This window comes from Borostomias antarcticus (genome assembly GCF_949987555.1).
Source record: "Borostomias antarcticus genome assembly, chromosome: 13".
In the NCBI taxonomy this organism is placed as follows: Eukaryota; Metazoa; Chordata; class Actinopteri; order Stomiiformes; family Stomiidae; genus Borostomias; species Borostomias antarcticus.
Genome location: NC_140246.1, coordinates 8,000,090 through 8,127,797, shown reverse-complemented (window position 1 = coordinate 8,127,797; position 127,708 = coordinate 8,000,090). Strand labels below are relative to the sequence as shown.

Genomic DNA, 127,708 nt, shown 5'->3' with positions numbered 1-127,708 from the left:
AAATGTGTGTAGATAAAACTCCATACAGGGCCGCAGTGGCCACTAGCTTACTTGTAGATGACCTTAGAGTAAAGACTGCTCATGTTTGACAAGTTCTACTAAAGTGAAATATCCCTTGAAAGTTGCATACAAACATGACTATGGGTCACTGGACAGCAGGATAAATACTGTAAATGGGTGTGAGGCTATTTGATACAATGTTGTTTTAATTCATCTCTTCATGTTTTAATTGATCTCTTCATGATGCATTTAGCATAAGATCAGCTCTGCACTGGAATATCCAGGAGAATGCAAATAAAATGAAATGATACATGACATTTCTTCAAGCTCCACAATAGGAGAACATTAAAATGAAAATGCATACGTTTACAAACCTCAGAAAATACTAAGAAAATGGAAAAACAAATGTAATGTTTACAGGTAGTCATGCTCCTGCAGATGCTGTGGACAGTGGGCTGGTGCAGACAGATGGGCAGCCATCCTATCTCGCACATGATTTCCAGGAGTTTCCTGTCCATCTGGAGCGTTATTTTGAGGACCCTGGAAACCTTCTTCAGGATCGATGGCATCTGGTACCACAACATCATTGGTGCGGAGGCACAGATTGTGCAAGGCGGCACAGCACGCAATGACATCTGGGGTAAAGGATGGACTGACCTCCAGGGCCTTGAAGAGTGTGGCCCTCCATCTTGTTTTCATCATCCCAAAAGCTCTTTCAACCACTGAACGAGCCCTTGAGAGGTGATGGTTGTACCGCTCCTGGACCCGTCCTCGTAGAGGGAGCTTGTAGGGTGTGATGATGGTGATCACTCTCTCTCCAGGCAAGGATATCCACCATCTCCTAGGAGGAAAAAGCCGTTTGGTGGATACAGTGCCTGGCTGAAGATGGGGCTATTCCTCAGGACTGACATCATGTACAAACCCAGGAAATCCCTCAAAAATGTCCAGGAATCTGCATTTTGCATCACAGATGACTTGCATTTGGATGGAGAAAAACAGCTTGTAGTTCAGATAGTCGGCCCTGTGCTGATTTCCTGTTTGATTCTTATATGACATCCATCAATTGCACCAACTGCATGGGCAAACACCTGACTCTGTGCAAGGTGGCAGAATCCTTGGCCAATTGCTACCAGTTCATCCGCAGTGGGCAGTGAAATAAAGGTGTTCAGCTTCCCCTTGACCTCACCAGCCCCCCTGTGTACCACACGGTGCACCGTAGACCGTGGATCCCCAGATGCCCGAGACACCACAGAGAGGGACAGCCCATGCACTACACCCGAACCGCTCTGACCTGTGGGGGCGGAGTCTCACCACCACGGCACTATCCATGCTACGGACCCTACAACTCAGCCCCTGAGTGGGCTAGAGACACACAGTTTTCACCAGTGGGTGCATGGAGATTGCCCAGAAGTAACTGGACTAACCCTGAACTGCTCTGACCCGAGAGGGTGGAGTCTCGCCACCACGCCACTATCCACGCCACGGATCCCACAACTCAGCCCCTGAGTGGTCTGGTGGGTGCATGGAGGTTGCCCGGAGGGCTCTGCACTGCCCCTGACCCATTCTGTCCCGAGGGGGCGGAGTCTCACCATCACTCCACTATCCATGCCACGGACCCCATGACTCAGCCCCTGAGTGGGGTAGAGACACAGGGTCTTCACCCCTGGGTGCAGGTCGATGTCTCGGAGAGGTCTAATTGCTTACAGAACAGAAACAAGCCAGCCACGCACATCAGCCAGGCTGGACCTGGCCTTGTTACAAATATAAATGCCTTAGGGATTTTTCACTAATTGCGCGTAGGTAGTGCTAATGGGGCGACCCTTTTGTGCTATTAACATTTTCCCCCACTTTCTGTGAAATACTCCGGCTCTTGAACGTTATTTTATTGTGTTTACCTCAAAAGGGCTCTAATGAAATCCTCTTTGACATGCAAATATAAACTTGGAGCATAACCGTCCCTCATTTTCAGAACAAATTTTCTCACGAATGCCTTTCCCTCACACTGAGAAAAAAAAGAGAAAAAAACACAAAACGTAGTCATCAAAGAGAAGCAGAACCTGGGTGTATTCTAAACACCTGACGAAAAGCTTCGATAAGAATATCAAATAAGCATCTTCATGAACAAAAAAATAAATTTAAATTCCAAATAGTTATAGAAGGGTGAGCGTGCCTGCTGATCTGCTGCCGCTTCTGTTGTGAGTTGTATCCAGCCTATCAGCATGCTCATCAGCCTGCCTGACACTTTACGGAACATAGTCTGACAGTCTATTTATAAACATACATTGTGTCACACAGCAGTCAGATTAGACCGTCTCATTGGTACAAAATGGATGCTCCTATTCTTTATATCCGCAGCTCCTTAGATCTACTCTCAACATGATTCACCTGTCAATTCAATCAAATGTGACCTAACTATAGTGCATTTGTTGTGGATTTTATAATATGCCGCCTGAAAGTATTAATGATACAATTCTAAGATGGAAGGCCTACTAGATGTTTTCAAGGAAATCAAAAACAATGGCACTTCCTCTTCTCCACTCCACACGGTTAATGTGTACCTCTAGGGGGTGCTATGAGTCAGGGATTCAATAGCCACCACAGCATCTGTTTTGCTATCAAACAGTGTCTAGTGGCAACTCTCCAAAAAATAAACATAAATATAACACCCCATTGCCACCAGTAGCCAACGATTGTATGTTGAAATTACCTTGGAAAGGACACAAAAATGTATTCTAATGTGGAATGAAGAATTTACGCTCTTTGCTGAGTGAATCACACACACACATACGCGCACACACACACACACACACACACACACACACATACACACACAAAGATGTGGATCATGCTCATGGACGAATGCACACATGCATACGTACTGTGCACATGCACACACATACACACACACACACACACACACACACACACACACACACACACACACACACACACACACACACACACACACACACACACACACACACACACACACACACACACTCTCTCTCTCTCTCTCTCTCTCTCTTCTTAATTCCACTAAATGTGAAAGATGGGGGAGAAAACAATAATGAGATGTGATGAATAATGAATCTTTTCCACAGATAAGGAACGTGGGAGCTGAAATGTGCCATGATGAGAGAGAGTGTGATAAAACTGTTTCTGTATGCAGGTCTATTGATTTTGCTTTGCTTGGAGATTTTTTTTCCACCTCTGTAATTAGGCCACAGACTCCACAGGAAGTGACCAATTATCAGATTAAATATAGATGAGCATTGCCAGGATCCAGCCCAGGCATCCATTAAGCACTTTATCTATCCACGCTTTATTGACCAGGCTGCCGTGGGGGAATACAAACCAAGGGGATACATATGTTGGGGGAACATATCTGACTGAGTGCATTGCCTGCCATTATCCAATCAACATTAGGCATACAGAATCACTCACAAACCGTAGGTCAAGCGAGCTCACGGATAAACGCTTCTGAATGCCTCAGAAAGACAACAATGGACAGGGTTTGTGGGTTTGGTCGGCAAACGACTTTCTATTTTCGTCGTCTCCTCTGAAAGTAGGACACAAACAATACGTTTAAGCCACAATCAGATGGATCATGAATGAGTCATGCCCAACTTGTCAGTGTCAGCAGTGGTCCGCCACCAGGCAGACTCAGCCAGTTCCGACCATCACCAACTAGGCCTATAGCTGCAGCGAACAGACATCACAAGTATTGAATCGCAAAATCTCTTCCCATGAGTCCGAACAGGGCCTGCACATTAGGTCCTGAGGTGGGTGGCTGCATCCTCCGCCATACCTCCCCTCTCTATCAGCCCATGTGACCAATCAGCATTCCGGCCCTGCAGTGGGCACGCAGGAATTTTAAGAGGCTGGAAAAGGCGGTTTAATCCCAACCGTTTCATATGAAAGCCAGGATAGCCTGTTTCACTGGGGCATTGTTCTCTGACTGTGCTAGAACACAGAACGCAACACAGAACAGCTCAGCTTGGAAAACTATCTCCAAACTTTGTGTAGCATGCTCGGGTTCCTTAAGAAACACACATACACACACGGAAGTAGTAGCCTAGGCCTAGCCTACATAGGGAAAAAAAGACTAAGCAATCAGAATAAAAGAGTTGAGGTTTAATGAATGGGTGACCACATAGCTCAACGCAGTGGTGATTATATATAGATACAACAGCCTCTACTTTCTCCTTGTGGCTATGACCAAAACGGTCCTTGATAAAGTTTCAGACAGAGACTCTTTTGGACGGCTAGCAGTTAGGCTACTCATAAAAGCCACGGTAAAAAAAAATTGTCATATTTTCAATTGGCCCCTCAAGACCACTGCCACTTACCAGATCCACGCTCAGAGAATAGCCTGGTGACGCCAAGAGTGACTTAGACACATACAAACATCAGGAGCTATTTATATCAGCCCCTATCCACTTGCCTGCTGAGGGTTAGGCCAGCCTGAAGGAATATCTCTCTCCCTGTTGCCATGGAGCCCAAGATTGATGACATCATGAGGGGGGGGGGGGGGCGTTGAAGATGAAAGCTGGGTTCTGGGGAGGAGGGGGGTGGGCGCTTTGACTGCACTTGACCAATCAAGATCAGGTGATGAACAGGAGCAGGGACAGGGGGCATCATATTTGTATAGACTGCATGAGACCCTGTGAATTCATTATTTTAGAATTTTGGTGTACTGGCTAGTACACTGGCGGGAAATCTTGTGGTGGAAACGGAAGACGTTTTGCATGTCACAATATCAGGAAGACAAACACTTGGCCCTGCGAAACAAAATCTACATGTACATAAAAGAAAGAAGACTGGTACAGTATTTACCTGCATTGAAGCCATCCTTCCTGAAAGTCCATTGAAGTAACTACAATCTTCCAATACAGTCTGCTCCATGCGCATTTGTTATCATATTTTTCTTCCATTACAGCAAGTGAGTGGGGGATTGTGGGAGCTGTGGTTCTTAAAATGCCGATTTTATCACGGCCAGAGGAGCCGCCAAAGTGCAGAGTTATCTCATGTAGCTTTAAACCCCATTCAGACACAGAAGAGTTCCCATTAAATTCCAGGGAATTTACCTGTTAGGGGGCATGTTTGAACGGGATTTCACGGGAAATCTGCACAGACAATTTCCCATGTCAAGATCTAGTATAATAGATTTTTTCGACCTGTCAATCACGTGACGGGGATATGTCGGGGATGATGCATTACATCTTAAATGGTGTTGAGAGACTTTAAGATGTAATGCATCATCCCCGACATGGGCGGCAGCAGTGAGTAGGCTAAACAAAGCGGAGAGAGCCGATTCGCCGGTAGAAGAAGACAGTCGATGCGCTGTGGATATAAAACATTTAAGTGTACAAATTTGTCTTTTATTTGAAAGGTGGGGGACTACAAACTGTAGCGACTTAGGAGAAAAGGCTTTCATCTTTCCAACGATGTGTTTACTTTGGTGAGTAACGAAACGGTTTTGTCTGTAGACTCGGACGACCGGGCCGATGAAGCACTTTCATAGGCAAATTGCATTGAGAGTAACAGGGCGTCATCTACGAGGCCCCCAGGATTCCAAATTGCAGCGCTATCGTCAAAATTAGCATCCCAGTTTAAAACCGACACAGCCCGCTAGATTTGAATTGTTTAGAGGACAATTTGATCTACAAAGTAAGCTAAATTGTTATCACCAAACGTTGTCTGGTTTTATACATTTACAGATTTTGAGACGTTGTTGCCTCAGAGTGGGTGTTAACGTAGCCCCTTCCACGTAACATTAGGTGCTTGATGTACAGTAGGCTAGCTAATTAATAGCTAGTAGTTAACAGATTATTCTAACAGGCTTATTTTCTAAGAATGGGTGCCACTAATATACAGTAGGCTACTCACCCTGCTTTAGACAACTCGATTTGTCCTGATGAATTTCAATCTGGAGTTTGTGAGGCGTCTGTGCCTTCCGCATAGATTGCCAACACCTAGCACCACCAACTGGTAGGCCTATGTTGTCACCTGCTCAGTCCGAAATCCAAATCTCATTGGATATATCCTTGTGTAAAATAGTTCAGGCCTTTCTGTAGAACTCACTTAGACAAAGTAGTGGCATTTGGCAAATACCGTTATATTATCAGGAATCCTTGAGAGAATCATCAGGTATGCTGTTCAGTAGACATTATTATTAACACGCTCCAAAGCTTGTAGGGCATAGCAACAGTAACTAGGGGGGCGGATCTTCCCGCCTGAATGGGAAAGGTAATCGGTCGGGAACAAGGGTGTGTTGTGAACAGAAGCGTTTTGTGAACAGAAATGTTACCGGGTAGGCTAGATCAGTCTGGCGAAAGGCACGAAACAGTAGGGGTTTCAGGCGCCACAAAATTCACCCAAAGGAAAATTTATATTTTGATCATTTTAACATGAGCGAAATAGTTAGGGCTGTCTAAAACAAAGCAAATTTTGATCGACTGACATAGCCAAGGCTAGCCTACAACCTTCTTTTCCAAAAGTTTTGGGCATCTTTTTTCCCTCTAAGGCCTATTTCCAAAGTAACTAGCTTTGTTATTTGGCATAAATTATTCTTTATAGTAGCCTATTTGATCAGGATAATTAATTTAGTAGGCTATGTATAGGCCTCTAAAGTTTGCCTATTAGGCTAACCTGAAAATGAAGCCCTTTTCAGGGCGATCCATCCATCCAAATGATGATTTAATTGCATGCATTGCCATTAGGTACAGCATTTTTTTTTTTAAATCATAATAATCTTTATTGTGGGCCTAGTAGCCTAATAATCCAAATAAAATAAACATTTATGTAGGCTACCCATAATGGCAAATGCGCTCTGCATTTCTCCCGCTCTGTATAGGCTATTTCTCCACATCGCAAAATGTAGTCTATTCGCCTTATTCACTTCTAGCCTCGCGTCATCAGTCTGTCCTCGGGGAGAAGAGCCTGTTGTCTATTTACTTCGCCTGCCCCTTCTTCCGGCTCGAGCCTGTAGAGCCCGCCTCCTGCTTCCGCTTGCTTTATTTTTCCTTAACCGGTAACTTTACGCATCTCTAGTTCTCCTCGTATCTTCTTTTACAATTCCGTCGGTGTTATGCCTGGTGATGCCATCGCGAATGTTATCTACTGGAAACTTCACCATGTGCAGCCTACAGTAAAAACATTATAGGCCGGAAGATTATGCGAAGCGTCATCCTAGGCGCTTCCCCTCTAAACCGGCGAAAGAGACAGGCCCCCTCCATGCCCCAGACCATGGATGTATTGCCCCAGACTCACTTCAGCTGCCATATTGGTCAGTCTGACGTAGCCTAATTGGTGGTGCGGATGCGGAAGTGCCTGTTGACTAAATGTTAAAAGTTCACTGTAAAAACACCACTTCAAGAACCAAACTAGTCAAAATTGACTATTTGACTATTTTGGTTCTTGAAGTGGTGTTTTTACAGTGAACTTTTAACATTGAAGTCAACGGGCAATTCCGCATCCGCATCACCAATTAGGCCTACGTCAGACTGACCTGAAGTGAAAATGGCGAATTACGGTCTTGATCTTAAAAAGCACCAAAAACAACATAATAGGCTAGCCTGTAGGCCTATATATTCAACTTGTAAGAATATCCTTATAGCCTAGCCCAGGGCTCCCCAAACATCTCAGCCTGCGACCCCAAAAATAACGTGCCAGAGATTGCGACGCCCTCACCTGGAGGTGGTTGAAGCATACAAATGTCTGCGTGCACACGCACCAATAGGCATAACAGCAACAACAAAAGAACACAATCTATTATAATATTTTACAATAGCAGTAGCTGTATTATTATAAATGTAAATACTATTTATACCTTTTGTAACAAATATGGTTAATTGGATATTTTGAATTGTTTTAATGATCTCGCAACCCCCCCACCTCATCATCTCAGATGGGGGGGGACCCCCCATCCCCGTCTCGCGACCCCCCAGGGGGTCCCGACCCCTACTTTGGGAACCGCTAGCCTAGCCTCCGAAAGTCTGACAATGACCTGTGAATTAGGCTACTGATACTGAGAGAGATGATGCTGTCGAAAGTAGCCTATTTGAATGTCCGGGGGACTAAAAAGCAAACAGTCCCTGTGTGTCTGTGCCGATACCGGATGCAAACATTGCATGCATTGTGTCAGCATTTGTGTGCATTTACATGTGGTACTCGTATGTATGTGTGCGTGTGTGTGCACATGGATGTATATGTGACAGTGAAGGTGCAGCTTAGCATGCCTTCCCTGCCCAGCCCTGATAAGCCCTTATCGCTCATGTGACCAACTGCTGCACAGAGATAGCAACTGGGAGAAAACAATGGTCGCTCAAACAAACACATTTCCAGTCACACACTAGAGGAATGAAGACCTCGTTCCCTCTTTCTCTCTCGCTTTCACTCTCACGCTTCACAGATTCGACACCTTCTGCTGTGGTTGAGAACCGTCAACAGTGTCTCTTCTGTTTCAGCATCATGGCCGCCTTTCTCTCTCTCTCTCTCCCTGAATGCTATTCTTCTCATCTTCTCAGAATGCTAAAAATACATTAACTGCCACCCCCCCCCCCCCCCACCCTTCTGTGGTGAAACCCATGGGAGCAAAATCCCTTAACGGTGCATCACATAAATACAGCAGTCTCCTTTTCTCTCTCTCCCTCTCTGACTGGAATTGTAATAAGAACTAAAATATTCAAATGTGGCTTTTATACTGCCTGCCTGTGCACACACCGATCACTAATGTGTATGTGTGTGTGTGTGTATGCGCGTGTGTGTAAACAACCCACATTATGCAAAGTACTGATGTTATGTGGCCTCATCCTTATGGTATACTGTAGCTACACATCTGTAGCAGGCAGCTAAAGGGAGGTGGACTGAGGAACAACTGGTGCCTGAGGCATTACTCTCCTTATACTCTCCCAGTACTCCCTTAGTACTCTCCCTGTACTCTCCTAGGACTCCCCCGGTAATCTCTCCTAGTACTCTCTCAGTACTCCCCTAGTATTCTCCTAGCACTCCCCTGGTAGGCTACTCTCTCCTAGTACTCTCCCAGTACACTCCTGGTAATCTCTCCTAATATTCTAACAGTACTCCCCTAGTACTCTCTCCCAGTACACTCCTAGTACTCCCCTGGTCCCCTCTTCTAGTACTCTCTCAGTTCTCCCTTGGTACTTTCTCCTAGTTCTCTCCCAGTACTCTCCCCCCTTCCGGGGAAGCAGAGGCTGGAGAAGGAAGCAGCCAAGTGAAAGGCATTGGCTATCGGCCAAATTGTTATTTTAGCATCTGTATCAAGCCTAGCATTTTACAATCAGTGCGCCCCTAGTAATAACCAACCAATCTTGCTCGATCGCCTCGTTGAGAGGGGTCAGGGAAGAATTTTTACAGCTCACTTATCTGGCCCCCGGGTGATTACTGTTTTTTTCTTCCCTCTGGAATATGTAGGGGTGGGATGTCTGCCCACCTCCCTTGTTCTCTGTAAAGCGCATTGTGTTGCCTCTGGGTATGAAATGCGCTATATAAATAAAGCTTTGATTGATTGATTGAATCAATGGCGTATCCATTCTGGCTCCAGACCCTCTAGAGGCATTTGCCTTCCTGGGAAGCAGTCAAGTGAAGAGAACGCTTCGGGCTGGCAGGCTCATGACAGGCATACGTGCCACTTCAGCAGCTCTGCTCCCAAGGCATTACAGGTCCAAGAGGAGGGCGTCATACCAGACCACCAATGGAGGGAGAGATATTAATAACAAAGAGGTCATCCACACGCATTTCCGTAGCAAATGGTGCTGGTGGGGATAAAATGTTGATCAACAACAACACCACCTCAGATAGCAGAGGGCGGCACTCCCACAAGGCATGGCAGTGGCGAGCAGCCTATCGGAATTGGCGAAGGGATCCACCGCGAAAACAGAAATATTTGTCTGTTCCGCTCTACCATTAGGTCTATTACCCGCGGATAAACGGGCTCAACAAGATTACGCACGAGATAACAGGATGAATTTAGAGGGAGGCTAAATTTAATGTCGTTACGGCCACACATCAGCATGGCTGGACACAGCGCCTCTCACAGTCACCCACAATTCAAACAATAATAACACAATAACAAGCGCTCCACTGTCCAAGCCCTAGGTTTGTGTGAATGATAACTGGGGATGCACTGAAAGGTTATATTATATGGTTGTTTCATAAATGTGTATGATTTAATGTGTGCTGATTAAATATAAGTGTGATGAAGGGCTGAAAGACTTTCAACCAGTTATACTTTGTTAATGTATTTCTTTGTTTTCCTGGCACAAAAGGGGGAAATAACAACAAAAACTAAATAAACAACAACAAAGAATTAGTAGGCCTATCTTCCATCAGACGAATTGTTATTTTAAACACCGGTAACGGCCCAGAATTTCGCAATCAATGCATTCAGAGACTAACCCAACGGGTGGAGAATGAAAGTGAAAACGATCGAGTCCCGGCAAAGGCCTAGAAGCATGTGACTTTTACAAACATGAGGATGAGACCGGAGTAGAGAAGAGATGAGGATGAACTTGATATTTCCCTATATAAAACACTTTTATGTAAACCACTGGTCTTTTCAAAAGAATAAACCTACTACCATAATTCAAACAGCATGAGACAAAAGTGAAAGATACACCTGGAGTGGTTTGTAAATGGTTTTTATTAGCAAAATAAGAGAGATGAATCCATCCATGGAGAACAGACAGCTGTGGCAGTTTGAGTTGACAGACCAGAACTGCGCGTTCGTTTGCCTCCATCCATCTATTTCACTAGTTTGATTTACTGTCTCTAAAGAGATTCTGTCCTCCTCCACTTCCAAAATACATTAAAATATACAAGAAAATATGACTACACTCTCTGGAACTCATATTCTTTGACACTTGAGCATAATATAAGCTCTGAGACCCAGCTAGCATTCTCCATTTTCAAAATGGCTATCTTGGACTTTTTAAAAAGCCCCTCTGGATAACAATGTAACACATCTCAGTATTGGACTGCCAATTGGCTGAGTGGCCTTGACCTACAGGGGGCTGTGTGGGCTATGTACTGTAGGTGTTGGTCACCATGGAGACCCACAAACCTCTAGGCCAGTGGGAAATACTCCTACATGATTGGTCTGGGAATGTGCACATCAAAGATATGGGGGCATTAACAATATGAAACGTTTCACCTTTAAATTGAAACAATTCAGCAGGCAAAAGAACAAGCATTTGACTAGGAGCGCAGTATTATTCATGCGAAGGCACAAGTACCAACAAGCTGGACTCAAATCGAATCCTTTTCCCCTGACAAAAGGGAGGGAGAAAGGGTGTATTTCCACCAGAGTCAAGCATCCTTTTCCAGAGAGGGTGGCGAAAAGGAATGACAAAAAAGCAACTTCTTCCAAAAAAAGTGTGGAAAATCGCTGACGCTTTTACAATAATACAAACCTCCTGCACAAATGTCGTAACGCGAGTTCAGAATGTCCCAAGACGAAAAACATAAATAAAGCTGTTAAAAGTGGCATATAGTACAGCACTGGTCCGTGATTGATCCTCCTCCAATCTCCACTTCAGGTCATCTTAAACCCCCCGCCACCCCCCCCCCCCCCCCACCCGCCACCCCCAAAAAAAGATCTGTTCACGCTGGTTCCATTGCCTGTGGAAAGCAAAAGACAGAGAGAGAGAGAGAGAGAGACAGAGAGGAAGGGAGATAGAGGGAGAGCGAGAAAGCAGGGGAATAAGACACTCCATTAGACCTAGCCGAACGCTGGTCATTTTAATGAAAAGACGCTCTCAGAGCCTGACCTTGTTGCTATCATTTCACAGCCAACTAAATGGAGCAGAAAATCGAATTATGCCCTCCCAATTGAGAAGGCTGTGATTTGGGCTGATTGGATTATGCCAGCATTTGATTACACAGCGTATCGCTGTGTAATCAAATGCTGGATGCTTGCTCTTAGTCACTTGTTTTAGAAAGGAGATGCACTTGTGAGTAGTAGTACTTTGGCTTTCCCTACGTTAAATGCAATTATTTTTGGTCACTTTGGTTAAAAGTGTCTACTAAATGACTGTAATGTAATGTAATCGCTGCATCCCAGTAGAAGACATAAGGTGTGCAGCCGGCTTCCAGCACCGCAGAGGATTACAAACATATGAAGCAAGCACTATATATCCAGGCTGGCTCTGTTAGGAACAACAGTATAGTGAACGGACATGTCGACGTGGATCCCACGCCCCTATTATAACTCCCCCACCCACCCGGACCTGACCATAGCCAGCTGCAGGCATGTGAGACATGTGCCCTCATCCATGACCACAGCATTGATCTCCCCAGCAACGCACCCAAACAAACACACGCACACAGTAGCAAACACATGTCCGCCTCACGTGAACCCTGCCTGGGTCCATGCAGCTTCCTGACGCCACCTACATTTGGACAACAGAGCGGAAAAGGTCCTCACCAGCAAACGCGTCATCACTGCAGACCGACGATGGCGCTAAAAGAGGCCGCAGTCCTTCAGGTTGTTCTTGATGATGACGTCGGTGACGGCGTCGAAGACAAACTGCACGTTCTTGGTGTCGGTGGCGCAGGTGAAGTGGGTGTAGATCTCCTTGGTGTCCTTCCTCTTGTTCAGGTCCTCGAACTGACACTGGATGTAGGCGGCCGCTTCCTCGTACGTGTTGGAGCCTGGACCACAAAAGATCAAAAGGAGAGGAGAGCTTTGAGAATACAATTCAACAGGAAGTGACCTCACAGGAAAAGCATTGAGGGAAGTAAGGGGATATTCTTGTGGTTTTATAGGGGAGCGAGCGACACGGATATACTATATCCTGATGTATGGCTTTCCTCGCTTTGTTGGTTTGTTTGTTTTATGAAGGTGGAATAACGGTCCTTTGTTGTGCATAGAAAAAATGACCATTGTCTGAAAATTGAGGTAACATTTCCTGTCAGCACAGGTGTTGATGTAACCGGTGCCATATGGGTCGTCAGTATACTGAGGGTCTGAGAGAGAACTCTCCAGAGATGTGTGTTGAAAGCCCCTGTAGGTTTTTGTGAGTGGGCCGGTTCTAGCCGGGCTGTCGTCTTACCGGCGTATTCTGGGTAGCAGATGGTGAGCGGACTCCTCTTGATCTTCTCCTCGAACAGGTCCTTCTTGTTGAGGAAGAGGATGATGGACGTGTCCGTGAACCACTTGTTGTTGCAGATGGAGTCGAACAGCTTCATGCTCTCGTGCATGCGGTTCTGTGGTGAGCGGAGGACAAAGACGGTCAGTCTTATGAGATGAAAAGGCCTCCTCTAGATTATCATGCCTGGGTTTCACTGGAGCTTCAGCGTGTACTTGCTTTAATCTTTCACGTTTATGTTTTTTTTTTTTTTTTTTACAAATCAGTGCAGACTAGGGTTGCAAAATAACATCCTATGGGAATTAACAGAAATTTATGCGAATTAAAGGGAATTAACGGGAACAATGTATTCCTGTTAATTCCTATAGCTTTCCAGTTTATTCCGGTTAATTCCCATTAATTTACCTAAATTCCCATTGGGAATTTTGAGAAGTTTGTGAATATTTTCTGAATTTTGCAACCCTAGTGCAGACTGACACCGGGTCACGGCTATGTTTTTAAATCAGTTCATGACAGGCTAGTATCGACACACGGCTCGACCGGACACACCATCTCCTCGTCCTCCGCCAGCACCAGGTCATAGTCGCTCAGCGCCACGCAGAAGATGATGGCGGTGACGCCCTCGAAGCAGTGGATCCACTTCTTCCTCTCCGACCTCTGACCCCCCACATCAAACATCCTGCGGAGGAGAGCGGGACGCCACGGTGTCAGCGATGGCACGCACGCCGTCACTAATGATGTAATCACCTGTGTTCTTACATTTTCTATGATCAAATAAACTAAACACACACGCACGCACAGACACACATAAACATGGTTTATAGGTCACTGGGGAGAACGAGTAGAGTTGGAGCTGTATATGTATGGGTGTTCTTTAGCCTGTGTCGGACTGTTTCTCATCTCCTTTTCATGAAGTACTCCCCAAGGACTCATAACTAATTTTGTTTAATCTAAGATTTGACACAACGTCACTAATCAAGGGTGATGATGGTAAAATGGGTTCATGTTGGGTCAGTTGTGAGTGTCCTTGGACTGGAGTTGAGGAACGCTGACAGAGAATACATCTTGTTTAGCTGTGCAGCGGAGAGCTGTTCCAGAAATGCTTGAATCACGCGGATCCACAGATTAAGAAAGGCTGGCGTTCTGCACTTTGAGCCAGTTATCCCATTAGCTCAGTCCACAGGAATAAAGCCCGGACCGTTCGTCTCCAGTGCCTCCAGTTACTTTACGTTTCTGGCAAATCCCAGTGACTGGTCCATAAGATAGGTCGCCAGCTCCAATCTGCTTCCATATAGTGTGCACTGGACCAGCTCCACATAGCACAGCAGAGTTTCACTGAAACCTGGCGACACAAACTACTGACAAAGCGTCCGCAGTTTCCTATTCCGCATAACAGGGTCTTTCGAGAGGAAACTACCAAATAAAGGCATGGGGCTGTGGGCCAACACTAATCACTTCCTTTTTGCGGGGGACAAAGGAAGGCCAGGGCAGATATGACTCACTGATCGCACAGCTGTGACACACATGCAGTGTCACAATCTTACAGCTGGGCATTCACTGAGGGAATTTCTCTGGGTGTGAGCAACTCAATACACACATATTGTAGAGTGAAACAGGAAACATGAAGTAATCTGCTATGAGTTTGGCAACACAAGTTTTGATGGATTGCAACGAAATGGTGCTTACTTGAAGTGCAGGTCCTTGAAGGTGAAGTGTGTCTCCACGATGCCTGTGGTTTTGACTCGGGTCCTCAAGACATCCTGCTGAGTGGGGATATAGGTGGCCTGGGATATCCTGTCCAAATCGTTCAAGTAACTGGAGGGGGGGGGCAGAGAGAGAGTTAGATGTTTAAATGACAATGATACAAACATGATTCAATACACATTGTCAAGGTCAACGGAACAATGTGTGCTCGGATGCCAGATCTTCCTCAACAATGAACAAGTCCTCAATTTCACATATGGAATCAGGCAAAGTGACATTTTGACTCCCTCTCCTCAGAATTGCTGCTGCTTCTGAACCCCCAGACGGAATAGCCTACATTCTGGTGCAATTCCAGACTAATGGGACGGCATGCTATAAATGACAGTCAAGCAATGAGCTACACCTGTGCTTCTGTGTCCATTACTTGGTCTCCATAACTTCTAGGCTGTTCTCGTTAATGAAGGTCATACGTCGTCCAGGTAAGCCTGTCAGACATGGCCACATACGGACTAACGCCGGGGGTGTTCGGACCAACACAGAGAGACCCCCTGTGGTGAAATGAGGTGATGAGGCGCCATGGGGTGGGAGTTTGCGTGTGCACACACAAACACACATCAAATCTACACTAATCCCTCTGTTTCTCTTCCAAGAGATTACCGCACATAAAAAAATTACACAAGACCCAGCGCTACAGCAGCCAGCGTTCTTGCCAAAGCAAACAGCGCAGTGGGCAGCCAGGCCGGACCCCAGCTGGGCCGGACCCCAGCAGTGGCGCGGCCGTGACGCAGCCCCCGGGCCAGACGACTTATGGGGTGTTGACTAGGAGAGCGACCAACAGCTGGCAACTCTCAAGGCCGAGGGGAGAAACTGCCGACCGAGGGGAGAAACTGCTGACGTCTGTTCTAATTCAAAACAGGGTCTCCCTGAACGCAGCGCAGGGGCCGCCTCCTATTGCCCTACTCTGACGCTAACGGGGGTTCTTGCACAATATGGAATTACACAAAAACATTTCCCTGCAATAGTCAAGAGATTTAGGGTCAAAGCCGTTCAGGGGGGAGGATTTGTTGTGTTTTCTACGGCTGGGGCGCTGTTCCATGCTTTGGTAAACACAGGGGAGGACTGTGACCACCCCTCTAAAGTTAGGTCAAGGACTTCTCCCCACGCCTGTGTGTTGCCGGCCTGGTTGTGCCGGAGTGCAAATATTGGCAGTCTAACTCAAGGTTCAAGCACCAAGCGCATGGTAACAGTGCACTGGGCTGACACAGTTGTCGGCAGGACTGCAGGCGACCTGTGAGGGAACTTGGTGTGTCTATGCTAAATGGATCAGGCAAGGCCTCCGGTACGCTCAGGCAATCAGAATCAGACATGAGGGCATTCACTTCCATCATACTGTACCATAATCACAGAGGAGTCGGAGCTACTGTTTGTATTTGTGTGTTTTTGTGTGTGTGTTTGTGTGACTCATTATGCAGCCAAGCCATTTAGCTACTTTGTGTGTGTATGTGTGTCTGTGTGTGAATGTATGTGTGTGTGTGTGTGTCTGTGACTCACTATGCAGCTGAGTCGTTGAGCTGGTACTCGCGCGAGCGGCTGAAGCAGGCCTGGACCCCCCCGTCCTTCCACAGGCGTTTGATGACCCCCGCCAACTCCGCCGTCATGAAGCCCTCCTCCGCCGAGCCCGCCAGCACAAACAGCTGCCGAGCGTCATCCTGACACACACACACACACACACACACGCACACACGCACACAAACACACACACACACACACACACACACACAATCGCTATAACCATCAAAATCAGTCTTTGTATTGGAGTTCTCCTTCTCTCCTCCTGATTGAAGCGCTAATCTGATATGACCGGATAGGCAACAGCTGTGTAGGGGAGCACATGCTCGCACCTATCCAATGTTGACAGATCAGCATAGCTCTCTAGGAAGGGAGGAAGGACAGGGTTTTCATTCAGGGCCCGAGACATCAGCACCAGCCGGCTCTCCAACGACAACAAGCGGCAATGGGAAATGCTTGCGGATGTGATGAGGAGAGCTAAACGCCGCTGGCCAGCCCTGTCCGCCAGGCCCCCCCCCACCACCACCACCACCACCACCACCACGAACCCTCCACTCACGGCTCTGGTGGCGGCGTCTCCGAAGTCGATCTTGAGCCGGCCCATGGCCCGGATGATGGCGATGATGGACTGGATGGTGTTGCTGTAGACCACCGCCTTGTACTGTTTACATTCCTCCTCGGAGTACCCCGCCTCGTGGATGATTCTGTTGGGGAGGGGGGGGCACACACACACACACGCACACAGGCACACACGCGCGCGCACACAGGCACACAGGCACGTACACACGATATTAGGAAAATGTACGGAAGACAACGCTATCAGCGGTGTTTGACTTTGAGTTTACGTTGTGCGGAGTGGATGGGATCGTTTATATGGTGTCGATGACAGCAGCATCAATCAGTCCTGATTGCAACTGCATGCGATCGATGGGGTATATGACAACGCTGCTGCTGCTGCTGATGATGATGATAACGAAGACGATGACTAGGGCCGCAACATTAATCATGAGATGCGATGTGCACGGACACGCACACAAACAACGGTTTGTTTTGATTGTGGCGACGATCGTTCCGGGCAGAATGGATGGATGGGTATATTAGGAGGAGAGACAGATACTCACTTCATCTGCTTGACGATGGTACTCTTCCCTGACTCTCCGGCTCCTGAGAGAGAGAAAGAGAGAAAGAGAGAGAGAGAGAGGTGGGGGAAGAGACATCTTCCATCACTCTGCTTTCTTTACTCGGTGGAAAAGTCGTCACTTCTCTTCAATAGAATTTAAAAATCAACCACAGAATAGCCGGTGTCCTGGAACACCCGGCATTGGAATCTACTCTCGAGCGTCGCCAACAGAGAGGAGGCGACTCCTACGCACCGAACTCCTGTGGATGGACTCGCTTGTTAATGGGTCCTCATCTCCCTCCCTCCCTGTGTTCGTGAGTTCCTGTGTTCCCATTACAGCGTCTCCCTGCCCCCTGCCTGGTCGAAAACAGGCCCTCCCATTCAGCGTTCTTTATTGGCCGGCTCCGGCAGCAGCACTTACAGCCATTTATCTGGGCATCCAGCGTTGCCAAGCTACTACCTACACCCAGGCCGTAACAGGCGCCTGCATGAGCCCTCCCTGCTGGAGACAGAACCGCACATTTAGGGAGAGGGGAGGAAGAGTGGATTCATATCAACTCATTAAGGCGGTACCAGAGAGGGCCTGAGTCACATGCGGTGCCGATCTTATCGCTCCATTCACAGAGAGGCTGCAGACTCATCGGCCCTGCCTGCCTGTGTCTCTGTCCGTCTGCCTGTCTGCGTCTCTATCCGTCTGTCTCTCTATCCGTCTGTCTGTCTCTCTGTCCGTCTGCCTGTCTCTCTGTCCGTCTGCCTGTCTCTCTGTCCGTCTGCCTGTCTCTCTGTCCGTCTGCCTGTCTCTCTGTCCGTCTGCCTGTCTCTCTATCCGTCTGCCTGTCTCTCTATCCGTCTGCCTGTCTGTCTGCCTGACGGTCTGTCTGTCTCTATATCAGTGTGCCTGCCTGTAGTAGTAGTACTTTCTTTACTGTCTGTCTCTCTACCCGTCTCTCTACGCCTGTCTGTCTGTGTGTCTGTCTGCCTGTCTGTAGTACTTTATTACTGTCTGTCTGCCTGTCTAAAGCCGTCCTCCCACACACCTGCCTGGCAGTCTACGTGTCATGGTTTATGTTTGTTGGGATGTGTGTGTGTGTGTGTGTGTTATCTTATGTGTGTCACTGACATGCAGAGAGCATTGAGGAGGAGCTAATGTAGCTTTTGCCTGGGGGCTTTGAGGGCACACTGTCACACACGTCACACTGCCATGGAAACCAGGCCTGTTACCTAAGATATGTCTAGCATGTCCTCAGTCACCTGAGGGTTGGTACAGCTGTGTGTGTGTGTGTCTGTGTGACGGCTGCTTCTTGTTCTTATAGCCAGGAAAACATGCATTATGTATGTAACTTAATGTCCACACACAGTAATCCATGTAGAAAGATGACAGACAATAGCTGTGTTTGAAACTGTTCCCTATTACAGAAAACTATACATTGCGTTTGCCATTTTCTTCTATTGTCCGAATTCTCAATGGTCCACTAGAAAGTACACACAATTCACAGCAATTTACCGCAATTTCTAGTGAACAGAAGATGTACTCTGCAATTTCTCAGTTACTACGCTACATGGGGAAGTAAGTGAGTGAGTGAGTGTGTGAGTGAGTGAATCAGTAAGCAGATTTTGAACACAGCTAAAGTCTCACTATCCCTCACCTATAAAGCCCAATTCCCATTGACCCCAAAATTCGCCAACACCCACTAACATCTGGGTTTTGTCTTCAGTGTGAAAGGGTACACCCACTAACACCTGGGTTTTGTCTTCAGTGTGAAAGGGTACACCCACTAACACCTGGGTTTTGTCTTCAGTGTGAAAGGGTTCACTCGGCATGCCTGTGTCTGCTGACTCTGCAATAGGCACAGGTATTTACTACCAAACGTAGCCTAGTCCAGCATAAGAAGCCCCTGCTCGCTGGAACTCTCGCCCCCACCGACGCGCTTGTGATGTTAAACGTGACGCACCAGGAAAAAAAACTTACAGGAAGGCGCTTCTTCCCAGTGGTCCCACGTTCATAGGCACTAATCTTAATGGGGAAAAGGTATCACCGTGACCAATATCGTGTCATCAGAACTACTCCCTCTTCCCGTCAGGCCACTGGGGATTGGCTTACAACAACCCCCTACTGTTCTCATCTGTCCTCTTATTGGCTTTCTTAAAAGGCCCTTTTCACATGGCTTCCCTCAGGTCTGACGCTCCGCAGCCAGGATAAAAGAAGCAGAGCCCTGTCGCACAGTTGAGCCCTCTCTCTGCCCCGTGATACACTGTTGGGAAGGGGCAGGTCTTGTGTAACACCACGCCACCTCCTTCCTCCTCGCCCATCCTATATTTCATTACAGCTGAGACAATGAGTGTATTTCATTACAGCCGAGACAACGAGCTCGACATACGGCGCACCCTGCGCCGCGGCTGCTAGTAAGTAACCCTCCCTTACGGGAAATAAAAAGAGCCTGAAAGGGACGTGTGCTGTAATTCACTGGCGAGGGCGCAAGCAACGAGTCGAGGTGGATTCCTGGAGACCGGGGGTTTCCTTCGGTGGGTTTCCCAGGCGCCCCCCGCGGCGAAACCAACTCACGGTTTGACTTGGACGGCTTTCACCTGAGGCCGTGCCGTTTTAATTAGTTGTCACCGTTGTGGCTCTGCTGGGCCCCTGAGAGGGCTGTGTGTGTGTGACTGTAGCAGCACTCCACTGGCAGCCCCCCCCCGTAGGACAGTGAGTGAGAGGGCACGGCGCCCGGGAGCGTGGGGGGGGGGTGGAGCGAAATACCTCCTCTCGCTGCTAGCGACATGACACGTGGCGGCCGCGCCGCCTCCCGGGTCCTCGGCTCACAAGACCCGTCCGGTGGACGGAAAGACTAGTGAGATCAGCAAGGATACAGGCTTGCTTTTCCCTGCTGCGGAACCCCATCTCTGTACAGCAGAGATGCCAAAATGTTCATCGGACCAAGTCGTGACATGTTATTCGATGTTATTGCCATTAAGTTTCCTTCCTAAAACTGACAAGTCACTCGGTCATCCCTGGCCAGTGGTGGAGATCAGTCTTGAGGTTTGGGTTTATGTAATTGACCCGAATCTGCCCTTCCCAGTGGTGATGTCATAAGGAGGGCTGTGGCCCCAGCAGCTTCAAAGCCTCCCTCCAGAGAGAGCGGGAGCAGAGGGCCTGATTGGACACACATGGGACGTTACGTTGTGCAACCACAAAGTTGACTCCCGCGGCCTGAGCTCTCACTACACAACACACACGCACGCACGCATGCACACACTTTGATACACCCACCAATCCCAGTCCAGGCCTGAAGCCGAACCACTAAGCCAGCTGCTTTCTGTTTCGGGCGGTTGAAGAACTATTTTAAGCAAAGCCACCAAGCCCTCCAGACAAAATGGAGGTTTACAGGGAACAGAGATGTGCTGGTAAAGCCCACCACCAACGTATGTCTTTCCCTCTGAATGCATTTCCTCCGAGTAAAAAAGGAGGACACGGAATGCATGTCGACTACGGGGGAACACTATGTGGAATGTGATCCACACAGATCCTCGGTCCAATTGTAGCACGTGGAGCGTTTAAATGATACCGGCTCACTGGCTAGCTGGAGAGCAGCCGTCGGGGATTCTCCCTTTCAGGGGCCCATTTGGTCTCCACTGCAGTTCCGGAGCACTGTTGGACCGGATCGCGATCTGAACCCCCCCCCCGGGTCATCTGTTTGGGTCAGCAGAGCCAGGGACAGGGTTTGGCCGGCCACAGGGCAGTCCCGGTGAGCGACAGGGGAGAGGGAGGAAGGGGGAGAAGGGAGAGGGAGAGACAGAGAGAGAGATAGAAAGAGAGAGAGAGAGAGAGAGGGGATTGGCTCTTGGGTCTGAGCTTGTTCTGGCCAACAGTGCAGTAGCCACATTAGTGCCGCCACATTAGCTATGTGAGCTGGCATCATCTCTCTTGCTCTCTCTCTCTCTCTCTCTCTTTGCCTCGCATTTTCTCGCCGTCCAACTCCCAAATCCCCTGGCACAAACCTAGAACCTATCCCCTACCACGGTCTGTCAAAATCTGAGAGGATACCATAGGTGTAAGCGGCTACCGACATGGACCAAAACACCAGCAGCATTCACACCTATCCACGTCTAAGACTGTAGGAATCTGGTAGCGATTAAACAGTTGAATATTTTGATTCATCATCTTTCTCTCTCTCTCTCCCTCAGAGTCTTCTGAGAGTATGAGCCACACACAGAAGAATGCAGGAACCCACAGGTTCAATCACTGGGATCGTGTGCCAACCGCCAGATCAATGGACAAACTGCTAAGTTTCTCCACAAACACACGCTGGCACATCCTCCGAAGAGGGCGACGTCTCACGGTTGTGACAGCGATGAAGTTATTCGATCAGTCTGATCCTCGTTATCGATATGTCACATCACGTGGTCTTCAATGTGAGATGGATCTCAGTGACAACACTATTCTGAAGAATCTTAAGAACATACGGGCCGATAAGAGGATGCTGCTAAAAGACTGTTGACAGTAGGGCTACACAATTATGACAAAATTAATAATTGTGATATTTTGTCTGATATTGTAATTGCGATTCATATTTCACACTTTAAAGACAATTCTGTGGTGCTGACATGTATATCACAGCGCCCTCAGTGGGAAGGAAAACGATTCGTCAGACAGCATAAACGCCCGTGATTCATCCATGTGCTCCCAGCACACACAATGCAAAATGGAATTATTAATCATGGCCTTTTGTAATCTGTTAATTGCAGTGGTCAAAATTGCAGAGGTCAAAAAGATTAATGCACGATTAATTGTGCAGCCCTAGTTGACAGAATTCGACGAAACAATAGGCCAGCTGACAGTAATGCTCTGTGATTTACTTAACTTCATGGATATGAAAAGAATGATGTCATGAGTTTGACCAATTTTAAGCATGTCCAGTGAAGACGTCATTTCACAAGATACGGTACAAGCTGGCCAACTTGTTAAAACTAGAAAGCGCTGCCATCAAAATTCAAATCCCTCTTCATGCAAATGAATGCTGCTAGGACAGCAGAGCAGAATGACTACATGAAAACTAAAGTAGTCGCCTTACAAAGTACAGACGTTTATTAATCGTCTTACAGCAATGACACACACACACACACACACACACACACACACACACACACGCACACACACACACGCATGAGCGGTCGCCGAAGAATATAGAATGGGATATATCCCATTCGTCTTTCCTCCAAGGGCAGCCAGGAGCAGTGGGCAGCTCTAATCAGCGGCGCCCGGGGACCAAGTCAGGACAGGAGAGCGGTTTGTTCTCCTGCATGTTTTTATATTGGGGTTCTTTGTGGAGGAAACCCGTGTGAGCACGGGGAGAACATGCAAACTCCCCACAGAAAGGCCTGGGGGATACCCCACCTGAGCACCCGCAGGCCTGGGGAGAACATGACCCCCAGGGCCAACAGCACCTCATCGAGAATCAAACCCAGGACCTTCTTGCTGTGAGGTGAGGTGGCAGTGCAAAGCACCGTGTCACTGTGCAGATGACGGCTCACATACTTTATTATACATGACGCACACGCGGCCTCCAAAGCGATATCCCAAACCAAAACATAAGTATGACAGGCTGTGTCCTTAGGTCATCAGCGTGATATAATATAGAAGATGGAATTATTACAGCATCTGAGGTGCCGCTTAAATGCAACTAACGTGATTGCTATTAACATCTTAACCACATTGTAGACTAACTCCCACAGAGATCAGGTGGTAATTGCCGAGGACAGGATCGCCCCCACAGCCGTTAAGGTACACACAAACAAACAAACAAACAAGCAGTATGCGGTGTATGTAGCCTATTCACCTGATCAGCGCCTGAGCCCTGCAGCAGAGCTCCTCCTCCATTTTTAATACCACGGTCATTAGAGGGGCGAGCTCAGCTTACTGAGCTCTGGGTCCTTTCTCCCGGCCTGCCTGTCTGCTACCCGCCGAGCCTGCCAGTAACATGAACGGTCTACGTTACTTGGTCACTGAGCTCATTGGCTCAATGGTAGAGAGAGCATGTTGTGCCGGCCTATTGTAACCATGGCAGGGACATTACTGTAGCCAGCCTTGCCTTCATGTGGACAAGTATAGGGTTAGAGTTAGGGAAGTTGACACACACAAAGTTTGATTGAGGTGCAAAACCCTTTCACCATTGATTTTTCCACATGAACAAGGCCCATTAAGTAGGGCCCTATGATACTACTGGTATATTAGACATTGCGTAATATTCTGGAAGCCAAACAAGTGGACTGTCACTTTTCTCTGGAATGGTTAGTAGCCTTTGTTGCACCCTGGAGCAGGAGAGCAGTACATGACCCGACTCGCTCTCCTCAAATCAGCTACACACTGTCCCAGCAAGTCACCCTGGAATGTGGCATTCCTTAAAAGACAACTTGTCCATCCAATGTTCAAAACAATGTCACTTTGCTCCATTGCAGTGAATTTGTCCGACCACTGAAAATACAATATCGTTTGTGGTATTACAGGATGTAGCCTATTGTTACTGTGTGTTACTGTTAGGTGACTATAGGGTTGAGACACCAAGAAAAACCTATGAGGACATTTAGTGACTAAATTAACGATGGTGTAGTTGGCTTAGTTACAAGGGCGGAGCTTCTTGTTGTTTATGTCTATTCTGGTAACCAATATTGTCTATTGCAATACCATGTGTTTTCATGTAAACATTATATTGGGCTCTCTTCCACCCACGGGGCGAGTGGAAAAGTTTTCCTTCCTAAAACAGTCTGTGTTGTTGACTAGGGAACAAATTGTTCCATTTGCCACCACAATGTCCAAAATGTCCATGTATTCACAAAGTAGGCTACATTGTAAGAGAAAGCGCAGGATGTCTCCCTGAAGTACAATTTGTGACCGTTAATGCTATCACTGCACGGTTCGCTGTGAGCGACAGAAAACGTGACATTGTTGCCAGGATTATATCAGTGAATAGTCCATATAGACACCAATGTGTTGCGTCGACAAAAGGGGGATACTCTGTAGCTTGCATGGGTGGTTACAGACCAAAAGATCATGCTGATGTCGATGTGTCAATGCCGTGCCGTGTACGGCAATGAACTTGCCTTTGTTCTGCCTATACAATAGCAAACATTTCAAATAAAACAGGATTTCCTCTTTATACAAAGCCAATGCAATGTCCAAGTCTACGAGATGGGAAGCCGAGATAATTTGTGATCATTCGTGTTTTAGGTAACTTCAACGTCAGGACGACCATTCTACAGCCTATGAAACAGCTGAGTCTTGGGAAATTGTAGACAACAGGCAGGAAAACTCAATTAGGCTAAATATTGGCCCGGTGTGTATGTTGCTTTCACAACTTTAAGAGCTTTTGGGTGAAGCTATCAACAATGTGGATACTGCTACAAAGTGAAGTTCATTAACAACCATCCCGTGTCACTTACCTAGGAGGAGTAGCTTGACCTCCCTCGCGGCTTTCTCTCCATCGTCCCGCAAATTCCTGTCGATCATTTTGCTGCGCTCCGACGCCACCTTGTCCTCCGCACTGCTCAAGGTACACCCCATCCTCAAGCGACTCCTCAGGCCCAGGAGATGTCAAAATTATAAAATATATACAATACCAACATTCAAGGATTCAGGCTCTTCCCCCAGACCCGCACACGCCCTGGAATGAAAGCTACGAGTCTCTTAGAATGCACTTAAACATACGAATAAAAATGACAAGTGTGCTTCTTCTGCTGTCCACCGAAACCTACGTTTTTAATGATATTATCGTCGTCGCATGAAAATAAGTTTTTTTAGATTAAAAAAATAAATAAAAGGTTAGGGATACATCGGCTGAGTCTCTCCCAGTGAGCGCAGCTATCTCCATTCGATGCCACAGCTCGCTGTGTTGTGAGGGTTCCGATGACTATATGGAGCTGCAACGTCCACACTTCCCGTTTCGGTTTCTGCTGTCATAATAAAAGTATGTAGAATGTTTTGACGTGGCTTTTATTGTGGAAACAGGGATCAAACATTGATTGATCTGGGATTCATTTAATTGATTTATCTTATTATAACATGGTTAGTAGGTCTATAGGTAGGTCTAATTTTTTAATATCTTGTCTGAATTATGTTCTGATCAAAACCAGAAAGGCTATCATGGCACTTTTAGTGACCTACTGCAGCTGATCTACCTGTAAGCCTACTGTATTTTAAGAACTAGATCAATAAAATTCATGAGGACCAGTTAGTTATAGGTAAGAAATATGTGTTTTGATAGGCTACAGTAGGCCTATATCTGCCACAGTTTGATTAGAAGGTCCACTCTTCCCAGGCGGATCATGGCTGGATATGCTACAGCCAATTCTTTACTCATACAACTATATATAAACATATAACTGAAAATGTAATTTAATGTTATTTATTGCTTTATAAATGTTCTTAGCCGGTAGACAAACATACTCCAGGAGCTTGCTCGATCGCCTTGTTGAGAGGGGTCAGGGAAGAATTTTTACAGCTCACTTATCTGGCCCCCGGGTGATACTGTTTTTTTCCTTCCCTCTGGAATATGTAGGGATGGGACGTCTGCCCACCTCCCTTGTTCTCTGTAAAGCGCATTGTGTTGCCTCTGGGTATGAAATGCGCTATACAAATAAAGCTTTGATTGATTGATTGATTGATATAGAAAGGCTTGTTGGTATGTAAACATGTTTAGCCTATCAACCTGCTATTTTACGCAATGGAATCTGCTTTTCTAAACACATTGTTTATATTGTCTTCCAGGGTTTTTTTTTTTTACAGGGCCCTTAATATGTCATAGGGTGAAAATGTCAGACGTTTACATAACATTTTCGTCTCGCTTTACCTGGTTGCCTAGATGAAATCTTTCTGCAAGACAGGATTAAAATAGCTTGCCAGAACTAATTGTTCACAAGTCGGCCACTCCTAAGCATCCCCATTTGACAGGCAAATGTTATGTAAAGCGGAACAGTCAAAATAGATTAGGCCACGTCATGTTGTTTAACATTATTTTTGTTTTTGGAAAGAAATAACTTGCCCCCTGCAGGTTTTTGGACCTCAACAAGGACCGTCCAGGTGGAATGACGGTGCTGCCCCCGTGTGGATAGAAGAAGAATTGAAAGCAGAATGGTGGGACATAGTGGAGAATAGAGGGTATGGTTATGGTAGTTCTCTGAACAGTTAGGAGATTAGCTCATTGAGAGAGGAGGAGAGGAGGAACCTCTAAGCTAAGGCCTGCATAAAGTCCCCACGTCACCAGTGGTAGAAATCTCTCAGTGAAAGACCCCTCTCTCTTACTGTGGCTACTGTGTTTGCAGGTTTTACAGATTTTACTGTGGGTGCTGTAGTGTTTTACTGTTTTTATCGAAAGATTCAAGATTCAAGATTCCTTTTATTTGTCACATGTAATGTACTGTATATGGTGTACAGTCATAGTGAAATGTTGCTGCTGGCTCCAAGATTATGCTACATATAAACTCTAATACCCAATTACAAATTACACATTTACAAGTTACAATTTGCAAAATTAAAATTTTACAAATGAACACAAATGACATAATAAGTACCCTTTCTATATGTATAAAATTAGCTGGGAAATGATCTGTTAGTAGCCTACTGGTACTGTCTTGTCATGTTCTATTGTTTTATATCTGTGTCTTGTTTGGCTGCAACAGAATTAAAGTGGGTGTGCGATTCAGGGGCTGGATCCAGGATAGAAGTACTATCTGTCTGTCTGTCTGTCTGTCCTATCTTTCTATAGAAGCTCCTTCCACACTCCTCAGATGCACCGAGCCCTAATCTACCCGGTGATAGTACACCGATACCTGGAGGGTATGAGTGCATTTACCGCACAACCTTCAACCCCCTGATCTTGCGTAACTTCCAGGGCTGCGTATCCTGGGACAACGCCAGCACTGTCTCCACCTCCACCTGCTACATCTCCTCTGCAGGGCTGCTGCTACCTCTCTCTCTTTCTCTCTCTCTCATACACACACACACACACACACACACACACACAGGTGGGAAGAGAGACATACGGAGGGACACACACACACACACCCTGACGCCATGGGCTGCCACTGTGACAGGAGGTGCGGGCTGATCTTCGGGGCTGTGTTGGGGGCGTTGGTGGCCTTCCTGGGGGGCATCCTGATCCCGGTGGGGAACAATGTCATCCAGGGGACGGTGGAGAAGGTGGGTGCCAGTTTCCTGTTCAGCTGGAAAAGTAAACACAGATGTGGGGAGCAGTCGGCACAGAGGAACAGATGGAGCATGTGTGCATAGTCATGTGTTGGGATTTGTATTGGAAGACACACTGAACATGTATTTGGAAAACCAACTCTGATGTGTACAGTCAACGCAATACTAGAATCATATAATTCCACTAAGACTTGGATCGCAAAGTAAAAATGATCTGAAGGCCCTGTCCTCCTTGATCTGAATGACACGTCGTTTTGACGCAGCAGCAACAGACCAGTGACTCGGCTCCGTTGGAGGTCTGGAGGGTTGTTTAAAAATAGCCCATCTCTGGTGTCTGCCGGTTGCAGGAGGCTGTCATCGAGCCCGGGACCACAGCCTATGACAACTGGGTGTCTGCCGGCGCCACTGTGTACCGCGAGTTCTGGTTCTTTGATGTGAAAAACCCCCTGGAGGTGGTGGGACATGGGGCAAAACCAGTGGTGATTGAAAAAGGACCTTACACATACAGGTTGGTCTGTCTCTCTAAGGTGCCTGAAGGAAAAGATGCATTTTCATGTTCCATCAGCCATTACATGATTTCTAGCTTGTCTACACTGATTGTCATTGCTTGTCTATTCTCTATTGTATTCAGAATGTTATTTAATTACAATAATATGGGAACAATGGTCTCCATGTTGTTCAATTGGAGCAATGCCAGTCAATGCAATAGGTCAGTCGATCAGACAATGAAATGTAATCTGATCCCATACAACATGTGATGGGTCAAAAGTCCTTATTAGAGACTTGTGGTGATTAAAGGTTGACTCTTTACTTTCTCTCTCTCCCTCTCTCTCCATTCCTCCCTCCCCCTCCCTCCCTCCCTCCCTCCCTCTCTCCCTCTTTCTCTCCCTGCCTCTCCCAGGACGAGGTACCTGGCTAAAGAGAACATCACAGCCAACCCCAACAACACCGTGTCCTTCATACTCCCGGCAGGCGCCATCTTTGAGCCCTCCAGGTCTGTGGGTCCAGAGGAGGACATGGTCACCTCCCTCAACCTGGCGGTGGCTGTAAGTTCGTGTTGCCCCTCTCTACAGTGACTGCCTGTCCATATACCTGTAGACCAGACCCTGCCATGTCATTATGTCACAAAAAAGGCCCTGCCTGCTCCCCGAAAAAACAAATATCGCCTTCAAAGCGAAGAGGCATTCCTATTACTGTAGGTCTAATGGTAGATGTTTAGTTTACTGTGTGGACTGTTGGAGGTTCTACAGCACAGCGTTTTTGTACAACTCTATCAGTCTGGCTTTGACAGGAGTTTACTGTTGCGTGTGAGATATGGATTTTCAGCTGTAGTAAGCACCTCAGGAGGACTGAGACTGATGCTGATTGCAGTCCAATCCCTTTATGGCACGGTGCAGCACATAATTTGATAAGGCTGAAGCAAATGACCTGTTTCAGCAATATGAATGAATGTCAACATATCCAGAGCCATAAAAGAAGATGGCTCTTATCTCTGTGGAAGAGGGCAGCAGTGCTGTAGCCTAGTGCAGATGCTTGTAGTTTATGATCTACAGTACATGTTTTGCATAATTTTTTGAACAGTGTAAAGAGCGGTGCAGGCAAGAGCATACAGAGGTATTCGGAGTATACCCACTTATGCTTCCATGGAGACAGAGTATAATCTCCACTCAATCAGCGCTGATGTCCAAACTGTGAAACTGCGGCAAATCCTCTATCAGATTACTCCAACTTTTCAAGTCACCACTACGCCACTGAATATTCATGTGTATTTATGTGTCCATTCCCTCCCCAGGCAGCATATTCATTGGTTCCTGTTAGAAATCATTCTGCCGTGGAGTTTTTAATAAGAATCCACAAAGCCTCTCTCTTCCAACACCGCACAGTCAAGGAACTGCTCTGGGGGTACCGAGACCCCATGCTCAAAATGACCATGGGGATCTTTTCACCTGTAAGTCAATCAGTCTCTACATATCCGTCATTCATATCCATATCGATCCCATCATTCATCTCCGAATTCTATTTCGGACATTCATACTTGTCATGCTAACCCAAAGTCTAACTGATTACAAAGCTGCTTTTAAACGCATGTCCTGTAAGGCAGAGGGTGCATGTACAGTTGCTTTTTTGATTCCATAGGCTACACAAATTAATTCAGTTCTGTGATGTTCATTTTGTTTCTAGTACAATAATACCTTTGATGGACCCTACAACGTTTTCACAGGGAAGGATGACATCTCCAAAGTCTCTGTCATTGACAGGTTTCAGGGAAAGACGTGAGTTTCCCATGAGCCTCCACTTTGAAGATAATGTGAGGATGTCAAACCAAAATAGTCCATGAAACAGTTAACTGAACAAGGTATTTTCTTTGCTGAACAGGGAAGTGGATTATTGGAATGACACATACTGCAACATGATCAATGGCACAGGTAACAGTTAAGCAGATATCTGAACAACAACACACAAAAAAAACGCTTCCAAACCCTTCCATATCCCACATTATTATTCATCTCTGCTCTTCCACACTTCATTCCCTCCCCAGATGCCTCCTCGTTCCCACCCTTCCTGAATAAGAAGAAGCCTCTATTCTTCTTCTCCTCAGACATCTGCAGGCAAGCACGCTCAGATCAAACCCACAGGAGATTGAACTGATGTGATGAAATATGATGAGACATATGCCATAGCACCCCTAACACTGTTGAGTCAACCCCACATTGCCTCTCAACTATAGTCTAGTGCCGCTAGATTGTGGGCCCTATGAAAGACTATAATACCTAGATCATATAATAATAATAATAATGGTAATAACAACAATAATAACAACAACAACAATAATACTTTTATTATTATTATTTCATATAGACACTCCAGTCACTTCGTGTGTTTCGGCGTTGCTGCCTCATTACCGAGTGATTCACTATGACAATAAAAGTTGTTTGTTTGTTTGTTTGAAAACAGCAGCAGCTGTGTGTGTGTTTATGTTCTCTAGGGTACTCCCCAGACAGCACCCTAGAGCACATAGACTGTAAAAGACTTAAAGGTAAAGGTCTGTATAGTCATACCACTGTGGATAGCCACTAGAGGTCAGGCTATACCATCCACTCAGCCCTGTGGAACCTTCTGTGTTGACCGGTGTAACCAGACAAAGCTGCTGCTCCCCTTCAGGTCTGTGTCAGCCAAGTTTCGTGAGAGTCTGGACCTGGAGGGCATCGAGGTGTACCGTTACACCCTGGCTCAGGAGACTCTGGCCTCCCCCCTGGTCAACCCCGACAACAAGTGTTTCTGCAGAAATTCAACGGCAGACAAGTACTGCTCCATGGCGGGCGTCCTGGACGTCAGTTCCTGTCGAGGTGGTAAGAATAAGAATCAACAGGGACATGTGGGATGACGCCACGCCATACATCAGGGCATGGAGCCTGGGTCCGTGATCCTCTATGGCTCAGTTAGCTGAGTGTGACAGAAGCTAGTTATCTCAAACATGGGGTTCGATTCATGTAAATGTCACAAGCTACAATCACTGACCTCTCCCTGTAAACGACTTAAAGTTAAGTTTGCGTGTTTAAATGTTAATCCATGACGTTGTTGTTGATGCTGTAGGCACCCCTGTCTACATCTCCCTGCCTCACTTCCTTCATGGCAGTCCAGACCTGAGTGAGGCTGTGCTGGGCCTTGGACCCAGCGAGGAGCAGCATATCACATTCCTGGATGTGGAGCCGGTAAGCCGCCAACTGACCCATAGCTTCTTACCCCTTAGGCGTGGCTGTGCTCAGTGCGAGATGGACCGACTGACTGTCTGTTGAGGACGTGTTTGTCTTTTTCAGACCACAGGGTTCACTCTGAGGTTTGCCAAGAGGCTTCAGGTCAACATGATGTATGGACCCTCCAAGATTATCACGTAAGTGCGAGCAACAAGTTGATACTTTAAAATCCACACCATCTGTTCTTGAAGGGGACACGATTCTCTCTTCCACTCTCTCTCTGTCTGTCTGTCTGTCTGTCTGTCTGTCTGTCTGTCTGTCTGTCTGTCTGTCTGTCTGTCTGTCTGTCTGTCTGTCTGTCTGTCTGTCTCTCTCTCTCTCTTTCCAGGGTATTGAAGAAAGTGAAGGACTACACCATATTCCCTATAGTCTGGTTAAATGAGGTAAGTAGTGTAAATGGGCTACATAATGTACATCGATGCCTCATGTCACTGAGGTGCAGGGGCATTTTCTGTAACCTGCTGAGGATATGAAGTCCTAACAGGCTCTCAGCAGAGCAGCATAGTTGTGCTCTCATCCCACAGGACTCCATTCATATCAGTGTAGCCTTGTCTAGGTTGATGTATGCCCCTAAGTCTCTCTGTCCTCCTTTGTGTGTGTGTGTGTGTGTGTGTGTGTGTGTGGGCAGAATGCAGCCCTGGACGAAGAGACAGCAGACATGTTTAAGAAAGAGCTGATCGGTCGCATCCAGATGCTGGAGATGCTGCAGAAGTCTCTGCTAGGCGTCGGCACCTCCGTGTTTGTTGTCTGTCTCTTGATGTTGTTTGTGACCAGGATGAAAGAATGCTGTGGTAGCAAAACCGTGTGAGGAACCCAGGAAGGGATGCTGCTACCTACGGTGCTGTACCACTGACCTGTTTTGACAAATCTTTTTGCACTCTTTGTAATTTCATTGTTATTTATACTGTTCTATTGTCTTTCTTTTTCCCTGACATGACTGTGATGTTAATCCTTCACTGGCTGGATTCCCACTGAGAGAGAGGCACTCTGACTGAGGTTATTAAACAGCATTGAATAGTCTGATAAACAGATGTAAATTCAGTTCAGTGCTGAACTCTGAGCCATTAGACTGAATAAAAGTATACAAGTGTTTCCTTATTCGTTGTATATGCTGTACTCATGGTGCTAAACCATGGCTACAAATCCATCACAACCGACCCACATCCCCACGGATGTTAACCAGCTCAGGTTCTCCACTTTTTATTCTGGAACAAACCTCTCTATTGTGCACTTAAAAGCAAAATAATTTGGTTTCCTTTTCACCTCATGTGGCATGTAAATCAAAATAAGAGTGGAATCAGACCAGCGGATGATTATTCTGTGGTTCTGTGCGCCACTTTCCGTTTGTTTGGTGAGAAAGCAGTGTGTGTTTGCCCCGACAGGAGACCCTCTCTTTAGTTTGATGGGTTTTAAATGACCCAGTGCAGGTTTCCTGTGGTTCGGGGTCCTCTGTAAGTCTGAGGTAGAGGCAGACACAGGGGAAAGTGTTTCATCTAGATTACATGACACTTCCTGTCTGCCTCAGCTCAGCTCCAGCAGGTCTCCGGCAGCGGCCTCTCTCAGGGTACCATCTTCTCCCTGGGGATGCTCAGCCAGGCTGTGGATACAGGTCTGGCGTGACTCCCTGTTTTATATGACACACGCAACTTAGTCACATTAGCAAATGGACTGTCAGCCTTGGAAAGTGATCATATAAAGAATAAAAAACCATGTCTCATGAGCTGATATACAAGCTGATAGCTGGAAGAGTATCTGGTGATTTGATTGTTCTTAAATAAGTCGTCTGTGACTATCTTGATCTTATCTGACTTAATGGTTTGACTACAGACAATGTACTATAAACGTGGGGCCTTAAATAAGAACGTCTGGATATCCTTGGTTGTGGTCTGTTCTTGTTGTCGTTTCAGTGATCCATGTTAATGAAATTCCCCTGAATTATAATGCATTTATTCAGACTATCATTACATTAATAAATAGAAATGCACAAGTTTCATGAGAAAATTGAAATGGCATTAACACTGAACATAGACATTCATTGTGACAACAGACCCAATTTGTTAAACGTTAGAATACGATCTGAAGGAAATGTTAAGACATTCAAAAACATGTTCTCAAAATGAAAATATATCTCTGCAATTTGCAGATACAGTCATGGTTATTGGACGAAATACAGTATGCTGAAATTATATACTCTAGTCACATTCAAAAACACATTTCCACAAAAGTCTTACACTGACATATAAGTTACAATAATGAAAATAAGAAATAATCTGTACACACAACAAAGATCTATATCTACATCGACTATGCTTATGAAACAAAAATAAAAGCTATTCACACTATATAAATTGAGAAAGCCAATTTGACAATCTCACAAACTGAGAGTTAAAGGAGAAATTCACCATGCTCATAGATGTTTGATCGTATGTCTGCCTTGCTACTGGTAAAACATTCTTTAAGGACAATACTAAAGAAGAGAATACCTCAAAATAAGGCATTTCAAAATACAAACTTCAACAAGCTTATGATGTGCGTTTCTGCTACTGTATGATAGTGGTTAATAAATAATCCATCGAAGGATAAAAAAGCCACATACTGTACTTAGAACATTTGATGCATTTCTTACACATTACTGTCACATGCTTCTGTGCTGAAAACATAAGGTGACATACAATATGATATAGAGAGAATTGAGAGATACCACCTCCCATGTCCTGTACCGTGTTTAAATGTTTTAAATATACATTTGATATTGGGATGAGGATTCTGTGATTTTGTCCATCAATTTAACAATGATTTCTATAAAGATTGTATGAATTATGTTACAATAAAGAAATCTTGAATCTTGTAAAATGTCTGTGGTGTTGAGAATGTGAAGAGTAAATTGAACAGAATTAATCTCAACAGTGTGTATGTGTGTGTGTGTGCGAGTGTGTGTGCGTGTATCTCAGCCTCATGTTCTAGTCACTGTACTGTTACTGTTCTGAGGATGTGGTTGGCAGCTGAGCCGGTGGTGTACTTTGGCCTGTCCACTATGTTTTAATTTCAGACACCGCAATATTTTTATTGGGGCCGCTCACTGTAGACAATCTTCCCTTTGTATGGACAAAACTAGTGATGTACTGGAGGCTAGGAGGAACGAATGAGTATTCATGCAGACACAACAGAAATTTTTGTATTTTGAAGAATACAATGTAATCTTTCATCTCGGAAATAGCCTTTTTGTGCGTGTGTGTGTGTGTGTGGGGGGGGGGGTATAAAGTAAATAGTCTGTAAAAAGTATGACTGAATTAATGTACATTATCATTGCAGAGCTGAGCCCAAATATATAGGATGTCTGCATACTCAAACTCCCACTCAAACCTCTGACATCGACCAGACGTTTTTCCCCAGCTGTATGTACAACGCCATTGCCAGATCATCATTTCTCTGTGTTGCACTCCTCCCATGCGGAACTATGTGCATTTACAGCCAGACCAGGATTGGGTTGAATGTATGTGTGTGTGTGTGTGTGTGTGTCTCACAGTCATCTGGTCAGAGTAACCCATGCATATAAGACTGGAGAAAGCCCAGGATAGCTCCCACTCCCACACGCTGCACTTTAACCGACATTACATGGAGCAGGGATGGAGTGAGCATTCAGGTCCATGCCCTTTGAACTGGCAGGTACATCAGAGAGAGAGTGTGTGTGTGTGTAATGCTCCATATGTGTATCACTCCTACTGTATCTCTACACCCCTTGGTGACCTGGCACGTGTGCGTGCGTCTGTCCTCCTCGGCCACGTCCGGTCAGAACCTGGGCAGGTGGTTCCTGCGGTTCCGGCTCTTCCGGCGGTCCAGCAGGGGTTTGAGCTTGGCCATGTCCCCCCGGAGGGGCCCCGGCTGGACCAGCTGCTGCTGCTGCTGCTGCTGCTGCTGCTGCTGCTGGATTCCCTGCAGCTGCTTCCTCTCCTTGCAGTACTGCTGCACAGCCAGGCTCTCGGCCGGGCTGAAGGCGGACAGGAGCGCCTTGGGGTGCAGCGCGCCGGCCCACGCCCAGGGCGAGCGCTGCTTGTCCGTCAGCGCTCCCACCATGGCCTCACTCAGCACGCGCAGGCGGATCTTGGCCACGGTGCGCTTGAAGGCGTTCTCGGTGGCCAGGCAGTAGTACAGGCCCTGGTCGGACGGCTGGACGGAGCGGATGAGGAGGCCGTGGTCGGTGGAGAGGACCCGGTCACTCAGCTTCACCTGGGAGAGAGAGAGAGAGAGAGAGGTGTGTGTGTGGGGGGGGTGTCACTACCGAGCAGTAGCCTACACACTTCATACACTTGGTAAACACAAGGTTAGCTCTGTCACACACACACACACAGACACACACACACACACACACACACACACACACACACACACACACACACACACACACACACACACACAACCCTTGTAATGGCTGTCTCGTATCAATATAAGCTGCCCCCCAAGATCACTGGATTTTAAGACTTAATCAAGATGGATCCTTTCAATTCTACGAGTGAATTGAAGTTAAAACGCAGACGTCTCGAATCACAAGGACCTGGCTTTGAGGCCAGATTTCCGCCCCTTGAGTGGAAACAGACACCGCGGTCCATGGACGATGGAAGTATTTGGTGAAGTAAGAAATAATAAAGCCATAAAAGATGTTTGTCTGTAGCGTGCAGGTGCCCTCCGAGCACAACTGCACTCTGTCAGCTGGGAGAGTTTTAAAGAGTGTCAGTTATTTCTAAAATGTCTCCCTGCAGAGCGAACCGCTGATTAGCTGAGGGCCGTATCAAAGTTTGATCAACTGCACCACTCGTTAGACGGCGCCGGTGCCAATAAAATACTTGCCATGTCACACCCCGAGGCACTACAAGCCAGGATCAAGGCTGTGAGCGCATTTTAATCAATCAATCAATCAAAGCTTTATTTGCATAGCGCATTTCATACCCAGAGGCAACACAATGCGCTTTAATTGCTGTGACATGTTTGATGCAATGCCGTGTCAGAAACTATAGCCGACTTTGGACTTTGAAAGCCTTCTGGTCTCACCGTGTGAGGTCAGGGAAAATGGTATCTCCTCTGTTACGTTTATCTCATGTGATTATCTCTCTCAGTGGGCCGGGCATTTATTCATTGACAGGGAATTTGGAGTTTAGAGTCGAGAGATCCCAAGCTGTGCCCTTGGACCGTGACCTTTGACCCTGTTGAGTGCGCTCTGACCTCTTTCCGCCGGTCATTGTCTCTCTGGATGAGCCAGCGGATGGAGGCCTGCGGGGACTTGGGCAGGCACTCCAGGAAGGTAGTGTTGTTCCGGACACCGTACTGCGTCATCTCCACCGCGTTCCGGTACTCTGAAACACACGCACGCACACACACACACACACACACACACACACAGACACACATACACACACACATACACACACACATACACAGACACACACACACACACACACACACACACACACACACACACACACACACACACACTGTAACATCACTGACAGACATAGACCACTTGGCTGTACTGTCTCTCTCACTCTCTCTCTCTTCCTCTTTCTCTCTCTTTGTGTTTCAATTCGCAGTGATTGGGGTCAAAAGAGGAGGGAAGGTTAGCAGGTCACGTACAAAACAATCAAACGCCACCTAGTCACCAAGGCAAGCATGTCCCTTTGTATTCAGAGTGAACCCCATAGACTAAGCTTGGATGACCTTCACTTCAGCTGTCACCATTCTCAGCCGTTGTTTTGTTTCTGGCTAATCGTTCGTCACTGTGCCGGATGGATGACAGAGACTAATTAGCGTAATGGCCATATGGTAAATGTACATCTCTGGGGATGGTAGCTCTTCCTCTGGTAAGACTGAAAACTGACAGCTGACATACTGACTCATCTTTCTGAACTGGGAGAGAACCTAGCACACAGCCAGAACATACACACATAGACACACACACACACACACACGCACATGCACACCCTGTGCACCTGCAAATGAACCATCATTCTTGGACGACACCAGAGGGTCTGGACTCAAGTGATCCATTACCGTACACAATAAAAATCCCCCACTCTGCGCCGAGCCTGGCTGTGAGACCACCGGAGAACCAGCCTCAGTAGCCATGAGAATCCCAAACATCTGCTGTGTGTGTTTGTGACGGCGTTCACTGATACCTTTCAGATTGAAACCCCGACACTGGGTGAGAGGATTCCCGTGGATGATGTCCTGTCTTCTGCTCCTCCTACGAGGAACACACACACACACACACACACACACACACACACACACACACACACACACACACGTCTGTCACGTATTCTACTTCTTACGCTGTGCAAGAAGTACATTGTCTGACTCTAGAACATCTGCGACGCCCCTGTAGCTTCTCTAGCTACCTTGTTATTCCAGCCCTCGCACCCGTAAAAACAAAACAAAACATAATGTTAAAAACATAGCGGAGAAAAGGAGCGCTGTGAGCCAGGTGCAGCGCAGCGCGGGGAACGTTTGACAGTGTTATTCCACCGTATAACGGCGCAGCCTCCGACGGTTACAGGAAGACGCCACATAAACAGGGGATACGTTTCAAAGACATTTCTGTTGGAGAGAGTGGGCAGTCCGGACCCTCTGTTCCATTACCAAGGTAAACCTGCCTCGTGTTTGACTGTGAGGAGTGACCAGCAGCTGGGGCCAAGAGCCCGCCAGAGGGGTGTCTGCCTGAGAGAGAGTTATCACTCATACCTTTATGTCTCTGTTACTATATGTCTACTGCGAGTGCAAGTAGAACTGGAATACACTGTGAAATATGACTGTAACATGTTCGGACGTAGGCTACACACGGCTAGGCTGTTCCTGAAATTCTCTTTGACTGGAATGATAGAAATCTTCTGTGACCACTGTTGCTTTGTAACCTTTGTAACAACAGCCCAGCTGAAGAAGGCTGATTTAACCAAATGTATTTTGTGTGCGTGTGTGGGTATGTGTGCGTGTGCCTGTGTGCATGTGTGTGTGTTTGTATGTGTCCATGTGCGTGCGTGAGCGCGTGCGGGCGTGTGTGTATGTGTGTGTGCGTACCTCTTGCCGGTAGGGTAGAAGCGTGAGCAGCTGAGCCCGTCCCAGGCGCAGTACGGGTCCCTGGCCAGGCAGCAGTCGGCACAGGCCGAGCCGTAGGCATGGCAACGGTGCAGGGACACCTGGGAGACCCCATGCTCGGAGCTGGCGTAAAGCTGTTGCTGCAGGCCGACACACAGGTCAAATGTTAACTAGTCTGTTTGTCTTCATAAGTGGCTGACTGGCCAGAAAGTGAAGTTAAGCGCCTGAACAATTATGGCTTGTTATTACTTTTCCTTCCTGCTTCATGTCACTGTGCACAAGAAACAACTGTTTCGTGCATTATGCAATAGCAATGAGCTAATTAGTAGCATATATTAAAGCAATATGTAAAATTAAGAAGTGGTTGATATAGAAACTTACTTTTTTAGAGGATATTCTCAGGTTTGTCACTGGAGCTTGGTCCTGCAAAAACGGACAATGAAAGTTTCAGAATGTAAATCTTCTGCATTTAACCTTATAATTTGTAGTAGTCCAGTATTTTGGTCCTTATATAGAGCAAGGTCATTTTCTTAATGTTTTATTACAGTTTATTAAAGTTTAAATTGTACGTTTTCAATTGATGTGCCATGCATTGAAATCTACAAATATTGGAAGAAGATATGCTTCTCTGAATGTTGGTACACCTTATCTCAATGTACTTAGAACATATTTTATGTGTGTATTTTCACCGTTGTGGCAACAAATTCCACACACTGTTATCTCTCTCAGGGATACAAACATCAGTTTTTTATCTACTTGCTTTGGAATAACAAGTTAACAGAAAGAGATGGGCGTGCAGCAACACTACCAATGTGAAAGCTGCAACATTTTATATTAATTTAAGTATAAATTACCAGTGTCCCATGGCTCAAGAAGTCCGTGATCACACAGACTCGCTTGATTAATCAAGATAAATCATCAAGCCCAGACAGAACAGTTGGCGTGAGGCGTCTACAGGTCGACACCAGAGCTTTGAAAAATCTGTATGGTTCCCATCAGCCTTTGCGGTGTTGTGATGCCCAGATCATCTGTCTCCACCCCTCTCTCTGCACTAGCGGCCCAGTATACCCTGCCCCTGTCTGTGGTACCTCTGTCTGCCCTGCCTGTGCTGCACCGCTGCCTGCAACACCGTCTGCACCATTCCTGTCTACATCCCTTCTATCTGCTCCATCTGTTTATGGTCAAGCATCCTTCTCCCTTTGATGTGACGTCCATGTGGTGAGTGTGGGAGAAAGAGAGGGAGAAAGAGAAAGAGAGAGGGAGAGAGAGAGGGAGAAAGAGAGACAGAGGGAGAGTGAGAGAGAGAGGAAGAAAGAGAGGGAGAGAGAGAAAGAGAGAGAGTGAGAAGGAGAAAGAGAGGGAGGGAGAGGGAGAGAGAAGGAGAGAGAGAGGGAGAGAGAGACGGAGGGGGAGAGAGGAAGAGAGAGAGAGAGAGAGAGGGAGAGAGAAGGAGAGAGAGAGGGGGGAGAGAGGGAGAGAGAGAGAGAGAGAGAAGGAGAAAGAGAGGGGGGGAGAGGGAGAGAGAAGCAGAGAGAGACGGGGGAGAGAGGGAGAGAGAGGAAGAGAAAGAGAGAGAGAGAGAGAGAGAGAGAGAGAAGGAGAGCGAGGGGAAGTGAGAGCAGACCTTAAATACTTCCAGCTCCTCCAGAATCAGATCCTCGTCCAGGGAACGGTTCGTCGGCAGGGCGATCACCTTCTGTACCGTCCCTTTGTCTGAGGACACACACACACACACACACACACACACACACACACACACACACAAACATACACACACACAGACACACCCACACGCATGCACACACACACCCATGCGCACACACCCATGCGCACACACCCATGCGCACACACACACACACACACACACACACACACACACACACACACACACACACACACACACACACACACACACACACACACACACACACACACACAAACAGGAGACAGCCATTAGACGACCACAGACAGACACAAGCAGACACCGGGCTCACCACAGGCCCGTGCTCCCTAGGGCCTTGAGTGCGGTCTGTCATATTAGAATACAAAATGCAAACCGCCTTCCAGAAAACAAACACAGACATCTCTGTTTTCCCTGCTGTCACATATTTGTCTCTGACTGAAGCAGGATCGCTCTGACTCTCGGTGTCCGCGGCCAGCTGTAGGGTGACGTGAGTTCAGAATCCACAGAGGATCTGAGGACACAGAACCGAGGAGCCTCGACAGAGACCCGGAGCTGGTTCTCTTTCAATTTTCCGGAGGAGGAGAGAACAAGAGGTATACACAGCGACAAGCTCCAGGAAACCCCTGATAACAATCCCTGGGACTGAGCCCGCCAGGCCCCCTGCTAGCACGGTCCTGCCGCCGACAGAACATCCTGGCATCCCTTCAGGAATCTGGGAGGTGGATAAACATCAGCAACTGTGGATGAGGGAGAGACGACTCGGGCTGGAAGCCCTGCGGCATACTCCCTTTGTAGCCTACCAGTCTAATACTGCACCCTTATTACAGCATACTCCCTCTGTAGCCTACCAGTCTAATACTGCATCCTTATTACAGCATACTCCCTCTGTAGCCTACCAGTCTAATACTGCACCCTTATTACAGCATACTCCCTCTGTAGCCTACCAGTCTAATATGCACCCTTATTACAGCATACTCCCTCTGTAGCCTACCAGTCTAATATGCACCCTTATTACAGCATACTCCCTCTGCATCATTCTAATTCTCTAACTGAGTATTAGATTGGTACAGAGGGAGTGTGCTGTGCTGTACTGTAATAATGCTAGAATCATCATTGACCCATATAATTCCATATACTGTAGTTCATGGGTGGGAGACATTTTCCTAAACAGGGAACTGTTGGATGTCAGGTGAGCTGGTAAGTGATGTCATTCTAACGTGACACATCCTGAACGTATCGTGTCGCTATCTGTTATGAGCCAGTAGGCGGGGCTTGATGTCCAGTACCTGTCCCCAGGAAGAGGACCTGGTAGAGTCCGTCCGCGGCAATGACCTGGTCCACGGCGATGGAGGTGTACTTGTAGTCAGCGTTGGTGCGCACCACCAGGGGCCGCCTCCCCACGGGGTAGATGGAATTGTACATGACCGGGTGGTTCCTGACGAACGTCACCACGTCGTCTGGGAACTCCTTGGTGGACTGTATGTCAGGGGTGAAGGCTCCACCAGGACACTGTGGAGAGAGAGAGAGCAAGAGAGAGAGAGAGAGAGAGAGAGAGAGGGAGAGAGAGGGAGAGAGGGAGGGAGAAAGAGAGAGAATGAGAGAGGGAGGGAGGGAGAAAGAGAGTGAAAGAGAGAGGGAGAGAGAGTGATTTATTATTATCACCTTTATTTAAACTCGAGGATCAACTGAGGTATGAAGTATGCCCTGCACCAAATAAATGATACAAGACAAGCATCATCCTACAGTACATTTGTAGAAAAATAAAATTACAAAATATAAAAATACATTACATAAAACAAGTACATACAGAATTAAAGTGATCAAAAGTAGTGATTTAAAATGACTTAGGGGAACTAAAGAATCAAGTTGAAAAGTTAATTGAAGTGAGTTCCAGGCCTCAGGAGCATAAAATGAAAATGCAGTTGTACCCAGTTCGGTTCGAACTCTTGGGATGTCTAATAGGAGCCGATCACAGGAGCGAGTGTAATATGAGCTGGAGGTCTGGACAAGCATTGAGATAATGTAAGATGGGAGTTTACCTAAAAGGGCCTTGTAGATAAAAATGTACAAATGCTTGTCACGTCTCTGGTAAAGGGAGGACCATCCAACGTTAGCATAAAGAGTACAGTGATGATGTGCCGTAGGGATCTCCAGTAATAAATCTGATGGCGGAGTGGAAAACAGCATCTAAAGCCTTAAGAGTAGAGGTAGAGGCTTGCCTATAGATCACATCACCGTAGTCGAGCACAGACATGAAAACAGCTTCAATAACTCTTTTTCTGCAAAGCAAAGGAAAATTAGATCTATTTCTGTAAAAGTAGCCAATTGTTCTTGACAAGCTTATCTATGTGTGTTCTAAATGTGAGTTTCTCATCAATCCAAATCCCCAAATACTTATAAACTGAAACTCTCTCAATAAGGGATCCACTGTTGGTTGAAATACAGAGATCAGACCGACTATTTAGATTACGAGGGAGGGAGAGATAAAGAGAGTGATTAGCTAGCTCTGTGTTATAAGGGAGGGAAGGCCTTGTCCTAATAATATAATCTCTTATCTCTATATCAGAGCAATTAGAAACTGAATCATTGGCTATTTTGTTTACTCCTCGGCTGACATCTGAATAGAGAATACTATATTTCATGTCATGCAATGCACTGAATACTACAGTATAATGATATGAATACTGTAGGACCCTTGAACTCACAGTTCCAGGCCTGGGATAGGGGATCCTCCCCTGGAAGGCAACCCACTGGAAGTTGGGACCCTCTCTGTGTGCAAACGGCCCATTGAAGACGGTCAGGATGTCGGCCATGTTGTACACGCACACGGCCGAACCCTTGAAGACGGAGCTGAGGAAATAAGACACACGCAATCCATGACCTGATGACGTTTACGAACCCCGCGAATCCGCCCAGCTGAAACATCCCCGAACGTCCCTCCGAACCCTGTTGTTTTATTTTTTAGGAGTTCCGGGCCACACAATCCGGGTGGAACCACTGCCATCCTCCAGAGGGGACACCTCACCCCGTCCGCTCCGCTGCTCCAGAACCCCACCCCCGCGCTTATGATGTGGTTTGGCCCGGTCACACCCCAACCACACCGCGGCTGTACAGAAAAGGCCTTTTGTTCAAAGGGCAGACCGTGGATGCGTGACAGAGAGGAAGAAACATAATGCAGATAGGAAATAACAAAGTTCACAGAGACCTCAAGGCCCCCTTTGTTTGGCTTGGCTATAGAGAGAGAGAGAGCCGATGCTGAAGTGTTACAGCTTTGATCAGGTTCTAGGGTTACCAGTGGATCAAGGCGGTGTGACGGGGTCGACGGGCTAACTATGCAGACAGACCCAATTAGAGCTGAGGATGGAAGGATCTAGTAGTTTACCTAATACCTATTACATCTGTGTTACTACACCTTTGTTATAACACTGTTATTACATGTGTGCTACTATTCATGTATTAATAGCGCAACTTCCTTGGACCTCTCATTGGGAATAAAGAATAATATCCCCATTAGAAGGTAGAGGTGTTGCTGGGAAACACATAAGCAGGGCCGGCGCTTCCATAGAGATGAGCTACTGTAGGCAATTGCCTAGAGCGGCACTTTGGCAAGGGCGGGAAAATGTGAGCCAACCAGGTGCGTTGCTGAGGAATGTGTCAATCACGCTGCACCTGCCAAAAATGGAAGCAATACTATGTCTAAGCGACCACAATTATCTGTCAATGAAAAAGAGGAATCTTGTTATGCCTCCCCGTCGGGCACGCCCCCGTCAGCCTCGTTCCGGCGCCTCATCCCTGCCGGATTGAGCGGGCCGGGTCTCTGCTCTGCTGGCTGCTCAGGTGTTGGCGATTATCATCAGCCCAGCTGCTTCCAATCACCATCAGGACAGCCACCTATATAACGCTGCTGCAGACAGAGACCCGACGCTTGAACGTAATAAGCTGTACGGTTAGTTCTGGCTCCCGTATTTTCTCCTCGTATACATCTCCTTGCATTCTCCTCGAGTTACCGTGTTTTTGTGTTCTTCCTGGCTGAGTTTTTCCCCGTCATTTTGTGTCACCCTCAAGCTCCCTCCGACCCCCTGTGTCTCCTGGACCCGTTCCCTCTCCTGTGCCTCCTGGACCCGTTCCCTCTCCTGTGTCTCCTGGACCCGTTCCCTCTCCTGAGTCTCCTGGACCCGCTCCCTCCTGTGTCTCCTGAACCCGTTCCCACCCGGACCTCGTATTTTTTGCCCCCTTGTTTTTTCCCTTCTTGGACTGATCTCCCTGGCTTGACCTCTGGACTACCCTCGATTACCCCCTTGGATCACGGACGTTGCTCTTTAGCTTAGGTAGTATCGCAGCACATAACCAACACCCAGACCTCATACACGCACACACACATAGTATAATTACACACTCCATAACATTTCGCCTAGACACTATACACTGTTTTCCCCACTAGTTAGATTAGGGTTATTGTCGTTGTATATATAGCCTACTATTAATTATAGGCTACTTTATTATTAGATACCTTAACTATTAAATCCTTGTTATATCATCTCCTGGCCTCTGTCTCTGTTCTCTGGGTTCCACCACATTTGGCCTCTCCTATTAGGGGTGTGCGTAACAGTACGTTCAAGCCAACATGAGCCAAGGTGGTTCCCCGGGAACAGGGGCAGGGGTCCTCCCTCTGGTAGTCGATTTACGCAGAGAGATAACTAGCCATGCGGCGCAGCTCACCAGTCTGCAGGCCGAGCTCCAGAAAGCCTTCCCCACGGTCCAAAGCCAGATAGCCGTTCTGGAGGACACCACCCGAGCCACCGTCGGGTCTGTAAACAGCCTCGAGGCAAAGGTGGACGCCTTGTCCGGGGCTCTTGCCTCCATCCAGCGTTCTCTGGACGTCATCGCCGCTGGCAGCAGACCATTCATACCAGGGCAGATGGCTAATCCCTCGGTCGATCCTGCAAACCCCGTTTTGCCCATTCCTCCAGTCGCTCGCACGGAGCCCAGTTTAGTGAGTCCTGCTCCGTTTCATGGTGATTTTAACCAGTGTCGGGGTTTCCTAACCCAGTGCGAATTAATGTTTACGCACCAGCCGTCCAAATACTCCTCCGATGGGGCCAAGATAGCGTTTATTATGTCCCTACTAGCCGACAAGGCTCTCAATTGGGCCATAGCCGCGGTCGGGAGCAGTACATCCTACTCCACGGACTACTCCCTTTTTAAAACTGAGTTCCGGTTCGTGTTCGACCACCCCCAGGACGGGCAGGACGTAGCCAGCCGCTTGCTAGCCATATCCCAGGGTTCGCGCTCAGTAGCTGAGTATATGGTCGAGTTTCGTACTCTAGCCACGGAGACTGGCTGGAATGACGGAGCTCTCCTCAATATTTTTTATAAGGGATTAAATGACTCCATCAAAGACCTTTTGGTGCGCGATGATCCCGGAACCCTAAACGACCTTATCACCCTGGCCCTTAGGATGGATGCACGCCTCCAGGTACGACGAACCGACCGGGCTCAGCGAGCTGTCACGCGCCCCGCTCCTCGTCACGCAGGAACAACCCCGCCCCCATCTCTGTCCACGCTGCCTCCTCTCGCGGCTACATCCGGGTCTGGAGAACCGATGGAAATCGGCCGCTCTCGGCTCTCGCGGGAGGAGCGAGACCGGAGGCTTAACAACAAACAATGCCTGTACTGTGGTAAAGAGGGGCACTTCATCCGTGCGTGTCCCATCCGGCCAAAAGATTCAGCTCACTAGTAGGGGGCATACTGGTGAGCAAAGCCTCTTTTTCTCAGCCCCAGGTCACTCCTAGCCGCCTTTTCCCTGCTACCCTCACCTGGGGCAAGGACACCCTTTCTGTCAGCGCTCTAATAGACTCAGGGGCAGATGGTTGTCTTATGGATGAAAACTTAGCCCGCCAGGCGGGCATCCCTTTAGTTCCCCTAGACCGACCCATCATGCCCAGGGCCATAGATGGTCATTCCCTAGGAACCATATCTCACACCACTGATCTGATCTCACTCACCCTCTCTGGGAATCACACTGAAAATATTCGTTTTTTTGTTCTTCAGGCCCCCACAACGCCCCTGGTGCTGGGAAGACCCTGGCTTGAGAAGCATGAACCCCACATCTCCTGGGCTTCAGGCCAGATCCTAGGCTGGAGGGCTACATGCTACGCCTCCTGTCTTCGCTCCGCCCTGTCTCCCTCTAGCGACCCCAAGCCTAGACTAACCCCTCCAGACCTCACTGGAATTCCCTCCACCTACCACGACCTGGCCCAGGTGTTCAGTAAAGACGAGGCGCTCTCTCTGCCACCCCATCGCCCGTATGACTGCCCTATAGACCTCCTTCCTGGGGCCACCCTGCCTAGAGGACGGTTATACAACCTCTCACTCCCGGAGAAAGAGGCAATGAGGAATTATATCACGGAGTCCCTAAACTCGGGTATAATCAAGCCCTCCTCCTCTCCTCTCGCGGCAGGATTTTTCTTTGTGTCTAAAAAGGACGGCGGGCTTAGGCCCTGCATTGATTTCCGGGCTCTCAATGACATTTCTGTTAAGAACAGATACCCCCTTCCACTCATTAGCTCCACCTTCGAACCCCTCACCCATGCCAAGGTGTTCACTAAGCTGGACCTCCGCAATGCCTACCATCTCGTCCGTATCAGGGAGGGGGACGAGTGGAAGACCGCTTTTAATACTCACCTTGGCCATTTCAAATACCTTGTAATGCCTTTTGGCCTATCCAATGCTCCTGCCATATTCCAGGCCCTGGTTAATGATGTCCTACGAGATATGTTAAACATTTTTGTTGTAGTATATTTAGATGATATCCTTATTTTTTCGCGGTCCATGGAGGAGCACCACCAGCACGTCCGTCTTGTCCTGCAAAGACTCCTGGAGAACAGGCTGTACGTGAAGGGAGAGAAGTGTGTGTTCCACACCAGCTCTGTCACCTACCTGGGCAATGTGGTGGAGGACGGACAGATGCGCGCAGACCCAGCCAAGGTCAAAGCCGTCGTGGAATGGCCACAACCCACGGACCGGACCCAACTGAGGCGCTTCTTGGGGTTCGCGGGCTTTGTGAGGCGGTTCATCAAGGGGTTCAGCCAGGTCGCAGCGCCACTCACCGCGCTTACTTCCACCTCGCGGCCTTTCTGCTGGAACCCTGCTGCTGAGGCTGCCTTCGCCCAACTCAAGCATCTGTTCTCTACCGCTCCAGTGCTGATCCACCCCGACCCTGAGAGACAGTTCATTGTGGAGGTAGACGCCTCGGACACTGGTATCGGGGGTGTCCTCTCTCAGCGGTCTGGGGAGGACCAGAGAATACACCCGTGCGCCTACTTCTCCCGGCGCTACGAACCTGCGGCTAAGAACTACGACGTGGGCAATAAGGAGCTTCTGGCGGTTCACGAGGCCCTGAGGGAGTGGAGACACTGGCTTGAGGGAGCCAAACTGCCGTTTTTGGTGTGGTCGGACCACAAGAACCTAGCCTACCTTGGGTCAGCCAAAAGGCTCAACTCCCGACAAGCCCGCTGGGCTCTCTTTTTTAGCCGTTTTGACTTCACGCTAACCTACCGTCCAGGCTCCAAAAACATCAGAGCTGATGCTCTCTCCCGCCAGTTTCCCAGGGAGGATTCGGATGTCTCGGAGGGTGGGGATACCATCCTGTCCCCTTCCCAGGTGGTGGGTGTCGTAACCTGGGGCATCGAGGCAGTCGTGAAACAGGCGCAGCGGGCTGAACCGGACCCGGGAACCGGACCACGTAACCGTCTGTTTGTTCCCACAGCTGTCCGGGCAAGGGTGTTGGAGTGGGGTCACTCCAGTCGTTTCGCGTGCCACCCCGGCGAGCGGCGGACTGCAGAATTCGTCAGTAGGAGGTTCTGGTGGCCTACTCTCAGGGGCGACACCAAGGAGTTTAAACCGCCTGCACCATTTGCGCCCGGAGTAAGGCCTCCCATCGGCCTCCTGCAGGTCTCCTGCAGCCTCTCCCGGTACCCAGTCGACCGTGGTCCCATATAGCTCTGGACTTTGTCACTGGGCTCCCAGTCTCCCAGGGGTGCGACACAATTCTGACCATCGTGGACCGTTTCTCCAAGGCGGTCCACTTTGTTCCCCTCCCTAAGCTGCCCACAGCGGCCGAAACTGCAGACCTCCTGACCCTCCACGTCGTCCGCCTCCACGGGATCCCCTCGGATGTGGTTTCAGATCGGGGCCCCCAGTTTGTCTCTAAAGTCTGGCAGGCTTTCTGTAGGGGCATTGGGGCTACCGCCAGCCTCACCTCCGGATACCACCCGCAGTCTAACGGGCAGGCTGAGCGTGCCAACCAGGCTCTGGAAGCCGCCCTCCGCTGTGTCACCGCCAACAACCCATCCTCCTGGGCGAAGTACCTGCCGTGGGTGGAGTACTCCCTGAACTCCATGGAGAGCGCCGCCACCGGTATGTCCCCGTTTCAGTGTTCACTTGGATACCAACCCCCTCTGTTTCCCCAACAGGAGCTGGAGGTGGCGGTCCCAACCACCAGGGCCCATCTCCGCCGGTGCCGTAACGTCTGGAGGACCGCCAGGGCTGCGCTGCTCCGTGCCACCGAGCGCGCCCGGCGGAGCGCTAACCGGCGGAGGGTGCCGGCCCCTGACTACCAGCCTGGTCAGAGGGTTTGGCTGTTGGCCCGGGACCTGCCCCTCCAGACCTCCCGAACCTCCACCCGGAAACTAAACCCCCGTTACGTCGGTCCCTATCCGGTGGACCGCATCATCAACCCCACGGCGGTACGTTTGGTTCTTCCTCCCTCTCTCAAGATCCACCCCGTGTTCCATGTCTCCCAGCTGAAACCTGTGGCCGCCAGCTCTTTGTCTCCCCCCAGCCCGGCTCCGCCGCCGCCTCGTATCCTGGCTGATGGGGACCCTGTGTGGCCAGTTCGCAGGCTGCTTGAGGTCCGCCGCCGGGGTCGCGGATTTCAGTACCTCGTGGACTGGGTGGGCTACGGGCCCGAGGACCGGAGTTGGGTGCCGGCGTCCTACCTCGCCGACCCATCCTTGTTGGACGATTTCTACCGGGCCAACCCTGGGGCCCCGGGTCCGTCGTCCGGTGCCTCCCCTGAGGGGAGGGGTACTGTTATGCCTCCCCGTCGGGCACGCCCCCGTCAGCCTCGTTCCGGCGCCTCATCCCTGCCGGATTGAGCGGGCCGGGTCTCTGCTCTGCTGGCTGCTCAGGTGTTGGCGATTATCATCAGCCCAGCTGCTTCCAATCACCATCAGGACAGCCACCTATATAACGCTGCTGCAGACAGAGACCCGACGCTTGAACGTAATAAGCTGTACGGTTAGTTCTGGCTCCCGTATTTTCTCCTCGTATACATCTCCTTGCATTCTCCTCGAGTTACCGTGTTTTTGTGTTCTTCCTGGCTGAGTTTTTCCCCGTCATTTTGTGTCACCCTCAAGCTCCCTCCGACCCCCTGTGTCTCCTGGACCCGTTCCCTCTCCTGTGCCTCCTGGACCCGTTCCCTCTCCTGTGTCTCCTGGACCCGTTCCCTCTCCTGAGTCTCCTGGACCCGCTCCCTCCTGTGTCTCCTGAACCCGTTCCCACCCGGACCTCGTATTTTTTGCCCCCTTGTTTTTTCCCTTCTTGGACTGATCTCCCTGGCTTGACCTCTGGACTACCCTCGATTACCCCCTTGGATCACGGACGTTGCTCTTTAGCTTAGGTAGTATCGCAGCACATAACCAACACCCAGACCTCATACACGCACACACACATAGTATAATTACACACTCCATAACATTTCGCCTAGACACTATACACTGTTTTCCCCACTAGTTAGATTAGGGTTATTGTCGTTGTATATATAGCCTACTATTAATTATAGGCTACTTTATTATTCGATACCTTAACTATTAAATCCTTGTTATATCATCTCCTGGCCTCTGTCTCTGTTCTCTGGGTTCCACCACATTTGGCCTCTCCTATTAGGGGTGTGCGTAACAAATCTATGAATATAAAAAGAGGAGACTGTTGAAGGATCAAGCACACTCGTTAAAATAGATTGATTCCAGTTTTTCATTTCAGTCAGTGTTGCCAACTTGGCGACTTTGTTGATCTGGAGACTTTCCAGATCCCTTTGGCGACTTAATTAGTCAAAAGCAGCCAGCGAGAAATCTATTGAGTTTTGTTGGTCATTAGGGGAATGATTGTGTTCTGCAAAAAGCAAAGCTCTGCAAAAGTATCTAACATATCCTGTTCCACGGTTCACATTGGAACCCAGCTCACGAGAGCCAAATAATTGGAGATGACAGTTTAGGAATGCGGCATCAACCCGTTTCAGGAGCTTGCCATGGCTACTGTGTCTGTTTTGTCCTTGCCAAGGGTTTTGCGCCAAATGAGTGTGGTCAAAAACAAACGTAGAAATCTGATGTCCTTGCTAGACCCTTAACTCCATCTCGTATGTCCGATATGCTCTGCCTGATATTTTGCAGCATTTAGAAATGTATTAAGTTTGTAAATATGTAAATATTTAGTTTGTAAGCTACCTGGTCAGCGTTGTCTATTACTTTTGCCTCTTTCAGAATTGCATATTATGTAAATTAGTTGATTACTTTTGGGAGAGCCAACAGCTACTTCTCTTACAGAGGAGTTGGCAACACTGGTTTCAGCTGCAGCCTTACAGGAGAAGCAGTTTCTCAAAATTGAAAGTGAAACCCCTCCATAGCACAATGAAACATGGACTGGCAACGATCTCCACAGAAGAACTGAGAATCGTAACAGACGTGCACAGAGAATCTAAATAGGCCTAGACAGAGGATGCAGTCAGACCTTTTCTGCAATGAACGCCCACCATGCTTCTGAAATGTAGGCTAAAACTATTTGCTCTACTCATTGAGTTAAGCTGAATCTGCAGATATAATGTGCTTGTTCACTTTTCATACTGTACAGTATGTGTGTTTTGCAGATATTGTTGACATTGAGCACACACAATGTTACGCAAAACTAGCATTAGACTATTTGCGTTAGCCTATTGCCGTTTGTGTATTGTTGCTGGTTTTGCTTTATAGCCTGCAGCCTGGCCTTTATGTGTTGTTGCTGGCAGCTGGCAGACCTACATTGCCAATAAGGGCAGCATAATTACATTTTGCCTAGAGTGGCAGAAGTGCACGTGCAGATCCTGCACACAAGTATACAGCTGTTGTCAACTGTGTGGGAGGAAACCTAGATCTATTGCATAGTATAGTCTACCGATACATAAGAAAAAGACAATCAATGTAGGAAACAGTTACGGTGCGGTCAACAAGCCACCATAGCACATATATAGGGCATGTACATGTACTGTAGAAAGCCGCTATCCTAACAAGACACCGACAAGACACCAGAGCTCTCTGTAGTGATAGGTCCTGACTGGTTCACATGCTTCCTGCTGAGCTCCGGTGTTGCTTAGCGGTTAGCGTAACTAGCACAGATGCTATGGTCCGAGAGCAATATTAGCGTTGGCCTCACCTTGTGGACGTGAAGACTCCAAACACCAGAAGGCTCTTGGGCTGCTCAGTCTCCAGCAAAAACACGCTCTCTGCAAGAGTGAGAACACACACACACACACACACACACACATACACACACCCACCCACCCACACACCCACACCCACACCCACACACACACACACACACACACACACACACACGCATTGGCCCAGGAAGTAAGCTTTCGTCAGACGCATTATCGCCTCTGTCCCGGTGAGGGGATGTGGTGGAGTGGGGATGTATAAAGGAAGGTCTAAGCTGACAGACCTCAAATGACTCACAGGGAGCACATGGCTGGGAGCTGTTTTATTCATTATCCAAGGTGTAGGTCAAGAAAATATTACTCAACAATACGCATGGAAATCTCATCAGGCTAAGCAGTTAAAATATTTTAAGGGGCAAGGATTTTGCATGTCTCAATAGACACCGGTGTGTGTGTGTGTGTGTGTTTGCCTCTCTCACCGAGCTCGTCAAAGTGGGTCTCGGTGCCGTCCTCTTCCAGAACTGAACACACCATCCGGGCCTTCAGGAAGGTGGTCCACTTGTTCACCAGGCTCCTCTGCCCACCAATGTCATTCTACACATACAGAAAAAGAAGAAGGCTATGTGGAACACATACGGTAGGTGAACCACATACACACACACACACACACACACACATGCACACGCACGCACACAAGCACACACACACGCATACACACTCGCATACACACACACACACACACACACACACACACACACACACACACGCATACACACACACACACACACGCATACACACACACACACACACACACACACACACACACACACACACACATGCACACACACACACACACTTACTGGACACACTCTGGCCACCATGGTGTGGATGTTCTTGGTGTTGCCGCTGTTGTCCGTCAGTCTCTCCCGGAAGAAGAAGTACAGTTTGGCGTCGTTTGGGTCCGATCCGTCTGGTATCAACTGAGCGTCGATGAAGATCGGCTCTATGGAAAGAAAAAGAGATAACTGGGTGAGAATCAAAAATTCAAGGTGCGTTGGCTCAATGTCTCCACATCCCACAGCTTCCTGAAGGAGATAACATCATCTGTTTGTGTCTGGAAAATCTGTTCATCCACTAAATCCCATTTGCGTTACTCATTGTCGTCATCGTCAGTGTCATGTACTGTAAGGCTATGGACATCTGCAAAGATCTCACCACTCAGCCACTTGGAGTTGTGCTGGTCTGTCCTCACTGCGTTCCGCTTGGTGAGGCTCCTGAAGATGGCAGCATCCGTCCCCATGAAGTCGATGTACATGCCTGAGAAGAGCTCCTGGTCTGGGGAGAACACAGACAGACAGGTTCACATCCAGGCAGCTTCACTCACAACTGACCAAACAAAACACTACAACTCCCACAATGCCCCAGACCCTGACAAACATCTGGCAAGATCCGATCAATCCCTTCATTCTACCTTTAAAGGACAGGTTCAGAATGGAGCATTATAAGCCATGTTATAATGATATTTACGATCATGTACAACGACCGATATCAATGTTTCGTCAAACGGTGCACTCTCGAGATGTAGCCCGTCGCCGCTAACTCACTCAATGGATCCATACTGTATGTGCAGAGACAAAATACCTCAAAAACAGCATAAACTCTCGTTTTCAAAGACAGGAAACTCACTGAGTGGTCACTGGTGTCCGTTGATGTTTTGACAAAAAAATCACCACAAAGTATGCTTCCGAATCACCACAAAGTATGCTTCCGATCGGAAGCATACTTTTAACAGCCAATGAAAAAATAGCGCTGCTACACTGATGGAAATGTCCCAGTGGTCGAATGATATGCCTGAAATGGTTAGCCTGTCAGGGTGACAGTAAATCGCTAATGTGGCTAACAGTGGCCAGACTTACAGGCCTCACATCCCAGTCTCACCGGGCTCTGCTAATGGCCCGGCGCAGAGGGCTCTCCGTAGACGCCACACTTTTTATTTTCCATTACCCTGTTAGTTCATCTTTCTGTCATCCCCCCAGCGCCCCCCCCCCCCAACCCAATCCACACACACACACACACACACACACACACACACACACACACACTACGCCCCTAGCCTCCTCACCCCCCACTCCCAGCCACAGCCCCATGGCTACGGGTGTATGGCCCGTGTCGAAGCCTGGCTGTCCTTGGGGATTGGTTGGGAGGGGGGGGGGGTGTCGACAGGGTCCTGTATGGGGATGGGGGGGGGGCGTTGGTAGAGATACAAATACAGACAGACCCCCTTTTATCTAGCCCAGACACTGGCTCTGATTGTCCCAGTCTGAGTCAGAGCGGCTGACAGGGTTAGCCTAGCGCCTTTTCGACCCGACTGCTGCTCTGCGTCGCGACCGGACTGACGGACGGACGTCCCGCGCCGGTGGGTGAAGCCGCTGACTCGGCGGTGGTGCTCGGGTGTCAGGGAGCGGAGCGGTTGCGTGTGACGGGACGCGTCGCCCCCCCTCTTTCGCTGTGTCGACAGCAACCCGACACCTGGACCGACCAATCAGAGATCTAACGAGAACACGCTGTGACACAGAGGGGTGGGGGGTGAGGGGTGCAACCTGACCAAAAAGGTCACAGAGAGTGAAACATATAATTCTGGGGGGGGGAGGGGTTTCGAAGTGTGTAAAGTGCAGCATAGACAAAAATACAGAGACCAACAGAGAGTGAGATAAATGGAGGGAGTTAAGGAGGACTCACTGAGCATGACAGAGACGGTGTTGACCTGCGGATTGAAGGAACAGCGTCCCTTGCCAGATTCCGCCCGCGAGTCGATGTGGAACACTTGCTCCTGCAGGGGAGCGGAGGACATGCAAGTGAGACAGGCAGCTTTACGTGGGTCTTCGGGGGAGCTCTGCACCTTTGACCTTCACAGCAATAAATATGAGAATATGAGCATTCCAAATGTCCCATGTGGCAGCCCTGCGTCGGATCGAATCGGTCACAAATATAGTCCTGGTCTCTCTACCTTCACTGGTCTGTACGGGACATTAAATAGAACATTCCATCACGGACGAGAGGAGGAGGGGTCCCCCCCCCTTAATGTGTTAACATGCTGTAGTTCCATCTCGGAACACTGTCCCACTTTTACAGGCTCCTTGGTGACTGCCCAAACCCCCACCCCCCAATCTTGGTTTGGTTCGAGACGGTCTTATAGTACAACATCTGCCCCGAAACACCCCCGCCCCCCGCCCCCCCACCCCCTCTCCCCCCATCTTGACTTGGTTCGAGGCGATCTTACAACATCTCTGGGTGGGGTGGGGAAAGATGGACAAGGGAGCTGCGCCAGGGTCAGATGGACCGCTGTTCGCCAGGAGAAGCAACTCTTGGCGTGAGTCGCTCTCTGTTCGCCTGGCCCCGCTCCCGACTCCCGCTGCGACCGGTCCGCACGCCGTCCGTGGCGGCCCTTGGGGCCCGGGCGCCTGGCCACGCCCTCGCGCACGGACGGACCGCACCCGTCCATGACGGCTGTCTCTCCCTCCGGGGCTCTTCCGTGCCGCTGGCCTGGCCGGGCTGCCCGCGATAGAGTGCTGTCGCGCTTAGACGAGCCAGACCGAGACACTGACACGTTCAAGCTGGGAGTGGATTGAGGGGGGTGGGGGGGGGGGGCAGAACTGTCCAACTTTTAAACAAAACCCCCGAATGACAAAAGACACAGCACGGCAGGGAGAGACTAGTTTAGAGCTCTAAGCTTGTTAGTGTTTGGCAGGAGCAGCGGGGTCGGCCTGCCACGACTCAGCTGAACACTTGGAGGAGTTTCCCACTCCTACCTCCAGGATTCATGCGGCCGGAGACTGAGGCGGGCGGCCCAGAATGCATTGCCCCTCCCTCCCTCCTCCTGCTCTCCTGTCCTTCCGTCTCTTCCAGAACGATATGCGGGACTATAAACCCTGTGGGCTGTCAAGATAACTTTCCTGAGGAAGTCATGGATTTGAGACTTCCCTCCGCCGTCTGATGAAACATCTCAAACCTCGCAGTTTAGTTTAAGAGGAAGCCCTTCTGCATCTCAGAGGAAGTTTATATAGTGCTAAATTTATAGTGGCCAAAACTCTACTGTATCTTTTCATTTGGCATGTACTGTATGTTTTGTAAAAAATACAGTAGCCAGTGAAGCCTTCACTATTTGACCGCGGGTCAAGTAGAGTACTGACTGACCTCAGGCCTTCTGCCTCTGTTGATGTAGGCGCAGACTGGGCTGAAGGCCCCACTCCCACAGATGAACAGGTGGGTTCTGTTCATGGGCTGGACCACTCGGATGAAGTTCCCACAGCCATGCTAGAGAAAAAGAGAGAGACAGAGAGAGAGAGAGAGAGAGAAAAAGAGAGAGAGAGAGAGAGAGAGAAAGAGAGAGATCGAGGCAGAGAGAGAGATATAGAGAGATTATTAATCATGAACCTCATGAAATTGTTGATGATCACTCATCCGCTAGTATGAGAAATTGTATATTAACTTAATGCACAGTCGTTTGCTACACAATTCTACGTTACTATTCTAAGAGTAATATCCATCTCTCTTCTTGGCAAAGGTACAAGTGGAAACAATCTGTCAGTGCTGAGTTTACCGAGGTCTGTGATCCAACCATTGACCTGATCCATTGACCTCCACTTCCTCTCCTCTCCTGTGCTCCTCTCACCTCCCCTCTCCTCTCCTATGATCTCCACACCTCTTCTCTTCTCCTCTCCTCACCTCTCCTGTTCTGTCATCACCTCTCCTACCGTCTCTTCTCCTGTCCTCACCTCTCCTCTCCTCTCCTGTCCTCTCTTCTCCTGTCCTCTCCTCTCCTGTCCTCTCTTCTCCTGTCCTCTCCTCTCCTGTCCTCTCTTCTCCTGTCCTCTCCTCTCCTGTCCTCTCTTGTCCTCTCCTCTTCTCTCCTCTCCTGTCCTTCCCTCTTCTCTCCTCTCCTGTCCTCTCCTGTCCTCCTTTGTCCTCTCATCTTCTCTTCCCTCCTCTCCTCAGCAACGGGATCCTGTGGATTTGTGGGTAATTCAGGCTCAGAGTGAGAGGAGCGGAGAGCAAACACCCAGGGAGTCGTTATAGGAACTTGGCCATCGCCACGGAAACAGCAGCTGCGGCCGCTCACACACTCCACACAAGCATAAACACACACACGCACGCACACACACACACACACACACACACACACACACACACACACACACACACACACACACACACACACACACACACACACACACACACACAGACACACTCACACACACACACACACTGCAGAGAGCCATCACTAAAAACAGGCACTTCCAACATCATACGCCCTAGTTTCAGTTACTTTCTTTTTCTCCACCCTTCTCTCTCTTTCCACCCCTCCCTCTCTCATCGTATTAACTCACAGGCTCCATCCCTCCCCATGCACCCCTGCAGTCCTCTCGTACCTACATATCAAATTCATATTAGCACAGACATGAACTCATTATATTGCTCCTTCAATTGTATCACATATCCAACCACACACAGTCCTTAGACCTACACTAACTTGAAAGGGCCCAACACAAGTCTAATGGCTCATGGTTGAAGTGGAGATCACAGAAAATTTAATCAGAGAGAAACTCTAAACATGGACTTAATCAATTTCATGCTTTTATACATTAAATAGGTTATATTTCCCCCCAGATGCCTCCCCTCTGTGCAAACAATGTGTGGTTGTTGTCCCCTGGGAGCCCCAGTGGCCGCAGATTCAATCTTCAACGAGGAATCAAATATATACATATCAGGAGAGTAACCTTAACAAACTGACAGATGTTAACTCAAATAAAACATCCCACGGGTAACTAAAACACAATTTAGGGAAGAGGGAGAAAACGGAGAGTGAGAGGAAAAGAGAGAGAGAGCGAGCGAGAGAGTGAGAAAGAGAGAAAGGGAGATAGAGAGAGAGAGAGTGAGAGAGAGAGAGAAAGAGAGCAAGAAAGACAAAATGAGAAAAAGAGCAATTAAGAGAAAGTGAGAAAGAGAAAGCAGAGAGAAAAGAAAGGAGAGTGAAACAGAGAGAGAGAGAGAGAGAGAGAGAGAGAGTGAGTGACAAAAACAGAGAGAAAGATGAAAAAGAGGGAGCAGGGGGGGCTGTTTCTGGAGTAGAGAGGGATGAGAGAGCAGGGGAGGAGGACAAGGACGAGCGCCAGGGCGACCACCGGACGACTCCGCGCTGAGGAGCGCCTCGCCCAAATATTTGTGGCAGCCTGTCCACTGCGCTCACAGCCCATGACTCAAAGCAACACAAATCATCCGGGGACTGGAAACAGCTCGTTCAGCAACGCAGCCCCATGCAGGACCTGGGCTGTCTCTGCCACGGCTGCCGCTTCTATCCACAGACGGAATACTCTGAATATACTGGATCTGAATATACTGGATCTGAATATACTGGATCTGAATATACTGGATGCTCGCGTGTCGGAAACAGGGCCACAAATGACACCGTAACAGATGGGAAGCTCACATTCGATTCTATTTTGTTGTCTGTTGTCATCAGGGTAATTCTATCTGCAGTCCTTGGCAGATGGGTGATTACACTGCTGGCTTCCTCTAATTGAAAACAGCGAAATAGCAGAAGAAAAAAAAAGAAATCAATCAAAGCTATTTCAGTGTCTTCATCATCTGGCTCCAACTCAGATATCAGTGTGAAACCGGGTCAGGTCCAGTCACAGATGTGGCGCTGACGCGTGACTCATTCTGTGTACGAGCTTTGAGGATGGAGGACTCGCACGCCTCAGCGTCCTCATTGTGACTAATAGAACTGAGCCTCTGCCAGGAGACAGTGAACCTGTAGAACTAGCCCACATCTGCTGCTGCTGCACATGTATCAGGGCCTGGTAGACAGACACATGCTCACAGAAAGAGAGAGGAAGAGAGAGAGAGAGAGAGAGAGAGAGAAAGCCAGAGAGAGAAAGCGAGAGAGAGAAAGAGAGAGGTGGTCTGAAAGTACAGCAGACATCACTGTGTGGAGATAGTTTCCTAGAGTCTGAATGCTGCTAATCCTTACCGTGGGGTCCTTGCCAGCCATCTGGCATTCCTCTATCTTGCTGGTAGAGGCCGGCCAAAACACCTGGTGAGAGAAACAGCGAAACAGACTCATGAGGATTACTGGACATTCTGGCCTTGAAACACTGGGAAGTGACTACAGCCAGGAACTAGAGACAGCTTGAGAGAGAGGGAGAGAAAGAGAGAGAGGGAGAGAGGAAGGGAGGGAGAGAGAGAGAGAGAGAGAGAGAGAGAGAGAGAGAGAGTGAGAGAGAGTGGGGGAGATGGGGGGGGGGGAGATTGGCATTTACTTTGAGAAGGACTTCTTGTTACTGTCATAGTCAGTAATAACCTGTCATTGTCTGTAGTCAAGGCTGTATTTTTATTTTTTTTACCTGTGAGGTGCTTACAGATCTAATGCAGTGGATGTATGAGGCAATTACGTTGCAAATGGATGTGCTCGAACGCTCCCAGAGGGAAACTAAATGCATTTCCATCTGTTTATGCTCTTCACGCTTCTCAAGCCGGGCTTTGATTACTCCCTCGACGCACTAAGCGAGCACATTATCGCTGAACTTTGTGCATCTCTCTCTAAACGCATCTCTCACATTTTTGGCTCTGTTCATAGATGTACTATACTGTAATGTAAATAACCCAGAAATTAGTTACTATTGTCGTTATTTGCATAATGACTATAATTCCTAGAGTACACCCATCCCACTGAGGGAATGGTTACGTAAATTAGTTTATGAGATGACATAACATATGAGATAAATGTCATTTCCTCTACTGCGGTGGAATTTGAATACAAGCTTGTGGATACACTGAACCAACCTGCCGACACCCTAAAACCGCATGAACCTGACCCTTCCACTGACGATAATGACTGTGCAGTCCGTAAGCGTACATTACTCTCATCTCTGGGTAGCGTGACGAGATATCGAAACGGTACGGTGACAGAGAAGGGGCCGCTCACCTTCAGAGTGCCGTGGCTGATGTTGTTGATGTCCATGGAGAGGACGTGGTCCTTGCAGCCCACATACATCCTGTCCTGATCCTCGTCCACCAGCAGGAGCCGGTAGTCCATGGCCTTCTCCGAGAGGCTGTAGTGCTCGAACGACTGGGAGGACTGCAGCTCTGGAAGAGACACAGAGGTAAACATGAGTGATATGAGTGTCAACAATGAATATTTTCAGGTTCAAGTTGAACAAAGGTTCGAAGGAAGCAAGAAGAACTGTGGTATGGCCCTGTGATGTGATGATGGCATGTATTATACAACTCTCTGGACAGTGGCAGAGAGGCAATTATTATATTTGCAGACTATTTCCAATTAAAAGCAGTGAATGCTCTAGAGAAACAAGCTAAGCATTATTTGTATCTGCCTTGGACAAGTTTACCCTCAGACTCCTTCAAGAGAGGGAGTTCTCCACTATACCATCAATGCGCTACGCTGTCAAAGTCATGCATATTTATCAGTCTTTCAATCACCATTGAGAAGGAAGGGGAGAGGACTGGAGTGTGACTTTATCCCTCTCCTCCTCCGCCCCCTCCCTCGACTGATCCTCCCCAAAGCTTCTGTTCCCCTCCGCTAATCAACAGGTCGGCTGTCCCCTCCCTCACAGCCCCAGACCCAAGTCACATTTTCGTTTTTTCTGTTGTGCGAAACAGCCTTTTATCCCAAAGAAAAGGTGTTTTCCAGTGCTGCCCATCTCCTTGATCATGGGCCGGTGTTTAATGCTATATGGTTTGGTTTAAAGTTTGTGCTAGTTAAAGTCCAAACACAAAACCAGTAAAACAACACAACACTAAAGTAAACAACACTAAAAAAAAAAAAAGAATCTATAAGAGGTAAAGAATATCCGCACTCTGGATTATAGCGCCCAACACTTTATTTGAGCAACGTCTTCTTCAGGCTTTGCTCACATGAAGTGTTGGGAACTATAATCCACTGTGCTGATATTCTTTACCTCTTATAGATTCATATTTTTTGTCCTGCACCTGGCCTGAAGTACAGGTTGGATGTGCAAACAGCTACTTCATTTTACTAAAAGACTCAATTTCCCATGATGACTCCAATCTGTATCTTTTTTGGCTTACCTAGCACTGGGATACAGTAACACACCTTATATGGTTACAAACGGTTTCCTGAGTATACTTGTGATGAAGCATGTGGGTTATGGTGAGAGCATTCCGGTAGAAGTGCAATGAAGAACCTGCGCACACACACACACACACACACGCAAAATGCTTTGTTTCCAACTGATAAGGGGGGAAAACGAAACTGAATATGACAGACCTTATCAAACTCTTCTTAAAACGTGTGTTTAATAAAGAAGTGCCTTTGGAAAAAGAACATGGCATCTTCAAAGCCAAGAGAGATAGCATCACTTGAGATCGGGCTCCGGGTGGTATTAGCGGAGTTCCAGCGAAGAGCTCATCAGGCTTAAGACGTCACCTGCCTCCCCTGCCAGAGAACCGGGAAGTGAGGCGTGCTGCCGATGGTGAAGGCCTAACTAGCAACTAATTAGAAACACACTGAGCTCCAAAACCACAGCCAAAACCGCACCGCCCCCCCCCCCCCACCTAACTAAGCTGGAGTGGATATTTAAGGAACCTCTTTGGGCACGATTTTGACTTTATCTTTTTCTTGTGTTTGAGGGAGCAGTTCTCAGTTCACAAGTCCACGGCTCTAGCTTCTGTTTTGCCTGGAGTGCAAAAGAATCCACTCAGTATAAAGGATGACTGCTTACAGCGTGCGTTATTGTCACTCCGAAATTCCCCCTACAGCTGGTACACTTGGTACTGTCCGGTTCCATCCATCCATTCCATCCCTGTGGAGCATTCCACAAGGGGAACACATTGTTCCGAGGGGTGTTGCGAGGGTGAAATAACTGTTATGGTTACCATGAACTCTGTATTGTTTTCTCAGTGCAGGAACTGGATACTTTTCATGTTTCCTCCCGAGGGTGGAAGCCCTTGTAACCCTGGTGTGACGGGGGTCGACAGCAGGGAGTGCGTCACGTGGCCCCCTAATGCGGCCAGCTGATACGAGTCGAGCCTACCCTCTGGTGCGTACACATACCACGGGATCCAGTGTCTGTCCAACATGACCCCTAGGCCAGAACCAAACACACGAGTCACGCCTGCATAAGCATCCCAGCCCAGCATCACAAGGTAACGACACTAGTATGTATTCTAGTGCACCTGCACTCCCCAAGGAGGATATTCGAACCCAATAGTCAGGGTTTTCTCATAATTTTCTGCCCAATACCTACCGAGAGGGGCCGGGCTATCAAAAGGTTACACATGATGACCTCATTATGAGGGCGGTTTACAGGGGGATAAAGTTACAGGCAGCTCGTGTTGATCCTACCTCCCATTGGTCCATGACCTCCCTACGGCCACCCCAACCCTCCCCTCCCAGAGCGAAGAGCTAAATGTGAAACGTCTCCCCGCAATGTCTCGTCTCCTTTGTAAACTGTCCGTCAACAGGAAATGTGAATGCTATGTCATCAAAGCAAACTTGAGGCTGTGGCGGATGCTGCTTTGTGACCAGAGGGTGAGGCGATGTGACGGTAAGTGCGTTTCCCAAAAAAACAGCCTTCATTGGTTACTGGAACCACTCCAGTCCTGTGATTGTCCTGTGTCTTTAAAGCTCGGCTGACATGTGCAATACTGTCTTCTACTTTATAAGTCAAAATGAGTGCAAATAAAAGCCATGCTCTGACCATGGGCTAAGGATAATTCGATGCAAAAACAACACTCAAATGTGAGCCGTTGCACATTTGTCTACATAATGAATAAATCAGCAGGGTTGAAATAATAATCCTTGGCCACATGTTATTTATTGAAGCAATAACTCATGAGAGGGTGTGGTATCTCGCCTATATACCACGGGTGGTGCTGCGGTCACAGGCGCAGCCGACTATAATAATGACTTAATCATCTTTAGTCATTCGTTGAGAAACATTCCTCCTCACTGAGATCACAAACAGAAGTCCTGAGGGCTGTTTGTTGATCTCATAGCCTATAATGTCTGATGACACTCATATTCACTCAAAAGTGACTAAAACGACTCGATTTGCAAAAGCGTTGGGTCTAAGGAATTGCCTCTGCCTCTCTTACCCTTCCCAGCAGCGATGAACATGTGAGGACGCCACCGTTGACAGTAAGACGTCGAGGATGCTTGGTATGCAGGATAAGTCATAAGTGATGACAGTGGTGAAATGTGTTATTTCGGCGCCACTGGAGGGGAAGAGACATGCTGTGCCATAATTACAGGATGGCCAGAGACCGAAGGGCGAGGGCGGCGCAGAGGCTTCTGGGTATTGTAGTATTATTTACGTCGGCAGGTGGGCGGGCGTGCGCCTGGGGTTTACCTGGCAGGATTCCCGAGGTCACTTTGACCGCAAGCAATCACCCATAGAGCTCTCCACTGTGCAGCTCGCCATTCGACCTCAAGCAGTCATCCATATCGGTGGACAAGAGCTTGGCACAGAAGCCTTAAGCAGTTGAATAGACAGCCATGCCTCTCTTCCCCCTCCCCTTATAGTGGTTCGCTTTTGCAAGTTGGTCACGCGGAAGTGGTACAAAATCCTGCTATAGTGCCAAGAGACCAGAGGGGGCCATTCAATATTAAAGACTGCTGGTGGGCTGCTGTCTTTTCATGGTTGAAACATGTGCTGCAGAGCTGACCAACATGTTATCTAGAGGTTTTCCATGCCAGACAAAGCCTTGTATAGATTTATCCAAGGCTATGTCTCGCATGTTAAACCTCTACATAACACGTAGGTCTGCGTGGTGGCACTGATTATCAGGTCAGAGATCAGCACTAGATAATACCCTTGATGATTGGCTTAACGGACGCACTTTCACCCTGACTTAAAGGGTTTTGTCAATGAAGGGTTCAATAATTCATCAGGTAGTTAGCATATCCCTGTTCAATTCACATTTACACGTATTCCCTCAATTTCCACTGCAAAAGGCACATCTATCCGTGGTTAGTTTTAGACAGCATTGTTTTGTAACCACGTCCAAGAACAAGTTGCAGACGGCCTACTGTACAGGGTTTGCTCCCGTACGAGCTAGTCTCTCATTGAGTGTATGCTATTGATAGTTCAAGGACATGTCCTTTGTGTGATAGGCAGAGAAAACGGCAACAACGGCAACAATCTTCCCATTCCCACACACGGTACAAGAAAGCAGAACACTTTGATGAACAGTCATGTGGTAATTGAAAGCTGTGGGCAGGGGCCATCTTGTCAGTCAAGCCCACAATGTTTTGGCTGTAATTAAACCGAGAACCAGATTGCACTGTTCATTCTGCTTTCGATGAAATAAGGAGGGATAGCAGCGGATATTTTTTTATCCATTTTGCTGTGATTACTGTACGTCGAAGGGGAGTATGGCTACACCACGGTGATGAGCCCCTACCCTTCAAACACATAATGCCGAATGACGCACATCCACCCTTCAAACACATAATTCTGAATGACGGGGTAGGGCTCTGTTTGTTTGGTTGTTTGATGCTGACTCCCACCAGTAAACAACACAGCGGTGGTTTGGCTTCGGCTCGCCATAATGTACAAGGACGGTTTATCACATCACAGGATCGTAAAAAGGGAGATTAACTGCGGATGGGAAGTATGCTGCCTCCTTTACAAGAGCGAGGATTCTGCTGTACTGAGTCACTCGGGATGGAGGTTAGGGGCCCGAGGCCAGTGGTCTGATGGGGCGGGCCCCCGCATGTCCACAGCCTGGATCGAAAGCTCCCTCTTGGAGGGATTCAGCCAGGGATTGGGGAGGAGACACTCTCCGGCTGGATCAGCCAAAGACAGATGTTCAAGGGTGCAGAGAAAAGGAGGATGAAGGAAAGAGTTGTTGGTGGGATTCTTAAAAAGCCACAGTCTGTCACTTCCCTTCCCACAATATGACTAATTTGTTGTTGCTCATCGCCAATTCAGAAACAAATGTCAGGGCCTTCTTTTCAGACAGGAAATTAAATTTACACTTTATAACTTTAGCTGAATGACAAATAGGGCAGCAGTAGAAGATACTCAATGCCCTGCCATTTCCTTGGCAGTTCTCACCCCCGCCAGAGCAGTCTGTGGATATGACAGCAGGTTGAATAGACCTGTGGAGACTCTGGGCTTCCTGGACGAGCTACTACAAGCCAAGAGGTCTCCAGACCCTATTAACACCACAGGACTAGGCAGGCGGCCAATAACAGACCAGCATTTGTGTCTCCCATTCAAAACAGCCCTCTTCAATTGGCTGCACCCTCAAAGGGCAGCATGAATAGATTAGCCCCATGCAAATGAGGCCTGGTCTGCATTCACCAGAGCAAGAACCTGTGCCACTGTCGTCAGGGGCAGCCGGTGGGAGGACCCCAATCAGACGCCTTGACAAATATTGAAGAACGGACTTAGTACGCCCACCCTTTCCCATTCATGTACCCTCTGAAGATGGAGTGGGTTTCATCATAAAGGCCTGACTTCAAATGCCAAATACCACTAGTCTTTGTCTTGTTAATATCGAGGCTCCTTTGCCGGGGTTCTGCTTGGCTGCACTCACCTAATACAGTGTTGGTACCCTCACACATACTGAGACACTCTCAGCCTTGATCCTGGCAACTCAGGGGGTTGGAGACAAAAAATCGCACCGGGCCTTAAAAGGGATATTTCCGCCCTCTCCTTGGACCCTTACAGCCTGGCAGCATACAGTAATGGGGATACTGTACCCTGGCAGGTGAGGTAGAGTGGACCGTTAGGATGTCACGCCAGAGCACCCCTCGTTTCCTAAACGCTCCCTCCACAGGGAGACCACCCAGTAGGCCGACCGGGGCTCTGCAACAGAGTCGTCTAGCAGTCTCTCTCCCTGACATTCTCCACATTCTCGGGCGGGCGGCGGGGAGCGCACTCTCACCACACAAACATCAACACACACTCTGGGCAGGCCATGCACAGTGACCGCTTGTGTCGCGAACAGGGGCCAGCACACAGCTGACAAATCTCATCTTCCCTTCACCATTCTTGTCTGTCCTCTACTATGTAATGTCCAGATGTAATGGGAATCATATGCTGTTTCTGATGCCTGTGGCCTTTAAAGGAGTAATTGGGTATTTAGCATCATAAGCCCTGTTATAAGGTTATTTACGACCACGGTCCATATTACATTTTTGAGACTGTCACACCTGCAAACTCTGGAGTAGTGAAAAAGGTGACGACATACAAAACTAAAACCCTCTAGATTCACTGAAACTACCATGGTTAACATAAAAAAGGTGACTGTAGCCAAAAGGTGACATGTTTGCAGGTCTGGACTGTGCACTCTTGAGATATATAGTGCTCATTGTTCATGGCACAGCTAACAATAGATCGTAGATGAAAAAATCGACCGGCCAATATATATATATTTCAGATAGCCTTCTGAAATCTAGTCGCCAATTGTACATTTTACCTGCATTTGGCCAGTGGCAGGTGTTAATTTTCAGCCCTGTACGGGCATATATAGACTACAGTAGGCTATGTCCACAGAGATCCATACAGTAGGCCTAGCTGTGACATGTATATGCTGACAGATAACCTTAGAACAGAGCTTATGTTGCTACATACCAAACTACTAAGTATGACTTTTCTACCATTGATTTGTAAAGTGCAGGCCACATCACTCCATCTTGACTAGTAAGGCATCTGAGTATATGGTTAGCTTTCTCTTTGGCAGTTGGAGCGTTCAGGTCTCTTCACTCCGCAGGGTTAGTGGTGAGGTTATCCACTACCTACGTCACCGCCGGCATCGTTACACGGCTGGCTGACTGAAACATTCCCTCCAGGAGCCGAAACCGGAGAGGCTAACCAACCCGTCCGTCGCACTAGCTAGCCCAGCTCCTGCTGCCCCAATAGCACCTGGCCTCCTCTTCACCTGTCACAGGCCGCCCCTCCCCCACACATAACCTTTGAACCTAACCAGCAGGCGTCTGCTTACCTTTCACCCTTAACGGCTGCTAAATTAATACATGTTTTACTGTCAGCGCAGCTACAGGCACAGGGAGCCTTTCAGGTTGAGGCGAGCGGGCACGTACACTCACCTCAAAGGGGGCGAGGCACCCTGTCCTTATCGCCTCTCACAGAGAACTGGGAGACGTGCCTTTTTCTGCAGGCTAAACCTTATTGATAAATACATTCCGGTTGCGCAGCGCCTGCCCTGCCTAATAGAATTTGAAAGAAAATATAAAATAATTTGTTACTTTCTTGCTACTACCCCTACCCTCTCTCTTGTTTTTCTAGCTACCGCAGCGGGAAACAAACGCATCCGCACGCGATAGGCAGTCAGTCGAGTCTTTTTGAGGCAGACACAGGCATATCACAGGTAATGTGACCACTGGCTAACATTAGTAAACGTGTTCATTTTCGTTTTATAGCGATATATTGATGTGCTTTACCTTTTGCTAGTATACTAGCCCTAACGCGAGAATCAGTCTCTCTTTCCCTCTCCATCATGAGTTTTAATGTTGTCTTAACATCATCTCTCTCTAGGTAACAACCCCCTTAACCTCTCTCTCTCTCTCTCTCTCTCTCTCTCTCTCTGTGTCCAACTAAAGAAAATAGGCTAAATGTTATCTAATATCATCATTAAACAGTAACAGTCCAATTGTGATTGTAGGCTTCTAACTTAACCATTCATCATTCTACTGGATTGCTGTAGGTAATGCATCTTCATCACAGTGGCAACCTACAGCCCCCCACCCTCTACTGTGACGACTCTGTGACAGGAAAGCATAGCAGGTACAGTTATCACAAATGAACAGCCTATCTGATATAAGTAGGCCTACTTGTTGCCATCAGCTAATGTTCTATAATCATTATAATAATGAGTGGGCATACAGGCTAATAGACTTAAACGGTAACACAGTGCAATTGTATTTGTAGGCTTTTAACTTAAACATTCACTCTACTGGATTGCTGTAAGATAATGTGCATCCTCACAACGTCACAGTGACAACCTACAGGCCCTCCACCATCTACTGTGACTACTGTCACAGGAAAGCATAGCAGTTACATTACAGTTATCACAAATGAACAGCCTATCTAAGTGCTTGTTACCATCAGCTAGTTTTCTATAATGTGTGTGTGCGTGCGTGTGTGTGTGTGCATGTGTACTTGTGTGTGCGTGTGTGACACCAAGCAGTGATGATGCGATTGCTGGCTTTCTTTAGGGTGTGTGTAGTAGTAGTTGTAATAGTAGTACTTTTGTAGTACTGACCTATATTAAAGTCACTAAATGACTAATAGGCTAATATCACTCACAGCAACATAGGATATGCAGCTAGGTAGTTTGCTAGTTATTTATGGGTAGTAGTAGCCTACTTTTGTTTATTAATTTACATGACATATTTTGCTAATTAAGGTAAAAATAGGTAAAAATGTGCTGCGCGCACTGCACAACTTAAGTGCCCTTTTTTAAACTTCCACCACTTCCCCTCTAACATCCAGTCGCAAGTCCCTGGAGGCGAGGTTACAGAAGGTTAGGTTAAAGGATCATGTGAGTGAATGGATTTATTAGACGGGGGAGAAGCAGAGGAAGGATCAACTTTGACCGGACAGGTTGACACTGCCATGTTGAGACGGTGGTTTTGTCAGATAGTCTGTATTTCCTCACAGACCTCACTAAGCTATAGCTGTTGAATGATGGCAAAGTTGCAGGGTAAAAATCTGTTACACCCCTGCAGTTCATGTGAACATTTGTCCTCAGCTTTGAAAACCCAAATGATTCCTACAGTGTATCAAAATGCCTTCAAAGAATATATAATGCCTTCAAAGAATAGTGGTTATTATTATATTTATTCATCCTGCATGGAGATGGAAAAAAAATTTGGAGTGCTCTAATAAAACACTTTATAGAGAGTCTGTTGTTGTTCCAGAGGTAGTGAATATAATACAGCCATCTAACATTGGTGTTTCGTAAGCCTTTTCCCTAGTAGAGCATGGTGTCCAGCACTGGCCTTTACTATGGAAAATCTGTACAGCTTAATGCCAATATGAGAAACGGTCCCAAACCATCCAGCTACACTAAAACTCGGAAAACCATCCCGCTGCATAAATAATATGCTGGAGTTAAGAATCTTAAAAATACATCTGCAAAATAAGTAAAAACATTTCATACAGAACATAATTGGATCAATATAGTCCTGAGATTCAGCCATAGGAATTTCCATTTTGACCTTGGGCGTCGGTGAAAAGATACCATCCACCATATTGATGCTCATTGATTACCTTTCAGCGTGGCGTGGAGGAGGGACAATAAAACATTCATCAGGGGCTACTAGGTCGCTGGCAGGAATGTCAAAACACACAGACAGCAAGAGAAAGGCGGGCTGACAAGGCCTGTCAAACATATCAGACAGCGCAGCCAGAGGCATCCCTGTGTCTGCGAGCCTTCCCTGGAGAATGTCCACGGTCTGACTCAATCACTGAGCTCTTGTTAGGAAACACTGCAGAGGAAACACACACGCGCGCACACATGCGCGCACACACACATGCGCACAAACAAACAGCAGCCTGGCGGTTATTTGTATGTCTCAGTATTCCCCTGCCGACATCTTTGACAGGTCTCTGGCTTGTATTTGACGGAATTCCCCATGATCACGGAGCATCACTGATTTCACTTCAAAAGCAGTATTATGTTTGCTAATGCTAAGATTAGATGCATCTACAAAAGACGGGTGTATAATGTAAAGCAGAGGAGTGACGCTCCTTCATATTAGCGCTGTTTAGATTTCCATGGCCCAGAGCTCCTTCTGGTCCACTTCTGGTCTCTGTCAGCCCTGCCCAGACCCTGTCGTGACCTATGATCCTGCCCTGGATGACCCCAATGGGCGACTGCACACGGTCCTCTGTTAACCTACTCAGGTCCGCCTTGGCTGCGGGGTCAGGGATATTAGGCCATATTAGTCAAAAGGCCAAACCAATACCAGAGATCTTATCATGAAACCTTCAAAGAGCTGGGAAAAGCTGGATGATTTATAGTGTGGGTTTAGACTCTGGCTAGGACATCAAACCATCGACCTTGGAGTCTGAGTCACCTCCACTTTACCTTATTGGAGGTGAATGTGACATTGACAAAGGTTATACTGTTAATCTTACAGTACTGATCTCCTCGCTAAAGAATTCCAAAAATGTTCTACCTTGGACATGTTTCAGTTTCGGTGCTATTGTGAACTTTTCACAGTGAAGGCTCAAGATTGTCATTAAGATGAAGAAATTGGAATAGCCTAGGGGAAGATATTTTAAGCAGAGCGGAGGTATTCTGCTTAGAAATGGTTTCAGCTTTAATTTATAAGGAAAAGAAGGGTGGAAAACCATGGCTTTGGTCTCAGTGGTGATTCAGCAGAAAGTTTTGCCACAGCAAAGTAATCAAATACTTCTTTTTTTTCTCTTTTTTTTTTTTTCTTCAAGTGCTTACACACGCACTCGCACACACACACACACACGTTCCCACTATAGGTAAACATCCTTCACAGTGGGACGTCCCCCCTCCCTTCCATCCTATAGAAGGAGGGCCGAGGGGAGGCCGTAATGAGCCGTGATAAAAGTGAGGCCTAATCTGTGGAAGCAGCACAGCCCGGTGGACATCCGTTCCTGCTGGGGGTCCTGTGAGATGGAAGGCTGGTTCCGCTCAGCGTCTGACTGAGAACGCCTGGCTGGTGGCTCCGAACGAGAGGAGGCACTAATTAAAACCACAGACGTTATCTTAATCAATCTCTCACTCCATCCTGATCGTACGTCTCCCCGGGCTCACATCCAAAGAAAAGTCGGGAGGGGATTTCAATGGCGTGAGTGCAAGCCGGACCGCAAATGTATTTTCAAACAACGTGCACTTTTCCCACTTTTAAATAAACACTGGCGGTAATTATTACTGTGACACAGCCAACTCTAGTTGGCCAGAAAAGGCAAGGAGACTGATGAGGCTAAATGGACCTGTTCATAAACACACACACACAGGCACGCACGCCCATACATAAATGGGTCGCACGAGGCCTGTCATCTGTAAAACAATGAGCATAACTATTCAAGCCGGTGCTTAGTGTATAATCCAGTCTGTGGTCTCAGTGAAAAACAAAGAGCAGAACACTGGCAAGCCCGGCCGTACACATTCAGCCTCGACACTTATACAGTCGGGCAGGCGTCTTGGGAGGCCAGTGTAATATCGGTGTATAAACTTACTGACAGGTGCTGAAAACAACGTCGGGGGACTGGGGAAATGTTTCCAGTGCGTCAAAGGCAGGGTGTCAACGACACACAACAGCCAAAAGGCCTATGAGGAAACCTTGGGTGGAGTTTGTATTGTATATTATAAAATATCGTTGCTTTCTTCTTCTTCTTCTTCTTGGAAAGAATATTTCCAAGTAGCGCCGTCGCACGCATAATTCTGTCTTGATTAAAGCAACACCATCTGTCGTAGAGTTTGTTTGGGGAATAGACATTGCTACAAACAAGGCCAGAATAACATTCAGGCCCTGAGTTGAATTGATAAATCTGTGTGAACAAGGATTAGTGTTACCTCTTTGTGCTATCCTAGCGCCAACTCTGACACTTCAGATACCAATGAAAGAGGCCTGAGGATGCCAAGCTGCTGGCAGTTTATTATCCTATCCTGGGTTACAGGCTTTGCAGTGTGGGCACGATAAAACAATGCCCTTATCTACCTGGAACTACTTTTGACAAAATTGAGACTCTTCAAAAGCCATTATTTTAACTGAGGCAGGCGTGTGTTTATGTCAAATGTGAACTAAAAGGGACGCTAGACTAAATACTGAAATAAACTCATTTATGGAAAAAAACAAAATGGAAGGAAGCAACTGTTTTTTATCACATTAACAATTCCCCATGTCTGCAGTAGGAATGGAAGCCTGTGTTTATTATCCGGCTTTGTGGAAGAAGAGTAGTGGTGTCTGACTGTTTATTATTTGTTACGTTCTGAGGCTGCATTCCACCCTGTTTATTATGGTGTTTTGCTTGCCGTCCCACGGCGGTTGCCTGTGGAGGACAAGAGTAAGCAGTGTGAGACTGAGACCAGAAGAATGTGAGAGACAGCACGTTCTCCCTGAGACGAACGCAGGCAGACCCACCTCTCCCGCTGGATACTGCCGAGCCTGGGTAGAATTACAGAGGCAAGGGATCGAGAAAGAGAGAGAGAGAGGAAGAGAGGGAGAAAGAACGGGAGAAAGAGAGACTTGACCAGCAGCAGACTCCATAATCTGACCCTAGCCTTGTCCTGGAAAGTTTATTTTTCTCTCAAAGCCTTGGTTTAGTTAGTTACAGGTCGTAATAATAAAGAGGTCTTGACCTCTGGGGCCTAACAGAACCGGCCCACCAGAGTTGACCCTTTGAGTGGCGTACAGGTGCTGCCCCACCTGCTGTCCTCGCTCCGGCACAGCCGGCCTCCGTTCTCTCCCCTCTCCTCTCTCAGCCTTGGAGCGCAGCCCGAGCGCTGCAGTGAGGACTTCCAGAGGGGCGTTAACGGGAGAGAGGAGCTTTCTCCTTGGGACCAGCGAGTCTCCCCTGCGTCCCCCACATCTGGTTCTCTCATAGGCAGGAGCCGATGGAAAAATATCAAGCCCCGTCCGTCCACCTCAAACTCGAAATTCAGTCTCAACTCGATTGTGTTTGACACCAAGTGCACAGCATCTAAATCACGAATGGAATCCAAACAATTTACCCGTGATTTCTGTGTATGTCAGATTTTTAGCTCCATCAATCCAGCCTCGAAGGCAGGATCTCCTGGGGCTTCTCAGCTTCTACTTGCCCAATAATTCCCTCTAATGCTTCCTAGGGGACTGAGACATGGCAAAGTGCCCACATAGATCTTCATAAACACTCCTGACTGTCCACCATCAAAAGAAAGTAGCACAATTGAAGAACCCATCTACTATAACCCCTTTCACTGATGGACAGGATACACCCAATCCGGGACAGGAGAGACAAATCACAAGCACGCCTGGGAAACGCATCCCGGGATCTGCGAAAATTGAATCGTTTGCAGGATGGTGACCTCTGACCTCCAGGAATGGCCTGAGGAAAGAAAAACCCACAGGCATCTTGGCTTGGGTGATTATGTCCTCAGTGACTGCAGGCTTTTTCCTTCACTGCCACACTCCTCAAACCCCAGCCCGACGCCTGGCTTCTCTCCTGTCTCCGTGTGCTCTGCTGAGTGGGCCAGTTCGCCGCCTGTCTGACAGTTGGACTGCAGGAAAACGAGAGAAGGAGGGGACAGAATTGGGCAGAGGGGATGGAAAGAGAGGCTAAGAGCGAGAGAAGAGGAGAAGGTCAAATGAAACTGAAGAGAAAGCAGAGATGCGGTTAGAGGAATAAGGGTTGAGAGGATGAGAAATGGACACGGAGAGAAAGGTTGTGAGTTTTAATGAATATTAAAGAATGGTGGGAGGTAAAAAGGAGAGTGACCATGGCGAATCTCATCCTCACTGCCAGGGAGGTCCCCCAAGAAGCCCCTCCCATCACATCGCCACAGCCACTCAGACCACAGACTCGCACAGTCTGCTGTATAAACGCCATACTTAGCCTGAGGTCCTGAGAGATGATCAAACATCTCCAGCAGCCCCTGCACAATATCAACCCCACTGCTCGAAGCAGGCCGCACATCCATCTCTAGCTGAGTACGCGGAGGAGCAATAAGCCACATCAACCACATTCATCCCTGCAAACTCCCCCTGGCTCTCAGAGACGGTTAATAATTCATATAATCAGCTGTGTCAAGGAAATTCAACAAAACAACAGAATCAAATCCAGAGGCTGTAACAATGCCCGGAGGCCCTGGTAAGCAGCTTCCATCGCTGTGTACTGTGATTAAAGTTTAATCAGGACCAGGCTAGACCCAAGACATACAGTACACCAGAGCACCATCTCGCAAAGAGGCACGCACCGTTGACATGAGGCAGAGCTCAACAATGGAACACAGGCTCTTAGGGCCCTCTGAGGCCCTGACCAGGAACAAGTGTGACAGGTGTGTGTGTGTGTGTGTGTGTGTGTGTGTGTGTTGAAACCCCCCCCCCACTGTCATGACATATAGAGCTGAGTCAGTTAATCAAAGCATCACTGATTTACAACCACTTGGAATGGATAAAAATGAGCAACTCTTCACAAAGGTCAGTAATGACATACACAGTTCATCCTCTGGCACCACATATCACTGACCATTTGTAAGACATTATCAGATGATAAAATAATGGCATCGTTCTATAACCAGCTGTGTTGAAACACAACAGACCAAGATGAGACTGAGAGCTGACTTACTGTAATGATTGACATGTGTACTGAATTATTGTCATTCACCAACAGACCAAGGGAAATTCCTTGTAGGTGTAAGCATACTTGGCGAAACAAAATATGATTCTGGATGGAGTGTATGTCTACTACTCTTCTAGACAGGAACAGGGAATAAATGTCTCTTTACCTTCGAAGGGCAGGAAGACTCTCGGCAGAGGCTGAGAGAGGGAGGAGACGCAGGTGAAAAGGAGAGAGAGAGCCAGGAGGGGCAGCGCCCTCTGTGGCCACGCCCCTATCACCACCCCCAGAGGCGGGGCCATGACCCCCTCTGGCCAGCCCATCACAGCAGGGCTCAGGAACCACACCACCTGGGGAGAGAGGAGAGATACGTGCGTCACTGGTAAGATGAGCATATCTTAGGCCTAGGGGCCAATAAAAAGAGGCTTTAGTTTCGGGGAGAGAACTAGTTAGCAGCTGGGCAGACAGCAGCTCTTGTTACACACAAAATATAGAAGAACAAATACGGGAGAACAGGAGGAAGACAGTTTGTCTGATTTGTTCCATAGCACTTCAGTGTTATATAGGTTCAAAGCCCTCTCGGGTGGGCTCAAGGTAGCTATATGTTATTACATGACAGTTGAATCCATCTCTTACCCTATCCTTTCACAAACCTCCTGCTTAAATATGAATGAACTAAATCTACACAAAAGAGCTTCAGGAGAAACTCTCCGCCTGCTCTCTCCTTCCATTATTGATGAAGACAGGTAACGCCGCGGGAGTTCACCTCAAACATGGAGATTCTCTCACAGCATCTGCCTCCCATGTCTCAGTAACTCAGGCAGGTGCAACTTATACAAGCCCATAGCTAAACCATGCAACACACTGTGTACAAAATCATAATTGGCCGTATCCCCACCCCATAAAAAAAAAGAAAAGAAAAAGACTACACCCATAGCGTACCCATAGCGACAGATGTCTGTTATCATGGCTTATATATGAGCTATGAAAGATTGATAGGCGAGGCAGAGGTTGCAAGTGGATTTATGTTCAACTTTCAATGCAGGATGCAGCTGATGGGTGTAATGTTAGCTTGCACAAGAGGACTGGGGTCTCATGCCTCTGTGTGAGTGTGTGTGTGTGTATGTGTGTGTGTGTGTGTGCCCCCCAGTGCCAACCCCAGTCCTAGCCCCAGCCCCAAGCCTACTCCCAGCCCCAGTCCCAATCCCATTATCTGTCCCCATGCAGCTCCCAACCTCAGCTAACCCTAGCCCCCATTCTCCCCTGCCAAGCCGGGTGTGATCTCCCTGGGAGATGGCCCTCCCGCTGTCCTGGAGAAGTCAGCGTCAGACCCACAGCTGCTAAGCCAGCTAAGGCCATCGCTGAGAGAGCTGCATGCTGCTGCCAGCCAGCAGTCATTACACTGACACCCCAAACCCCCAGGATTAGAACCCCTACCACACCTCTCTCTCTACACTGAGAACACCCCAAACACCCAGGATTAGAACCCCTACCACACCTCTCTCTCTACACTGAGAACACCCCAAACACCCAGGATTAGAACCCCTACCACACCTCTCTCTCTCTACACTGAGAACACCCCAAACACCCAGGATTAGAACCCCTACCACACCTCTCTCTCTCTACACTGAGAACACCCCAAACACCCAGGATTAGAACCCCTACCACACCTCTCTCTCTCTACACTGAGAACACCCCAAACACCCAGGATTAGAACCCCTACCCCACCTCTCTCTCTCTACACTGAGAACACCCCAAACACCCAGGATTAGAACCCCTACCACACCTCTCTCTCTCTACACTGAGAACACCCCAAACACCCAGGATTAGAACCCCTACCACACCTCTCTCTCTCTACACTGAGAACACCCCAAACACCCAGGGTTAGAACCCCTACCACACCTCTCTCTCTCTACACTGAGAACACCCCAAACACCCAGGGTTAGAACCCCTACCACACCTCTCTCTCTCTACACTGAGAACACCCCAAACACCCAGGATTAGAACCCCTACCACACCTCTCTCTCTCTACACTGAGAACACCCCAAACACCCAGGATTAGAACCCCTACCACACCTCTCTCTCTCTACACTGAGAACACCCCAAACACCCAGGATTAGAACCCCTACCACACCTCTCTCTCTACACTGAGAACACCCCAAACACCCAGGATTAGAACCCCTACCACACCTCTCTCTCTCTACACTGAGAACACCCCAAACACCCAGGATTAGAACCCCTACCACACCTCTCTCTCTCTACACTGAGAACACCCCAAACACCCAGGATTAGAACCCCTACCACACCTCTCTCTCTCTACACTGAGAACACCCCAAACACCCAGGATTAGAACCCCTACCACACCTCTCTCTCTCTACACTGAGAACACCCCAAACACCCAGGATTAGAACCCCTACCACACCTCTCTCTCTCTACACTGAGAACACCCCAAACACCCAGGATTAGAACCCCTACCACACCTCTCTCTCTCTACACTGAGAACACCCCAAACACCCAGGATTAGAACCCCTACCACACCTCTCTCTCTCTACACTGAGAACACCCCAAACACCCAGGATTAGAACCCCTACCACACCTCTCTCTCTCTACACTGAGAACACCCCAAACACCCAGGATTAGAACCCCTACCACACCTCTCTCTCTACACTGAGAACACCCCAAACACCCAGGATTAGAACCCCTACCACACCTCTCTCTCTCTACACTGAGAACACCCCAAACACCCAGGATTAGAACCCCTACCACACCTCTCTCTCTCTACACTGAGAACACCCCAAACACCCAGGGTTAGAACCCCTACCACACCTCTCTCTCTCTACACTGAGAACACCCAAAACACCCAGGATTAGAACCCCTACCACCTCTCTCTCTCTCTCTCTCTCTCTCTCTCTCTCTCTCGCTCCTACTGCCTCTGAGCTGCCGTGGACATACGACCCGCCAGGTGATACTGAACCCCAGATATGAGTGGCCAGAACCTGAACCCTGACTGCCTCTCTTGGGCATTCCTAACTGCCCTGTACAGTAGGTCACCATAAGGCTCCACACCGCTGGGCTCTGTAGTGCTTTCAACAAAGCCATGTGAAAGAATGATAAACGTTCGCAGTCATTTGTCTGGCGAGAGCCATTGAGGTCCAGAAATACTGTCAGGGAGGCCTGCCAGGAATCTGGGCAATGACAATTAAATCAGTCTCCAAAACGGAGGTCAGCTTGAATGAACGGGGGAAATACATTAGAGGAATGGCATAATGATAATTTAGTTTGTTGTGTGTTCTTTGGCCCTCAGCCTAATGAATTTTCCATTTTGCCTTTTCAGTGGTCTGTTGAAAAACGAATATTGATGAAGGCAGGACACATTTCATGGCCACACTGTTTTTCTTAGATTCCGCATGTGATCTGTGATCGTCTGGTCTTTGACTTAATTTCTTTATGAAGGGTAGTAGTTCCCCTCTGTCTTTGTTAATGCCTTATGCACATGTACACAATTGAGCCTGTTTACACTGAAAGCACTCCCATCTGGTCCCCAACACTTGATAGATGGATTGTTTTGGTCTGTCCCCTTCTCTCCTTCCTGGTTACATCTTTACCAACACTCTTCTTTTAGACAGAGACAACCACAATGTAATTGCATCACATTAAATATACCAGAGAGACCAGCTTTTAGTCATTGGCGGTATTTATAAGGGCCATACTGTAAATAAAACGGTAAACAACAGAGGAGGATTCTGGGTAAATTAGAACTTTGATCTCTGACTGTTTCAGTGTTAATCTTGTCTTCCCAGCGGGGCCCCCTCTCTCCGGGATCAGGCAGGACGTCTCAGAGAGCGTTCACAGTTCACAACGTACCCCCGTCACTCAGCAGTCGGCGTCTCGCTTACACCCCGCACACTGCCAAGCACACGCGTGACTAACACCAGGGCTAAGAAAAACCTGGGCGCCTCCATTTCCTAAACAGAAAAATTAAGTGCTCAACTGTTGGACGGATAAATGGAAACGTTGATTTATATTCACCAATCTATATCAGTTATATTGCCAGTTATATTTAACCAGTCTACAGTATATCAAATTTCAATCTTCCTCGTCAATTGCAGACCAAGGCAGAAGCCACATATCTGGCCTTGAAACAATATATTTGGTATACTTGGGGTCTACCATAACAACTATAGCCCGTCATTCTTTCCAATAGAAGTCATGAACTCAAAAAGCCATGCACTCATAAATCTGGACACCGGAGATGGGAAATCATGACACACAAGTGTTAATCATCATGATGAACACTTCTCAGATGCACACATTTACAACCGAAAGCAAACCTCACCCATCTTCATAAACTTAAATTAAGCAAATAATCTACCAACCGCCTCGACAGACGCAGGGCTAAACAAGTGCACATTAGAAGAAACTAGCTATATCTGGATTAAGGTTTTTCTTTGGTCGGCTCGTCCAGCCGGCCGTGGCTTTCTGCAGTCTCACCAGTGGGACCCTGCACCTGTTAGCCCCCGCGCTTCCCTCACCCTGAAACCTCCTCTCCCTCTCTCTCCGCTCTCCTCTTCGCTCGCTGGTCGCTCCCTCTCTCCCGCTGATGGATCAGGGTAGAGAGGGACCAGCCTGGCCCAGGACAGGACTCACCGTAAGTTCTGGCTCTGGTCCAGTAGCCCTGGTTTCCCCCCCGCAGACCCTAGTCCTTATCCTCCTGAAGCTCTCTAGTCCCACTCTCGGACGGGTCCTCCCCAGTGACTCTTCTCTGAGCAGAGGAGAGAGAAACGCTGCTATTCCATTCAGCTGCCTTCAGGCTTGACAGTGAGAGTAAAAGAGAGAGAGAGAGAGAGAGAGAGGAGAGAGAGGGAGGAGTAGAGAGAAAGAGAGGACTGGTTTCCTATTACACAGTCTACTGAAGTCCCCCCCCCCTCCTCCTCCTCCTCCTCAACCCCTCTCTGCTTCCCTCTCTCTCACCCTCCCTCTATCTCCCTCTCCCTTTCTCTCTCCCTCCCCTCACCTTCCCTCCCCTCACACTCTCTCTCTCTCTTTCTCTCGCTTGCTTCCTCAGCTAACAAGACGGCAGACAGATCCCCCAATCCTGGAAGCACTAGCAGTGGTACCGTAGGGTGAGGGCTGCTACAGTATCTCTCACAGGCAGAGAGACGCAGCCAGGGGCAGAGAGGCTCAGCCAGCACCAGTCACGTCTATCTGGACCTACTGTACCAGCGCAGACTCTATTTACCCACGGACGACCACCGCCCATTCCAAAAACATGAACTCATTACCCTTCACCTATTCTGATTTGAAACAAAAACAAAATTCTTCGCACCCCTCCTCAATGACTCTGCTCCTCTAAGTAATACATGTTATTCCTGTTGAATAGTGCTAATGATAAATCTAGTACTGGAGCTGGAGCTAGTTTTAGAAACCACAGAACATACTTCATCAGTTGTGTAGTAAAGTGTGATAGCTGAGATATGTATATATTAAGAGGATGTGTTTTCTTAATGCTGGCACGATAACCTGATAGATTTAATGTGGGTTACACAGTTTTTCCGACAGTCATACAAATTTCCCCAAACTGTTCATTACAAGTTTCCGTCCTATTTGAATTTAACTGGAGAGCCATTCTGATGTATGGCCTTTATTAAGTTTGGAGGACAGCTTGCTTATTGACACAGTGGTATATTCCCAAGGACATGTTTAACGTTGATGGTCAGAGTGGTATGCTAACTTTTTTTTACCAGAAGCATGCAAACCTACAGTACCATGGAGGGACTGTATCACTTTTCAACTTACACCAAATGCATCTTCTAATTAAAGAGGGTCCCAAGAGTGTGTATGTACTTTATGTTTGTGTGTGTGTGTGTGTGTGTGCATGCGTGCGTGCGTGCACGTGCTTATGCGTGTGTCAGTATGGAGGGTTGAATCCAGTGCAATATAACTCAGTCTAAGCCAAACTTGTGAGAACAGACATGCTTTTATTTTCCACTCCTGATGTGAGTGCTAACGGCTGGATGGGGAGTGTAATGATATCACCTCGTTTGTACGTCAATAGCCCGCAGTGCCACTCCAAAACCTAAACGACTCTGGCTGTGCATACTGCCTTTAAATAAATATAGCAGATATGTCTTGGGCACATCCAGTACACTGTGCCAAATGCCACTGTCTGTGCTCTGTTCCCAGTGTGGCCCCCAGAGCTCAGGAAGTAAATTGTATCCAGGTTGTGTGTCCATGAATGGGTCCATTTGTGCTGGTCTTGGAGTGACTTAAGATTCATGTCATTTTATGTGTAAAAGTGTGTGTGTAGCATTTACATTTAAACAGCACTGAGGTTTGGAGGGATGTGAGATCAGGCTGGATATAAAAGTGCACAAAATGTTGAAAAGAAGACTGTGCGTGTGTGTGTGTGAGTGTGAGTGTGTGTGTGTGTGTGTGTGTGTGTGATGGCGGCATCTACTATATATGTGTGTGCGGTGTGTGTGAGTGTGCGGTGTGTGTGTGTGGCAGCATAGTTGGTAGCAGTGACAGAGGGAAATAATTAGCCCTCTCTCTGACATACTCTTCTGATTTACGCCTCTCCAATTAAACTGTCAGGATAGGCTGGCGTAGCGGGACAGGCATTTCATAGGTCTGTAAAGCCCTGAGCTCCGCCCCCTTCTTCACCCAGAGAATACAGAGAGAGAGAGAGAGAGAGAGAGAGAAAAGGAGAGAGAGATAGAGAAGGGGAGAGAGTGAGGGAGACAGAGAGAGAAGGGGGGGCGAGAGAGAAGAGGAGAGGGAGAGAGGGAAAGAGAAGGGGAGAGAGAAAGAGGATGAAAGAGACATACTCTACAAGGGAGCAGCAGTAAATTACCTTAATAGCTGGGATGAGGCAGAGAGCATGTCAATGGAAAATGGATGAGATTAGGCTACAAATGTCTCTATGACTGCTAGGAGACATTATCTCAGAGGACAGGGAGGAGGAGGAATACAGTACCCTGAACCAGAGAGAGGGAAAGTCAACAATGCAGAGACAACTCAAGAGTCTCTCTCAGACTGTGAGAAAGGTGGAATCCTGAGTGGTGATTTGTTAAACTTTTGGCTGGGACTGCAGGGGTTGGATAAATTCTCCCAGCCAGAGCTCATCAAAAAAATATCTTCGCCTCAATTGATGTTTTTTCAAAAAGGAGAAATCAATCTTTCCATTCCACTGTTTGACATGCAATCTTGTCAAGCCTCACCTGAACTGCTGCGTCTGTCTTCGTTTCACAAGCGCAGGTGGTCACACACACACACACACACACACACACACACACACACACACACCACTGAACATGTTGGCTCTACAGATGTTTTGTGTTTGTCACACGTTGACGTTAAATGAATTGAGGGAAGGCAGGGGTCATGGGTGGTTCCACTCTGTGATTCTAGTCAGACACACACACACACACACACACACACACACAAACGTATGTTCTTCATGGGGTAGAATCCTCTCAGCCTCATGCTGCTATCTAGTATCTGTCACCACAGTGTGTATGGGGTCGTCTCCCAGCGTAAGGTCTAAAGACATGAGGCTGAAAGCCTGTTTCTCTCTCTCATCAATGTATGAAAGTTCTTGTTGTCTTCCTGTACTATCCTAACATGTGCCTTGCTGAAAACCTTTATTACAGAACTAATTGAACCAACTGGAGATTGTAGATTATGAGAGAAATCAAGTACTGTAGAGAGCCGGCCTCGTTCACCTCCGCTGTCAGACTAACGCAGCGTGGAACAGCGGCTAGCTTGAGAACAACCACTCCAGGCGTATTGGACGGCTCTAGCCCAATAGGACGTGACAACCCAATTAACTGATCGAAGTTCATTCAACAGCCCTCCTCCGGTCACCATGGGGGGGTGTTCACTAGCTGACGACGAAAGGGAATGAACCGCTGATTGATTGATTTGCGTGTCGCGTTTGTTATTACGAGGAATAAGGCTGTATTGTCTTGCCGTCTAGGCTGCTGCTTGGGGTTTTCTCTACCCCATCTGTGAACACATCTCATACTTGTGGGCGGCATCGCCACTTAGCCATGAAAGACTGCAATAACAAAAAGCCAAAAGTGAAGAATGGAATCACTAATAGGCTGCCAGGCACCAAAGAGGGGGAATCTGATGAATGTTAAACTGCTTGGTGGCCCCCTTGCTCTTCGCCCCCACTCACTCAGTTAGATGAATAAAGAGTTTTAGACATCCGTGGAAGGAGAGGTGAGGAATTCTCCACACGTCACGCTTGGTGTTGAAACAGAGAAAGCCAGAGATCTCCTGAAGCCTTTGATATGGTAAATTTAGAATGTGGACGAGGATTCCATACATTACAGTATGTTGCTGTACAGTATGTTATACAACAGTACAGTATGATACTTAAGCAATAAACCACGAGAGGCCGTGTGTTATAGTGATTTTACAACAGCTAGGTGGCGTTGTTAGGCACGACGCGAAGCGGAGTTATAAAATCACTATAACACACGGCCTCGAGTGGTTTACTGCTTTTATACAACGGTTACTACAGCTATTAGTGTAAAATAAACACACAGCAATGTAAAATATTAACATTTATTCAAAACGAAGCATCATTCCCTCAATTCCGCCGAGCAAAATAGTTCCCCTAACAAAAGGGTTGCCAAGCAACAACAACAACTACAATGCATTGGATCAAACGGGAGGCGCATTAATACTGAAAATTGAATGATATGCAGTCCCAGGTGTGTGTTACAAAGTATTTTAACATGGCTTCCAGCCAATCAGAATCAAGAACCAGAACTAACCGTTGTATAAAGTACAGTATGTTATACAGCAGTACAGTGTTCTTGTAGAGTCAGCATGGCTGAGGCAGCCCCTGGGCCCGAATATGGAATGACTTGGCAACTGAGGAGGCCACAGAGAGAGAGAGAGAGAGGGAAGGAGAAAGAGAGAGTGTGTGTGTGGGGGGGGATATTTCCATATCAGAAGGACATCAGTGGCACATGGTCTCACATTGCAGCCTAGAAGAGAGGTCTAGACACTCGCCTGTATAAGGGAGAGGAGAGAAGAGAAGAGGGGAGAGGAGAAAAGAAGAGTGAAGAGAGAGAAGAGAAGAAAAACGAGAAAAGAAGAGGGAAGAAAAGAGAAGAGCTAGGAAAAGTACCTAAGCTCTCCAGTTTATTTCCGACCCGTGATTCTCTCCTTTAATTCAACTCAATTACAACAACTAAGTGAGCCACTTTCCCAAATCCGTCTTCTGAATGATGTTCTGTTCCTTGGATGACGTGACACCCCCGACAACAACTATCTGGCCCAGCTTAGAACATCCTAGAACTATAATATTATCCGGCCCTGACTCCCGTCCTGAGCAGCACTTCTTCGGGGTGGTCCAGTAAAGTCTCTTTCGAAAGATATCCAAGGGCAGGAGCAACAGCACAGCCATCGCCAGGTGTTTCATAGCAGCTGGTTCTCACGGTTACTCCAGAACACGCTCATACCAAGTCCCCTGGTGCCAGAGTTAGATTAGGGTCGATCAGAGGTTAGTCCCATATAAAGTCTACCTTCCCTCATCCTCCCTCCCCATGCTGTGTTGCAGTGGGAGACTTTCAGACTCTTATGTGAACCTGTCTTTGTGTGTCTCAGACTCAGTCTGGCTCTGTGAGATGGCTTCCTGCTTTGTGTGGTCTTGGACAGGTACAGACGTCACTCACATGCACGCACACATGCACACACACACACAAACACACACACACACACACACACACACACACACACACACACACACACACACACACACACACACACACACACACACATATAGACCCCACCCACTACTGAGCAGTAATATCGTCAGTCACAGACAGTGCTATCCTCAGCAGGAGGGCCTATAATAATAACTAATGTGAGCTCACACAGGTAAATCTCCTCTGAATTACATCTCTTGCCCTGTCACTAACCTCAATAGGAAAAACATACTGGCCATGAGTTTGATGATTTATCCCACATCCCGTCTGGCCATTGTCTATGAAGCAAGGTCCGGTTACGAGCAAAGCTAATCTCAATGACCCAGGGAATCAAGATACATAAATCTGATTAAATAATACCACAATAAATCTGGTGGATTTCACCGCAGGTACAATATTGATTCAATCATGGAGCTAGGAAATACAGTACTGATCCACCCTTAAATACCCTGTGGCTGACGAGTCAGACTAGACAGCTTTTTTTTTCAGAACTCAGGAACCTGCTTTTCTACTGGAGGAACCCGGACTGATTTTGGTTCCTGGGCCATAGTTCCTACTCCCCTCCCCCCCATTTGGAACTCTTTACTGTCGTTCCTCAAAAAGTTCCTGAACCTTGGTGGAAAAGGGGTTTATGTCTCCCATGCTTCTGCTACTCAAAGACCTCCATTCAGCGACCATGCAAAGACAGCTGTGCAGCGTTACTCAAAATACCAGCCTTTAAATGAATTATATTCAAATTCTGAACATGCCAGCGAGAGAGGGGGGGGGGGGGGGGGCAGAGAGAAAGAGAAAGAAAGAGAGGCAGTGAGAGATGGCCAAGGATGAAGGTGCATATTGTTATATCCATACATCTCACTCTTTGCTCCAGTGTTCAGTCACTTTCATCATCATGGATCCTTCATTCCATGTTAAGTACGTGGTCACAGGCCATTAACCTGCTTTCATTAGCTCTCATTTTTTATCTTCAGTTTCACTGATTGAATTTCATCCCTCATTTCACAACACTGTTATTGCCATCATTCATTACGATCATTCATTTTTCCTTATCTCAAATGTGCGTGTCTACTCATGCACTGATGTAGCATCCTGGCTTTCTGATAGAGAACATGGAAACAAGACAAGGAAGCTGAAAGAAGACGAAGAGCAGTTCCACTACACCTGAAAGCAATTTCTCTCCATCCCGTCTACGTATCTGCTCCCAGAATCTGAAACAGAGCACCAGACATGACTCCTGTCAGAAACTGTTGGCCCACGCTCGCTGCTTCTACTGGGACCAAAAACAAGGGCGCACAAGGGACAGAGTATGGTTCTGAGAAACGAAGGTGGATGTTTTGATTCGATTCGACTCGTTCTAGAAGAGACATGGTTACTGGACAGTAATGTTGAATGCTAAAGAAGCAGGGTATTGGGAAGAAAGCAACATTTCATGTTGACCTGCCCAGTCCCCAGTGGGCTAGTAGCAGCAGAAAATCTGGTATGAAAAGTAGCCTTTCGTCTTGTCGGGAAACTGTTGCCTTAACCTCCATCTAAACTCCCCTATCAGCAATGTGTTAGTGATTTCACCAGTGGGTCAAAAGCTTTGATAAAATCTACTTTGATAACTTTGACACTAAACACCCTCAGAGACAGTTGCTGATGAGTTCCTCTGGTCTGATAGGAATCACCGTCCACAAAAAAACCTGTTGCAATAACAACATTCCAAGCCAACCTATTCATCATAATTTACATGTCTTTAGCCGACAGATGAACATGAGGAGTGCCAGGGTCAGAAGCTACGCCCCTTTAGGGGTTTTTACTCCGACGTTATCTGCTGCATCTATACTCCTGTAATTTGACTGTCATCGTGGATCACCATTTGGTGCCTTCAGCTGTTCCAGAGGATTCTCCGATGGAATTTTAATCAGTTGGGCCAATGCTGAACTCTCAACTGGCATTCCTACTCATCAGGTCACTGTAGACGAGATTGCTCAATAGTTGTCCTGCTCAAAGTGTCCGATGCTTATAAAGATTCAATGTGCTTCTTCTCTTTAAACAGACCATGTCAATGTTGACCCTGAGTGGTCATGTTTCTCTGATTGAGCTCCCTTAGAAGGTCGGAGGTCATCCGTCCATCGAAATCCCTTTGTCAATCAGAGGGTGACCTTGCTGACTGAGCAGGAAATGGGGAGAATCACAGATTCACTGCTAGCGCCGTCTCTCTTTCACAGTCAACAGAGCACGGCCGTCAGTGGCCTGGCAGACAAGTGTTTATGGATGTCAGACCCTACAGAAAATGGTCACAAAAGGTATAATGTACACAGAAAGTCTCCAAGCAGAAGAAAGCCAGTGTTATCCGTCTCGGATAGTGTAAACCCCTGATGCTCCCAAGAGACCCTTATTCACAAGCACTTTCAAAACAGCCGCACAGCTAAATGGGTCACCAACGCACATGCATCACCACCTTGTTTGAAATGTCCATGGACAGATAGATACTGTAGCGAATGAATCAAAAACGCGCAGATAAACCATTACCTCTCTAATATTTGCAAAGTTGCTTTGAGAGTTTCTCGAAAAGTTCAAAGTTCAACTCCCTCAGACTCATTAGGGAGACTTAACCTCTTAGGGACGTGGGGGCCTACACTGACGAGGGTCAGGGTCTCCCAGGGCTTACGGCCCCAACTGCCATCAATTTACATACGCTGAACAGAAGCCTTGGCCCTCACATGCGACCTGCCTGTGAACAGATGTGCCAGGAGCCACGGTCCCCGATACGGACCATGCGTGACGAATGGTTGGATTTCTACAAAGGTCAGAGGTCAAGCCGTATCCCTTACATGGCCTGGTATTAACCACAGATGCATGATGTCAGTTTTCCTGATCTGGGACAGGCCAGGACCACAGTGGAGAGTCTGGGTCTTGGGGTACGACTTCCCTGAGGAGCTGCAATCCCAACAACCGTTCGCCATGAACCATAACCACCCCCAACACCAAACCGAACCATGAACCCCAACCATCCATCTCCGGGTACCCACCTTAATCACCCATCCCTGACGGTGTAACACAGCCATACACTACCTCTCTGTGTCCCCCCACCATCCCCCAACGCCCCCAGATACCCACCCTCCATAAAGCCACTCACCTATGGAAGCGGAGGTGAAGTCACAGGGTAGGGGGAGGTTGAAAATATGTTACATCTTGCAGGTCGGGCCTTCCGTGTAACCTGGCTCATAGCTCTCAGAGCTCCTACTGTATGGACTTCTAACTTAACTCTAACTTTGTTAGATTGGCATGTAATGTTTCCACAGTAAAACCATCTGCAGGGTATTATATATGATCGCTACGGTCCATAATGTGGATCATTTCTGCATAATCGTTGGTTTCATGCAACTGATTTTATTTCTGGTGGAATTGAGGACCCATTCTGAACCACAGTTGGTTGCCAGATACGCTTCTTTTCCACAAACACTGTGTTTAAGCTCTTATTTTCCACTTCAGAGCAACATTATGGCTCTACTTTTCCACTGGATTATTTACAATTATGTTTACCAGATAATTCCATGTCTGGCATCCAAGATAACCATGAAAACTATGCTGAACCCACGCAGCATCCAAATAGAGACTTGTGATTAGAATAAACTGAATTGTGGTGAGGCCAGGGTTTTTCGTCTTCCAAGGACAGGGCCCCTTATCTTGAAATTGTAGATGATCAATACTGCCGTACATTCTCATTTTTCCTGGTGACTTCATTCTCCATACTCTCTGGGCCAGGGAGAAACGTACATTGTACATCCTCCCTTCCTCCTCCTCCTCCTTCTCCTCCACATGCTGTATATATTAGTGTGAAACAAAGACTCATTTATCTGATTAGAGTGGACTGCAGGAACAGGGAGGGGGATCCGCGCCCCCCCCCCCCCCCCCCCCACACCACCATGCACCACCACTTATGAATTGGCCTTGTGCAAACATCCTGCTGTTTTATATGCTTCCCAGGGTCAGAGGTCAACTGAGGAGCATGACCAATCACAGTATTAATCAGGATCTGAAAGCGCTCTGTCATCGACGCAGTACAATTCAATTAGGTTTAATTCATTTTAAAGACCCTCCCATCAGTCTGGTTGTAACTCACAGTGATGAATGAGGTTTTTAACAATCGCAGAGCACGCACATACTCCGCATGTAAAAATAAAACTGAGGAGAGTGCATTAACTAGGAGAGGAGAAAAGTCACACTTGATTTCCGCTTACAGGGTCCCTTTTGAACTAACCCAGAAGACCATAATTTATCTGTGTCTGCCTTTCAATCACAAGGTCCCCAAAGGCCAGATCAATCAAATGCAGAGAAACACAATGGTCGGACTCTGTCTCTCCCAGACAGTTTAATCAATAACCGCAGAATTGGTTATTAGCCAGCGTCCTCAGCTTTAATGGTCTCTTTAAGTGGCTGCATCTACTGTAGAACAGGCTGTGCTTCTTCACTACAGCCAACACTGCTTTTCAAAAAACTTTTAAAGGAATAACATTCTTCAGAACAACAAATGATATCCTAATTACGTTTTAGAAGCTTTTGAATCTAAAGGCCTGTAAAAATCCTGCAGTGTACAAACAAAGCTATGAAATGAGCAAATAACACTAAAATGGAGGCTTGAAATTGGTCATTGTAGTGCCAGATGAGACCTTGCTGTTACAAGCATTTCTTGATGTTCTCGATGTTTCATGAACCGATTGCAATAACAATCATTCTCACAGTTTTCTGGAAACAGTTAGTGATTGCATGATCTTTGAAGGTCAGCTATGAGCTCATGCTTGCGGGGGGGAAGGGGGGGGGGCTGTGTTCAAGGCCTGCAGCCCAGCATCTTAGGAAACAGCCAGGCTCATTACATCAAACAATCAGGCAGTCAACAGGCGGGATTATAAACACGTGAACAACACAGGCGCTTCGCTGAGAATATGGTGACGGGCGGCGGAATGTTAACATGGACATGAAACAAACACAAATCGACACAAACATACAGATTGACCTACCAACAAGCAGTCCTTCACAGGCTATGACTACTTTTTAAAATGTGGGAATGATATCAATAGTGATTTTTTGTATTTTTTTTAAGTACTCTGAATAATTGCCTCATTGGTGAATCACTCCAAGATGTCCCAGAACTGGTTCTTCTTAGTAATAATTAAATTACAGCCAGGTCCCATCTCTAACAGCCCCAATCAGTGCAGCCACTCCCACAGAGTGACCAGCCTATCGAGTTCCTTCAAACATTTAAAGGGGATGACTTCAACCCTGATCAATAACCAGATCCAAAGGGGTAGGCCTGTCAACTCAGCACAGGCACACGCAGCCACGAGCCACCACCCTGAGCCAGAATTAGTGTAAGTGTACATGGACGGCTGTACAGGCTGTATGTGTGTGTGTGTGTGTGTGTGTGTCCGTGCGGGTGGGGTGGTGAGGGGGCCATATAAAAGTCCAGTGCCTTAATTGGGGGCCGTTCTTCTTGCACCAAGGGGCCGGTAACCACCCTTCTGAGATGAGCAGGTCTAATTATATGAATGGCTGACCAGGGGCCACGCGGGGGTAATTCTATTTAGGCTCTGATTGATTCTGTCAACATTAACCCATGAACCCATGAACCCCGTTTCCCAGTGCGTCACTGGGGGCCTTCCTCGTTTACGGCCCAGAGAGAGAGAGAGAGACGGGAAGGTCTGTCTGACGCATGTGTCCAGTCGGTCGCTAGGTCACTTTGTTGCCTCCGCAAATGTGATCTCCCCCCCCTCTTGCCTCATGTTGAGTCACAGAGCTGACCGTCATTACTGCTCTTATGAGTCAGCGTTTAGTGCTGTTGTGTTTAGTGCTGTTGTACGGTGAGTTATGAGGCTTGCTGCCAGATGAATTCGCTGCATATATGGCCACCAACTTAATGCACTTCTATATTATTTAAATCAAATTAGCTGTCACTATGCAAGGACTCAAGTCCGAAGTCAAGGCTATACACAGTACAGTATATCAGCACAATTATACATCCGCAGTACATACAGTAGCGGGATAGGCTATAAACCTTGCGCTTGCAGTATGTGATACAAATTCCATTGAACTGTTTACAGCCACAGGATATTGAAAAGAGGGCCAAATGTGAATGTGGTAAAAGACTGAGGCAAACTACAATCTTATGATGAGTTCAGACTTCAGTGCTTTGTTGTCTGAAGGACAGAACCCACACACAGGAAGGAACCAATGTTTGTGACGAAGAGCAGACGCTGTGGAGAACCTGTACCGACTGACTGACTGACTGACTGACTGACTGACTGACTGACTGACTGACTGACTGACTGACTGACTGACGTACCCTGGACAGTCTTGACACCCAGGCCAGACAAGGATTTCCTGGGTAAACAGAGACACGGCTGAGCCTGGAGAGAATGGGAGGGGAGCAGGGGCAGGCTAATCTATCTCTCCGTACAGACAGATTGTACATTGGAGGGATGTGGGTCGGTGGAGTCCCACGGGCAGCAGCTCTACATACCTTCGCTGATGTCAGACGTCAAGCAGCGGGGGAGCTGGCAGGGATTGATTACGGTACCCATGAACGGACATGATTACGACCGCGGCAACTATTGGTGTCGACATAATTATCTATTAGTATGTACAGAATCACCGTGCGTGGCCAAAGGAGGGTCTATACTAGCATGTTATGCTGGAAGGACGTTGGTTTTTGATTGAAAAGCGTGTAATCAATTTTTCTGTTAGAAGGCATTGACTGGAACACACCACGTGTCTCAATTTGTGTGGTGTGTGTGCCCTTGGAGACTGCGGTCCAAAGCATCAACAGAAAGCATCTACAGTTTTCCATATTTTAGTAAATTAAAAAAAAGCTGCATTCGTTAGGTCGAGAGCCTTATGCCGGTTCCAAACCCTGTGTCTCTGTGACCTTCCCATGTCTTGATATGGCAGTTTCAATTCCCCCCATTGACAATGATTGGGAGGAAAAAAGTGAATGGCCAGCCTGGTCTGGGCGGGTCACGGTCCTACACCCCGTGATTCGGATCCGCTCCAAAATGTAATGGGTTCTAAGCTGGCCCATCTTACATTCCTCCACCAAGTTTCATGAAAATCGCTCTGGTAGTTTTTGCGTAATCCTGCTAAAAAATAAACCAGACCAGGTCCAGCCTGGCTTATGTGCGTGGCTGGCTTGTTTCTGTTCAGGACTGGTCGAACGGAAACTAGTCATGCCACTGAAATAGCTGTGAATTGAAATTACATGAAATAGTGTCTTATAAATTAAGATAGGTCGCCTGTACACATCAGTTCCAATGCTTCCAATGCTAATCCAGCACAATAAGAGCGGGATAGCCAGTTAGCTCATGAGCTCCCAACAACTAGCAGCAGCTTCTAGGATCTCACCTATAAGGCAAGGGGTAAAGGTCGGAGTGAAAGGATGAACATGTGGAGTGGAGATCAATGGGTTGGTTTTGGTGTCCTTCTAGTCTCTAGTGTGGGTTGGGGTTAGAATAAGAGTTGGGGTTGGAACAGGATCTGACCTATAAAGCAATGAGTAAAGGTCGGAGTGAAAGGATGAACATGTGGAGGTTTGGGGTATAGTCCCATAAAATCATCCCCACCGGGTCTTGAGCCCCAATCTCCTGGGTGGGAGTCCAATGCTTTCACCGCTACTCTACTAGTGCAGTAGAGATTGGTGGGTTGATTTTGATGTCCTTCTTTATTTTGGTGTGCTGGGACTACTGCCTCTTGTGGTGCCAACAGAGAAATGCAGGTCAACATTGACCGGAGTGACAGAGGGAGGGAGAGAGTGATAATCTATCCTAGGTGCGCTGGCTTACAGCCACGCACAAAGAACAACTTATCCCCCAACCAACCAACCAATAAACACACACACCACAGAAAACATTACCTCTCGCCCTGCACTGTCGTTGGGGCGGAGGTAAAGATCTGTGCAAGATGTCAGGAGAGACACTTTCAGAAAACGTTCTTCAGATCAGACAGATAGTGCTTAAAACTCCCACAAGTCCCCCTCTCCCCGAGACGTGAGGTCTACGGGGTGATCTGGAAGAATGGAGGTGATGACACCAGTCTCTGGGGTGAGGTCATAATAGGGATGAACACCTGTGGGTCTTGTGGTCTGTTATAGGAGGACAGGCTCTTGATATACAAATCAGAGGTGTTGAAAAGAGGGGATGAGGCTGGCTTGAGTAAATGGTCAACTGTAGTCGGGCTGGCTCCCCTGGGGTCTTGAACACGTCTTCACAGACAGTTTTACACTTAACACATTATAACGGTGCTGACCACCTCTGGTGACTCGCAGCTCAAGGGGGTGAGTGGGGCTTGTTTGAGGGGATCAAGACACATGCGCGTGCATACACACACACAAACATTTTTATATATTATTTGTGTTCACGTTTGACAATAAATTCTTGAACTAAATTCTAAACTAAATTCTTGAACACAAACAACAATAAATGCATAAGCTTTGAGAATCTCAATGACATGAGTTTTCAGTCTGAGTTCATGGACAGAAGGTTAGACACACACATACTGTGATCACGCTGAATTTTAGGGTTTGCTCTGCAAGAAGCAGACATTTTCATTCGCCCTTTGTCCTGCCCTAACTTTTGTTTCCTGTGCATGTTTACATTATGTGCAATGCACATTTAAACCAAAAACTAATATGTCTCCAGAGAGAACAGAGCCCACTGAGTACAGATCATCTGCGCCACTTAATGATTAATTAGATAAACAAGCTTGCATGGAAATCTGCCAAGGAGCCAAACAGTGTTGAGCTGAATTCATTACAGTCATGTGCACGAGCCCAGCCCACCTGCTGTTGCTCTATTTCATACAATCCATTAAAAACCTTGGTAGAGAAGAAGCTGAACGTCAACAAATGTTGCGCAACATCAAAGCCTCTATCTTAGATCTAATAGGAAACCAATGTTTGGATTTTGTTTATTCTTGTTGAACACATTATGAACATGTCCAACTATCTTCACAAAAATGCCTCCAGGGTCTTTCCTTGGAACACAACCAACAGACAAATCAGCTCCACGATAAGATCTTCTGAAAGGTGCCAAGTTACAATCTGGCATCTGGCCAGGGTTGAAGTGTCTAGCTATAGAAGTGAATCCATTTCAAAACACAGAGCACTGCAGTTAGAGAGACTGTCTATTGAGCACTGCAGTTAGAGAGACTGTCTATTGAAAACAGATTAGAGAGTCCACATTGTGTTGAACAAACACAGAGCTGGTAGTGGGGACTGGGCATAATTAGCCTGTGTTCCTGCTGGCTATTCAGGTGTGTATGTACTGTACAGTATGTATGTATGTATGTATGTATGTATGTATGTATGTATGTATGTATGTATGTATGTATGTATGTATGTATGTATACATGTTGTGTGTGTGTGGGGGTCCAGTCAGCCTCATGCTGTAGTGATCAGGGGTCTCTTCTAACCCCCATACCATTTCATCACTAGGACATGTATTCAAGACAACTGACCCTCACCAGAGACACCAGCTACAGACCCCCTTAGAGATACCAGCACCAGCCCCCAGCACTCACGCCCTATCTTGACCAACACGCACACACACGCACACGCACGGATGCACGCACGCACACACACACACACACACACACACGAATAGACAGCACTTGAATAGACATGCATAGATCGCACTTGTCAAAGTGTGCGTGCACACACACACACACACACACACACACATACAGAAATACACACACACACACACGCTCAGAATATGATTGAGAACATCTGGAACACATTGCGATTAGAACAACCCCCGCTTTAGATGTTTCCTTTTCTGTTTATATTGCCTGCAGAAATCTCCTGTGTCTTTAAACATACTAGTGCAGTGCCTGTCGGGGGCCTGCCTGTTCTGCGCATGCCTGTACAGTATAACTCATAACAAATTCCTTATAAAGGGGATTGATATGCGCTATTCAGTTTGTCGTAAATGCACTAAATAAAATGAATTTACTCATACAACAGGCTACTCGAAACAACTCCCCTTCCTTAATAGTCTTATTCTGAACAAAATAAACTCAGTAAAGATCTTCCTCCCAAGTCAATATACTCACTCCTGAGCGGCGAATATGAGGCGGAGGACAGCGGTTAGTCATGGCCTGCGTTTCCAGTGGCGGTGACGAGTTCAGGCGTGAATTTACTGCGGAGTGCCGCGTTCTCGCTTGGTCACCTGCCAGCGTTTGTGTAAGTTGACATCAGCGCTGTGGCTCCACTCAAGTGTTGTTGTACCAGCCACGTCAGTGTACTTAATGGAAGTAATGAAGTGATTGAAATATAAACAGCTGCGCTGAAAATATGGCCGCCGCTCTATTGCACCATAAGCACAGTGATGTATGATTGTCTCTTCGGGGAATAGGTCAGCTACTACAGAGTGAGGTCATCCTTGGTTTGTTGTTGCATTGATAATTGATAACAATTCATCAACATTTTCATTTTACTACCATTAGGCCTATAGATTTTTTTTTAAATCATCTGCATCTGCATACCTAATTTCCCAAAATGAAGGAGGAACCACTTCATGCTGAGAATTTAGTTACAATCTCAGAGGATATGTCCTGCATGCAGTACCGTTATCAATCACCCACAGCCTGTCATTGAGCTGGCGTGAGCTTGACCGAGCCTTCCCCAGGGTGAGGGTCAGCACCTGTGGCGGGATTTAGCCTGGAACTAATCGAATTAAAGACCCAGAGAACTGGTGTTGAAAGAGAGCAGAGAGCATACCATCCCTCCCATGTGAACCCCTTCCACAACAACATCGCCTGATAAGAGCTGTCTGGCAGCGTTGGAGAGAAGCACCCCGTTGGCCAAGCTGCTTCCCTTCCCTCCCTGCCAACTATCTCCCACCACTTATCGACTGCGTCAGGCATGTTACTGTATTCCCAACAAATACATTCGGTGGGAAAGTAAGCGGGTGGGATTTTAGGATTCGGAGAGTTGTGATAGCTTTGGGCTTTTGGCTCGCTCAAGGAGGGTGTGGTTTTTGGACAAAGATGCTGAAAGAGAGAAACCACATAAAAGGTGGGCAAGATGTTCGGCAAGATGCAGAAATACGATATTTGCTGTGGGACACAATCTTTAGCCAGAAACAGTGATATAATGTGTCAGGCTTGATTCCAGTCATGTGTATGGCATAAATGTGTTTAGCAGCTTCAGAGAAATCAACCACATATTGAGTCATGCTATTTCTAATTTTCACTCAGGCATAATTTGTTTAATCTTTTTCTTATTAAATCTCTACAAGCTGCAACAATAATTTGTCTGTTTCTATTTAGGGTTGTTTTGAAGTCATGCAGCCAGGAGGGAGAATAGAGCGGGCTGTTGTAGGGTAGGACTTTACCTCTTAATGCTGTGTAATTTGTGGTTGACACACTGAATATCCCATTCCCTGTGTAACTCAACACACATGCAGGCACACACACAGGCACACACACACCCACACACACACACACACACACACACACACACACCTAATCCCCCCCCCCCATGCACACCTCCTGCTGGCACTGTCTACCTCTGCGAGTCAGGCTCCACTAGCATTATGCACGCTCCATCAGTCTATCAAAACTGTGCTGGGGTGAATGAGCAGCCATGCCACGCCACGGCCCTCTGCTCATCTGCAAACACGGGTGGGTCTCATTCTATTCAACATTCTCATTTGGCAGACACTTTCATCCAAAGTGACTTGAACCATTTTGAGCTAGTGTTGGGGTTAAGCACCTTGGTCAAGGGCACAACTGTAGGCAATGATTGTTGTGGCCCAGTCTTGAACCAGAGAACGTTCAGTCAGTAGTCAGATACTCTAAACACTGGACTACCTACCCCACCCCTACATTACAGAATTACTAGGCTAAATGTTCAGAATATCACTTCTATTCATGCAGATAGTACAGTAGAATACTTAGACAAACATACTCCTGGAGCTTGCTCGATCGCCTTGTTGAGAGGGGTCAGGGAAGAATTTTTACAGCTCACTTATCTGGCCCCCGGGTGATTACTGTTTTTTTTGCTTCCCTCTGGAATATGTAGAGAGTGGGTCGTCTGCCCACCTCCCTTGTTCTCTGTAAAGCGCATTGTGTTGCCTCTGGGTATGAAATGCGCTATACAAATAAAGCTTTGATTGATTGATTGATTGATTGATTGACTTACGTACTGTATACTGTAGTTCTATGGCAACCTCACTTTCAGCCGTATTGTATTTTAGATCTAAGTACTTAAAGATGCCAACTGAGACGAAAAGGAAATGAGGTGCTGTACCTTGGCAGAGTTGGTAGAGGGCACCGTCAAAGGAGCTGAGGGGTCGCATTCAAACATTAACTTTCAAATGCACTCATGGTAATGCACCTCCCTACCTTAAAGAGCTCCTCACTCCACTAAACCCCGCTCCTACAATCTTCGATCTGGAAAAAGCCTGCTTCTTCATACCCCCAGGACTACAGTAAGCTCCGCTTTATGGGAGAATGGGTCTTTTGCTCAGCTGCTCCCCACCTTTGGGATGCCCTCTCTGACAATCTGAGGGACCCACAGACAATCAGAGGGCACCACTGGCTTCTTCTAAGAATGGTCTAAAGACCTACTTATTTAGAAAAGCTTTTTGTATGTAATGTCTATATATTTAATATATTAATTTGTGTCCCTTTTTTAGATAATTTTTTTTACAATGAAAAGCGCTCTATAAATAAAATGATTTATTGCTATTATTATTATTATTATTATTGTTAACATTGTTTTATTAATATTAATACCCCTAATCTGATGCGCCACCCCTTACCTGATGGAAACTGGAAAAGGGCAGGCACCTTCAAAAACACTTGGCAGGGGATCAGATGAACCATCTGTCTATCACCGTCTATCAGACACTAACTTCAACTGCTCCACACTGTCTTCACAGGTTGTATTTCCTCATAGGACGCTGATTGGCTAGATCATTCTCTGTTCTGGCACAAACAGATCTCTATGGAGAGTGTCCAGACTGCTTTGCGAGAGAAACAGAATGTGAGCTCGCGAGATCAGGATGGTCTCATGAGGCAAAGTGTGCCTGGCTTTCCACCGTAAATCAGACCCAACACGGCCTACATCTGGCGGATCCATGTCCCGACCCTTTCAAGTCCCCTACAATGATTAATAAAAAACGTTCACTATTAATATCGTTTTAATCTAACATTCCCTTTTCTCCTCCTTTTTAACATGAACATGTTCTTTCAACAGGAGTTTCAAAGGGAGGAAGAATGTGGCGCATATGGCGGCGTAGCTCACGGTTGCCAGAGGAATGTTTATAATGGCGGGGGCCAGGGCGTCGTGTGTCTGATGCCTGAGTCGATACAGCATCTCTGGATTACTTCCTCATCATAATAATAGTGGGAGGAAACGCCAAGTCGCACCACAAAGCTCCTAGCAGACAGGAGAAACACCCGCGGCACATTGCCAGGTTAGCTCATTTATTCGGTCCCATGGAAAGGACATTGGTATATTGTGGCGTCATTGGATTAATACAGAGTTGGCCTACTGTGTAAAGGACACATGGAGATATGCTTAGGTCATCCCTCCCTCTTCTGCCAGCGTGGGGAGATTTGGAGTGAGAATATGGACGACAGCTGCGGAGAAAGCGTTGCTGACAAGCGGAGTGAGCAAAAGCAGTCGCGCTTTCAACTGTAGCTGATATAAAAAATATTTCACTTATTCACGTTGAAGGGTATTGGAATAAACACACTGCAACTTATAACCAGTGAAATCTTTGCTGTCTGCCTATGGTTAAAGAAAGTGTTAACATCAAGGGCTTTGATGAAAGAATCAGAACCACCCCCTGACCCTCTAGCTCACCCAGAACCACCCCCTGACCCTCTAGCTCACTGGTGGGGCCTGGAGCACATCTCTCTACTAGCCCCCTGAAAGACTGAAGTTAGGCCATACTGCCACCTGGTGAGCAAAGAAGGCTAAAGAAATTTGTTGATTGTGTGTGTGTGTGTCACGTAGATATACTGTCAGCTTTACAGTATATCTACGTTTTATGGTATATTAGTAGTCACATTGATATGTCTTTAAAGAGTTGCAGTAAAGTGGGGATACACCATGGATGTATTAATAGAACACATTCTATTCTGCGCATTGTTCTATTTTGCGATGAATGGTATGCTATCAAGGTGCTTAATCTCAGAATTCCAGCTATTCTATATCATATCTTTCTTAGTGCAGCAAAGTTTCAATGCTGTACGTCTCTCAACTTTGTCAACATTCTTGAAGTAGAAGTGCAGGAATACTGGAGTGGAAGTGAGAGGTGTAGGGAGGGTCAATCAGGTGACCTGCCTCAGGGTAGGAAACGGATGGCAGCAGGTCACGTTTCCCGCCGGCTCCAAATGGCTGCCAAACACTTCCAAATTTAAAACAATTTTTTTTTACTTGTCTTAGAAGTCAAAGAAAGTTTATTTTTCTTGAACAAACCATGTTTCACCTCAGCCCTAAAGACCTAATAAAAGAATCTGGCCCTGTCACTGTCTGCTCTGGACCCCTGCACCCGTCAAATATGAGTGCTGTTAGGCCGACGGTGTCCGAGGAGAAACAGACAGACAAAGAGATACAGAGGTGAGGTTTGCTCATTTATATGTTAGATGAGACATCTTTAAAATGAGCACAGATGAGACATTGGGATACTGTGGAAAAATAACAGAAACAGAAGTCAGATGATTGATCACGATAGTCAGATTGATATCAGGGTCTTGACAGTCCTGCTTTCATCTTGGCCTGACTCCAACCTGAGGGGTCAAAGGTCAGGTTCGGCTACATACCTTAGTGTCACCATTCCATTGGTTAATGCAAGTAAATGTGTTCATTAGGGAACAAATCAAATGGCTAAGAGTTTGTAGGACTGTACCTCAGTTTTGGTTTCATTACCAGCGATGGGCAGGGTCATGTTTCTGCAGGAAAAGTGATTGTTCTCGTCATAGTTCTGCGCAGGCTCCTAAATATACAGTATGATTTGAAACTACAGTAAAATATTCCTGCAACTTTCCTTTTGAGATGATTGTTTCCATTCGAGATGGGCCAGATGTGCTTACTTGTTAAATTTGTCGATTATTTCTTTGATGGTGTGTTTGGGGTTAGGGTTAGTACACATGGCTCCAACTGATGCACACTACAAAAACTGGAGCTGAAGAAAACAGGGTTCAACGTTTTGTGTGTACATGTGTAAATGTGTCAATACAGTGTGTGCATGATATTACAGTATACAACAGTGTGTCTCCACGCTGAGCAGATCTCCATGAACCTCACAGGGACGGATCATAAATGTAATACGGTATGGATTATGGCATGTTCTGGGACTATCTTGTGCCTTTGAGCAAGGTGCTTAACTCCAACACCTGCTTAACTCCAGCAAGGTGCTTAACTCCAACAATACCTGAAGATACAAGCATCTGCAAAAAAACAAATATTGATTGTAATGTGAAGTGCATGAAGGGCTGTTACTGAACATTCTGTCTGAAATCCCTCTAATGTATAAAAACCCTGGCCTTACATATTGAAAGTGATGGAGTATGGATATGGAAGGTCTCAAGTATTAAATTTACTCACCAGTCTAACATCGATGATAAGTGTTTATTTACAAGTTATTTAACGCATTTATAAGTACAAAGCATATGGTCTTTCTAAAGCATAATTTCAAAGAAAAATGCAATGTATCCAAATGCATATGGCTTTTATTGTGTTAATCAAACAAGCTAAGCAATTTGATAGCCTTATCTGCAAATTAAATCTTCAGAGCATGTTGCTGACAATAGGCTACTGTTCACATCTGCCATCTTGAGTGATTGGACAAGATGGAATCGGATGAAGAGAAACTTTTCCTACCAGATGGCATCAGTGTCCCTGTCAACTGCTCTACATAATTTTCTGATATATCTTAACAAAATCCAATCAATCTTGAGTAGCGTTAAGGCAAACAATCCCATTGAACACCTCCAGAAAATTACTTATTTGTCATGTTACAGTTTTTATTGAATACATTTGCAGCGGTTACAGAGGTATATCTTCAGACATCCTGGAGTCTCCTCAAGGTGGCGCCAGATCCTCTTGTAAGGCTCTGAAGAGCTGCAGCAGGGCTTCGCTCCACAGCTTTCGCTGGTGGTCTGAGGTGGCTTTAGTCAGGGTCTGGGCGGTGTACACCATGGTGAGCACCGTCCGCTCAAAGTCCTGCCTGCTCAGAGGGCGTCCCCGCCGAGGAGAGGGGAGGAGGTGCGAGGTCAGACGCCTGACCTCGGAGAGGCGCTTGGGCAGGACGTCTTCGCAGATCACCTCCAGCTTGTCCACCTTCCTCAGGGAGGCCAGCTCCGCGTCTGGGATCAACATGGGTCGGCCCTCTCCTTCGATCTCCAGGCCGGCCAGCAGAATCTGAATCACATTTTTTTAGGAAGGGAGAAGTGAGCGGTAAAGGATGTGACAGTCAAAACAAATGACCGATCTAAAAGATGAACATTCCTGCACTCATAATATATTTTTAGCTCTGAGATCCCTGTCCATCTATCATTCATAGTTCATTGATTCAGCCCTTTATGTGATAGATGCAATCGAAAGACGAGGCCGGACTAGATCATCTTACCTCAAAAAGCAGGTTAACATCCTCCACAGAGTTCTGGAATGTAGGGTTGACCAATGAATGCGTCCCACGTTTCACCCTAAAGGCTGATGGGTACAGGACTGAAAGAGAGAGAGGCGGAGGGTTAAACTAGTAAAGCATGAGCATAGCAGAGATTAGACTGAATCTGGCCTCAGCTGGGCTTGATGTGATTAGGCGTCAGCCGCATCACCTCTGCCCATATGAAAAGCCTTGAACCCCTGACACTGATAATTGCTGTAGCACACCAGCCTCAGAGTAAGCCACCCCCTGCTTTAAAAGACGCAGGTGCAGCTGGCGTTAGGGCTGTCCGATTTCAAAGTGTCAGGGCATATGAGCAGCAGGCCTGTGATCTCATAAGCTAAGGTGTCAGGTCAGGTCTGCTTCTAATAAAACACATACTTACTGGAAACAAATCCAGCCCCACCTTTTATCATGAGTGCTAACCAGTAACATCAATGGTAGTAGTGGGGCACCTTGCCACATGCCTATTGGTTTTCCCGGTTGTAGAGATGCATAATCTATTTATTAGTCTTTCTATTATATTAAATATGAACTCTACTTTATAGAATTACAGTACATCTTTTTATGAATGTACTAGAATAAATAGAGTATGCGGATATAACAGAAAGTGAGAGATTTGAAGCAGAACAGATGTTTCCTTATCTACTGTAGTCAGATAGAAATCTACATAGAGTAGATTACATAATTGTGTTTCGAAAAGAAGAAAAAAAATCAAAATTTACAACATGAACTAATGATAACCCCAACCTGTACTGAAAGAGTTATTCCACAATTCCTTATTTGCATCCTTTCTCTTGCCTTAGAATCCCAGTAGCTGCCAGGTTCCAACTACCGAGGAATATTTTTTAGGCCAGGAAGGGTCAAGTCCAAATGCGGTTTGAACAAGTAGGCTCATTACAGGACTGAGCGTGCAGCGGACACAAACAAACCATCCATCATGTGGTGCAACACTTCTGTTTGTCTGAGGAATGCCTGGCCCTTGGCAGGAACGAAAAGGTCATTGGCCGAGTTTAACTAAAACAGCTTTTACCTCCCATATTTCTCTGTGTCTTTGCTCTGAATTAGCTGTGTGAAACATGCTGTAGCAGCACTCATTTGTTCATTCATTCACAATCTCAGACCTTAAGGCTGACAGCAGAATGAGAATAGCTGCTATATAGCTAAGCTACGAATTGTGCAATTTCCCTCCCCGGGATCAATACCCAGACTGCAGGACTTATTATTGTAATCAGGGCGGCATTGAAAAAGAGAGCTTGCTCTCAATTGTCTTCTCTGTATAAATGAAGGTTTCAAATTCAATACCATACATTGCTACTACTACTAGTACTACTAACTATACTCCCTTGTTTGAACCAGTGGAATTGAGCCAATGGAAACAAAGCCACACTGATGAGGCATGTAATCTAAACACTGGCCTTCTCCATAGAACCTTATCCAAGATCAGCTTAGCAGTCCCAAAACGTACAGTAGTAGAGAACATTGACGCCAGCCAACGCCACATACCCTGGCTGCACTTTTTATGTACCTGCTTGCTGCTTGGACGACTGCCTCAATTCCATCTCCTGGGAGCTTTCATTTCATTGACTTGCCTCCATTCAAAACCTCTCCACTCTGCCAATGTCACTGAGACCAGCCCTGGCCATTTTAGACACAGGTGAACCAATCCTATGGTGTTTGAGCAGATATGACAGACAAAGACAGATGAAGACCCACTCTGACAAATTAAGTCATATTCACTCAAGTCAGCACATTGGGAGGGCAGATCCATTCAGTACACCGAACAACCACAACTTTATTGGCACTTAGTGTAAACAAAACTGTTGCGTTGGATCTCATTTGCATGCCAACGTATGTGGCGTGATCTTAGTGCCAAATGTTTGTGATTAGATGATGCTGCGGCCAAAAGATGGGCAGTGAATTCACTCTCCTGACATCTGTAATGGAAATTCTGTATTACCAAGACCTTACTTGAACTCCTTTAACAGACTGTGTTGTTTTGGCCAGTTAGAACTGATTTTGTCATTGCCTGCATAGAAAAGAACATTGCGCATTACTGCTATCTTCTGTTTGTAGGACTAAGCCCTTGATTGTCTTCGCTCACATTCCACGCCATACCAATTCTCTGCTTCCGACAAAACAGGAATCTACAGTACCTGGGGTGGGGGAGTGAACAAAGGTTTAGAAGCGCCTCACACCACGGTTGCTGATTTTGACTGTATAAAGTTCAGGGCCACCATTTCTCAGTTTGCAAACTGCTGTGTGCACACAGTTTGGGGTTACTGTATTGTTTGTATGTATTATAGGTAATAAACTAAATAGGCGTTCAACTCTCTCCTGAACAATACTTTTTTCACAGAAAATTCCACGACAATTTTTGTGTCAAATCTGATTGGGATTGCATGAGCAGGACGGACTCTGTACTGACGGTGACTGATCATCTATGGGGCGGCCTGTAGCTCAGGAGGTAGAGCGGCTGGCTGGGGATCACAAGGTCCCTGATGAAGACGGACAGGACAGTATGAGTCAGTTAAAACTACTTAAAGAAAAGTTGCAAACAGTCAGAGGAAAAAGAAAGGTAAGAATCAGATAGATTGGAGAGCGCTTGGTGGTAGCTGACTGCATCTCCTTCTGATTGAGAGGAACTTTAGCTGGAGCATCGGAGGGGGGCAAGCAGACACCTGACAGCCAAATGGGTGATTGCACACTCACACCGCAGACACTTAAACTGATGACACAATAGATATATTAGAATCTGAGCAGCGATTCAGAGTGGGCACATACACTGTTTTTATCTAAGGATCAAAGAGCTCTGTGTCACTCCGCTGTCTCATCGGTAAACAGTCTACATACAAGGTTGCTGATTTTGACTGTACAAAGTTGACTGCAACTGCAGATCAGGGCCTCCATTTCTCAGTTTGCAGACTGCTATGTGCACGAAGCAATTGAGTTTGACGGTCCTCTTCTCGAGTTGGGTTACTGTGTTGTTTATATGTATTATATGTAATGAAATTATAATTAAAATGAATATTGGCATTCAATTCTCCCCTGAACAATACCTTTGTCACAGAAAACTATACGACACGTCAGTATGGGAGTTCATTCCACCACTGTGGGGCCAGGAGAGAAAAGAGCCGTAATCGAGTTGATCGACCGCAGGGTCCTTCGGAGCGAGGGGGCGACCAATCACCTTGAGGCAGCAGAGAAAAGTGGTCGACCGGGGGTGTAGGGCTTGACCATGGCCTGGAGGTATGAAGGAGCTGTTCCTATCATTGCCCTGCAGGCTATAGCACCAGAGTCTTAAACTGGATGCGAGCTGCTACAGGGAGGCATTGTAGAGAATGGAGAAGGGAGGTCGGCCACACATTACCATCTCTCATAGCAGAATTGATATACTGCAATACAGCTTGGCAGCAGCCTGCACCTTTGGGAGGCACCATCATATTACTTCAGCTTTCAAAGCATTTAAGTTTCAAGTTTTCAAGTTTTTTTTATTTGACGCTCATATGGCAGTTAAAAACTGAAATGCATGAGTATTTACAAGAATATATACATTAAACCTAGACTAACTCAAATTACCAATAGAACAAACATTCAATATTTAAAATGGTCATTCAAGATTCTTGTCAGGGAGGGGATGGGAGACATCCTGTATCTTTGGGTTCTTGTCCTGGGTGTCTGCAGGTGTGCTTCATGTCTGGTGTGCCGACCGGACACCTGGGCTCTGAAGGGGGGGAGCCAGTTCTTGAAGGGGGAGTTCAGAAGGCTCAGTGCAAAGTCCCTACAGAGTGACTTTCTTCTCTCATGCAGGGTGGGGAGAGAGAGGGTTTGGAGAGCGTCCTGGTAGCCTATGCTCTGCCCATTATGATCCGGCAGGCACACTTTTGGACATGTTCAATCTGGTAAGACATGGCCTCTGTTAGGTTACCATTCCACACTGGCAGGCGTACTCCAGGGAGGGGCGGACGTATCTGGTGTAGATGGTGGTCATGTCTGGGATAGCAACACCAGATCTCCTTAGCCTCCTCACTCAGAAAGTGCAGCTTGGAGTTGGCTTTCTTTACCATAGCTGTGACCTGTTGTTCTTCATAAAAGTCACAGTCATAGTTTTGCACTTGGATGGATTTAGTGCCATTTGACTGTGGTGGACCCAGCTCTCCAGGTTGTCCAAGGCTGTTTGGGGAGATGTGGAGCTGTTTGGGGAGATGATCGCCAGAAGATGATCGTGCCAAAGAGAGTCCCCTAGGCCACGCCTCCCATAAGCTCTGCCCAGTCAGAATCACAATTTTGGTATCTGACTTTCTATCTACGACCAGAGACAAAGCTGCATATCCAGGGCATGGGGGCAGGCCTGGCCCCCAGCTGCAGGAGGCGTTTCATTGCAACCGTCAAATCCACTCTATCAAAGGCTTTTGAAAAATCCGTGGTGATGAAGGTGCTGATGGTGGCTGGGGTGTCAGAAGCCTTGTAGAGGGTGTCCATAATACTCACAAGAGCATGGGTAGCAGATCGACCGGGTCTACTGCCAAACTGGGCAGGATCTAGGTAGGAAACCATGTCACTTTTGATCCAGTCTGCTGCAAACCCCTCAGCTACCTTGCTGAGTTGCGGTGTTAGGGATATTGATCGCAGTTGATCATCTGAGGGAGGATGGGATTTCGGGACCGGTACAACAGTAGCTTCTTTCCACTGACGGGGGGTAATCCCCTCGCTGAAGAATGTGTTGAGGATGTTACATACCGGCCCGCTCAGCTCACAGGCGAAGTCCCTTAACACTCTCTGAGGGACCCCATCGGGGCCTGGGGCTTTGTTTGGCTTGATCACCCTCAGTTTGTCATACACCTCCCATGGCTGGATAATCAGAATTAGGTAATCATCACTCAACCTTCTTGTCCCTCTAGTTTGTAATTTCACGCTAAGTACTTGCAGTGAGCCAAGGGATAACTGAAAGCCATTAATTACAAACAGCGGTAAATTCTCTTCTTTGCTGGAAACATGTCTTCATGAGGGGAACTCTCACAAAATGGTGGCCGCAGTCCCATAGGTGGTTCAGTCTGAGCAAATGTATAGATTAACTTTCCTGCAATGACCTTTCCTTAATCAGTTTAAATTTTTGATCTCAAATTGATTTTTAATTATTTTGATGAGAAGTATTTTTATGGGGTATATTATATCGAGTAAAATATACCCAACCTTAGTGATGGTGTGTTATTAATTGGCGTTAAGTATTTGGCTGCAGTACTGTACTGTATATGTTAGGACATTTTCACATAAGTGATGGTACCAGTCTTAAAACACTGTCATCACTAATAATGTTTTCATATTCAGACAAATTAATATTTCCCATATGTCGTTGTGAATCAAAGGCACCTGGATTGGATTGGTGCTCATAAGTGACAGCTAGATTCATCTTAACTCCAGGTGTGCTCATAGATGATGTTACCTATAGTATATCCTGACTGGGAATATCACCACCTGGTATGGGAACAGCAGCTCTCGGGATCACAAGGCCCTACAAAGAGTGGTACGGTCAGCTAAACGTATCTTGGGGGGGGGGGGGGCACTCCCTGACCTTGAGGACATCTACTGTACACCAGAAGATGCAAGACCAAGGCCAACAGCATCCTGAAAGACCCCAGCCACCCAGGACATGGAATGTTCTCTCTGCTATGTCAGGAAAGAGATACCGCACTCACATGGCGAGCACGAACAGGCTCGGGATGAGCTTCTTCCTGCAAGCCGGCACCTGAACGACTCTACAGTATCTGTCTAGTGTACATAGAATACTCTATCTATTGTACATAATCACATGCAAATGCAACATATGTCAGCCCCTCCGGTCATTCATTCATTCATTCATTCATTCATTCATTCATTCATTCATATCCAGCATATACATAATCCATCCAGACCGGTATCTCTCTTATCTTATCCCTATCTGTATACTGTATAGATATGATACTTTGTAGTTTTGTTTAATTTGTAAATTTTCAACTTGTAAATTTGTAATTTGTAAATTGAGTATCGAAGTTTCTGTATTGAGCATAATCTTGGAGCCAGCAGCAACATTTCACTGTGACTGTACACATGACAAATAAAGAAATCTTGATCTTGAATCTCATGTCAATGACTGCATCTCACTCACTTCATACAGAACTCCAACTCAAGTCTCTTTTCCTGAAACAGGTTCAATATCATGTGCCAACCTGGTGAGTTAAATCATATCGTTTTTTTTCCCAGCATTCCAAAACTGGGATATTATCCACAGATGTGCAGTGGAGATTTCCCAGTCACCCAATGTACCCACTGAAAAGTGTTTGGCTTCCAGGGAATGATTCTAGGGAGTGTTTGGATCCAATATCAACAAAATACTAGAAGTTGTTTTTCTGCACACAACCACACCCACATAAAACAACATTATACTGTAAGACTATCAGAAAACATTTTTGTTCATTTCTGAAATATAGTTTATATAGCCTTTGAAATACAGCAAAATACAGCATTACAACAAATTAAGTTCACAGTACTGCACAGACCAGTTACTCCGATACAGAATACAATATTGGTACATTATTAAGATTAAGATTACGATTAAGATTAAGTCCAAGAGTCAACATTTTCCCCCGTACAGAATGTCCAAGCAGGTGAAGTCCTAACTGTTGACCTACCTTTACTCCAGTGCTGAGCAGCAGCTATGAAGAGATGACCATAGAGGAGGGCAACAACCAAAGCCCACCACTGTCCCATGTTGACCCTGGCCCAGCAGTTGTACAGCGACACAACTCTTTCTCTCTCTCTCTCTCTATCTCTCTCTCTCTGTGGAATGATAACTGAATCACATCTCATCAAATCGAAGCAGCCAGTGTCTGACTGGAGAGAGATGTGAACCAGAAGCCATCATGAGTATTCTAAAAATACAGTGGCTGCTACGCTGGATCACTTATTGAGAGACGACTTCTTCCTCATTCTTTCCCTCAAGCACTCTCTCTCTCTCTCTCTCCCTCTCCCACCCTCTCTCTCTCTGTGCCTGAGTGTTGATTCTCTTCGACCAGTCTGTCTGGGCTGTCATCTGGAAGTCATCAGGATCCAGGGAACATCTGCTCCACTAGCGTCTGGTCTATGCTGGTCTAGGCTGGGCTGGGCAGGGCAGGTAGGGCTGGGCTGGTCAGGGCTGGCAGGGCTGGGCTGGGCAGGTAGGACTGGGCAGGACAGGAAGGGCTAGTCAGGGCTGGTCAGGGCTGGCAGGGCTGGGCAGGTAGTGCTGGTCAGGGCAGGGCAGGAAGGGCTGGTCAGGGCAGGTAGGGATGGGCAGGTAGAGCAGGTAGGACAGGTATAGGCTGGGAAGGTAGGGCTGGGCTGGTCAGGGCAGGGCTGAGTAGTGGGCAGGTAGGGCAGGGCTGGGCTGGGCTTATCGGGGTGGGGAAAGTGTCATGAAGTAAGATTAAGATGATACATACATATAACATATCTCAAGCTCCACTCCACTCCACATACAGTACAACCATCTATAACACACCTCTATTCAGGGTCGTGTTCAGGGTCCTAATCCACTGTTCTCTCTGGCAGATAGCAGGATATCTGCAGGCTCTCAAACCATTGTTGCTGCAGAATGTCAGCAATAAGAAATACCATTCACAGCACAGCTCAGTGCCAATGGCTATAGAGCCTTGTGTTTCGACTCAAGAATCCAGGGTTTGTTTTGGTTGACCCAGACTTTGATATCATGCTGGTAAAGCCCCAAATGATCTGCTATTATTTAATAGTGAACTACAGTCCACATAAATCCACTTAGCCATTCTAACCGTGTAAGAGAAACAGAAGAATAGAATAGAAAGTGTATTTTGTAACAAGTACGAGTACAGGTGGATTGGCTGACATTGCTTGTCATTACAGTATCTTTCCAGTGCTAATCAGTTCCTCATTCAGTCCTGGGTACTCAGCTAGGCATTTAAAGGTTCCCAAACTGGCAATTTACTATACTATCCATTGTCTAGCAGTCTATCAGTATCATCCTCATCCACACTACTGTACTTATCCCATCTGATCATGGATGACTACTGTATGTCTGTGTCCACGATGTAGGCAGTGCAATTAAATAACGTCCAAGTTCAAGTATAATACAGCAATGTTTATAGTGTTAAGAGATATGATAATGAAGTGACTATCACCATACACCTTGGTAAGGGGACTTAAAACATTTAGGCTACTGATGAGCCTGGCAACACTATCAAGCTTGATTAGCTTACACAAGCACCATCCTCTATTTCAGTTATTGCTTTACAATGTTTGTTTGAGATTAAATGGTTCCCACCTCCAGATGGGCATCGAGCTATGCTGTATTTCAGAACACCTTTCAAATAGATGAATATGAGGAAGATGAAAGCAAATGCCTCTAGGATGAGTTGAAACACTTTTCTCTCAGCACATTATCAAGAAAAAAACTTGGAACAGATGGTGTTTTTTCAAGCACAGAAGGCCAGGTCCAAGTACAACCACTGACAGTTTCTGATTCACTGTCTCTCCTCTGCAAGGATGAAAGAATATTGTTTTCTATATCATCCATTAACATAACCTCACAGAGGAATCAACCAAACTAAACTAAACTGAAATTCAAGTGACAGAGGACAACCCCGATGTTCACTGACATCTTCAACACCTCACTAGAGACATGCCATGTACCAGCCTGCTTCAAGACCACCACCATCATCCCCATTCCTAAGAAAACAAATATCAAAGGCCTAAATGACTACAGGCCTGTCACCTTGACCTCTGTAGTAATGAAGGTCTTTGAGCGGCTTGTTCTGCTGCACCTCAAATCCATCATGGGCCCACTCCTGGACCCCCTTCAGTTCGCCTATGGAGCAAACAGGTCTGTGGATGATGCAGTAAACATGGACCTTCACTACATTCTATAGCATCTGGAACATGCAGGCACCTACGCCTGTGGATTTCAGCTCTGCTTTTAACACCATCCTCCTGCCCACACTGGAGTATGAGCTCTCCCAGCTGCACATGCCTGACTCTATCTGCAGGTGGATCACCGACTTCCTGTCTGACAGGAAACAGCACATGAAGCTGGACAAAGACATATCCGACTCCAGGTCCACCAGGCCACTGTTAACTCCTTCCACACCACTATCTCCCGCGCACCATTATCTCCTGAGACCTCAAATGGGAACTGAACACCAGCTCCCTCACGAAGAAGGCACAGCAGAGGATGTACTTCCTAAGGCAGCTGAAGAAATTGAGACTACCAAAGTAAATGAGGGGACTCTTCTACACCTCCATCATCGAGCCCATCCTCACCTCCTCAATCACCCTCTGGTACTCCGCTGCTACAGCCAAGGACAGGGCAAAAGTGCATCATGTCATCCAATCCGCCGTGAAGGTGATCGGTAACAACCTGCCCTCCCTCCTCCCTCCCAGGAAGATTGCGGCCAACCCCTCCCAACCTGGCCATAATCTCTTCATTCCACTCCTCTTGGCCACTGAGGCAGCTTCTTCCCCAAGGCCATCAGCCTCATCAACAAGGCTTGTCTCCCCTTCCGACTCCACCGCCCCCCGCCACGCTACCGTTGACAGACACTGTTGAAAGACTCTTGCACATGACCACTGAATGTACTGTATAGGATGCACTGCACTCACATATCACGCCGCACACACCATATACACACACACACACACACACACCATACACACACACCATATACACACACCATATACACACACCATATACACATACCGATACAGTATTGCACTCTGCACACTCACTGTATATACTGTACACTGACCGCACTACTTTTATTTTTATTTTTCACTTATCACTTTTTGCACTAGCATTTTCTTCTTGCTCATTGCACTGTCTTGTCTTTGCACTGTCCTGTCTCGTCCCTGCACCCTGTCCAATGTTGTCTCCATGTTATGCACCACGACTGAAAGCAAATTCCTAGTATGTTGACAAAATGCATGACAATAAAACAAATTCTGATTCTGAGCTTGGCTTGTAGCAAGTGTACAAACGCGTTTTCTTCTTCCCCCTTTAGGGGGCAGTCTTAGTACACATATTTTCCAGCAATATCCAGCCCTAATGGTTCAATAGAGCACTGCCTTTTCCAGCCTCTTTGGGTACAGAAGCCTGAGTTTGAAAATTAATTCTATTAAGATAAGGTCATCTTGCAATATGAATGCAGCCACTTCAGAGAGATCTCCGGTGTCCAGGTGGGGACCCTCCAGAAACAAAAAGTCTTATTTAATTGCTGTGTGAATGCAAATCTCTCTCTATACATGAAATATGCAAGTGGTTATGAGGCCATTAAAAGCCTGTATGAGCCATTCCCAAAGTCAGATTGGTCTTATACAAAGCTACAGCTGCACTCTCTGAGCTGCTCCCTTTCTAAGATGAGTCTGGAGGAGCTGTTGAGAATCCTGATGTGGTAATTTGTCATTTGTGTCTATAGAGTCTGCATTAACACTCTCCAGTCAATCTGATGCTGACTCATAGTCAGAGTGCTCACAGGCACATAATGAGTCTAGGGGCGTCCCATCAGAGTAGTTTGAGCCGAGGCCGCGGAACAGCAGTTCACTTTTCAATTATTTTACATTATACTAGTTTAAATTATGTTAGGATCTTTTGTTGTTGTTTTTCCTTGTACTCGATTCCAAGCTAGGGATTTGTGTTACTTACATATAAATATGCTAAGTAGTATTGCTGTCAGTTTAAGGCTTGTGGGGGTTATGGGTGGGTTTAGGTAGTGGGCTAGATGGTGAGGATTAGATTAGTTGTTTTAGGTAAACTAGTTAATGTACAAATTGTATGGATGCTATTAAACTGTATGCTCTTGTTCTTTATGTTGTGGAGACTAGGAAGAGTAGCTGCAGATCACCTAGTAGGCCATCAAGATGACCAATGATAATTACATTGTCTCAATAGATACCAAAAGGGAGAAGTGTTTCATATAAACAACATTAATCTTGGAAAGTGGATAGGGGAAGTTCACTCGGGGTTAATTTGACTGAAAACAGACTGCTGCCTCAGTGTGTGTGTGTGTGTGAGTGTGTGTGTGTGTGTGTGTGTGTGCGTGTGTGCGTGTGTGAGAGAGAGAGAAAGGATGGAGCCGATGGCCGATGGAGAGAGGATGGCTCGGTCTTCTGACAGCTCCTTTTGTTATGGTTGGACACAGGGCAGGACGTACAGTACACATTCTGTTTCACTCCACAGATCAGTCTGGACTGAATCTTCAGACGATCAGCGTTCTATTACAGCTACGCTGGGTGGGGTTAGGTCTGATCAGGACAGCGAGTAACTGTTGAAGTTAGCGCGTGATAGACAATGATAGACAGATGGTTCATCCAATCACCTGCCAAATTTTTTGAAAGTTCCCAGATGGTTGTGTGAAACAAACCATCTGGTGCGTCAGGTTATAGGGCGCATCCCAGACTACTCTTCCCAGCTCCCTCAGCCTAGCTACCACTGCGGGGTAACTGTCTAATCACAACAACACACCCAGCTCATCGCCCTGCACGCCGTGGACTTTCTCATTAAGGAATAATTATTCATCAGGAAAATAAAGGGCTTTGTAATCGCTTAGCAATTAATGGACCGCCTCTGGCAGTTCTCTCTTTTCAGTCATTATGCTCTGTTCATTGCAACTTTTGACCAATGACTAAGAATGAAAGAACAGCTTGATTGGCTCAGGCGTCATTTAACCTTTCACCATTCACAGTGAGTGCTCACCTCTTCTCTGAGCTCAACTCAAGTCTTCTCTCTTCACGCAGCTATTAGGCTAAGCCTAAAAGCAACTGGTGAGGTACTGTGGAAAACAGCATTTGTACAATGCAATTACAGCATTATTACACATTTAGACAATTTAAGACAAGTGACTGTAAATTAAAGTTTTTTTCTCAAGTATACCATATTCCAGTAACGATGTGAGGAGTCATTGTGTGCGGTGGACTCTACTTCCTCTGTGATGTATAAGGCTGATTGATCTATGTGGGACTATACTGAGGTTGTCCATGGGCTGCACTTGGCACACGCTAAGTGAAAGGTGCTGATGGGAAGCGGTGTGAGGGTGGGCGACATGTGGGCAGAGTGATTATCTCCGACACAATGATCAAAGTACACACGCAGTTGGGTCAGGTTACGCCCGCCGCAATTACCAATTTCATCTTGGCGTGAATAATGAGTGTGATGGGCCGAGAGAAAGAGAGGGAGTGAGAGAGGGAAGGAGAGAGAGAGAGAGAGAGAGAGAGAGAGAGACATCAGCGCCTCTGTATTCTTTGTCCTCTTGTCTACTCCACCTCCTACGGACATAGAGGGAACCAGGGAACGATCTGTCCACAAGCATGTTGACAAGCCGACCACATGGCCTGAGGATATGCCCTCGGTTACTGTTATGGCCTCCTATGGTTCTGTTCTCTGTTCAGCTCTTGTCTGTCTTCTCCAGTTGCTCGTCATTGTGCTCTTTGTGTCCAGTCAATCAGCTAATCATTGGTTCCACCTGTGTCGATTCATCCCCTTGCCCTTTGGTCCAATCGGAAGACCTGACACCTATACTGTATATTCTGTGTTATTCCATGTGCAAAGAAGGAGATTGCTACGTTTGTTTGTAGGCCTACTTTTGTTATATGTGATACTAGTGTTCTATGTGTTTTTTTTGTTAGTTGTTGCCTTGTACTCCATTTCCAGCAAGCATTGCGGAGAAGGGTTAGGTAAGAAACCCATGGGTATACAGTACATCTCATCACGTAACCCGTTGTTGTATACACTACAGTAGCGGAGGGAGCGGGTGCCAAAGGGGTGCCCGCCCCGGGTGCCCACAATCCTAAGGGGCCCACCTTGGGCCCAAGACTGAACATTAATTTTGATTGTATAGCTGAATATATTGAATACAGTTTGTTAAGTGTGTCTTGATTGCGGCAAAAAACAAAAAATTTAAAATGAAATAATAATGAAAATGTTTGTTTTGCCGTTGATACCTCCTCGACACCCCTAGTAGCATACCCCCTTAATAGGGGCCTGAGACGCTCATGAGCAGTGACCATTTGAAAGTGCAGTTCTGAGATGATCGCTTATACTTGAGCTGTAGCTGTAGTAGACTAGCGTTAGAAGTAGCCCTATTCTGTGAATAAAATGTTAAAAAGCAAAAAATACATGTCATGCCACTAAAGCGTAAAGAGGAAAGGCAGAGGAAAAATCTGGTGGCCTCGTGTATTCCCCTGACAAACTTCTTTTCCACTACTCAACCCTCCAAGACTGCTAGCATTAGCCAAGCAACTAAAGCGTGGGAGGATCGCAAGGACGAGGAGAACGCGGCAGCTAGCAAAGTACAGGTAGCTGTGGAAAACAATGCAGATTTGGATGAGATAAATGAAGAAGACACCGATGATGAAAATGTTGTCGATGAGCCAACAGATGAAAACATCATTGGTAAGTTGTTTCATATGCATTATTTGTGGCTTGGCATGCTGGCTATCTGGCTAATTTACCCTTTTCCAAAAATGTTGCTGCCTGTGTTGTAGACCGCAGTGTCTTCTATTGTTATTGTGTTATATTAGTTTGTTGTTGTAGGCTACACCATATGGCTGTGTAGCTGGACATCCAACAGCACCATGGAATGTTAAACTGTGTATTTGCCTGCTATCCTTGGTTGCCTGCTAGTTTAGTCTGCCATATTTTCCATCTGACTGAAGTTTCAGTGAAATTATGGGTAAAACCCATGGTGCCGACCATGGTGCTGAAATAGCCTATCAGCAGTTGTGTTGCTTAAAGGAGGATTCCACTCTAGAACAACATTAGGCTCAACAATTAGACACCCACAAAACAAAGAAAAATGTGGTTTCCTTGACTATAGTTGCTCCATGTAAACAAAGCCAGTTCACAAAGTCTGCACTTCCGGGGATTTGCCTCGTCAAAATGCTTTGACAAATCCCTGGAGGCAAAATAACGAGGACTACAACAACAACAAAAAAACGTCTAGGAGGATGGGGACTTGAGGCGTGTGCACCATGCCAACCCTCTAGCTCTAGCTTACCCTATAAAGTTAGTTCAACAAAACGAAAAGTATGCGATCGCACACACACAGAACATGACAACCGACGCACAGATGTTTCATTTACCTGAGTTCTTTTGACTTTTTTTGTTCCGGCAACCGATGGAAACTCACTCCCACCGGTGCAGGTAAATCCTTGATTCTATAAATTGCACAGTATTTTGGCATTGTTGGTGTTTTTCTTCAATAGCAAATATAACTAGATAAAGGGTCTGACAAATGTTCTGAGTTATAAATGTTCGCTCGAGAGATAATGATGGCTACCGCTGTTCTGCCGAATTCCGACTCAGTTCGCCTCCTCCTGATAGCTCAGTTTCGCACAAAGCATGCTGGTTAATCGAGTCTTTCAAAATAACAGCGTCTGTAACCACCACATTCAGTTTATTGAAAAATTACTAAAAATAATGACATTTTCTGGTTTGGTTTAAGTTCATTATAAACAAGACACATATTACATGTGTTTAGAGGCTACAAATTCATAGACTTGAAGCCAGGGGCCCACTATGAGGTCCCTGCCCCCTCTGCAATTAACTATTAGCTCTGCCCCTGATACACTAGGTCAGGATGCATGGGTGTCGCACCTTTCTGTGCAGCAGTTAGGTTGGGGCTGAGAGCCTAAGAGTAGTTTTATTTGAGTTCTTGTTAGCTAGTTGATAGGGAAGCTCAGGGTCCTTTTTGTTTTAGGCACACCCCTTGCATGGTCCTTCTCCTCTCTTTGTTTTGTTTATAGTTCTACCCTGCTTGTCTACTATTGCATGACTGTTAATTGGTTATTGTTGGTGATTATTTTCTGTTTGAGTAAGCTTTCTGTCGAAGTAAATAGTACTCCAGTTTGGGTTTTACACTTATAAGTTGAGATAAGAAAAAAATATCATAAAATGTAATGGAAATTTGTCTTTGGCACTGACAACACAATTTAAAACACAATAAAAAACAACTAAAGTGCATTAAATACATAAAATGAAGTCTCCGACGCAGCTTCAGGCGAGGCACGGACGTCAACGGCAGGTTAGTCGGCAGCGGCTTAATCAGTCACACCCCGTAATAGGGATGTGCACGGTTAACCGAGTACTCGAGTACCCGAGTAGGCGATCTGCTAGTCGGAAAATAAACACTACTCGGTTAATCTAAAGGCTTTACAATATGGCATGTTTGCTCATGAAAGCGCGCATTTCTGAGCGCCTGTGCCCTTTTTCAATTGTTACCAAAGAGTGGACAAAACTAGCACTTTTGAGAAAGTCTGATAATTGCTCTACCACCGTTTTGGTCATACAATGGATGTGGGTGGGCACCGTGAAAAATCATTCAAACAACATGTTAAACTCCCAATTTCAAAGACAAGAAACTCAACAAGGTGTTAGTTGGTGTTCTGACATATAATTCGCCATAAAGTAAGATTCTAGTTCATCTTGGAAGGCTTTTTTAAATATTTAGCATAGAGCTATTTAGTCGCAGCACATACGTGTGTAAACTTCCGCAAACTAGGTAGCCTAGCAACATAAACAATAACAAGCTACCGTAAGTAGTTCCGCTTCCTGAATCCCCTCTGCGGATTGATCTACACATATACAACGGTCGCTTCAATACAAGTCAATGGATTTCATAAAATTATCAATAAAACCCTACAGGATTCATACTTTGCGGCGAACACCAGAACACCAACGGACACCAATTACTCCCTCGGTGAGCTTCTTGTCTTTGAAATCGAGAGTTTAACATGTTTTTGAATGATTTTTCAAGGTGCCCACCCACATCCATTGTTTGACCTAAACGGTGGTAGAGCAATTATCAGACTTTCTCAAAAGTGCTAGTTTTGTCAACGTTTTCATCTGAACCATTGTATATGATCATAAGTAACCTTAAAACAGGGCTAAACATGCATTTTCCCTTTACTACTCTTTTAAGGGCTCCCCCTACCGGCTATTCAGGTTCTTACAGGCTGCTATTGGCTTACCCATCTAGTCAGAGCGCTCTCCGCTGACCCCTTCACGTAGCATGAGGGCCTCGGAGCTGCCAGTGTGTTCGTTTTGCGGGGTATTTACTGCATTCTTCTGGTATTCCACTATGTGTCGGCTAGTGGAAACCGGGGAACTCGACTTGCTTAGTCTCTGTGGCTCTCCATGGTGATCGTGGGCTGAAACATCTCCGAAGGGCCATCCTAGCGGTCCCTCCGGTCACCATGGAGGCAGAGGCTTTAGGCTGTACTCCTTTGGAACTCCACAAAGCTTTGGCCCGTGGAGGTCAGGGACTATAATGTACAGCAGTCCCCCTATGGCTCTCTTTGGCGGACATGGTGGGCTGAGTTACCTCCGAGCGACTACCCGATCGCAGCCCACTCTGATCGTCATAGAGGCAGGGGGCTAAATCGATGCCATTCCCTCTTCCAGCACTCTGGGCCAAGCTGGCCCAGAGGGGGGGAACATCTAAATTATCACCTCCCCCTACGATCGTGCTTTCCACTATGCAGTGGAAGGCAGGGCGCCCCCCGAACAGAGCACACCGCCAAAATTCCATGCTGTATTGCTGCATGCAAATAAATGGGTACATTTTGACTAAAGTGATCTCGACTGAAATACATTTCTAGCAGTAACAGTGTTCTGGGGGGGTGAGGGACTTATTGTATTGCGATATGTCCCTGTGTAGAATGGTTACAGCAGAGGGCACAAATGATTTCTTTTATTCGTTCTTCCCGGCTAGTGGGACCTTGAGTCTCCTGACAGATGGCAACAGCTGGAATGATGACCCCACCCCCACCCCCTGCACTCATCAGACACTGCTGTACAGTCTGATGGCTGTTGGCACAAAGGAGCGCCTGAACCGCTCTGTTTTACATTTGGGAGGGATGAGCCTGTGGCTGAAGCCCATCTGCCACAGCTCATCATAGAGGGGATGGGAGTGACTGTCCAGGATGGACTTCAGTTTGTCCCTTATCCTCCTCTCCACCACAGCCTCCAGACTGTCCAGTTGATGCCCTATGACAGAGCTGGCCTTCCTCACCAGCTTGTTCAGTTTGTTTGTCTCCCCAGACCTGGCGCTGCCTCCTCAGCAGGCCATGGCAAAGAACAGTGTGCTGACCTGAACCTCCTGTGGAAGAACAGTCTGCTCTGTCCTTTCCTAGATGGCCTCTGTGTTTGTTGTTCAGGCCAGTTTGTTGTTCAGGTGCACTCACAGAACTTATGGCTCCACCATCATCTCAATTTCCTCCCCCTGGATGATAATAGGAGTTGGGGGCCTCTTGTTCCTTTGGAAGTCCACCACCAGCTCCTTGGTCTTGCTGATGCTGAGATGGAGCAGGTTCTCCAACTCAACGTGAGAAAAGAGGAAAAACAGAGAAGAGAAGCCAGTAGTGAGTTGAGACAGTTATAGGTGCATGACAGATACAGTATAGTGTACATTCTGAGTGGTGGGGCAGGTGGGCTGTTTCAATTAGCTCTACCTGTCACACATTCATAGTCTGGAAGCCAGACTTCCTCGCAAAAAAATAAGTCCCTTTTTCGATCTGAACCTCTAGCCACCCAGAATGGAGTACTTGCCTTGACAGACTACTGTTGACAGACTAACGTTAGCTAATGTTACATTACTGACAGCTAGCATCGTTAGTGCTAGGTAGATAGCGGACTTATTGAGTGTTTAACTGACTCAAACCTTCTGTTTTTAATACCTGTGTAAGTTGACAGCCAGCATAGCTAGATCCCATTACACTGGCTATTGATAGCTAGCTAGCTACCCTAATTACAGTACACTGCACTGTATTGCCTTTCTAGAATAATGCCGTGACTAAAGAGACTACATCAACTGAAACGGATTGTGCTGCTAAGTGCATGGGTGATTGTCAGGTGGTTGCTTGGCTATACTATGCTACAAAGCATTTCCAGTGAAGGATTGCATGACTTACGGTATGACAACATTATGGAGCCATCAATTGATACAAAAAAGTGAATAAAGTAGGCTATTTATGTTTTTCATGTCATTCATGTTTCTTATTTATTGGGCATAGAGAACAGTTGTTGTATCTTATTTGGGTGGTAAAAACGCAGTAGACCATTCAGTTAAAGGGATCACTGAACTACTGCTTTAATGTAATTTATTCATAGGCTTCAAATGCTGTTATTTCACTGAATGGCCTTTGTGCCTTGGCATGTGGCCTTTGTGCCCTAAAAAATTGAGTGACAGAAAAATCGCCACAAACAACAACAACAACACGTCGAGAAGCCTAGGATTGCTTTGCTTTTTCATTGATAGTGTTAGGTATAGTGTTTGTTGATCAAAACAAATATGGGACGCGGATGAATCTAAACATCTCTGGCAGACTTTGTGGCGATTTTTTTGCCAGAACATCAATGGACACCAGTGATCGCTCGGCGAGTTTCCTGTCTTTGAAAACAAGAGTTAATGGTGTTTTTTAGGGATTTTGTCTATGCACCTGTGGATCCATTGAATGTGTTAGCGGTGACGGGCTACAGCATTTATGGCTGCTTTTATTCTACTAACGTTAACCTACCACTCATTACTTTGGGAGACTGCGTCCCCACTGGGGGGCAGAACAGCAGTTAGGACGCGGCCCCTGCTTGGCCTGCTTAAAATGTTATTTCTGGAAATCGATGTGGATGGGGAGAGCTCACATGATCAGGATGCCGATGCCAGGCTAACACTCACACACTCACACTCACACTCACACACTCTCACACACACACACACACACACTCACACTCACACTCACACACTCTCACACACACACACACACACACACACACACACACACACACACACACACACACACACACACACACACACACACACACACACACACAGAGTCAGGATGGCTACTGAGGTGCATTATTGTCTCCTGGTTCGGAAGTGAACTGTTCACACATCAAAGCGGAAGTGCCTCAGGCCCCAGGTGGTTAATGGTGGGAGGGACCCAGGCTTCCAGTTGCAAACACAACACAGAAAAAACACTGTCAGCCTCAGCCATCAACAACAGAGGTTGACCTCAGGCTGCACTTGCCGCCATAAATAGGGATGAGGATGGACAGGGGAGAGAATGAATGAAAAAGGCCTTGTGTCGCCAATTTTGATCTTGAGGGGATATACTGCAAGTGGCAGCACTGTGGGCTTCCTATAGGGCCTATCCATCTCTCACCAAATGGCCGTGTCATTCCTGTCAATACATCTAAAAGGCAGGTCAGCACTGGATAGATTTGAGACCAGCGTTTGGATCCATGATTATGCTGTCAATGGCAAAAAGGAAAATCAATAGAAAATACATTACCCAGAACCACCTGCTAGGGATGAGAGAAGCATCTGTGTAACCTATAATAGCTTAACCTCAATAGGAATGCATGTCCCTGTGATATTGTTTGACTGTCCAAGGCTGCGTTTCCCAGAGGCATCGTAGTGCTACGTTCATCGTAGCGCTACGGTGAACCCCGTAGCTTACCTACAGTACGGCGTTCACCATAGCGCTACAATGAACGCAGAGCTATGAAGCCTCAGGGAAACTCAGCCCAGGTCTCTCTCTAGCCAATTTTGAAATAGACACGCTGAATCTGCGGGGGTGGCACTCAACTTAAAACGTTGTTGTTTTTTCTCCCTCCACTCGCTTGAAGGCCTCTGTGAATGATTCGCAGCACAATGGTTGCCAAATCTAAATATCTCCCTTATTAAAAACTCACACTTACTGTTTTCTCAGTCCCCTCAACGCTACCTTTACCATGGAGCTAAAGACCTTGTTAGATCACTTGTCATTGGGAGGCCTACTGAGGAAAATAGCCGTATTTTTAGAGAAATTTATTTGTCAACCTGATCCTGTTAGCTATTTCTAATTATGATGATTGACCCCTGAGTGTGGCTGTCTGCTCGAGTTTTCTGTGAGAAACTGTGTCCCCCTTCCATAGACTTATGAGATAAGGGTGACATTCCATGGTTGGTACATTCTGTGGACAACAGCAATTGTTGTGGTTAGAGATAGAGACTTGGGCGCGGAACCATCGGCCGGCTATCTCGGTACAAGGCCAGATGCCACATGAGGGACCAGACCAGTCTGATCGGGGAAGGAGGGGGGTGGAATGCCCCCGACCAATAAGAATCGTGCTCGAGCTCAGATGCTTTGATTTGGGTTAGACAGCCATTACAGACAGATCAGCTGAACATTAGACTAGATGCCATCGTCTTTTGTACTGTATGCTATAACCTTCTGTAATAAAACAGCTTTTGATTGTCGCAGAGCTGAATTAGGACAATGATAAAAGACAACGAAAGTCAACACTACTATGAGATATTGGTAGATCGGAATCCGGCTCACAACAATCAAACCATACCATTGTTGCATATACAAAGCCCTTCAAAAAAGGACACCTGAGCTCACACAGAAAATGTACACGCGCGCGCACATCGGACACACACACGCACACACGCACGCACGCACACACACACACACACACACACACACACACACACACACACACACACACACACACACACACACACACAGACTGTCTCACTCTCTCTCTCTTCCTCTTTCTCTCACTCCTTTCTCCTCCCTGTGGTCGTGTCGGCCGTCTACCAGCCCTCCCTCTCGCTGGGTCTCATTCTCATTCCTTTCTCTCATCAGTGAGGCCCCTCTGAAAGCCTGTCTCATTACAGGCCTTTGGTCCGCTAGTCAGCCCCTCTCAGCCCTGGGGGCTAGGCTCCGCCCACACCCCCCCACATCCTTGGGGACCTCCTCGTCGTCACCAGGCAGCCCAGGCCCACCCCCCCATCCCAGAGCCTGCTGGCAGTACATAACTTACCAAAACTGGGCCCTCCAATTTGTTTTGTTTTTAAATCAAAGTTGAACATGTCTTCATCCAGACAATCATATATAGCCTTGTCTGCTGTTCTTAAAAGGAAGGGTTTCAACCGCCAGGCTGTTCTGTGGCGTGAACGTCAAAGGGAGGGTTTGAGGGAGAGATTGTGCACCCTCTTTGTCTCCCTCTCTCTCTGTCTCTCTCTCTGTTTCTGTCTCTCTCCCAATCCCTATCGATCTATTAAACTACTACGGGTCAAACTACGCATACAGAGCACACACACACACACACACACACACACACACACACACACACACACACACACACACAGCTAGGGTTGCAAAATTCCCGGAATATTCAAAGCTGGAAACTTTCCATGGGAATTAACAGGAATTAACGGGAATTACAGAAATATAAACATTTTGTATTGTCATAAGCAGACATTTCTAATACAAATTTGAAAGATTAAATGTTTAGCTTAGTCTATTTGTGAGTGGATTCTACAGCCCTCTTGGTGTGCAGGATTCTAGGGATTTGCTGTGCATGTGATGGAAGAATGCCACTGCACCTGTGATGGATAAATGCACAGTACAAGGTTGAAATTAAACTGAATTTGCATTAAATCAGGCTGTTTTAACCAAGATCATTCTGCAAGATCTAGAATTGCATTTTATGTTTTTTCTCTGACTAGGCTACATTTAAGTTCCCTGCTATAGGGGTCTGTGGTGGTGTAGCGGTCAAATGCATTGTGTTCCAGTGCAGCTGCCCACCGGGAACTGGTGGTCTCGCCAGATCCGAGTATGGCCGGATCCCAGAGCAGCCTATTGGGCAACCGCTCCCCAAGGATGGTTAGTTTAAATTCGTCTTGAGAGTTTGTCACACAACAGCAATCCTGTCTGGTGTTGGAATTACGGTTGCGAGCTGAGATAGTCAGGGAGTTGTCTCTCCCTTTCGCATTGCTGACCGACCGGGTTGTGTGACGAATTCTCAAAAGTTAATAGGGGATAACTGGACACTAGGTCAGGGTCAATTGGCTACCAAATTGGATGAAAAAAATATAAAATCTTAAAATAAGTATATAAAATAAAAAATAGTTGAAAAAAAGCTGTTATAGGCTGCAAAAAAGGTCAACATTTCCAAAATTCCTGAGCTTAACTTCCCATGTAAAATTTCCAGAAAGTTTCCGGAACGTTACCGGACATTTTCCGCCCCTTTGCAACCCTACACACAGCATGGTTGCACTCTTACACAGCGTAGTGCTTATTTTGTTTGATTTAGTTGATTATTTTGTTTATCTTCTGATTTGCTCTGCTGTCATAGTGGGCCTCTGGGAGAGAGTGGAGAGTCATTTTTTACCAGGAGAGAGAGAGAGAGTGTGTGCGTGTGTGTAAATGGGACACCTTTTAAAAAATATGACCTATTAATACAGATGATATGTTGAGGTGATAAGGCTACCAGTGATTTTTATAGATTTTTCCTGCTGTTCTCTCCCTGTCAGTAACCTGTTCCCTGGAGATGCATGAGAGCCAGGCTACAATTGATCTCCCCTCACAGTAAACAAATCAAATCAGAATTCCCTTACACACACACACACACACACTCACAGACACGTGCGCACACGCACACACGCGAGCGCACACACACACACACACACACACACACACACACACACACACACACACACACACACACCCACTCCCTATGTCAACTAGAACAGAACACACTTGGGGGCATGGGCATCTAGGGTAGTGCTATAGAATTTCAATGTACTCACACTGCAGCCCATCGAGTCAGAAGTACGTCCATGTTCTATGTGTCTCTGTGTTTCAGTCCAGGTTCCAGGTTAGTTGAGCAGAGCTTCCCACTTCAACTAGAAAGAAGTAGTGGAGTAGTAGTAGATGGAGCTGCACAGTATACTTTCTTTACTGTTTCCTGGGAGTGACACACTTTTCCATGCATCTTTTATACAGTTCAGAATGCTCTTCTGTTCAAGGTCCATGCTCCGTTTAATGTTTTAACACATGGCATTCCAAACATGAACTTTGTGTTTTGATGGTCATAGCCAGACCAAACCTGCACCCTTTTAATGTTTTATGGACGAATAGGAGCTGCTGCTGGGTGGTGATGGAGCCAGTCTCTGCTTAGGAGCTGTTGGAATCGGTGAAAGGCCGGGGGAGCCCGGGCCTGCAGGTTGTGCTTGGGCGCTGCACTCCAAAGGCTTCAGAAGACCTTGGAAATTGATACGGACCTCTAGCCTACAAGTCGCCGGTCTCCTCCAGTAGACACCATGTCTTCACCTCTCGCCTCCATGCCTCCATTATTCATCATGCGTGAGCATGGGCTGGCGCTCCCTGGTAGGAAGAGTCATGAGCTGTGATTTTCTCTGCATCACCCATGAAAAATGTTCTCTTGGTAAATGACCGATTGAGAATCCAAAGTTAACTTGTTCCAACAGCTAACCTTGCATTACACTGCTATGTCTGTGTAAAGGGACAACTTTTTTGCCGATTAGAATTCCCACAGCCACAGGGACCTCTATTTCCCGTGTCAAGGAGGTAATGATGTTTTTCAGATGCTCAATTGCACACTGAATCGTGTTGTTTTGCACTCTGCCAAAGATGTCACACCGTAAACAAGACGAAGCAGCCAGGCGGAGGGACAGGGCGCTGGGAAATTGGCATTGCACGCGTACATTCCTCCGCTGCGTTTGACAGCTTAATCGCCACCGCCAAGCCCCCCTGCACAATTAAAATCAGCCGTTCTGCTGATAGTGGGAGTGGAGAGGGGAGGGGACAGCGATCCCCAAAAAAGGTGCCCTTATAGAGGAAGTCTCCAGGTGCTCCTCCCAGCAATGCTGACAGAACCGGTGGAGAGGTGGCTTGCGGGGGGGCGCCGCCGGCGGGAGGTATGACATGGATAAGAGGCTCGATAAATCTTCTGCTGGCGCAGCAGGATCCGGAGAGGTCAGACCGTTACTGACCGAGACTGCTGGGTTTTAGCAGGGGGTTTGAGCCTCAACCTTTTCTGCCAATGTTGTTCTGTTGTTAACGGTCGCCGAGAGGAGAGCTGGACTGGTTTTCCTGGTTTTCTCTGCGGGGTCCCAGTGGATGGAGAGGAGAGGGTGAGGGTCAGATTTGATCTCTGGGGAACGCTGGTCTGCAACGGATAACAAGCTACTGCATGGGGGGATATCGAGGTCGTCTCTGCTCCTTCACCTCCAATAACCTTGTTAGTTCAACTCAAATGTCAGCTCTGAAGTTTGTGGGAGGAGGACTTTGAACAATATTCAAGGTCAAAACGCATGCTTGTACACACGCGCACACGCATGCGCACACACACACACACACACACACACACACACACACACACACACACACACACACACACACACACACACACACACATCCCTCTAACACACAACTATGCATGTATAAATTGCAATGCGCAGTGGCCAGCTGAATTTGAGAAAGCTTTCTCATAGACTATACTGCACATTAGCTCAGAATAACTGCCTCCACTAATCAATAATTCATTACCATCTCTGTAAGCCTCCTGTATATTCCATATTCGTCTAAAAGTAATGCTGGCTTTTTAAAAGAAAAAATCTCAAATCTTCAAATGACCTCTCCTTTGGGGCACCATCATTTGGTGTCATTCCTAATGCTGCTCTAAGCACCAGGGAACTGTAGACCATACACAAACTTTTCTGCCTGGTGCTAAGACGCCCCACTGGCACAGATTAATCAAATGGAATCTTTCGACAGGAACCCTCTAATTAGTCCTGACTAATCGCTCGTCAAACGCTCACTTGCTGGCCTGCGGTTAGCTGTCATCAAATGCATGCATGCATACACACACACACACACACACACACACACACACACACACACACACACACACACACACACACACACACACACACACATACAGTACACACACACACATACACACACACACACACACACACACACACACACACGCACACACATTAACAGACACACCACCCATGGATGCATGTTCACACACAAACACTCATTACGCCACCACACGCAGTCACACATACCTGCTGTCCCTCAGAGAGGAACCAAGTGTATGCGGTATGTCTCCGAGATAACACCAAAGCTAACTAGTGCAGGTGCCGACTCTGACTTGTCTCACTGTTTTGGGTCTTAACTGGGAGTCTGAAATATGCACATGAAAAGTCTCCCTGCTGGTTCTGTCTGCCGCCATTTCCCAGCGTAACAGCAGGAGTTACGAAGGCTGTCGAAGCCTCCTGCTCTGCCTCACGCATAGCTCCACAGACTCAAACTAGCTCTTTATAGGAGCTGGTTCTAAGCACACAAAAAAGTGAGATAGGACATAAAACAAGACAATTAAAGCAGAGTTATATGTTTGGATACTCCAAACAGTACGCAATATGTTCTCAGTGTGTGCAGTCCCATAGCAAACCTCTAAGCACCCGATTGCAGCTAACCAAATAATCAGCCTTGCAATAGTATAAATGTCAAATTTCAGCCCCTCTGGTTTTGGCTAAGAGTGTATAGGAAATCAGTTGAAAAGAAAGTGAGCATTTTGATTCGTTTTAGGAAAGATATTTAATTTCGAGACAGTGAGTGGAGAAAGTCAATGGAAGTCAGGGCTATAAACAACCATGGAAATAAATAAGAAGACAATGGGGCATTAAGCACTGAGAAGTCAGTGCATCCATAAAATAGGGGTGTTAAATCAGCTTTATGCATATGATTTGTCCCTTCTTTGGATTATTAACTAGCTGTTGTCAATAGAGAATGCAGCCACTATAGGCTACTGAGTGCAACATTGACTCAAGCTCATGGACCTCTGACATTAGCCAAGTTACCTGGATGAATATTTTTCAACCAGGGAGGAAAACCTCTCCTTAGAAAGCAAGGCGATCTGGGACATATATGGGCCAGATGCAGCACTTATGGCTTAGTACCAGCCCATATACGTCCCAGATAGGCTCCAAACACAATGATGGTGGTTTGTCACTGAATCGGGTCACTTTTGAAATGTTTGAAATGTCTGAAATGTTGCTTGTCATTTTGTAATGTTGGTTTGAAGCCTCTGCAAAAAGACAATCAGTCTCTGCAACTGACAACAGAGAGCTTCTCCACTTATGGAGGGTCCCCATTTAGAATTTCATTGGACTCACTAGACAATCAGCTCAGAGCTCTCCTAAACATCATTAACTACAAAGCACCACTAAAGAGTTTTGCAGTGAAGATGAATACTCAGACCTGAGGGCTGCCATTTGAGACAAATGGAAAAGTTGGCAGTTTGAACTGAAAAAGTTGGCAATTTGAGCTCCAGAGGTAGGCTAACAATGAACAAAGCCTCCCAAAGCATCACTTCTGCAGAGGTGAATTGAGTTAACCTGGCGGATGCTAGATGATTAATTTCACACAAGCATCTGGGAAAGCTCAACTGGAAACTGTTTGGAAAAGGGCAGGCACATTCAAAAACATACAGGCAGGTGATAGGATGAACTATCTGTCTATCACCGTCTATCACAGGCTTTTCGCTGCCGTCATATCTACATTAACGCCCGTAGTGGCTAGTAGGCCCGAGGATGCTGATTGGTCCGACCAAATTCTGTTCAGGCCCAAACAGATCTCTAAGGAGCTTTTCCAGACTGATATGTGGAGAGAAACAGAATGTGAGCTCGTGAGATCAGGATGGTCTCACAAGGAGAGAACTGATTAGGTAATAATATATTGTCCAGGTATTGCATCTTAAATACTTACTATAGGGACCACAGGTTAATTGCTTCTTTGGCTAATAGTGAACAGTACAGTAGAGTTTTTCTCGATTTTAAACATTATACATTTCATGTCTACAAATCTAATTGGTTGGTTGAGCACTGCCTGTGAGTGGTCTATATGCCTGTCGTTCGTGATGAGGTTTCAAATTCAAATAAAAACAAATGTCGTAGAATACTCAGCTAGCAATACTGTGAAGATTTTTTTCTTCCAAACTGTGACTGAATACTTTATTCTTCATATCATTTACAGTAACATGATCACTGACTGTTCACTCTGGAACAGGAAACAGACATTGTTGAGATCGTCTCTCTCTCTAGGTCGTCCTAGGACGAGCCCTCTATCGGTGTTTCCAGTCATCCCGATCCTCCATGCATCTGGCTAGCTTGCCAGTACTTTCCGTATCTTTCTTCAGTACGTCCACGTACATTAGTGTGGGACGCCCTTGTGATCAATGCCCGTGTGTTGGCTCCCACAGTTTGCTGGCTGAAAGCTCTTGGTGTCTCCGGCAGTGACCAGCCAGCCTAATTTTCTTGGCTGCTATTTCCTCACTCAACCTTGGTGACCTCCCATACAGATGCTTGTTGGTAACATGCTCGATCTTGTTGAGGTTAAGTACTGCACACAGCATTCTGGTGTAACACCCATCTAGGGACTTCTGTAGGGTGGGCTTCAATATAAACTTCTTAGATGGTGCTTGCAAACAATGCCATTTGGCT

General features: G+C 46.9%; 4 protein-coding genes across 5 annotated transcripts; 1 reads left to right on the top strand and 3 right to left on the bottom strand.

Annotated features, from left to right (window-relative positions):
- Positions 1 to 11,603: 11,603 nt before the first annotated feature.
- On the bottom strand, positions 11,604 to 25,366 carry gnai1 (guanine nucleotide binding protein (G protein), alpha inhibiting activity polypeptide 1). Of its 2 annotated transcripts, XM_084448140.1 has the most exons (10): positions 25,246 to 25,366; positions 24,934 to 25,064; positions 17,504 to 17,546; positions 16,942 to 17,086; positions 16,365 to 16,522; positions 14,796 to 14,924; positions 13,659 to 13,788; positions 13,074 to 13,227; positions 12,446 to 12,672; positions 11,604 to 11,640 (listed from the first exon to the last, which is right to left on the bottom strand). In XM_084448140.1, the coding sequence occupies exons 2-9, from the start codon at positions 25,052 to 25,054 to the stop codon at positions 12,482 to 12,484; spliced, it is 1,071 nt and encodes a 356-aa protein (XP_084304266.1). In that variant the 5' UTR covers positions 25,055 to 25,064; positions 25,246 to 25,366; the 3' UTR covers positions 11,604 to 11,640; positions 12,446 to 12,481. The 2 variants fall into 2 exon arrangements, with proteins under 2 accessions (XP_084304266.1, XP_084304265.1); XM_084448139.1 differs by having other exon boundaries at positions 24,934 to 25,365.
- A 2,196-nt stretch (positions 25,367 to 27,562) lies between these two features.
- On the top strand, positions 27,563 to 33,069 carry cd36 (CD36 molecule (CD36 blood group); the record flags this gene model as incomplete). The annotated part of the gene is made up of 13 exons (XM_084447732.1): positions 27,563 to 27,688; positions 28,042 to 28,202; positions 28,596 to 28,740; positions 29,487 to 29,642; positions 29,876 to 29,967; positions 30,071 to 30,120; positions 30,234 to 30,303; positions 30,857 to 31,044; positions 31,289 to 31,407; positions 31,513 to 31,586; positions 31,778 to 31,832; positions 32,078 to 32,240; positions 32,975 to 33,069. 13 exons carry the CDS (start codon positions 27,563 to 27,565, stop codon positions 33,067 to 33,069), a joined length of 1,494 nt encoding a protein of 497 aa, XP_084303858.1.
- A 2,169-nt stretch (positions 33,070 to 35,238) lies between these two features.
- Positions 35,239 to 74,768, bottom strand: sema3c (sema domain, immunoglobulin domain (Ig), short basic domain, secreted, (semaphorin) 3C; the record flags this gene model as incomplete). Its single annotated transcript, XM_084447731.1, has 18 exons — positions 35,239 to 35,676; positions 36,667 to 36,797; positions 37,617 to 37,684; positions 38,515 to 38,672; positions 38,914 to 38,955; positions 40,157 to 40,245; positions 41,503 to 41,725; positions 42,922 to 43,066; positions 51,683 to 51,752; positions 52,166 to 52,280; positions 52,547 to 52,689; positions 52,902 to 53,021; positions 54,426 to 54,516; positions 55,881 to 56,000; positions 58,717 to 58,779; positions 59,671 to 59,831; positions 74,163 to 74,343; positions 74,760 to 74,768. The coding sequence occupies 18 exons, from the start codon at positions 74,766 to 74,768 to the stop codon at positions 35,239 to 35,241; spliced, it is 2,367 nt and encodes a 788-aa protein (XP_084303857.1).
- Positions 74,769 to 99,787: 25,019 nt separating this feature from the next.
- On the bottom strand, positions 99,788 to 107,152 carry fam180a (family with sequence similarity 180 member A; the record flags this gene model as incomplete). The annotated part of the gene is made up of 3 exons (XM_084447791.1): positions 107,039 to 107,152; positions 100,335 to 100,432; positions 99,788 to 100,126 (listed from the first exon to the last, which is right to left on the bottom strand). Exons 1-3 carry the CDS (start codon positions 107,115 to 107,117, stop codon positions 99,788 to 99,790), a joined length of 516 nt encoding a protein of 171 aa, XP_084303917.1. The 5' UTR covers positions 107,118 to 107,152.
- Positions 107,153 to 127,708: the final 20,556 nt, after the last annotated feature.

Coding starts and splice junctions, on each gene's coding strand:
- gnai1 (XM_084448140.1), bottom strand. CDS start 25,054: ATGGGGTGTACCTTGAGCAGTGCGGAGGACAAGGTGGCGTCGGAGCGC. Junction 17,547..24,933: donor GGTCAAGCTACTCCTCCTAG/GTAAGTGACACG, acceptor TCTCTCTCTCAG/GAGCCGGAGAGTCAGGGAAG. Junction 14,925..16,364: donor CTCAACGACTCAGCTGCATA/GTGAGTCACAGA, acceptor CCCCCCCTCCAG/TTACTTGAACGATTTGGACA.